The sequence below is a fragment of the Marasmius oreades genome, chromosome 8 (genome assembly GCF_018924745.1).
Source record: "Marasmius oreades isolate 03SP1 chromosome 8, whole genome shotgun sequence".
Taxonomy (NCBI): Eukaryota; Fungi; Basidiomycota; class Agaricomycetes; order Agaricales; family Marasmiaceae; genus Marasmius; species Marasmius oreades.
Genome location: NC_057330.1, coordinates 2,834,573 through 2,962,167, shown reverse-complemented (window position 1 = coordinate 2,962,167; position 127,595 = coordinate 2,834,573). Strand labels below are relative to the sequence as shown.

Genomic DNA, 127,595 nt, shown 5'->3' with positions numbered 1-127,595 from the left:
CCCAAAGTGTTCAACGGAACCCCTGAAGGCATCGATCCTTTCTTCGCCCAGCTCTATATTTATTTCCAAAGAAATCCAGAGAAATACGCTGTGGACCATGCAAAGGTCATCGAAACCCTTGCCCATATGACTGACAGAGTACTACCTCCTAAATGGGCAGCTAATAAAATCCGAGAAATTGAGAACGGATGGTGGCCAGTGTCATTCAATGACCTAAAGGCAGAAATCCGTCGAGATTTTGCTGGTGGTGACCAGAAGGATATAGCACAGAGGAAACTCCACAGCCTGGTTCAGAAACCTAATGAGTTGGCTAGTCAATTCTTCCTTGAGTTCGAGGAGTACTGAGCCGAATCTGGGCTCGAAGAAGAGGGACTCCTGATGCTTTTAAAGACGAATCTCAAACTGTTCCTCATTAGTCATATCTACACCATGGATCCTATGCTGCAGACCTACGACAAATGGAAGGAAGCAGCAATTCGGTTCGACCTTCAGGAGCACAGTGTACGGACTCTGAGAGCGGAGCATAATGTGCGTACTCCGGCAGCCAAACCTGCAGCAGCAGTACCCTGGAGTACCAACAATCCTTTCTGGAATCAGGTATCGACGGTACCCACTGTGTCAACCGCGACCTTGGGACCTGCAGAAGCTAAGATGGGAACCGGTACAACCTTCGGAGGTCAAGGACGACCTATGGAAATCAATCGAGCCTGTGCTCGTCCTAACACTTGGAATGGAAACCGTCAGTGTTACAACTGTCAAGAAGTTGGCCACCTTGCGCGGGACTGCCCTCATCCCAGGGTTAATTGCATGTCTTGACTTCTTAACGAAATCCAATCATTTAGTACTGCGGAGAAAGTGGAGTTCAGGAAAATTGGAGAGGAGATGGGTTTTTAAAACCCCTTAGGAAGAAAGATATGCCACCTAAGGGATCCTTTGTCTGTAAATCCAATAACAATCGGTTCAGTGTTTTAACGAACAAGAGTGACTTGGTGAAAGACGAAGACGTATCAGAAAAACCCATGCCCAACTTATCGCCAAAAGCAAAAAGGGATGGAGTACCTCGGCGAGTACCTGCTCGAGTACCCCCTAAAACCAGTAATCCTGAACTCCCTTACCCTGCATCAAAGAAGGATGCCTATTGGATCTATTGGAATTTATGTCACAATGAGGGAAAGGGACGACATCTCCTGAAGAAATGGTCGCATGAAAGCAGGACGTCCAAAGTCGACAACAACTTAGTACGCGATATTCTCCAGATGACAATCCAAGATGCACTTTCGACCATTAAACAGCTAAAAGAATCTGTTCGATAAATCCAGAAGATTCAAGGAGATTCCGTGTTAGTGTCGATGACTCTGGAGACCCTTAACTTGCACAAAGGACTTGTTACCGAAGCCCTCCTTGATTGCGGAGCCACTGGTTGCTACATCAATAAGGCGTTTGCAATGGACAAAGGACTCGAATTGAATGAGTTAGCTCAGCCAATTCCTGTCTATAACACTGATGGTACTCCTAATCGTGCAGGCAGGATTTCCCACATGGCCAAACTTCGAATTACGATCCAGGACCACACTGAAGTCACCACATTCGCTGTAACTGATATGGGAAAAAGCGATGTGATCATAGGGTATAACTGGCTTTGGCATCATAACCCAATGGTGGACTGGAAAAAGGGGACCCTTCAGTTCAATCGATGCCCACCAGAGTGTAAATGTTGCCGAATGTGGCAAATATGGAAGGAAGAAGATACTGAAGATATTGAGAAAGAGGATCAAATCTTCATGACGCAAATTCGCTTCAAAGATGAGAAAGCGGAACAGATTCGCACAGCAAGAAGCATAGCGGCAGAACTAGCTGCCCAGTATGTGCAGGAACAAGGAAAAAAGACTATAGAAGAAATGGTACCCCTGGAGTACCTTGAAAAGTACCGCTCGATATTTGAAAAGGGAGATTTCGACTCCTACCCGAGCGAAAAAAGTGGGACCATGCCATTGAACTCAAGGAAGGCTCAGAACCCTTCAAGAGTAAACTGTATCCACTATCAGCAGAGGAACAGAAAGAACTCGACGTGTTTATAGAAGAACACCTGAAGACCAGATGTATTCGCCCATCCAAGTCCCCCATATCCTCGCTCTTTTTCTTTGTAAAAAAGAAAGACAGGAAACTGCGTCCAGTACAGGACTACCGCAAACTGAACGCAATGACAATCAAGAAACAGTACCCCATTCCCCTCATCTCCGACGTACTCTATAAACTCCGGAATGCCAAGATTTTCACAAAATTAGATGTACGATGGGGATACAACAATATCAGGATTAAAGAAGGGGACGAACAAAAGGCAGTGTTTGTGACCAACCAGGGCCTTTTCAAACCCCTAGTGATGTTCTTTGGCCTAATGAACTCCCCCGCAACCTTCCAAACTATGATGAACGAAATCTTTGCAGATCTTGTTATCACTGAAAAAGTTATTGTCTACATGGACGATATTCTGATCTTCAGTGAAGACATGGACTCGCACAGAGAAACAGTGGACAAGGTACTCCACATTCTACAGGAGCATAACCTATACCTCAAACCGGAAAAGTGCGAATTCCATAAAGCTGAAGTGGAGTACCTGGGTTTAATCGTTGGGAATGGCCGTCTATGTATGGATCCTGTGAAGGTTGACGGAATAAGAAAGTGGGAAATGCCTGAATGCGTTAAGGATGTTCAAAGCTTTCTAGGCTTCACGAATTTCTACCGAAAGTTTATTCGTGGGTACTCCAACCTCTCCCGACCCTTGAATGACTTGACAAAAAAGGAGCATGTATGGAAGTGGGAGGGCCCTGAGCAGAAAGTATTTGACTCGCTAAAAGACGCAGTATGCTTGGACCCAGTACTCCATTTCCCTATCGATCATGCACCATTTAGGGTTGAGGCGGATAGCTCGAACTTTACAATGGGAGCAATCTTATCCCAGAAGCAAGAGGATGGGTGGGTGCCGATCACATTTCTATCGAAAGGATTGAACGAAACCGAGAGAAACCATGATATCCATGACAAGGAAATGTTGGCTATCATGCACGCACTCTCGGAATGGAGGCATTATCTCATGAATGGAGTACAATTCGAAATCTGGTCCGATCACCGAAATTTACAATACTTCATGACGTCAAAAACACTCAACCGACGACAGGCAAGATGGTCGGTGACCCTAGCAGATTATGACTTTGTACTGGTTCATAAACCAGGAAAATCGCAGACTAAACCAGACTTACTTTCAAGACGAAAGGGCCATGAGAGGGGGGAGAATGATAACAGAGACATTGTCCTCTTAAAACCCAAATTCCTTCGCGCCATTCATGCCGCGAGTACTGAAGGTACTCCTGGGGACGACTTTCTGGAAGAAATCAAAAGACACAAGGCAGAATGGGAAGTCAAGGTCTTGGAAATGGGAGAAAACAAGGGCAATGTCAAGAACCATGGAGACTACTTGACCAAGGACAACCTGCTTTATGTACCCCCTGAAAAGAGCCTGCAGCACGAGATTATTCGGTTTCATCACGACACCTACTTCACGGGACATCCAGGACAGGCAAAAACCACCGAACTTATACTATGGTATTATTGGTGGCCCACAATCTATCGGGATGTCAAAGCATACGCTAGGGGATGCCCTACCTGCCAGAGAACGAAAACTTTCCCCAGTAAACCGCGAGGACTTTTAAGCCCCAATGTCATCCCTAGTCAACTGTGGCAGTACATATCCTGCGACTTGATCACCAAGCTCCCAGAGGCTCATGGGTACACCGCTATACTGGTAGTGGTTGATCGACTTAGTAAGAGAGTATGTGCCATACCCACTTACGACGAGGTTGATAGCGAAGGAATTGCGAAACTCTTCCTCGATCTGGTTTGGAGAGATTTCACTCTCCCAGAATGGGTGATCAGCGATCGGGGTACAGTATTTATCTCCAAGTTCTTGAAGGCGCTGTACAATATCCTGGGTATCAAGATGAATGTATCGACAGCCTATCACCCGCAAACAGATGGCCAAACGGAGCATGTCAACATGGAAATCGAGCAGTACCTACGAGTCTTTTGTAATTGGAGACAAGACGATTGGGACGAATGGATTCCCATGGCAGAATTCTGTTACAATGATCGCGCCCATAGTTCGACCGGGTACTCCCTGTTCTATCTAACGTGTGGCTTCCACCCTCGAAAGGCAACCGAACCGTTCACAAAGACAAACAATGAAACAGTGGAAGAATTCTTTACCCAGCTTAACCGAGCCCGCGACGACACACAAGCATGCCTCCATCACAGTGCAGAACTTATGAAGGAGTACTACGACGCCAAGCGAAGACCGGCAGAGGACTACAAGCCTGGAGACTTGCTTTACCTCGAAGGGAAGAACGTTAGAACAGAACAGCCATCCGTGAATCTTGGGGATAAATGCTACGGTCCCTTCAAGATTATTGAGAAGGTCGGCAGTTTGTCCTACAAGTTGGACCTCCCCACGACATGGAAGCAAGTACACAGTGTTTTCCATACGGTACTCCTCACCGGTCATCAACCTTCCGTCACCGAGCACCAACAAGAAGATGTGTCCCGAGAACCAGCGAGTGTTGAGGACGGCGAAGCTGTATGGGACATGGAAGAGATACTGGACTCCAAGATGGTGTACAATCGCCAGACAAAAACCTCCGTCTTACACTACCTCATTAAATGGCCCACTTATCCATTGTCGGAATCCACATGGGAACCGGTTGACAACCTTGGCGATGGTTGTAAGAAAATGGTTGAAAAGTTCCATCGTTCCAACCCGGGTGCTCCACGACGAATTAACACAATCCTGCCATTTTGACCATGAGAAGTTTACACCGAAAGTACTCAGAAAAGTCAGCCTTGGGTATATGGTATAACCATGAAGCCTTCAAGGGTGAAGGCCCTTAAGGGGGGGGGTAATGTCATGAACTCGCCGTACTCTGAGTACTCCTCCATAGTACTTCACATGCTATCATGACCCCTCCCATCCTCGCGCTTGATCGTTTCGATCTTTGCAATTGTCCTCCCTTCGATCCCTTCGACTCCTCACCGTTGAGCACTCTGCCTGACTCGCGATCGCCGTAGACCATCGTAGATAGGGAAGCCCCTGCCCCTCGACTCCTTACCCCTTAAGTAGTGTAGTATATAAGTACTCCAAGTGTACAGTAGAACTTCACTCTTGTCTGGTCAAATCCTACCTAGGAGTCATTCCTTCTTCCCCTTCAATTGTCAGCTCACCTCACCCAAGGATCGACTCCTGTCAAAGTTTCTACCATTTTCAAAACCTCGCAAAGTCTCTCATCTTTCCGATTCTGTACTTTTCGTACTGCTAAAGTCTCACGTAGAGGCTTGTGCTTTGACTAGTAGTTCAGGCTCACCCTCGTCCTACATTCCCTTATTTTATAACTCAAATGTTAATAAAATGATTAAAAATGTGCATATTAAGGCTTAATCCAATTTTCAGCGCAATAGCATAACTGGGGTGGTTCCTCAAACACTACAGATACTGTAACATTAAAGAGAAAAAAGGGAGGTGTTGGTCCAGGCAAGTGGGCAGAAGAGGAGGAGGCATGTCTAGCTTGTCTTTCCTGTACTTTTCTTTTCTTGACTTGTAGTTTCTTTGTTCATCTTTTCATCACTTACTTGTCTTTCCCATACTTTACTTATCTTTTCTTTCATTTCTTTGTCAACATTCTTATCCTTATCCTCTTCTTTTTCTTATCTTATCTTTTCTTATACTCTTCTGTGTGAGAGTGTGTAGAGATAATTCTCTTAAGTATAAATACCTCAATATATCTTAAGTTTTGTGTCTGTATATATAGAATAAGTTAGCCTATGAGTAGTCAGATAACTCTACAATTTTCAGGCTATCTCTACTGACTGCTCTCTAGCTGTTTCTCAACTGTGCTAGTGCACTCTACTAGAGGCCATATGCCTTAACTAGCAGCTCAGGCTCACTCTAGTTCTCATATGATGTCTATATTGTCCCAAAGCACTCTTGATAAGTGTTAAAATGAACATAATGTAGTGTAGATGTTAAAAGTCACATTAATGATGTCAAGAGGAATAGAGAAGTCTTGAGCTTGTTAGCAATCACCAGTTCTAACTTGGATGGATAGTGGAGGAGCAAAGGTTTGGGATAGAGGAATGTGCAATGACATTGAGAGGAATAGAGAAGTCTAGAGCTTTTGTTAGCAATCACCAGTTCCAACATGGCAACAATAATCTCAACCGACAACAACACAAGTACCTGCCAATGCCAACAAATCAACCCCTCCCCCCTACTTGTTGTACCTGAGAGGGCCTGCATTGACAGGCATATGTAAGCATAAGTAATATACCAACCAACCACTTACATACATTGTCTTTTCAGATGGTAACAGTCATCAAAAACATGGTTTGGAAGCCACAGACTAGTGGGGATCTCTAACTATTGTTGGGACTTTTGGTGAGGCAACCGGACATGTAGCTAGGTAGTTAAATACTCCTCAGCAGCCTATGTGCATCTTGGGCTCCACAGCCCCCCACACAATAAAATGATAACAAAACAAAAAAACAAACCTGGTGACAATATCACACAAAGCTTTCAGACAATGAGAAGCAAGAAGAAAGAGAGTTCTCTTACTGGCAAGAATAAACCAGCTCAAGACAAAATACATGCTACTAGCTACTCTTTTTTTTTGAAGCTGGTTTATTACCTTGGCAGTAAGATTGTCAGAGTATGCCAACTTCTGAAGCCTTCTACTTGCAGCACAGGACTCAGGATATAGTCAAATTGTGGGCTCGTAGTGTGGTTGACAGTCATGTCCTGTGTGGAAAAGAATTACTCGATATAGTAGGAGGTGGAAGGGGGGGCCAGACAACCTTAACAGTAAAATATAAGATATTGATATATGTTGGAAATCTTTATGACACCCCTTGCTTAGAATACCTCTCTCCCCATACACTAAAAACACTCTTTAAGTGTGGTTGGTTTGCACACTTCATGCTTGAGCTGTGTTTGCTAGTCCCATCAATAGGGTGTTCCCAAGCGTTATACCGGACTTAGTTTGGAGCCAGTGTGGCTGTGCAGTTTCTGGGCCTAAAATTATGTGCCATAATGTCGGCTGTGCATCAGAAACCTCGGATCTAACAGAACCAGGTGCACTTACCAGTTTTCAAATTAAAACTGGTTATGGCAGCCCTCATACAAAACCGGAAATTCGGGCCATCACGGTTCAGCAAAGTTTGGCCTTGGTTTGGTTCCAGGGCCATTCAAAACCAGACTGGTGATTTCACTAAACAGTAGAGGTCGTCATTCAACGGTGTGTTGTCAATTAATCATGCCTCGAAGAGATTTTCTAACCAGTCAATGATGCTCCTTGCTTATCGTGCCCAGAATATCCATAATAACCATCAGCAAGAATCATATAACCGAAACCTTGAAAATTGACCTGAGGTGGCGGGAGAACACGTGCGTTGAATTGGGACACACAAGTTCGACCGTTTACCCGTTCGATCATTAAGTCACTCCAAGATAATTGTAGAGCTCATGCAGCTTGAAGACTAGTTTAGATTCACTTAGGCTGGCTGCGAGGGCACAAGCTGGTCCCCCGAGATCTTTACTGAAGGCTTTGGAACATTTTCGACAAACCTGCAGAAATGCTTATCTCAGATTTGCCACTGCGAGGTAATTTAGAGGCTGACCAAGGGACATGCCACATTCATATGATATCTTGCATAGCCCTAGTGAAAGCCGCATATGGATTTAAGTCCTGAAGAACGCTGCTGTACTTTTGACAGTTAGATGATCTACCGAGAAGCGCAAAAGGAACAGACGTTGAACCATTTTCCTCGTTTATATTTTCATTTACTCACCGCGCTGAACACGAAGTCACTGAGCAGGCGCAACTGGGTTCTATAAGAAGTCTTTGCTCAAGGCACTGGAAAAGCTCAGGGCAGTCCCTCGCAATCTCAAGTTTTCTCAACAGCTGATATTGCATTGTTAGATGTCTTCCAGGTTTTTCGAAAACGCGTCCAATTCTGTCTTCCGCGACGCCTCGTTCTCAAACGTTCACCGGGATGTAATCCACGACACTGTGAGCCAGTATACAGTCCACAATCATCTTTACGACTATGCCACCAACAACTATAACACGAATCATATTAACCATCACTATCATTATTATGGTGGTGTGGAGGTTGATCGAGGTCAACGAGACGTACGGGACGATGAAAAAGTAGGCATGCTTTAATTCAATGCCAATCGATTCCAATCACGTTATTGACAGTCCTCCCCCGAATTTCAGCCTCTTAGATCATTCTTCAGGCGATTGATTCAACGCGTCTTCGGGCATCCTCGTCTAAAGAGAGCCAGTAACAGGGTGATGGATGTGGAGTGTGCTCGAACAGCTAATAATACATCTAGTTGACCGTTGAAGTAAGTTTATGTATCGCCGGGCGACGAAACTGATCCACTTACGAACGTTTTTACTTCTCCTTCAAGTCATCCAGCGTCTCCAGGGAACCCTTCTTGTCTCCCACAGTTACTTCCACTCCCTCGGCCGCTTTCCTTTGTTTGTTTTCATTTGCAATTTCCAATGTCAATTTCGCCACCCAAGTACAGTCATCATCCATTGTATATACATTTCCATTTTCTGCAAAGCGTAAATGTCATTACAGAATGCCCCGAAGCAAGTGTATCTTACCGTGCTCAAGAGAAAGATCGAACTTGACTTTTGCATCAACGATGGGTTCTCTCTGCTGAGGCATTTCGACGATTTCGAGTGAGCCGAGCTTCGCTCTAGAAACCGGTCAGCGTTTATTCTAGATCAATGAATAACTTGACATGACGTGCGTTTAGCGCTGACGCCCGAGCAAGTGTCCGTATTTGGTCCGTATCCTTGAGTATCACCCTCGGGGGCCGTGGTGACCTCTTCTATGCAGTGTCACTTCTCAAATTCTAAATTGGCGCGTGCACGTTAAAGTACGTACCGTTGAAGGGTTTCGCAGAAACCTTAATCCATTCTTCATCGGTTTTGACTATCTCTAATCCAACGCGTCAGAAAGCAGCTTCGATTGACGGCTGTAGACCCGGTCTCAGGCTGGACCTCCTACTCCTGCATGATGATCGCAGCTGGGTTAGTCGAAAACAAACTCTGTAACGAGTTTCGCAATTGGTCACTGGACAAGATCGAAGACCTAGGATTCGGAAGCTCGGGACGGAATGACAGTGGACGTCGCTGGTCGGGTGGAACTAAGTGCATCGGGCGCCTTCCTTCTTCCAACCACAGCTCGGGTCTTCTCAGTGCAGGGCTGCATGATAGAATCCAAGTTATCCTAAACGACCGACTGACTGAGGCTCAACGCACCATGTTTGTTTGTGGAATTTCATGGTGACATTCAAACGATGGACTATAAATACATTCCTTAATCAATGGGAATCAATGTAGTTGCGAAAACGTGAGATTCAGAGCGGTTGAGATGGACTTGCAGATTAGAAAGCTTGGCATTGATTTGAACAAAACGTAACGATAAAATGCTCGTGAGTGCATCGTTTTCGTCATATAACGATCAGCGACTCACGATCAACGACAACCCGAAAACTCTCTTGATCCGCGACCACCACCATCACTGTTTTTTCCCACGGAAATTTTTCTTCGTCGGAAAACCAGTCCTTCGGTTGCTGGGAGCGAGGCATTAAGTAGAGTAAAACACCTATCCACATAACTCTTACAACTCTTAAACCCATTAAATACACCCACTCCGTCCCCATGTCTAACCCGGCAAGGACAAAACAGAACCAAGCCCAAGGTGTACTGAAAGCCAAATCGGGAACCCTTGTAATAGGAGAACGATCTCCTCCACCACCCAGCCAAAACGGACCCTCGACTAGGTCCAATGCCAACCGAAACACCAGCATCGACATACCGGAAGCTGCGCAGAACATCGACAACGGCAACACCATCAAGAGCATAGAAGCCCTCTGGAAGAAAGGCCTCATTATCAACAAAACCCCAAGCAACTCTGACCTGATAGCGGGTCTAGAAGCTTTAGCGGACAAAACTAATGGCCTAGTCTCAGGAGAAGGGGCGAAATATCTGTTATTCCTAACAGAACTACTCAAAAAATCTAAGGTCGACGAACTAACAGATGACATCGCAATCAAGGTGACGAGTCGGCTTACCTCTTCCATTGAACAACTCAATCTTGCCCCAGGCCTCGACTCCCGCCTGGAAAAGGTCATGACCTTTGTGGAAGGTGCCTTCGAGCGAGCCGGTGAAGCATCTGAACATATATGGAACAAAATCGACGACAAGCTCTCAACATTGGAATCTCGCACCATCCTCCAACCCCAAGACCAGCCTCAGGCCGCCACCCGCACATACGCCCAAGTTGCCTCATTCCCAATCCCTCCTGCCACCCCACGCATTGACGAACCCCGAATGCGTGCCCAGGAAGAAATCCGGCGTCGTCAAATCAAATTCTCGGTGACCGAAGGCCCCAGCAGCGAGCACTTGAAGACCCTACCCTCGAAGGACCTTGTACTAACCTTGAACGAATCCCTTACCGCCATTGGCGCCTCGAACGACACGAAGTTTGTAGCTGCCTCATGGACCGCGGATTCCAAGAAGCTACTCACCGAAATGAACTCGTCATCTGCTGCCGAATGGATGAGGGACATCAGGAACGATACAGCGCTCCACACCAAACTCGACGGCGCCATTTCCCTCAATCAACGCCTCCACCCTGTATTGGTTAAGCGGGCCCCAGTTCAATTTGATGTAGGCAACGCCGATGAAAGGCGGCAATTCGAAATCGACAACGGGCTCCCAAACGGAGTGGTGGTACGAGCAAGATGGTGCAAAAATCCCAGGCGCCGACACAAGAACCAGCAACATGCCTTTCTTCTCCTCTATATGAACAATGCGAAGGCGGCGAACAAAGTCATGACTCACGGAGCACGATTTGCATGGAACCACACGAGATGTACAGGTGAGAAACCACAACGTGAGGAACTACGCTGCTACCATTGTCAACGTCTAGGACATATTACAACGGACTGCCCAAGAATGAAGTCTGAAGACCCCGGGCCTGTATGTGCCCAGTGCGGAGGTCCACACGCTGTATCCGACTGCAACAGCACTCTACTCAAATGTGTCAACTGCGACTCCTCTGACCACCCCAGTCGGGATCGCAACTGCCCAGAATTCATACGGCGCTGTGGACTCCTCAACTCCAGGAATCCTACAAACCTCCTTCCTTACTACCCAACCGAAGAGGAGTGGACATGGCGTACACTCCCAGAAAATGCCCCCAAAAGCCTCCCCGCCTCAACAGACAACGTCAACCCGGCAACGCAGACCGGTAGACAGCTGACCCTCGACGAGATTCTAGCCCCCCTCCATGACCTCAATGATGACGATGACTTCTGAAGCCCAACAATCCACACAAATACGAATCCTACAGATGAACTTGCATAAATCAAAAACAGCAGCTTATGACCTCATCAACGAATCCAACTCCCCCTCTGCAATCTCCTCTCAATACGACATCCTCTGCATCCAGGAGCCCTGGCAAGACTTTTACAGTAATGTGAAAGCGGGGAACCGCTGGCGCATCCTCTACCCCACCTCCCGTCCATCACTACCATCATCCACGGCAGTCAGGTCGGTAACTATGGTCAACAGGAACATCAACTCGAACAACTGGGAACAGATCGACATCCCTGGCACTAATGACGTATTGGCGCTACTACTCCGAGGGAACTATGGAACCCTCATAGTGACTAATGTCTACAACGACGGAGACCATGACCACGCTTTGGAGGCGATCAAAATGAACCTCCGCAAGCTACTCCAAAACCGAAACCTCAACATCGCCACCACTTATGTACTATGGGTAGGCGACTTCAACCGCCATCACCCACTATGGGAGGACCCAACGAACGAACATCTACTAACCAAAGGCTACCTCTGTTGCGTCTGAGACACGAGAGTCAAGACTAAATATATTAGATGATATAAACTATGTAACATACCTGAGACACGAGAGTCAAGACTAAAGACGTGTTGACTCTCGTGTCCGACAATATAGTACGCTATTTACATAATAAGTGTTAATGTCCGTTCGTCTACTCCAACACTCCCCCCCGAACGGACAAGTCTCTGAATCCTAATAGTGGTAGTAGGGTATAGAATTTATCATGAGTAAGTGATTTGGTTAATATGTCGGCGGGCATCTCTGCGGAAGGGGTATGAAAGATAGCGATATTTTTGAATGTTGATACTTCGTCTCGAAGCCAATAGAATCGAAGGTCGAGGTGTTTTACACGTCCGTGGTGATCAGGATTGCGTGCTACTGAGATGGCTGATTGATTGTCGACATGGAGAGGTGAGGGATTTTGGAATGTATAGCCAAATTCTGTAAGTAGATTTCGTAGCCAAAGGATTTCTTGTCCAGCGGTTACCGCGCTGACGTATTCAGCTTCTGTCGTGGAGAGAGAAACAAAAGATTGTAAGCGGCTTGCCCAGCTTATCGCACCTGTACCCATTTTAATAACAAATCCGCTAGTGGATTTTCCGTTGTCTGGATTACCACCGTGGTCTGCATCACTGTATGATGTAAATAACTCTCCATTTTCCCAGTTTTTGTTGGGACCATATTGAATGGAATAGTCCACCGTACCCTTTAGATAGCGTAGTACTCGTTTTAGTGCTGTCCAGTGGGCTTGGCCAGGGTTTCTTTGAAAACGGGCAAGGACACTGATGGCGTAAGCTATGTCGGGTCGAGTGGCAATGGCGAGGTAGGATAATGCGCCGAGGGTGTTAAGATATGGGATACCTTCCATTTTTTTGCTTTCTTCGGGCGATTTCGGGGACTGTTCGTCTGAGAGTCGGATGTGTGTGTCGAGTGGAGTGGAGACTGTATTGCAGTCAGACATGCCGACCTTTTCGAGTAGATCGAGAATGTATTGACGCTGTGAAAGTGCCAGAGTGCGTTTCTTTCGGTCTCGAATAATGTTGACGCCTAAAAGGAAGGTCTGCGGTCCCAGATCTCGCAATTTGAAGTGTTCATGTAACTCGGATATGGTCCTTTTGACGTCTGCTATAGACTTCGTTGCAATGGTGACATCGTCTACAAAGACTGGTATGATTATTCCTATTTTGTCTCGGCGATAGACCCATACACTATGATCACAGCGTACGCGGGCGAATCCCATTTTTGTAGTGAGCACCTCGTTGAGCTTCATATGCCATTGACGTCCGGCCTGTTTTAGTCCATACAGTGATTTCTTCAGCTTCCAGACCCATTCTGGTCCCTTTTCTTGGAATCCTTCAGGTTGGTCCATGAATACCTCTTCTTCCAGGTCTCCATTCAGAAAGGCGGTGGAAATGTCGACTCCCCAGAGTTCTAGATCTTCCAGTGCGCCAAGAGCAAGGATGGCACGCAGTGCTGCCCATTTTGGTGTTGGCGAGAAGGTTTCTGTGAAGTCAAAACCGGGTCGTTGCGAATATCCCTTTGCAACGAGCCTGGCCTTATACCTTTCAATGGAGCCATCTCCATTTCGCTTCACCTTGAGTACCCAACGGCTACCGATGGGTTTCCGTCCATCGGGTCTATGGACTAATTCAAAAAACTCCGTGGTTCAGTAGCGACTGGAGTTCCTCAAGAGCCGCTTCGTGCCATTTGCTTGCTTCGTCTGCAGGTCGTTGTTGGGATTCTCGGTACGACTTTGGTTCATTGTCGTGGACAGTTGTATGGAGTACGCAGGTGAACGCGATATCGAGGGCGGTGGAGAAATCGATATATTCAATATCTTCGTTAGCGAATGCAGCATCAGCGAGAATATCGACGACCTCTGTGACATTTGCCGTGCCGCCAGCGCTATAGTTCCACGGAATCTGTGGTTCATGGATTCGACATCCCCTACCTGTGTTGGGTTCTGGGATAATGTTTCCACGGGTGTCGAATTCAGGCTCAAAGCGAGCGCGTGGCGGTGGCGACGGTGGGGGAGTGTCCGGTGGCGTCGTGAGCGGTGACAGATCAGCTAAAATATCAGGGATAGGTGAGCCTGGTGGCGTTCTAACGTCAGGGAGAGGAGGTGAATGAGGTTCAGGAATTGGATTCTGTGTATTAGCGGGAAGAGGCGGTGGGATTTTAGTTGTCAAATGTGGGGAATCGTTCTCGGAAGGGAGAGGGAGATTAATGATTGGTTCCCCTCCTTGATCTGTCATTTCCTTCGGGTCAGTTAGTCTGTGGAACGGAGTGGAGGACTTGTGATTCCCTGGAAATTCTCGTTCATCGAAGGTGGCGTGGCTGGATTGGATGAATCTTTGGGTTTTTGGGTTCCAAAAAGTCCATCCTTTTGTACCAGGGGGATAGCCAACGAAAATGCACGGTATCGTATGTGAGTCTAGGCCATGACGTCCCTTCTCTTTCTTTCGTAGTACCCAGGCTCTGCAGCCGAAAACGCGAAAATAGCTATGGTCGGGTTTTCGGTCGTTCCAAAGTGTGTATGGCGTGGAGTCGGGGAGCTTCGAAGTGGGACATCGGTTCCGGGCATGAACGAAAAAACGTACTGCATATGGCCAGAAACTAGGAGGAAGTTTGGATTCTTCAAGGATGGATGCGGCACCTTCTGCGACAGTGCGATTTGCGCGTTCAGCTCGTCCGTTCTGGTGAGGTTCTCCCGGTTCGGTGTGATCACGCTTGATGCCTTTTTCTTTACAGTAAAGATCAAAGTCTTTTCCCATGTATTCTCCTCCACTGTCGTCGCGGAACGTTTGTATGGTGACACCATGTTGGTTTTCGACTTTTGCTACAAATGTTTTGATCTTTTCAAATGCATCGCTCTTGCGTTTCAAAAAGTCGACGTCCCACCAGTCGGTAGCATCGTCAATGAAGAGGATCCAGTACCGGTAGCCCTCAGAGCTTTGAGTAGGAAGAGGTCCTTTTAGATCGGTGTGGATATATGCGATAATGCGGTATGTACGGGGTGTAGCAACGCGTGGAATATTATGACGGTGTTGTTTTCCGTGAAGGCATGGTACACAGATTGGATCGACAGGGACAGTGGAGAATTTGGTTAGACCTTCAACGATTCCTTTTCGGATCATTCGGTCGCAGGTTCGATGGTTCACGTGTGCCGAGCGACGATGAACAAGAGTGGTGTCCAGAGGACATGTGGACGCTTCAGATACAGTGGCGACAAATTCGGAACGAGATAAGGTAACTCCATTTAAACGTCCTGCATTATTGGGAAGAATGGTGGCTGTGAATCTCAATTCGTCACTATGGTAGAAACGCATGGTGGTCTCATCAATCTTGATGGTATACCCTTTTTGGCATGTAAGGTGAAAGGGAGATAATAGATTGTTTTGTAGGTGTGGTACATGAAGAACATCATGGAAATGGACGTCCCTGTCGCTCCCATCTGGCTTAAAGACAACTACTCCTTTCCCTTCAGAATATATGATGGTATTGTCTGCTAGTCGAATTGGTACGACATAGCGAGTGTAGCAAGAAAACCAATTTCGGTGGGGGGTCATGTGTGAAGTGGCTCCTGTATCAGGGTTCCAGTGATGAGGTAACGGAGATAAAGAGTTGACACTTGCTTTAGTAGCAGTCTCTTCTTGAGCTGTGTTTCCCGTGGTCTTGGGTGAGTTCGCCTTTTTCTGTTGTTTGAATTGGCCTGATGATTGTGCTCTGACATATTCCTGTGTTCGTTTCCGATCCTCCTCCTTGCGACGACAATCCTTCTCTATGTGACCTAAACGAGTACACCATGTGCATTCCTTTTGCACTGCTTTCGGCTTAATTCCCATGGCGGTAGCCGCAGATTCCCTCGCTCGGTTCTGGGATTCCTCCGCATGGAAGGCCGTTCTGATTTCCTCAACTGAAAGACGATTGTTGATTAAGAGTTGACGGGCGAGGGTGTCGTATTCAGGTGGAAGGGAACGGACAAGGGACATGGATTCGAGGTCGTTGTATAGGTTTTGAAGTGTGTATGGTGTCGTCCCGAGTAGAGATTCGGTTTTGACGATGCCAGGGGTGAGGTCTCGGAGAAGTCGGACAGCGGCGCTGACACGACCAATGAGGGTAGAGAGTGTTTCGTTATCGTCCTTTTGAATGGAGAGAAGATCATTCAGGGCATTGAATCGGTTTCCGGCCTTCTGCTGCATATGAACATTTTTTAAGGCTTCCATCATTCTTTTCGGGTCGCTACGGTGATCCGCAATGTGTGGTTTTTGTGATTCGTCAACAGCCATGGATATAAGAGCAGACGCCTTATTTAATCCAGTGTCGTATCTGTCCATCCTGTCCTCCTCATCTGCAGTTGGGTTGTCCGGATTAGCTGGACGTGTTCTTTTCTTCTCCCCTGTAACATAGCCGAACAGTCCATGGAACTTAAGGAGGTCTTCCGTTGCAGGTAGCCATCTTTGGAAGTTGACGGCGGTGAGAATGATAGTAGGCGTAGTTTTTACTTCGGACATCACGAGTTGTAGAGTATTGAGTTGTTGTCTTGTTAAGACGGTGCGCGGAACAATCGAAGACGAGTGTATTGAGACGAGATGAGTGCAGTGGAGTTTTAAGCTACGGGGCCCATAACCTGTTGCGTCTGAGACACGAGAGTCAAGACTAAATATATTAGATGATATAAACTATGTAACATACCTGAGACACGAGAGTCAAGACTAAAGACGTGTTGACTCTCGTGTCCGACAATATAGTACGCTATTTACATAATAAGTGTTAATGTCCGTTCGTCTACTCCAACAACCTCGACAAGGCCGAGCCTCTCATCCAGCTCCTAATCGACTTTGACATGAACCTCACACTTCCACCTGGCATCACGACATTCCAATCTGCCTCAACAGGCAACTGGACCCGACCCGACAACGTCTTCCATTCCGAAAATCTCTCTGACTCAATCATCACCTGCCGAACCCGTCCAGAGCTACAATCACCAGGGGCCGATCATCTGCCTATCGAAACAACTCTAGATCTAGAGGTAACGAGAGTTCCGGAAACCCAAAAGCGGAACTTCAGAGCAGTTGAGTGGGGTGAATTTAACGACAAGCTAAGTGACAACCTTTCCAAACTCAACATTCCGCAAGATATCACTGACCAATCTGGTCTCGACGCAGCAGTCAATGGCCTCACAAAAGCCATACAACTTACAATAACCAGCGAAGTCCCACTTATCAAGCCGGCACCAGCCTGGAAACGGTGGTGGAACCGTGATCTCAAACAAATGAAGAAACAGATGAACCGATTCAACAATCTCTCCTTTAAGTTCAGAACCGACACTGATCATGTTATCCATAGAGACCGAAAGAAATTCCAGCGAGAATATGGCAAAGCCATCCTAGAGGCAAAGACACGACATTGGGAAGACTATCTCGAGAACGTCACAGGCACCACAATCTACTCTGCAGGAAAATTCGCGACGGAAACCCCGGACGATATCGGGGCGACAACAATCCCCCCACTTCAACATACCACAAATGGGGTGTCCACTATAGCGACAACAAATGACGAAAAGGCGAAGACCCTCAACGCCAAATTCTTCCCCCCCAAGCCCACCTGCCCAACATTGCCGACAAAAGAAGGAGTCCCGCCCAACTCCCTAGCCAACCCCCCGCAAATCCGCAAGTCCACAATCGTGCGAGCGCTCAAGCGACTGGAACCGTTCAAGGCTCCGGGACCCGATGAGATTCCGAACGTTGTCTTACAGAAAGGCGCAGCTAACATCACACCTTATCTTCTCCGCATCTTCAGGGCCATCTTGAAACACAACATCTACCCTCAAGCCTGGCGGCTCTTCACCACAGTCGTAATCCGAAAACCGGGAAGAGACTCATACAGAGTGGCATCCTCATTCCGACCAATCGCCCTGCTCAACACCATGGCGAAAGTTCTCTCTGCCATCGTAACTGAGGGTATAGTATATCTTACCGAAAAATACAAGCTTCTACCCGACAAGCAATTTGGAGGGAGACCTGGCAGAGCAACCACTGACCTACTTCATCTGCTAGTTGATCGAATCCACCATGCCTGGAGAAACAACCGAGTTGCCTCCATCCTCTCTCTTGACATTGACAACGCTTTTCCCAATGCAGTAACTGACCGGCTACTACACAACATGCGCAAAAGAAGAATTCCAACAGTCTACATTGACTACGTTGGGACCTTGCTGGAAGGACGGGAGACTGTACTACGCTTCGGCGACTACACCTCTCCTCGATTCCAGGTGGACAATGGCATTGGCCAGGGCTGTCCCTTTTCAATGATTGGCTACCTCTTCTATAATGCTGACTTCTTTGACCTCCCCTTAGGAGGAAGCAGAGATTCCACCACCCTTGGCTTTGTTGACGACAAAACCGTTGTAGCTATCGGCTCAACCTTGAATGCAACAACAAGTGTTCTGAAGGAATTCATGGAAGCGACACCCGGCGGCTTCTCATGGGCAAACGACCACAACTCAACTTTTTCTATTCTGAAATTAGGTGTTCTCCACTGCTCCCGCAGGAAGGTAAAGGACCCTTGCAACCCCAAAAAGCTCATTCCAGAACCACGACCAACCCTCAAGTTACGAGATACAGTTGTGAAGGAGGAGAAATCACTAAAACTTGTCGGTGTTTGGCTTGACGATGAACTACGTTGGCACCATCAGCGATCCTACGCTATAGGAAAGGCAACCTCACTGGTAATGGCCTACAGGCGACTATCTCGACTAGCAAAAGGGCTCCCCATGTTTGCCCTCAGGCGTCTATATCTGACAGTGGTAATCCCCAAGATGACCTATGGTCTCAGTGTGTGGTATACCCCACCCTACCTTGTTGATGGGCAGAAACGAAGGAAGGGATCGGTTGCCGCCTTGACTCAATTTGAGAAGGTGCAGCGCCTCGCCCTGCTAAGTGTCACTGGCTCGCTCCGTTCTGCACCCACTGACATGATGGAGATTCAGGCGAAGATTTTACCAATGGACTTGTACCTACAAAAACGCTGCCACAATGAGCTCACACGAATCTACTCTCTCCCTCCATCACATCCTCTTCACTCTATCGCGAGGAAGCGCTATGCCTCCCGTTTTATCCTCCGTCACCCATCACCCCTTCACATCCTGCCCACAATCCTCTGTCCAGTCCCCCCTGACGAGTCCGAAATTATCAATGCTCCCCAACGCCCTCCCCATTTCCATCCCAACTTCTCCTGCTCCATAAACGAAAGCAAAGATGAGGCGATTATCGAACATGACCTTCTTGATGAAGATGTTATGGTATACACTGATGGCTCTAGTCACAGCGGATACGTTGGTGCCACAGCCGTGCTCTATGAGCGGGGTAAAGGGATTATTCGGTCGTTACGATACCAGCTTGGCAAAGACGTGTACTTCTCATCATATGACGCCGAGGCAGTGGGAGTAATCCTAGGCATCCACCTAATCCAACGAGCATACCCCAACACTCAACATATATCCATCAACCTTGATGGAAAATCAGTTATACAGGCACTGTTAAAACGGACAACCACCACGAGCCAATACCTCATCGACGCCATCCATAGAATGGTGGCCCATCCCCAGTGCCCCCATCTTACCTTCAGATGGGTGCCAGGACACATGGGCATCGAAGGCATCGAAGCGGCTGACGAGAAGGCCAAAAGCGCTGCAGAAGGTAACTGCAGCCACAAAGACCGAATCCCGAAAGCTCTCTGAACCCAGCTGCCATGCAGCTTATCCATGTCACGACGCACATTCAATCAAAAGATCAAGGACAAATGGGAAGCCCGATTCCGGACTTCACCCCGCTATCTCAGAATGTTCCCCCCACGTTCACCCCCCCGAATCAGCCATGTAAATGCAACACTTATCGGCTTGCCACGCCAGTGGTGCAGCCTGATCGTTCAGCTACAATCCGGCCACATCGGGCTGAATGCCCACCTACACCGGATTCAACGGTCCCCAACCCCAAACTGCGACAGCTGTACCGCCACAGGCGACTCAAAACCAGAGACAGTCAATCACTTCCTCTTTGAATGCCCCACCTACCGCAAGGAACGACATCTAATGAAACAAAAGTTGGGGCGAGGAGCCGACTCTCTAGCCCATCTCTTACTGGGAAAGAAAGACACCCTGCGGGAACTGATCAAGTTCACTGGCCGTACGGGACGTCTCAAGGCGACATTCGGTGAGTTCTGCCTAGATTAACGAACATATGATAACTGCGCCATTATCAGCATCCCAATCTCGACCAACGACATCACAAGTAAATGCCAGCACTGACGCTCCCTGGAATCAACCCCTCCCTCCCCTACTCGTCATACCTGACGAGCGCCTGCATCGACAGGCGGATGTAAGCATAAGTATTATACCATCCGACCACTTACATTGTCTGCTCAGATGCCAACAGCCGTCAAAAACGTGGTTTGGAAGCCACGGACCAGCGGGGGATCTCTTTCCGTCGCTGGGGCTTTCGGTGAGGTAACTGAACACGTAGCTAGGTAGTTAAAACACTCCTCAGTAGCCTATGTGCATCTTGGGCTCCACGGCCCCCCGCACAATAAAATGATAAAAAAAAAAAAAAAAAAAAAATCAACGACAACCCAACCCAGTCAGCTCAAAGCACTATTCAATTCTATCGCCCTGATCCTGCCACGCCTCCCCGATCGAACCATCGCGAGGTGATGCGTCGAAAGAATTTGTGTCGAGAATAATCCGAGCGGCGGATAATAATATTAGCTGAGAGAATAACGGTCAATAATGTCATACATAGTTGGGAAATTCACCTACTCATGCATCCTCTCCAACTCATCTATTAGTATCCTCCACTACGATAGTTATTGATGAAATTTAAACTTATCGTATGGTGACTCGTCTACTTGATGGTTCTCAGTGTCGTTGATTAGAGTAGTAATACATACGTTGAGGATTTAGAACATTATGAAATGCCGAGTTCATCACGTTTGAGAAGAAGTTGGGTATGAGAGAAATCGAACGTCGACGGAGACGCGTTGCCTTGAAATCAGCACTGCCTCGATGCTTTCTCACGGATTTTCAGGTCGGCGAGTTTGGCCTCGTGACTCCTCGGACACTTCAACGTGTGCTCCTCCCAAATCACACAAACTCTAACACTACCTTCAGTCCTTCCGAAAGAAAAAAGGCCAAATGAGATCCTAGAAAAGGCTCCGACTCCATTAATAGAAAGAATTGAAGGTTGTCAAGCGATAGTGAGTTGTCAAATCGATCATGCCTCGAAGAAAAATTTCTAACCATCAAGATAATTGTAGAGCGCTGGAGGACTAGTTTGGAGTTTCCAGCCACCTTGAGGATAATAAACAAGTACCTTGGGTCATAGAATGAGGGGGCCAATCAGTAAAAGAGGACACATTTTTATCTCACCGCGACGTCAGATGGCGCACGGATAGGCATACGAAAAACCTGTACCGAGCAATGGAATCGACGCATGTGCAGCCGTATACCCTCCAACCCTCGTCTATGATTGAGACAATCGCGTTGGAGAAAACAGAAGTTAGGATTGGGACTCGGAGCGTGATGTGAACAGTACGTGTAGGGTTATTCGATGCTCTACTAGCCAATCATTGACAGTGTTCCATCCAGCATCAACTCACTATTCACTTTTGTACATTTCGTTGAGCATGAGAAGAATGCCTCTTTAATGACAGCGAGGTGCAGAAAACATGCACCGCTATCAACACAGAACGTTTTCAGTCAGTCAACGGTGGGATGCCGCCTCTTTTATTCAAACCCTACAGTGACATTTGCTTTGAAGAGTTAAACACAGTACATATTATACTTGGTGGACGAAATAGACCGAGGTGATGAAGAAAAAACGGGTTCAAGTAGCGGGAACCAATAAGGTCGAAAGAAACGTTACTCGGATAAAAGGTTCTTGGTAGCACCAGATGGTCTGAAGGAGAGGTATAGATGTTCGTCAGTGGATCAGTTTCGTCGCCCGAAGATGCCAAAAACCTTACCCTCAACAGTTATTATTAGGTGCATCAGCTGCTCAAGCACACTTTACTTCCGTTGTTCCCGCCGCTCCTCAGAAGGGGACACCCGAGGATGCATTGAATCAGTCGTCTCAAGAACGATTCACCAGACTGGTAATTGCGGGGGAAGAAGAGTCAATAACATCATCACTGGTCGGTGTTGGAAAGTCTACCCACTTTTTCATCGTCCCCGACGGGCTGTCGACTGCCAGCTCCCACACCATGATGATAATGATGGTGATGGTTGATCGTCGTATGATTATTTGTGGTATAATCGTAATGATGGTTATGAACCGTCTCCCGGCTACCAGTGTCGTTGATCACATCCCGGTGAACGTTTGAGAAAGAGGTGTTGCCACGAAAGACGAAGTTGGACGAGTTTTCGAAGAAGCTTGACTCGGAAGGCATTCGACTCCGTGGTTTGAGATGGTGAAGGTTCAATATTCAATATTCAATACTGGAATGGGAGGTGACGCGAGGTTCTTAACTAGACTTCAGGCAATATAAGTTATTTCGGAAAGTGGTTGTTCAGTTTCTGAAAACGGCGTACCCATTGGCTTATTGACGTGTTTATAATAAGCATTGCCACTGAGATCCGCTGCGTATCTTGTATATAGGTCCTTCTAATCCCAACTTGATCTCTGGTCCTGAAGGAACTTGACAGTTTTATCCCACACCACCAATGACTGTTCGAATGTGATGACAGAAATCCAGCCACCGGATACATTTTCAAGGGTAATCAATACATTCAGGCTAGAGCCAGGAACAGTTCGGACGTGCTTCCTGAAAGCAGACTTGTTTTCCCTTCAAGTACATAAAAGTTGAGAAACCCTTGTTACGATCAACCAGCTGAGGTCAAATATTTGAAGCCGGGATGTAGATCACGACGAGTTCCCGAAGTTCGAACCAATCAAGGCCGATCTGCCCGTTCCCCTGTGGAGGCTTGCAGTTATTGAAAGCATCCGAGGAATGATAAGAGTATCAAGAAGCTTCGATGAGTGACAGTTTGTGTGTAACGCAGGCCAGTTTTACCAAAGTTTTACCGTCCGGAAGACGAAGGGACACACCCTTGGGGAAATTGGTCACTTGACTGTAATTCCCATTCCGATGCCATCTCCGTGAAAATTAGATCGTGAAATGAAGGTAACCTTCCACAAGAGATTTAAGATAACGTATATATCGACTGTGCTCTCCGCTAGTCGGAAAACCTCAACACCAACCAAACCACCGATAATCAATAGAATAACAACGAGTAGGAGCCCTCCAGCGTAGAGTAAGATGTCGTAGGGGAACCGACCCTCAAGGCCTCATCTTCGACCACAGCAGCTGCCTCTTCCCGACTCTTTCCGTATTTTTCCCGAATATCCTCGATCCTCATCCTCATCCTGAGATCCGAGTCGATCTTCTGGTCGACAACGGTTGTATTTCATGTAATATACAGATGACCGGTAGATAAATTGCAAGTAAAGGGGAGCAAGTAAACATAGAACGGTCAACGCGGTCGATAAGAAGTCTGCAAATGAGAAAAGCGCGGATTGAACGTTGAAGCTCCAAGTGACCTCCAAATTGAATTCCTACAGTGGCGACACTGCTAGGTTTTGCGAATGGAGGTAACGTTTGTCAGTCGATAAGTATCGTCGCCCGAACATCATGCCGAAACTCACAGTCAATGATCATCAACATCCGGTGAGTCAACCATCTCTGCACTGTTCATCGAGTCCACCATCACCCTTCTCACTCCTCCGATTCTTCGTCGAGTACGCTCGAGCACACGCTGGATGAATCGCCTCAGAACGGTTTTGAGATGCTGGTCGATGGAAGAAATTGGCCATTGAGTACATTGAATCGGGCACAGTCGGAAAGTCACTGATTTCACCTACTTTTACATCTTCCGATCCGTCTCGTCGACTTTGATCCTCCACAACACCATAATAGTGATGATGATGGTGGTGGTTGACGTAATTCGTCGCATAGCTGCTTGTTGTATAGTGATAATGGCTATAATTCGTAGAGCAATTCACGGTGTCGTTGATCACATCCCGTCGAACATTGGAGAAAGAAGCATTTTGAAAAGCCGTGTTTGTCGCGTTTGGGAAGAAACTAGGCATTCAGGCTTCGAGCGTGGATATGAGATGTTGAAGTTGAAAGCGCAGAAAGAACGAGACTGCAGACCCTTCGACGCTTGTGGGGGCATCTTATATAGTCTTGCGTGCAAGCAGTAACAATAGACCCCGGCTTCCCATGATGACTTTTTGTGCGCCGTGGGAACACATAGCAGGCGGATAGGTGTCCGTACAAAACCATTTCATCAATCAAGAGAACGGAAACCCCCCGCGTCGACGGTCGAATGATGGAATTTTCCCATCCGGACTGTGTCTGAGCGCTTGCACTGCTCCGTTCGGCGATGTTGATGTAATTCGGGCAACGGTATCAAACATTCACGTTGCAAGGCGAAAGAGAGTATCCGGAAAGACCGTTGGTGGATGTAAGAGACAGAAAGCTGAATCCAGATCAGCAGACTGAGGGCGAGTTACGGCAGGCATTGGAAAGAGCGGGAATGTGCGCTAAGGTTTACTGGCGCGGCAGATAAGTAAGGTTTAAGTTTCCGAAAACGGCGACCGGCGATGCAAGGTTTACAGGTTAAGCAGATAATGTTCAAGATCCCTTGCTCCTGATGGGAGAAAGGGCCATGGCTGGAAAATACGACAGACAGATGGGGAAAAAAACTGCGCAGATGCACTTGAATTTTATGTCCTACCCTGCAACATCAACATGTAAGTAGAAGTCGTTCAATGGGGTGAAATGCGAACCCACATTGGCCCGAAACATAATTGAGAACTCGCGCCTTCAAATGGCCTCGCATCTGGTGCACTCCTGTTCACTTTGTTCGAATGGTGGAATGTCCCTCTTGATTTCAATCAGGCGTGCAGATAAGAGTTCAAACGGCGAATACGTAGAAGGATTTGGTCGTACAGTACTCGATGACAGTAGACAGCAAGAAAACAAGACGACAACAAAAACAACGACGACAAACAGTCAAAGCGGTGGAAAGAAGAAGCTGTATAAACGGGGAAAGGTTTCGAACGGAAATCACAAGTTTCCATATTGTACGACTGGCAGCACTTGGGTGTTCGAAAACAAATCACGAGAGCAGAAAGCAAAAACGATAGCAGAAAATGACAGGAGGAAAGCGGTTGGTCAAAGCAATCAGATGGAAGAGCTGGGTTGGTTTTTCAAGATGAGAAAAGATGAGAAATTGCGAGTTCATATTCATATCCGTACACCTGGAAGCATTAGCCAAGAAGAGGTAGACGTTCGTCAGTATACCGTTTGTGGAGAGAATCCAATAACTCACAGGCAGCAATGGCATCAGCTCGTGTACACCTCACTCGTCGCGCGCTTCCTCAGACCTTCGTTGACGACGGAAGATGCGTTGAATGCATCTTCTCAGAAACAATCTGACTCGACGCTGATAGACGAATGAAAAGACAGTTTAGCGTCAATAAATCTGGCCAGAGGTAAGAAATCCTCTTACTCGTGCTTCGTTTCTGTCTCGTCGACTGCCAGCAGCTACACCACCATGATAGTGATGATTATAGACGATATGGTTCGTCGTATAGTTGTTCGTCGTATAATGGTGGTTGTGAGTGGTGTGTTGGTTCGCCGTATCGTTGAAAACGTGCCGCCCTACATTCGAGAAAGAGGTGTTGCGAAAGGAAGCATTTGAGGCGTTGGGGAAGAAGCTAGGCATCTGGGGGACGATAGAAGATAGCGAGGATCAAACTGTTGAGAGAAAGGGAGGGATGTATTTTCATGATTCCGAGTCAAAGCCTTGTATATAATTTTTGCTGGTTGTTCTGTCCGTTGGGTAAGAGAATTCAATGAAGCAACAATGGAGAGGTGTTGCAGCTTGAGCGCCGTGGTTACGCCGCTCCCTTTGCTCCTTCCATATATGGTAATCTGTAAAAACAACTGCGGTGTTCTGACGGTACAATGAGGAAAGCGGTGAGTGGCACTTTCCAAACACAGTAAAACCAACGTCTTATCCGCATCGCTTACATTGTCAGGTTCACGCGTTCCGCAACGAGGCCTGGATTGTATTCATAGGGGAGGCCGATCGACAGCCTGATGTGTTGCAACATGAGAGGGAACAAAGGTGGCACTCTACTTCTTGTTGCTCCTTCCCTTTTCGTCGAAAATCCTGTGGATGATTATATCTTCGAGCCAACGGCGGCCATGCAATCCGACTCCGAGGAAGTGTCCTAAACTCCCTGTTGTCCTCTTTGTGTCGCCACAGATTGTTGACTTGATATTCGAAGGGTCGTGAACAAGGAGGTTGAAGGCGTTGCGATACTGGAATTGGTGAGTGGGCTTTATTGTGGGCTTTTATATATCTTAAGTTGTTGCTTTGTTCTCGCTTTGACCGCCTTCTTTGTCCTTGCAGTGCTAAATTGTCTCATTGAACCCCGGGTACAGTAACATTGTCCCTTCAGAAACCGGTGACAATTATCATCAACATCAACTCAGGTCCCATTTGACGCCTACACACGACTTGGATGATTCGATAGACCCATCGTGTTAATCCTGTCCCTTGCTTTGCGCTAAAATGAACTCACGGGTGCTGGGCTGCTCCACTACTCCATAATACTCCACTTCTCGAAAGCGCACACTTGGACATTCATACTTTGCGAACGTAGAAGGCAGCTTTGCAGCTCATCCTGTTCAAGGGGTACCAACCCGCTCCCCGGTGACAATAGAGTCAGTGAGGTCCAAACCGAACTTGCCACCGTCACGGAGCACGCCGATACTCTCCTCGGGTGTATCAATGGCCTCCCAGATATTAGGGTGGTTCGTACAGCTGACTCAGTGAGTAGTTAGCCCACTCACTCTCTTCTTCTCTTCCTCCTTTTCGAACGTTGCTAATCGATGGGTGCTGCTCCAGCAGATTATTCACACCGAATGCATCTCCCTCGACGGATCCATCCTTAAAGCAACCAAGAGACCGTTACGACAACTATGACCGACGTGACGAGCGCCAGCGATGCTGGGTGCATTGTAGAGGCGTTGGAGAAGCTCGACTGGCATTGGAAAGAAGGTCGGTAGGCTGCAGGGTTCTCGTTTTAACTTTTGGATCTCTTTCTTTTCGTTCGTCGAGTACCAGCTTTACTCTACCGTTACGGGCACGGGCAGGCGCACCGATGTTAAACGTCCCAGTTCTACTAAAGAGAGATTTGAAGGACTTACATTGTGGATACCGACTGTTTTGAGGAACGCGGTGATTGGAAAAAATTACCTGCACAGTAAGCGCTTCAGCTCAGAACCCGAATGAAACACAACCAACGATCTGAATGGCCTTCCGACTCCCGAGCGCCTCAGCTGTTTGCTAAGAATATCCGATCGTTGGAGGGGGGGGGATAAATGTGGCTCTGCGCGGATTTCGAAGATGTACAGCCAGCTCAGACTAGAGGCGGCCCACATGTCCAATTTTCCCTCTCTAAGCAAACCCAATGATTTGACGGCTTCGGACGAGATATAGTGGATCGTTGTGCCTGGGTTACTGACTGGAAGAGAAACGGGCTTGACCAAAATCGATGACTTTGACGGTTGTTTCGAGTTTCAAGTTTTTCGATGCGCCAAGGGGGTATGGGAAGAGACGAGTAGATATAGATATCCTCCTCCGACCATCTGTGAGTCCGGTCGGATTTGCGGAAAAAGGGATTTTCGATGATCTGATATCTATGATAGATCAATAAGTTGAAAGTGCTGGATCTCACCGGCACCTTTCATAAAGAATACCGGTCACCTGTATATTTACAACCTTTCCTCGCCAACATCCCCCAGTGCCAGTCTTCACTATTTTATTGTTGGTTATACACTCGGGTCAGGGAAGATGAGATTAGAGCTTGGTGCGTATCGTTTGCGTTTGGGGTCATTGATCAGTGAGGAAGAAGTGTTGAAGAAGTTGGGGCCTTTGCAACGATTCACGCCATAAGGTTTCGAGCTCGTGAATGATTTTGTATTGGATAAGATTTCGCCTATTGATATGGAAGGTTTCTTCGACGTGTTCGACGCAAGCCGTTGTTGCAAGATTTTTGAGCGAGTCAGCCAGAGAGCGGCCATCAGTTCTGTCAACAAGCAATCACGTGTTTAGTGACATACAAAACGCGGCTGCGCGTCTTAACTCCCACCACCGTGACCCCTCTTGTATTCCACAGTTCCGTTCTGCCACCAATGTCGGACTCACCGGCCTCTTCCTCTCGAAGTCTAGCTGCACATAGCTCATCTGACACCACATCTACCAATCCCACCTCCGACCCTCTCACACCAGCAGATGAAGCGGCCAGTAACCAAAGGACGCCGTGCGAGGGTTGTGATCGGATCCTCAATGACTTCGAAAATTTGGTCTCGGAGATGATGGATGATAACATATGGACAACACATCAGCGCACTGGTACAAGGCCATTTGTGGCGTACGACTCTCTCGACCCCAAATGGGCTGGAGGATACCTCTACCGCCATGATCTAGAATCCATTTTTTACGGGTTATTATGCCTCTGTACCAGGTACGAGGGCCCCGGAGAGCTCGTGGACGTTTCTAGAAGGCCATACAAATCCTGGTTCATTAAAGATCACAATCATGAACGACGGTCGAAAGGGGATATGATTTCCGACGGCAGAATCAATCCCACGGTCACAGCCTTTTTTCGGAGTTTTACGCCTTGGGTGACTGAGATCTACGAATGCATTCATTTAGGGCATTGGAGGAGGGCTGGGGCTTGGCGCTTCTCGGGGTTTGACGAGATAACGCTTGGAGGTCATGTTACGTATGGTGAGGTTGAGGCGATCATGTCGCACTGCGAAGGTGTTCCGCTGAAGACCCGAAATTGAAGTATTTCATGAGCGGATGTTAACGGGATAATTGGCGAATGAGTTGTGGGTTTACAAACTGTCAACAGCTGTACGATCCACAGTCATCACCACTCTATGTAGATTTTCCCAATGTTTCGGACTCCAGCTCTCCCAAAGCGTTACAGGATCAACAGCCCTGCCAGTTGCAATATGCTGGTGCTTCAGTGACCAATACTATGTATATACAATATTCTACTTGTATTGTGACTCCTTCAATATGGAAGAATTGCGATCACGTGCTTTTGTGGCGTTTCAACCATGCGTGACGCGTGAGCGATAGATTTTTCCGCTACCGCCACGATTTCTTCGACGATTTCTTCGACAATCATTCTACCAACATGAAGGACCCACATGGAACTCCCTCTCAAACACCAGTTACCCCCCTAAAGCGAAATTGGCCAAATCTCCAGTTATCTTCAGTACTCCTCTCAGCGATAAAGCAGCGAGTCACCAAAGGGCTGACCTTTATTCACCTGGCACTCAGTTCGTTACCCTCAATGTGGACGACGTCAATGTGCATATAGAGGACTGTAATGCCTCAAAATCGATTTCATTTGAGGACTTTGCCATCAAAATCCTTGGGATACCGGTCGATTGGAAAAATAGCTGGTTGACAAGGCTTAAACCCGCTTTGGAGTTGGACGAATGGTCGAAGTATAAAGAGGCTTGGTATAAAGAGTCTCACGAAAAAGGGCTCTACGAACCTTTCTCACAGTTGTGTAACAAGGTTATCGCCACCATAACCGGAGGACAGGATAACATGAACTCGTTGGTGGTGTACCTGCATGACGAGGCGTTTCAAATCGGTTACGCGAGACGCCCCCCCGACACCGCTGTTACTCTCTGGGGATGGGCGGTGAAGGTTGGGGGCATGATAGACGACAAGAAGATCTTCGCAGGTTTTGATGAGAAGGGATACAAGAAGATCTTTTGGGAGCAGATCCGAATGTTTTTGGAGATAAAAAAATACTTCGAACGGTAGAACATTGGGTGATTGTGAGTGATTACGTCGATATCATTTCCCTCTGACTGACTGTTAAAAACTTTCAGTTCTTTCCGCAAACTTAGTGAAGAAGCCTTCGAAAGGAGAAAGCTCTGAGGTCGCTTCTGGCGTTGGTTCTTCCTCTGGTTCGAAAAAGCGCGCTCTTGGTTAGTTTTCATCTCCTCTGATATCCATCTAACGCTAGAGTTTCTCCAACAGCTTTGACGACGTTCGCTCAACATTCCACCCAAGGAAGCAAAACACGGAAGAAACAGAGGAATTCTAAATCTTCCCATACTGTTGGTGAGTTCGCAAATCTGTCGCCGCGAAACACTCAAGGGACGCTCCTTTTAGTTGAACCACGTTCGGCTGCTTCAGCTAATGAAAAACGATTGGTAGGCAAACCACCAAAAGATAACAATAACCCTGGCCATGTTCGGTTGCAATGCGCTGGTTACGCCCTCGAGATGTTAACGAGCGGTCGTGTTCGTTCCCATTCGTTTGGAATGCTTGTTGATGGGCCCAATATTCAGCTTCAATATTATGATCGCTCCATGATTGTCAAGACATATGGGATCTGCCTATCTGACAAGGATGAGCGACAATTGTTTATAGCTGCCCTCTACCGCTTTACTCAGTTCACTCCAGTGGAATGGGGTATTTTGTTACACGGCGACGAGGAAAATCCTGAGACGTGGTTAAGGACGAAGACTCCGACGCCGAAAAAACCGGGAAGACATCGAGAAACGATCTGTTCGCGGGGATGGAATTTGTACTCAAAAAGAAAGATACGGAGAAACGCATTCGATTCGTTCGCCTCATATTCCGCAGTCACAGAACATGGTCGTGGTACGATTGTAGCGGAGGCCGAGTGCATTTGCGGAAATGGTGGGTGTCATTGTGATTGGAAGGGGTCCTTGGTAGTGAAGATCAGCTTCCCGGCCACTGGCACATGTAAGGAGTTCGAGTTGATCGAAGAAGTTCTCCATCGCGCCACAGAACTTGGACATACATGGGTCCGAAAACATCTTCCGCGTATATTGTGGTCTCAAGTCATTCCTTTTGGTGAAGACAGTCCACAAGCGCGACTAGCGGAACTCTTCCCTAAGTACGGAAAGGCTTGTGTTCAATACGAAGGACGGTGGTTCCTCCACGTTTGACCAGGAGACGCTTGGAGGCCATTTTAACTATACTGGCGTTGAGGCGATCATTTCTAGCTTCAAAGGTGTTCCACTGAAGAAGCGAATCAAAGATGAACCGATTCACAAACAGATATTGAGAGAATGATCACGGTGATAATTGGTAATTTTACGACAGTTTTATGTATTCATAGACATTTACGACGATGTATCATTCTTCTAGATATTCTCGACGTTTTCGACTCCTCAAACCTGTATCCCGAATTTTACTCTATCGGTCGTGGTCTGATAGAAGTTGCCTTCCACAGACTGGTCAAGAGTTAAAAGCTACCCGGTCCCATTCTGTTTTTGCATAGCGGATGTGGATTATCGGTCGTTCTCCATGCCTCCATATCGTCGCCATTCTGGTTCTTGTTCGTATTTGGAAACTTGAATTAGCGAAATGGTAGACTAGACTCTTGTTTCCAAGCTGTCGCGGGGTCTAAGGGTTCGCCGGAGGAATATGGACTGGCGTATACGGTGGACAGCTCGGTCGACTCACCCACAACTCACCCACGTCGACCGACCGACCTCGACCTTGAGGTCAGGCTACCAAGTTTTTTTAAAAATCTCTGTATAGTTATGTTGATATAGTCTACCAGCGAGTCGTGATGAGGCGCCAATTTCAGCAAAATTACATTGTCCTTCCGACCTAGTGTCGTAGATATTTCTCAGATTTTGAACTACAGGATAAAGGTCTGGTAATTACTACCCCATCTCCTGTGTTCGTTACGCGAACCATAGAGTCTCCGAAGTCTCCAACTCCAGATCTGCAGTCAAATCCGAGTTATACCATCATGTCGGGGTGGGAAGGGCGTGTCGATAACAGTCGAGGCAAGGGGTGAGGGTGTCCTTATACAACGAATAATCCGATACCGTTTGGTTTCCGAGTTGTCTGAGAGATGCAATGCGAACTCCTGGCCACACTATCAGCATACCGCAGAAATATTGAGTAGGAGAAACACAAGCCAACTCACTCATTATTAGGCCTTTTTGACCTGCTTGATCTCGACGTTGGAGAACGAACGGAACGTCACATAGGTCGTCACGTTCCTGAGGTCGACATAGAACCCGACACGTTTGTTGTTGTCGTCCTTGAAGGCGATCACCTCCCAGCCATGGTTCGAACGGTCCCATTTGGCGTGAGCGTCATCTTCAAAGGACGCAGAGATGACAAACCAACTATCGTTACCAGAGTTGTGGCTTAGCTTGGAGACGAAGGTTTGCATGTTGTCGCCTGATTCGTTACGGATGTAGACGATACCGGCTCCCATGAACTGGAGTATGAACAAGCATATAGTCAGTGGGACAGAGGGAGGGGCTATAATATAGGAGGAACATCACCTTAGTAGTGTCGAGACTCATTTTAGTAGTAATTGAGAAGTTGTCAAGTTATGAAGGTGCTTGAGTAGTAGTTTGGATGATGGAGAGACTCTGGGGTGTAGAGCGCACCTTTTATACCTTTGTGGCTTTCTAAGGCTCTGTTCAGAGCCCTTCCAAAGGGAAACAAGCAGCTTTCTGTCAACTTGAGATTCCATCCTTCAGTCAACAGCCAGAACTCCCGACTCCATTAGTAGCGGTCATCCTACCATAGAACGATGTCATGACTGAGAAGTTTGTAACGGTACCCTGCGTGGATCGATCGTGTATATCTGGCTGTTCTCCACCTCCTTCCAGACGGATAAAACATTCGGCGGTGGGAGGTGCAGTCGTGCTGCCACGTAGAAGTTAGAACGGTGTCGGAACTGTGGAGATACTCTGACGGAATAGTCCCTCCTTGTTTCCTGCCTTTGTAAACTGCGAGAATGGAGCGTCATATATGCCACGACGATCGTGAATGCAGGTATGAACAAGAACCGAAAACACAGGGTGCGATTCGGAAGGGTGAAAATCCGGTTTTGGGGTGACTTGAGGTAGTGGTTCCGCTTTTGCCGTGACTGAATTGACTGGAGCGACTGAATCGCAACCGGACAGAATGTCCTCGCACGTTACTTTGAGAGCACTTTCTCGAAGGCCTTCAACCAAGTCAGTATAAACTTCTCTTAGGGTGACCCATTCACACTCAACTGTCCCTATTCCATATCACATTCAATCCCTACATCCTCCTTCCGTGAGCTTGTTAAGTCGTTTCATCCTGAACGAGTTGGACTTGTAGACTGCTGAGATGGACGACTGGTAAACTGCGAGATTGTTGTAACTTAGAGCATGCAACGAAACACGCTCTCGTCACCAAGATGGAGAGGTGGCTAACACTGTCAACTGTGATACATGGGTGAGGTATAGCGTAACACAGGTGTTTTGCGTCGAAATTTACGCTAACATTTTGACAAATTTTGCATAAAAACATCCTTATCCTTATATTATGGGAGAAGTGTCGCGATTATCTTGAAAAAATGATCTATGCGACAGGACCGGGGTAAATTAAAGCGGAGATCGAAATTTCCTGCGTGCACGACAATGTCCCCTCCCTTTGAGCTACAGTAACGTAGTATTTTTCATGTTCCTGTTTATTTATTCCTACTGTTATCTGACATGCATCTATACTTCAACTGTTATGAGATGTAACTTTTATATTCCCACACACTTTTTTGGTAATAATTTGTAATCTCTCACTGTCTCCTCTCCCCTTCTCTAACTGTACTGTTTTTCCACAGGTTACAGGTTTTTCTGTGCATGGGACAGGGAGGGAATGGGGTAGGCCACCCTGTACAAAGTTCTGTACACAGTACAAGTCCTCCACCTGCTATTTATGTCACCCACTATACAACATGTACTGATTTGGCACAGAATACTTTCCCCATGGGTTTGTACCTGTAAAATGGGATAGAGCATGGCCATACCTGCAGATAGGGAAGTTGGAACAGCACGGGTTGGTGGGTTTTCCTGTGCATGGGATGGGGCTGGAATGGATTAGTCACCCTGTACAAGTCCCATACCCACCATACTTTTTTCCATGGGTAACGGGTAGGACAGGTGTAATTACGCCTCTGACACAGAATGTTCACAGAACAGGTCATGTGATATGAATACAGTGGGCCAAGGGACACAAACTTTCCCCCCATGGGTGATTCATGCTGTTCACTACCTGCAGAACTCCTACAGAGCACAAGTAAGCAGGTGTATAAACATGCAAAAAAACTCGGCACAAAGGGCCGGGTCATAAGCTTGTCATGTGACTACATAAGGGCAGGAGGGCACACATATGAAAAAATTAAAAGAACATTCGAGGTTCATTCTTTCCACATCGGTATAACGAAGCAATAACGTCCTTTTACCGGCACTGGCCCACCATCTCAGCACAACTTCTCCTGTTCGGATGCACAAAAGATCTACTCCATCGGTTTTTTTAGGAAGTGGTTGAGCACGCGTATGAAAAAAGAACATTCGAGGTTCATTCTTTCCACATCAGTATGACGAAGCGATAACGTCCTTTTACCGGCACTAGCCCACCATCTCAGCACAACTTCTCTCCCGTTCGGGTGCACAAATGATCCACCCAAGCAGGATACCTCCACAGTTCCGACACCGTTCTAACTTCTATGTGGCAGCACGACTGCACCTCCCACCGCCGAATATTTTATCAGTTATGACATCGTTCTATTTGGTAGTACGCCTGCCACTCAAGTTGACTGTTAAAATGTCCAGAGTTTCGGCTTCTGACTGAAGGATGGAATCTCAAGCCGCTTGTTTCTCTTTGGAAGCGCTCTGAACGGAGCCTTAGAAGGCCAAAAAGGTATAAAAGGTGCGCTGTACACCCCAGAGTATCCCCATCATCCAAACTACTACTCAAGCACCTTCATAACTTGACAACTTCTCAATCACTACTAAAATGAGTCTCGACGCTACTAAGGTGATGTTCCTCCTATATTATAGCCCCTCCCTCTGTCCCTCTGTCCCACTGACTATATGTTCATACTCCAGTTCATGGGCGCCGGTATCGTCTACATTCGTAACGAATCAGGCGACAACATGCAAACTTTCGTCTCCAAGCTAAGCCACAACTCTGGTAACGATAGTTGGTTTGTCATCTCTGCGTCCTTTGAAGATGACGCTCACGCCAAATGGGACCGCTCAAACCACGGCTGGGAGGTGATCGCCTTCAAGGACGACAACAACAGACGTGTCGGGTTCTATGTCGACCTCAGGAACGTGACGACCTATGTGACGTTCCGGTCATTCTCCAACGTCGAGATCAAGCAGGTCAAAAAGGCCTAATAACGGGTGAGTTGACTTGTGTTTCTCCTACTCAATATTTCTGCGGTATGCTGATAGTGTGGCCAGGAGTTCGTATTGCATCTCTCAGACAACTCGGAAACCAAACGGTATCGGATTATTCGTTGTATAAGGACACCCTCACCCCTTGCCTTGACTGTTATCGACATGCCCTTCCCACCCCAACATGATGGTATAACTCGGATTTGACTGCAGATCTGGAGTTGAAGACTTCGGAGAGTCCACGATCGTGAGGTTCAAGTAGCGAACGCTGGACAACATATTATAGCGTGGTAGAAAGGATGCGCACTTGTAGTTTAGAATCTGAGATATATCTACGGTAGAGAAGGACAGTTTAAATTTTTCTACTGAAACTTGATCACTTTACAAATGCGGGTTCTTGAATTTTGGAAGAATATCCACTTCATGAAGTGTAGGACAGCTCCAAAACCCGCGAGCTGTTTTTATTTTACCAAGCTCCAATGTAGAACGTCACTCGGGCCAATTCCGGGGTTGCGCTACTTGGGTGAGGAGAGGTACGTTTACCCGGACGACAGATTATGCAAGTCGGATAAGAAACAACTTGAAGACGTCAAGGTTTCTATATCTACGTCGTATCTGATGTGGAAAGGTCGATAGAAATCCGGATAGACCTACTTCCACGTAGGGTACGTCAACACCGCCTTGAGTCCTGTTGATGGATATAACCACATGTTTGGGAGTCCGAGGAATTTAAATTTCTGTTCGTATGCGCAAGAACGGTTTTCAAACGAGTACCGACGTTGCCTCGCGTTTGGCAGGTCGTCTTACCGTTGTTTAATTTGCACAAAATCCCAACTACCTGGCTACTTCGTGGGCCAGTTGTCAACCACCCCACATTTTTTATATAGGCGATATCTATAGGACAGCTGTCGGATACCGGAATAAAAAAGTTGCTGTCGGCGCCCTTCGATTCTGCGTAAGGAATATGTTGCCGCAGGTTGGGATGGTTGTTCAGTGTCTGTTCCAGTTCATGCTGTCAGGCAATAAGGGTGGGTTACGTTGAGAGGGTGAACGAACATCTGTTGAGTCCCTTGATATCATCTGGGTAGGCTGTAGCTGAAGGTCGTCGGAGAGGAAAACCTGCCTCGGACAATCGTTCTCAAATGGTTCTCATAGCTGTTTTTGGTCGTTGCGCCAGGTAGCCATGTCAATTTCTGAGCTATTCATGTAGGTTGCGATCAACGCTGAATTTTGTCGCGTTTTGTCGCTGAGGGGTCGGCGATGGGACGGGAAGGTTGGGAAAGTATCGTGAAGGTTCTTCAAGGCTATTAAATAATTTGTGTTAACCACGTGCACGTGCGGTAAAACGGTAAAATCAACGCTTCCCTGAAAGCTGTGCGACGAGAAGCATTAACTTACTTTTTCTCCTTCTACCCACGCCTAGGTCACCCTCTCTCATGGCAGACGAAACGTCTCCTCTACTCGCTGAAAACGAGTCCCCGCAGAATAATGGTTCAATACACGCACCTTCAGATGACAATATCAATAATGGCTCGGAAGCTGAAGCAGGAGAGACGGCCCGGAAACAAACCGTAAATCCGATATGGGTCGTACGCAACTTCTCTACTTGTAATTAATCAAGCCCTGATGGACTATTCAGGTCGCGCCAATGAGCATTGGAGTCTTTCTATCCGCTATGGATCAAACCGTTATCGTTGCTTGTGGGTCCACTTAAGTGGCCGTCGAAATCCACAAAAAAGCCTGAAGTCGTTTTGCAGCCTACGCCGCTATAGGAAATGAACTGAAGCAACTCCAAAAAACAAGTTGGATAGCGGCTAGTTATATGTTGACTGTCACCGCTTTTCAGTGCGTTGTCCTTTTTCTTTTTCTTCACGCTGTAACACACTCAACTCATTGACATCGAAATTGAAAACAACACAGACCTCTGTACGGAAAACTAAGCGACATATTTGGAAGAAAAACATGTTTGCTATTCGCATATTGTGTGTTTGGAATCGGATCTCTTCTTTGCGGACTATCACAAACCATGGATCAACTCATATTATCTCGAGCGCTTGCTGGTATTGGAGGGGGTGGTATGCCTACGTGTGTTCTCTAGCCCTTCCCGAGACGTTCCGCCCGTTTACTCAAAAGCTTCTCATGATAGCATCACAACCATAATCATGTCCGATGTGGTTACTCTCCGGTCGAGAGGAACCTGGCAAGGCGTTTTGAACGTCATCTTCTCCATCGGTTCAATGACCGGCGCGCCCTTGGGAGGGTATTTAGCAGATACAATCGGTTGGAGATGGTACTTGTTCCATTTTTCACCCACTTAACGCTCAAACTAACCGTTTCAACGCCAGGGCATTTATCATCCAGTTCCCAGCTATCATCCTAGCCTTCATCGCTGCCCTCTTCGCTCTCCACCTACCCCCACATCCAACGTCAGATTTAAAATCCAAACTCAAACGAATAGATTTCGGAGGCGCTCTCTCACTCATCGTCTTCATCTTCTTTTTCCTCTACGGTCTCGAACGTGGTGGGAATATAGGATGGAACGACCGTTATACGATCGGAGCTTTAGCTGCTTCTGGGGTATCGTTCCTAGGGTTTGGGATTATTGAAATGTCATTAGCCAGAGAGCCCTTCGCGCCAAAGAGGATAATCTTCAACCGAAGTTTAATTGCCAGCTACCTCGCCAACTTCTTCGGTATTGCGAGTCAGATTGGCCTCATCTTCCAAGTTTCGCTGTATGTTCAAGCGGTATTTGAGTTTTCTGCCGCAGGTGCTGGATCTGTGCTCTTGCCTGGGATTTTGGGAGCTGTTCCGGGGAGTGTGATTGGGGGTTTGGTGATTCAGAGTACGGGGAGGTATTGGTTGGTGACTGTTGTGGCGTATGGAATGCAGACTTTGGGGATTTGTGTGGTTACGTTGGGATCTGGAGTTGTGGGTAGTTCCGTTATTGGTATTTGTGTTGGTAAGGTTTTTTTTTCTTTTTCCTTTTGGTGGTGCTTTTTCTGGTGGTTACTTATGGATTGTTTGTTTGTAGGACTTGGGATAGCTGGATTTGGGATTGGTTCGTGGAATTTTCTGTTTCTCTGTTTCACTTACTCGGATTGACGGACGGTTGCGACCTGCTTTAGGTGGAGGAACGACGACTAGTCTTGTTGCGCTGATTTCAAATGCAGGAGAGGAAGATCAAGCGATAGCTACTGCAGGTTCGTCATCGTGTTTGAAGTGTTCCCTCACCACCTCCCCGATTTTCTCATTTTTTCCCCAACAGTCTCCTACCTCTTCCGATCGTTGGGATATGTTGTCGGTCTGTCTGTCGGGAGCACCGTTCTTCAAGGTACACTCAGGAAATTGCTTAGAAGAAGGCTTGTAGGAGGTGGCGTGGACGTGGATGAGGTATGGGTTACGGGTTATGCTGTCTGAATCCTCTGACCACCCCCACCGAAATAGGTTGTCCGAAAAGTCCGCGAATCTTTAGAATACCTCGGGAATTTAGATTCAGAAACGCGGGAGGTGGTGAAACGGTCGTATGAGGATGCGATACAGAATACGATGTGGGTGTCTTTGGGACTTGCGGGGTGTGCGTTTTTGTGTTCGGTGTTTATTAAGGAGAAGAGGTTGAAGTAGAAGTAGATGGTGGTGGGAGGGAAGGGAAAGGCGAAGACTCGCATGGATCTCCTCGGAGTGCCCATCCCTTCATTCACCGTTCCTCTTGGGCTCCGAGGATGAGATCATCACCTATGCCGCATTGCAGAAAAAGGATTTTTACACAAATCGGTTCCTTTGTATGGCCTTCGGGGTGAAAGTTGTAAGTACTGTATGTATTGCGCCAGCATAGCCTTTTTACTTTCGGAGACCCCCTCTCCCTTTATTCCCTTACTACTTGCCACGAATTATGTTCTAACTTGAAATTGCGTGTGCCGGTGTGTCTGGAAGCAGACTCGGGGCTAGGGCGTAGAGGGAATCGTGGGTTTTCCGTTATTGATTGCCTAGACGCTTCTAGCCAGGACACCAAAGTTACCATGCTGCAGCACGACGCACCTTGGCACTTCCACTGTGGACCCAGGGTTCCTGGCATATGCATTCACCCACAGTTCAAATTCCTTACTCTCGGTCCTCGGAAGAGCTTGGGAAAACATTAATGAAGTATATGATGGTGATAGTGTCAGGGAGAACCGAAGAGTGAATATTGAGGACATCGTTTTCCATCAAAAATAACTTGTACGGATTTATATATAGTATAGTTTCTTTATAGCATGATTAACGTACATCTCGATAGGACTCATCACATATATATCTATTTCCCCTGACTGCAGTGCATAGGTGGGTGCGAACCGGGACGCCGTCAATATACTTTGACGCTTCACGCTGAACAGGTCCGCTGTACATGTACCGGTGTCATCCACGAGTAAAAGACTGCTCGAGAAGCGCTCTAGGACGCTCGACTGTAGTAGCCCTTCGAACTTGGTAGTAGTGTTCTGTCAAAGCTGAAACGTTGATCTCTTCCTGGACATTACTTGTCAGGGTGACATGACGATTACTGTAGAGCGGGTGATGCGTTATTGCGACCCATGGGGAAGTCAGCAGTAGTACGGTAGCAGCCTCAAGTCTGGGGAGGATGTTTGGCGGCAAGGGATGCTTTGAAACACACGTAGGGGTCTATCGCCGTTCCGCAGCACATAGATTCTGTACTTCCAGCGCAAAGTTCACGTTCATTTTATAAGACGTGGGTTTGATGCGATCACCAACGCGGTTTTGTGTCAATTTTCTGTCATCACGCCTTGAGGTTCGGGTTCCATCATTCAACTTGAAGTCATGAAGTGGATCGACGTCCCTGCTTTGCAGTTTAAGCATACCGAAGGTCTGGTTGACCCTTGGTAGCTGGAGGATTATGCAACGTCCGAGCTGGGTTCGGCGGCGGAGATTCATGGCCGTGTTGTACGTTGTGCTGAGCGAAGAACTCGTGCCGAGAACACGGACACAGGAAACCTGCGAGTTGCCAAAAATAGACAGTATTTGGTAATTATGCTCCGGGATCGGCAGGTGTCATGGTAAGCGATGGCCGGAGCTGGAAAATAAATAGAACGGGCTGTCCGCTTGAGCTTATTCCTGGCCTTCACTCAACCACCACCACCACACCACCACCGTCCTCTTTTTTCCCCTCTTCCCCTTCCTCCTCTAGACTTATCAATCAACTTGTCTGCAAAGTCAATCCACTCTTTACATAACTTTACCCTCTATCTTTATAACGACTTATTGATATGTTCTCGCATAAATCGCTGCTCGCCCTTGGGCTGGCAGCCGCCTCGTCTTCCACTCTCGCTGCTACAGCAGGCTCCTTTGTCGATGCAGGAAATACGATGGTCAGCGCTATGATGGTGAATATTCTCTGTTGAACCGCTCGTTGTCAACCCTCGCTTACACCGCTTTTTCTAGATGTTTGTTGGCAACGACGAGAAAGTCTACATTATCGACAAGGCGGAGGGAAACCCAGCTCAGATAAACGGTCATCCAGCGTGGGGTGCTGTTTGGTGAGTTTACGCGAGCTTTGGGCTGGAACTCGTTCTCACCCTATTTCTGTTTTTTTTTAGGGATATGAATACCCACAAGGTAGATCTCATGGACATCAAGACCAACGTCTTCTGCGCTTCTGGAATGCATTTACCAAATGGCTCCTACGCAACCTTTGGTGGCAACGGTGCAATCGGTCCCGGTGGCAATATTGGATCAGTCAAAAATCCTGGCGGTGCCTCTGGCTCTTACGATGCAACCTACCAGAACTACGATGGTTCCAAATCCATTCGTCTCCTCAATCCATGCACATCGAAAGATGACTTCTCGTCTTCCAACTGCCAGTGGTTCGACAACCCCGACGTTCTCTCAATGCAGAAACAACGATGGTACTCCGCCGCCGAGCCCCTCGGTGACGGAACTATCGCTCTCATAGGAGGTTTCGTCAATGGTGGTTATATAAACCGAAACTATCCAAACACCGACCCAGCGTACGAAGGTGGTGCTGCTGAACCTACCTATGAATTCTACCCTGCCAACGGTAAAAAGGCCGAGGTCATGCAGTTCATGATCAAGACATCTGGTCTCAATTCCTACGCCCACACATTCCTCATGCCTTCTGGTAAGATGTTAGTCCAGGCCAACGTTTCGACTAGTAAGTTTTTTGCTTTCAATTGACGGATTCTCCGTTATCTAATTCATTGTATCTCAGTGCTTTGGGATCCCGCAACCAACACCGAGACACCCCTTCCTGACATGCCTGGTGGCGTCGCTCGTGTCTATCCTGCCTCGGGTGCTGTCGCCATGCTCCCTCTTACCCCCGCCAACAACTACAACCCTACAGTCATCTTCTGTGGTGGTTCGGACATGCCTGATGAAGCTTGGGGTGACTATGCCAACCCAAAAATCAACACATGGGACTATCCCGCATCTAATGACTGTCAGCGAATTACACCTGAGCCTCTCGACGGATCTGCACCCGTGTATGTGAAGGATGACAACATGCTCGAGACTCGTACCATGGGTCAATTCATCATTCTCCCCACTGGAAAGCTCCTCGTCGTCAACGGTGGTCTCAACGGTACTGCCGGTTATGCTGAACATACTGGTCAGACCCCTCTGTACGGTGACATGCCCTACGGAATGTCTCTGGCATCAGGACCTGTTGGCACTCCCGCGATTTACGATCCTGACGCCCAACTAGGAAACCGATGGTCGAACGCCGGTTTGGCCACCTCCTCTATCGCACGTCTCTACCACTCCTCTGCTATCCTCCTCCCCGACGGTTCTGTCCTCATCGCTGGATCGAACCCTAATGTCGACTACAACGCCACCACCGTTTTCCCAACCGAGTACCGTGCGGAGCTTTTCTATCCTTCTTACTTCTCGGCCACCACTCGTCCTCAGCCATCGGGTATTCCCAAAACTTTAACGTACGGTGGTAAACCCTTTGACATCACTATCCCTGCCAGCTCTTATTCTGGTGGCAGTAACGACGCTGCTAAGAACACCACTGTTGTCGTTTTACGACCTGGATGGACTACACATGCGATGAACATGGGACAACGGTACCTCCAGCTGAACACTACTTATTCTGTCAATGATGACGGTTCTATCACGATCCACTGTTCTCAGATGCCACCCAATGCCAACATATTCCAACCCGGACCTGCATGGGTGTATGTCAACGTGAACGGTGTTCCTTCGAAAGGAACGTTTGTGATTGTTGGATCTGGGAATATTGAGAAACAGCAACTTTTGGAAGTTGGGGCTTTACCTGCGAGTCAGACGAATGATAAGGCTAAAGGGTCTGCTGATGGGTCGACTACGTCTGCTGGTGGTGGTAATGGGAAGGGCAAGAATGGAGCGGTGAGGAAGGGGAGTGTTGTTGGGGTTTTGGGATCTGTTGTTGTTGGAGCTGTTGTTGCTCTTTTACTGTGAGCGGTGGTATCGTTTAGAAGAGGGGTACTACTAGTACTATGGATGGGTCGGTTCTTTTGGGATTCGTAAGCAGGTCGATTATTTTGTTTTTTAATGGACAGGTGAATTAGGACTTTTCTTTTCTTCTTTTGAATACTCTTCTCTCGTTTTTTTTTTACATAAATCCTCCTTGCGTATGTTACGTTTTCAGGAGTTTTTTTTCTACTTGTTTTGTTGACTTGTTTGAATGGAATCGGAAGTGCCGCCATACATTATATTCTTTTGCCCCTCTTGTTGTGTGCCCCTCTGGATGGGGTTTAAATTGGGATGGAAACCAGGAACCAGGTTCGAGGATAATAGACGACTGACACACTGGACAGTGACAGATACTCGTGGAACGCGGAGTATTCAGTCAATGAAGATCTTACAATATATGGCTAACCGGGTCCACCGGCGTCAACATTCAAGTGTTGAAAATCCAGGTTTTATCCGATGAGTGACTTGTATTGACTCCAATGTCCCTACATCCTCTGCGTATACATAATGAATCATCTCCCAACATCCTTGCGTCGAGCTCGAGGCTAGTCCACACTGACGCACACAATTTCAGGTTGAAAACACAATTCGTGGTAAGTAGTAAGGGAGCAAAGGGAGAGAGGGCGGTCTCCGATAGTAAAAAAGCTATGTTGGCGCAATACATGTACATACAGTACTTACAACTTTCACCCCCGAAGGCCATATGCATACAAAGAAACCGATTTTGTACAAGTCCTTTTTTCTCCAACGCGGCGTATAACGCCGCCTCGGAGCCCAGGTCCGATGCGGGTCTTCTTCCTTTCCCTTCCCTCCCCACCGTCTATATCTACTTCAACCTCTTCTCCTTAATAAACACCGAACACAAAAACGCACACCCCGCAAGTCCCAAAGACACCCACATCGTATTCTGTATTGCATCTTCATACGACCGTTTCACCACCTCCCGCATTTCTGAATCTAAATTCCCGAGGTTTTCCAAAGATTCGCGGACTTTTCGTACAACCTGTTTGGGGTGGGGTGGTCAGAAAGGGTAACCCATAACAGCCCATAATCCATATGTACACACCTCATCCACATCAACGTCACCTCCTACAAGTCTTCTTCTGAGCATCTTCCGGAGTGTATCTTGAAGAACGGTGCTCCCGACGGACAGACCGACAACATATCCCAACGACCGGAAGAGATAGGAGACTGTTGGAAAAATAATGAGAAAATCGGGGAGGTGGGAACACTTCAAACACGACGACCAACCTGCAGTAGCTATCGCTTGATCTTCCTTTCCTGCGTTTGAAATCAAAGCAACAAGACTGGTCGTCGTTCCTCCACCTAAAGCAGGCCGGGTTCAATCCAAATAAGTGAAACAGAGAAACAGAAATTCCACGAACCACTCCCAAATCCAGCTATCCCAAGTCCTACAAAAAAAGAGGAAAAAACAATCCGTAAGTAATAAACCCCAAATAAGCAACTCCAAAAAGGGATAACCCTTACCAACACAAATGCCAATAATGGAAGCACCCACAACTCCAGATCCCAACGTAACCACACAAGTACCCAAAACCTGCAATCCATACGCCACAACAGTCACTAACCAATACCTCCCCGTACTCTGAATCACCAAACCCCCAATCACACTCCCCGAAACGCCTCCCAAGATCCCAGGTAAGAGCACAGACCCAGCACCTGCGGCAGAAAACTCGAATACCGCTTGAACGTACAACGAGATTTGGAAGATGAGGCCAATCTGACTCGCAATACCGAAGAAGTTGGCGAGGTAGCTGGCGATTAAACTTCGGTTGAAGATTATCCTCTTTGGCGCGAAGGGTTCTCTGGCTAATGACATTTCAATAATCCCGAACCCTAGGAACGATACCCCAGAAGCAGCTAAAGCTCCGAGCGTATAACGGTCATTCCATCCTATATTCCCACCACGTTCGAGACCGTAGAGGAAAAAGACGATGAAGACGATGAGGGAGAGAGCGCCTCCGAAATCTATTCGTTTGAGTTTGGATTTTAAATCTGACGTCGGATGTGGGGGTAGGTGGAGGGCGAGAAGGGCAGCGATGAAGGCTAGGATGATAGATGGGAACTGCATGATGAATGCCCTAACGTTGAAACCCTTAGTTTGGGCGTTAAGTTGGTGGAAAATAGAACAAGGTACCATCTCCAACCGATTGTATCTGCTAAATACCCTCCCAAGGGCGCACCGATCATCGAGCCCACGGAGAAGATGATATTCAAAACGCCTTGCCAGGTTCCTCTCGACCGAAGAGTAACGACATCGGACAAGATTATGGTTGTGATGCTATTACGAAAAGCTTTTGAGTAAATGAACGGAACGTCTCGAGAACGGCTAGAGAACATACGGAGGCAGACCACCCCCTCCAATACCAGCAAGCGCTCGAGATAATATGAGTTGATCCATAGTTTGTGATAGACCACATAAAAGAGATCCGATTCCAAAGACACAATATGCGAATAGCAAACATGTTTTTCTTCCAAATATGTCGCTTAGTTTTCCGTACAGAGGTCTGTGTTGTTTTCAATTTCAACGGGTGCTGTTAAGAAAAAGAAACAGGACACGGACTGAAAAGCGGTGACAGTCAACATATAACTAGCCGCTATCCAACTTGTTTTTTGGAGTTGCTTCAGTTCATTTCCAATAGCGGCGTAGGCTGCAAAACGACTTCAGGCTTTTTTGTGGATTTCGACGGCCACTGAGTGGACCCACAAGCAACGATGATGGTTTGATCCATGGCGGATAGAAAGATTCCAATGCTCATTGGCGCGACCTGAATAGTCCATCAGGGCTTGAGGGTTAGAGAAGTTGAAGGCAGAACGTACGACCCATAACGGATTTATGGTTTGTTTCCCTGTCTCTCCTGCTTCAACTTCCGAGCCATTATTGTTATTGTCATCTGAAGGCGCGTGTATTGAACCATTATTCTGCGGGGACTCGTTTTCAGCGAGTAGAGGAGACGTTTCGTCTGCCATGAGAGAGGGTAGGAGCTGCTTCTCGTCACACAGCTTTCAGGGCAGCGTTAATTTTACCGTTTTACCGCACGTGCACGCAACACAACTATCGAGGAACGTAACAAAAGCTCACACTTTCCCCCTCCCATCGCCCACTCCTCAAATTCAGCGTTGATCACAATACAACCTCTATCAACAGTTCAGAACTTCACATGACCACCTGGCACAACCGCCAAAAACAACTACGAGAACCATGGCCGAGGCAGATTTTCCTCTCCGGCGACTCCAGCTATGGGTTCCAGATGAAATCAAGGGACTCAACAGATGTTCGTTCACTCTCCCAACACTACCAACCCTTATTGCCCGACAGCGTGAACTCGAACAGACACTGAGCAACCATCCCAACCGGCAACATATTCATTTCGCAGAATCGAAGGGTGGCGGCCGACAGTAACTTTATCCCGACAGCTGTCCCGTTGCCCATCTGTTGTTGGGATGGAAACCAGGAAACCAGGTTCGGACGATGTGACAGATACTCACCGTCGCTGGTGGTGGAACCTTCAATCATTGAAGAGTTTAGACGGCAACCCAGTCCAGCGGCCTCAGTGTTCAAGCGTTCGGCTATTACCAAAATCAATCCGTCGTTCCACGTATGGATTGCACGACTGGGAAATCCAGTTTTATCCGATGAGTGACTTGTATTGACTTAAATGACCCTACATCCCCCCATGGCCATACATATGCATGTTCGAGGAGTTGCGAATATTGGGAAAATCTACTATACACAATGCATCGAGGTTCCGTACCGCGTGGACGTTAGTAAGGCTCTTTCGGATATACGACGCGATTACTGGAAAAGAGATCGCACAGATCGAGCTCAGATTCACAGATGCTCACTTACAGCACGTTTGAAACTTGGAGCTCCTGTTAGGAATGGAAACCAGGTTCGAGTCCTAACAGCTCGAAACATATAAATCGGACGACGTGACAGATAGTTCAAGTTTGCCACCGTGACTGACGATGAAGACGGCGCTTCACCACGAGTTAATAGACTATACGATATAGCTATATAGAAAAAATAATCTTGGTAGCCTGACTTCAAGGTTGAGGTCGGTCGACAGCGTGTACATCGGTCCATATACCTCCAGCGAACCCTTAGGCCTTAGACCCCACGGCAGCTTGGAAACAATCTAGTCTCTAGTCTCTCATTTCGCTAATTCAAGTCTCAAATACAAACAAGTTGAACCAGAATGGCGACGATATGAAGGTAAGGAGAACGATCGATAACCCACATCCGCTTTGCAAAAACAGAATGGGACCGGGTAGCTTTTAACTCCTGACCAGTCTGTGGAAGGCAACTTCTGTAAGCAGGGACAGCAACTTCTATCCGACAACGACCCATAGAGTAAAATTCGGGATACAGGTTTGAGGAGTCGAAAACATTGAGAATATCTAGAATAATGAGAATAATGATACATCGTCGTAAATGTCTATGAATACATAAAACTGTCGTAAATCCACCAATTATCGCCGTGATCATCCTCTCATTATCTATGTGTGAATCGGTTCATCTCGCTTCTTCAGCGTAACACCTTTGAAGCTAGACATAATCGCCTCAACGCTAGTATAGGTAAAATGTCCTCCAAGCGTCTCCTGGTCAAACGTCGAGGAACCATCATCTTTCGATTCGAATAAACTTCTGTCCATCCGTCCTGCAAAGATGCATTTGTGGATCCCGGTCACCCAAGACCTAAAGTCTTCAAAAAACTCGGTCAGTGCAGGTTTGATTTTGCCTTGGGTGATCAGTTCCTTTTTTGAGCGTCGTACACATTTATAATCTCCAATAAACCAGGATTCGTATTGAAGTTCGTCAGAAGCGTCTACAAGCTGTCCGGGACCCTTATACCGCGAACAAAGGCATAACAATCCGTAAAAAATGGATTCTAGATCATGGCGGTAAAGGTGTCCTCCAGTCCATTTGGGATCAAAGAGGTCATGTGCCATGAACGGCTGCGTACCAGTCCGCTGAGTTGAGGAAGCCTTACTCTTTTCCATAACCCTCGAAGACAAGTCGAAGTCGTTAAGGACACCAAAAACTTCCCTGGTCACTGGATCTCGCCAGAACATCATGTTACTCAAACTGATGTCCCGGTGCAAGATTTTCGCAACCTGATACACCCAATTATGACCTAAAACCAGTATCAGTTCAGAAATAACGATAAAGTGGGTCATGAATTGAGTTCGTACATTGCAATATATCGTAGAAGACCTGAGCAAATTCTTCTGGCGTCTCCAACTCATGAATAGGTTGAAGTTTTTCCTGCACGATGACGCAAGCATATCGTTTCTTGTACTCATTAGGGAAGAGTTTCGCTAGTTGCACTTGTGGACTGTCTTCACCAAAAGGAATGACTTGAGACGACAAGATACGCGGAAGATGCCGTCGGGCCCACATATGTCCAAGTTCCGTCGCGCGAAGGAGAGCTTCTTCGATCAATTCGAACTCCTTACATCTGCCAGTGGTGGGGAAGCTGATTTTCACTACCAAGGGCCCGTTCCAATCACATTCACTTCCACCGTTTCCGCATATGCACTCGGCCTCCGCTACAATCGTACCACGACCAATGAGTCCGTGACTGCGGAATATGAGACGAACGAGTCGAATGTGTTTCTTCGCATCTTTCTTTTTGAGTACAAATTCCATCCCAGCGAACGGATCATTTCCACATGTCTTTCCGGCTTTTTCGTTATCGTCGTCATCTTTAACACATGTTTCTGGATTTTCGTCGTCGCCATGCAACAAAATACCCCATTCCGCTGGAGTGAACTGAGTAAAGCGATAAAGGGCAGCTATAAACAATTGTCGCTCATCCTCGTCGGATAGGCAGATCCCGTATGTCTTGACAATCATGGAGCGATCATAGTATTGAAGCTGGATATTGGGCCCATCGACAAGCATTCCAAACGAATGGGAACGAACACGACCACTCGTTAACATCTCGAGGGCGTAACCAGTGCATTTCAACCGGACATGGCCGGGATTATTGTTAGGTTTTGGTGGTTCAGCTAGAAGCAGCGTCTCTAGAGTGTTTCGCGGCGACAGATTGGCAAACTCACCGACAGTATAGGTAGATTTAGAATTCCTCTGTTTCTTCTGTGTTTTGCTCCCTTGGGTGGAATGTTGAGCGAACGTCGTCAAAGCTGCTAGAGAAAATCTAGCGTTGGATAGATATGAGAGCAGATGAACACTAACCAAGAACGCGCTTCTTCAAACCAGAGGAAGAAGCAACGCCAGAAGCGACCTCAGAGCTTTCTCCTTTTGAAGGCTTCTTCACTAAGTTTGGAGAAAGGACTGGAAGTTTGCAACAGTCGGTCAAAGAATAATGATATTGACGCAACCACTTACAATCACCCAATGTTCTACCGTTCGAAGTATTTTTTATCTCCAAGAACATTCGAATCTGCTCCCATAAAATCTTCTTGTATCCCTTCTCATCAAAACCTACGAAGATCTTGTCGTCTATCCGGCCCCCGACCTTTTCCGCCCATCCCCAGAGAGTAACGGCGGTATCAGGTGAGCGTCTCGTGTAACCGATTTGAAACGCCTCGTCATGCTGGTACACCACCAACGAGTTCATGTTATCCTGTCCTCCGGCTATGGTGGCGATAACCTTGTTACACACCTGTGAGAAAGGTTCGTAGAGCCCTTTTTCGTGAGACTCTTTATACCATGCCTCTTTATACTTCGTCCATTCGTTCAACTCCAAAGCAGGTTTAAGCTTTGTCGACCAGCTATCTTTCCAATTGACCGGTATACCAAGGATTTTAATGGCAAAGTCCTCAAATGAAATCAATTTTGAGGTATTACAGTCCTCTATAAGATGCACATTGACGTCGTCCACATTGAGGGTAACGAACTGAGTGCCAGGTGAATAAAGGTCAGCCCTTTGGTGACTCGCTGCTTTATCGCTGAGAGGAGTACTGAAGATAACTGGAGATTTGGTCAACTTCGCTTTAGGTGGGGTAACTGGCTTTTGAGAGGGAGTTCCATGTGGGTCCACCATGGTGGCAGAACGAAGGTCGAAGAAATGGTGGCGGTAGCGGAAAAGCCTATCGCTCACGCGTCACGCGTGGTTGAAACGCCACAAAAGCACGTGATCGCCATTGTCCCATATTTCTTTCCCAACTCCCATCGCCGACTCCTCAGCGCTCAGGCCTCAGCGACCAAACGCGACAAATTTCAGCGTTAATCACAACCTACGTTAAAAGCTCAGAAATTGACATGGATACCTGCCAGCACAACGACCAAAAATATCTATGAGAACCATAGCCCGAGGCCGCGGCAGTCACAGATCCTCTCAGCTCCCCCCGGATGATATCAAGGTACTCAGCAGACGCCCGCTCAGTCTCTCAACGTTACCAACCCTTCATGATAATGACTGCGTGAGGAACTGGACAATCATCTCAACCTGCGACAACATACTCATTTCCAACTCATTTCCCAGAATCGAAGGGCGCCGACAGCAACTTTATACCGGTATCCGATCGCTGTGCTATGGAGACCGCCTAGATACGGAATTTTGGGGCGGTTGACACCTAGCCCACGAAGTAGCCAGGTGGTTGGGATTTCTGCAAATCAAACAACGGTAAGATGACCTGCCAAACACGAGGCAACGTCGGCACCCAATTGCAAACCGTTCTTACGAATGCGAACAAAAATCTAAACTCCTTGGACTCCCAAATAAGTGGTGGCCCTCGTTGTATCCGTCAACAAGGCTCAAGGCGGCGTTGGCGCACCCTACGTGGAAGTCTGTCTATACGGATTTCTATCGACCGTTCTACATCAGAATTTCAGAAACGACGTGGATATAGAGACCTTGACGCCTTCAAGATGTTTCTTATCCGACTTGCATATTCTGTCATCCACGTAACTGTACCACTCCTCACCCAAGAATGAGTGACGTTCGACACTGGAGCTTGGAGAGAGAGAAAAAGAGCTCCCGGGTTTCGGAGGTTGTCCTACAATCAATGAAGTGGATATTCTTCCAAAATCCAAGGACTCGCATTTGTTAACGTGACCAAGTTTCAGTTTAATTGTCCTTCTCTAGTACCATAGATATATCTCAGATTTTGAACTACAAGTTCGCACTTACTACGCTATAATATGGCTTCCAGCATTCGCTACTTGAACCTCGCGATCGTGGACTCTCCGAAGTCTTCAACTCCAGATCTGCAGTCAAATCCGAGTTATACCGTCGTGTCGGGGTAGGAAGGGCATGTCGATAACAGTCAAGGCGAGGAGTGAGGGTGTCCTGATATAGCGAATAATCCGATACCGTTTGATTTCCGAGTTGTCTGAGAGATGCTATTCGCACGAACTCCTGGCCACACTATCAGCATACCGCAGAAATGTTAAGTAGGGGAAACACAAGTAAACTCACCCGTTTTTAGGCCTTTGTGGCCTGCTTGATCTCGACGTTGGAGAACGACCGGAACGTCACATAGGTCGTCACATTCCTAAGGTCGACATAGAACCCGACACGTTTGTTGTTGTCGTCCTTGAAGGCGATCACCTCCCAGCCGTGGTTCGAACGGTCCCATTTGGCGTGGGCATCATCTTCAAAGGACGCAGAGACGACAAACCAACTATCGTTACCAGTGTTGTGGCTTAGTTTGGAGACGAAGGTTTGCATGTTGTCGCCTGATTCGTTACGGATGTAGACGATACCGGCGCCCATGAACTGGAGTATGAGCAAGCATATAGTCAGTGGGACAGAGGGAGGGGCTATAATGCAGGAGGAACATTACCTTAGTAGTGTCGAGACTCATTTTATCAGTAATTGAGAAGTTGTCAAGTTATGAAGGTGCTTGAGTAGTAGTTTGAATGATGGGGATACTCTGGGGTGTAGAGTGCACCTTTTATACCTAAGGCTCTGTTCAGAGCCCTTCCAAAGAGAAACAAGCAGCCGTTTTTGTCAACTTGAGATTCCGTCCTTCAGTCAGAAGCCAAAACTCCGGACACCTTAACAGTCAACTTGAGTGGCAGTCGTACTACCAAACAGAACGATGTCATAACTGTGAAGCTCGTAACGGTACCCTGCGTGGATCGATCGTGTATATATGGCTGTTCTCAGCCACCTTCTAGGTGGATAAAATAGCCGGCGGTGGAAGGGTGCAGTCGCGCTGCCACTTAGAAGGCTAGAATGGTGTCGGAACTGTGGAGGTACCCTGTAAATAATACGGAATAGTTCCTCCTTGTTTCCTGCTTTGTGAAATGCGAGAATGGAGCGTCATATATGCCGCGACGATCGTGAATGCAGGTATGAACAAGAACCGACACAGTGTGCGATTCGGAAGGCTGAAAATCTGGATTTGGAGTGACTTGAGGTAGTGGTCCTGCTTTTGCCGTGAGTTGACTGGAGCGACTGAATCGCAAGTGGACAGAATGTCGTTGCACGTTGATTTGAAAGCGCTTTCTCGAAGGCCTTCAACCCCGTCAGTATGCAACATTGAAAAGCTTCTCTTCCGGTGACCCATTCAAATTTCATACCCAATCGCCCCTAATCCATACATCCGATCCCTACGTCCTCCATCTGTGAGCTTGTCGAATGTTTTCGGCCTGAACGAGTTGGACTTGTGGACTGCTGAGATGGATGACTGGTAAACTGCGAGATTGCTGTACGTAAAGCATGCAACGAAACACACTCTCGTCACCAAGATGGAGAGGTGGTTGGCGCTGTCAGTGTCAGCGCGATACAGATAAACCGAACACTGACCAAACATCATGTGACTACATGAGGGCAGGCGCTGGGCGGGACCATTAGAAAGCGGTTGAGAAAGAAGAACATTAGAGGTTCATTCTTTCCACATCAGCATAACGAAGCGATAACGTTCTTTTAGTAGCTTTTACCGGCACTGGCCCACATCTCAGCACAATTTATCTCCTGTTTCGGATGCACAAAAGATCGATCCATACAGGATACCTCCACAGTTCCGACACCATTGTAACTTTCTATGTGGCAGCACGACTGAACCCTTCCACCGCCGACTATTTTATCCGCCTGGAAGGTGGTGGAGAACAGTGCACGATCGATCCACGCAGGGTACCGTTACGAGCTTCACAGTTATGACATCGTTCTGTTTGGTAGTACGACTGCCACTCAAGTTGACTGTTAAGGTGTCCGGAGTTTTGGCTTCTGACTGAAGGACGGAATCTCAAGTTGACAAAAACGGCTGCTTGTTTCTCTTTGGAAGAGCTCTGAACAGAGCCTTAGAAAGCCACAAAGGTATAAAAGGTGCGCTGTACACCCCAGAGTCTCCCCATTCAAACTACTACTCAAGTACCTTCATAACTTGACAACTTCTCAATTACTGATAAAATGAGTCTCGACGCTACTACGGTAATGTTCATCCTACATTATAGCCCCTCCTTCTGTCCCACTGACTATATGCTTGCTCATACTCCAGTTCATGGGCGCCGGTATCGTCTACATCCGTAACGAATCAGGCGACAACATGCAAACCTTCGTCTCCAAACTAAGCCACAACTCTGGTGACGACAGTTGGTTTGTCGTCTCTGCGTCCTTTGAAGATGACGCTCACGCCAGATGGAACCGTTCGAACCACGGCTGGGAGGTGATCGCCTTCAAGGACGACAACAACAAACGTGTCGGGTTCTATGTCGACCTTAGGAATGTGACGACCTATGTGACGTTCCGGTCGTTCTCCAACGTCGAGATCAGCCAGGTCCAAACGGCCTAATAACGGGTGAGTTTACTTGTGTTTCCCCTACTTAACATTTCTGTGGTATGCTAATAGTGCGCACTGCGCACAGGAGTTCGTACGAATAGCATCTCTCAGACAACTCGGAAATCAAACGGTATCGGATTATTCGCTATATAAGGACACCCTCACCCTCGGTTCGATTGTTATCGATATGCCCTTCCTACCCCGACACGACGATATGACTCGGATTTGACTCCACAGACTCCATGATCGTGAGGTTCACATAACGAACAAGGAGATGGGGTAGTAACAAGACCTTTAACCTGTAGTTCAAAATCTGGGATATATCTGTGGCACTAGAGAAGGGCAATCATGTAGTTTTGCCTCAAACTTAGTCACTTACTTGAAACCTTGAAAAACAGTCCAACTCGGGAGTATCAATCCAATGACACAGATTGAAGCGTTCTCCGCGACAACCTGCCCGCATGGAGACCTAGTACTCTAATGAAATGGATCATGAAGTGGCCTCCGCCGTCTCTATAGCTTATCCTCGTATACGTAGAATCAGTTACATCCCCTAAGCTGACTTGTTGGACTCACTTATAAGGTTCGAGCACCTCCTCTCGCACCATTAGCCCCATCCTCCATATCCGCTGTCACGGTATAATGGTGTGATTCAAAAGGGTTGAGAAAACTCCTCCTTTGGTATATCTGAGTGTTAAAGAAATATTCATGTTAGAGCTATGTTGATTCCATTCGATATCAGTTACAAAACGGAGTCCATTCAATTACGTTGACATGGTAATATGATATGTTCGAAATCTTTATTCATTATCAGACTTGGCCGTCGCCGTTACCCGTCCTCTGAAGAAGGAAGTCAACTACACCGAACCACATCACAAATCATAACAACTCACCAGAAAGACACCATCCGCACCATAAACTAGGGTAGTGTCCAAATAACTCGCTACTCTACCCACCGATAACCAGTACCGACCGCAACAACCGGCACCCTCCGCACCTCCACACGTCAGGGTAGATTTTGAGAGTTGATAATCCTGCGATGAACGCCCTCTCTGAGAATCTTCCTGAAGCGGGAAGGCACACAGTATACACAAGCAGGTGGCAGAACCCAGTGGTTTAGGTATAGTTGGGGATTGTTGAGTATGAATCGACGAGATTCGCGATAACTTGGAAGGTATACATCGGGACACTGACCCAGCCGACAGGATATCCTCTCACTGAATGAACGAACGAACGAGAAATCTGAGGAGTGCACCCTCCTTGTCAGGAACCGACGGTGTGTACTGTACCATACCTCGAAGTTCGGGGAGACGGAAAGGGTGGAAAGGAGAGGGTGGGAAGCGGGCTTTTGCGACCTGGTCCGAGGAAGGCGATGGCTTGCATCGAAGAAATTTGTTGAACAGACGTAGAAAATGATAGGCATTGCAGGTCATAGTGTCATAGCATCCTCGTCGGCAGTTAAATTATCCAGTCTTGTTGTCGCGCTCTGTGAAGCATAAAGTTAGAGATTGTCAGTTTCCGGTGTACTCTCAGACCTGGGAGACTGTCGTATACGCACCAGGGTACAATCCATAAGAAAACCCATCTGACCATCCATCCCGGTTCAGACTCCTTCTCTGTCGTTAGCCTTAACCTTGAGATCCTCCTCCTCTTCCTTTCCGTCCTCCGCCTCACCACTGGCCCTCTCCGTACCCGTAGATGAAGGTAAAGAGTTGGACACATCCCTCCCGTCCACATTCGCGCTCGCCATACTAAACGGGTTCTTAGGATTCATCCAAGGATCCATTTTCTTCCGAGCAAAAGCTCCGCCCTGAGACTCGGGTTTCGGGAATCCATGCCCATTCAACTCATTCCCAGCTGAAGCCGAGACCCCTTGCGGACCTTGTACCTGAACTTGGGCGTGGTCGTGAGGAGGCGCAGACCACGCAGAACGAGGGTACGGCGCATTATCCACGGGCACCAGCGACGGAGCACCCGATGACGGATGGTGTTGATGCTCCTGCAAAGGAAGTGAATTGTACCAATTCCCGTTCCCGTTCCAATTCTGGTTCTGACTTTGGACGTGCGACCCGTCGTAGGGAGGAGAATGGTGGATCTGAGCTTGGGTATGAGACCCCATACCGGTCTGACTTTGAGGTGACAGATATGTGGATGAATAAGGACGGTGAGAATCGTACCCCGGCGCAGGTCCAGCGTACGGGTATAGATTTGGAGGCGCTGACGCTGTAGGAATAGGTGGGTTTACTAGAGAGTAGGAGGGGTTGGAAGGGTTGGGATGATGATAAGGGGCGTTCGCATGCATCGTCGGACTTGGCCAGTGTCCAAAAGGTAGAGGTGGGTGTAGAGGGAAATACGACGGTTCGGTTGCACTTCCAGCCGCACACGGATAAGGTTGCTGATGCTGATTCCACTGGGGAAATCCACCGTATCCTCCTGGAGGAGATGGAAACTGCGCTTGTGGTTGGTCAAGCCGAAGCTGTTGTGGTTGTTGTTCGAGGTTCTGAGTTGATATTTGGGGGGATGAATCCTGGTAGCCGTACCCTACACCTTGAGCAACTGAGCGATGTTTCTTCTTGGTCTTTCCTGGTATTATGATAGTAACAACATGGCGTTCAGCGTTAAAATGGTCCGTATCGATTCCACAGAGCTTCTCACCTCGAGGCCTATGTTCTTCGCCCGGATTCATTATAATACCTAAATGCATCATTGCGGGTCAACTATGGCAAGTAGCAAGTACGCTGAGCTGACTCACGACCGCCATTGTTCGTCACACACCGATCTCCGTAGTTCGTCGTGTTATAATTGTTGTTCGAATCACGGGTATTATTGGTCGTATGGACGACAGTGTGATTCTGGTTTCCATGGACGTGGTTATAAACACCACCAACTAGCTTGAAATCCTTACAACCGACGAAGGACATAGGGTGAGGGGGAACAAGGGACTGTAGGGTACAGGGCTCGGCGTATTTAAAGCGCCTCTAAGCACTTTTCATGCATTGCCATGGATGTGAATAGTTAGTGTTTCCCACACGATGTCTATCTATTGAGTTGAGTCGTGCGACACCGCCTGTCAGAACAGATGATTTTTTGACTTCTAGAATGCAAGAAGGCGGTACTCACCAACTGGCTGTTCGATGATACTGTCCATGCTGCCGTCATCATCTCTGTTTTTGGCGTCCTCATCGTCTTCCAAAGTAAACATGAACTGCAACGGTTTAATACGTGACTAGATTCGTTGCAACCGTGGGATCCTGGTTTTTTTTTTTTTTTGAGTTGCTCTCTATCCTGGCTTCCATCTATAGTCTCCGCAAAGCCCTCCAAGAGAACCTCACGTGTGTTGAAGCTTGCGAAATCAAAATCTAGAATACGAGTGAGAAGAGAATAGAAACTGTAGGGGGAACAACGCTCACTTGGAGCGGCTAACTATCCAGAGACCACTTCAGGTAGCTTGACACGCGCAAGGTCGAACTTAAAAGGCCTGAGATGGAGGTCCTTGCAAAGAAGAAGTATACGCTGAGACAGCAGTCAGAAGGAAAAGTCACGTCGTGGGAATTTCACGGGTCCATCAACATTCGTCAAAGCCTTTCCTTCGCGATTTTCCTTTCCATTTTTCCCTCCCTCCACATCCCTACAGCACTAATGTTTGAGGTAATGCACTTGAAATCTTACAGATTTATTTAGCTACTCCTTAGCGTTCAGGTCTGGTCAGGAACCTTGGATTTGGTGTTTTTTGTTCCCGCCTCACTGCTCAGCCACCCGTGCCGGCAAACCCTTTCCATTTACATCTCTCACCCTCCCCTGTCTCTCGTCCATGATCGAGAACACATATCTCATTGTGTCGTCCGAGCTTGTGTCTTCAACGAAGGGACCATGAATGTTGATGGCATATGAGCTGACTGCGATTTGATATCGCCTCGAACTGACATAGATAAATTGAACAGCAACCCCCTGCGTAAGCGTAAAAATGGATTAACTCACCCTTACCAGGCGATCAACATCTCACCCTCGGAATGCCTCTCATTAGTTTCCATTTACACATAGTCAACCTGAACTATCACTTAACTCATTCCTCGTCGAACTCTAGCATTGGGAGACCTGCAGCGAGCGAATAGATGGAGTGGTCAAGAACGGAGGTGGTCATTTCGTCTTCCGCACATAATCAGCAGCTGACTTCTCAACAGGCCTGCTGCGTCGTTCACATTCCGGGCTTCATGCTCTTTCCGGGGTAGAATGTATTCGATAAAATTTTCGTTGAAGTCCTTCGCTGAGTTGGGAACGAGGAGATGCGAGTGGGGATGTGCCACGGCTGCACGCGAAAAGAACGTAGGGCTACGCTTCGATGGCCGTATACGTAGTTTTCCTTCTACTTTACCCTCTGTTCATCTTGACCTGCAGACTCTAGAGAAGCGTCATGTTCTTTTTTGTCGGCTTAGAGCTCAGACGAATCTTCAAATGCATCATGGATCCTAGTATTCTTCTCTACAACCCCAACATGACGGGACGCTAGCGGCATTTAAGAATCACTCCAAACAATTATCGAAAAGTACCAAAAGCATGGAGCTCTTGTTGCGACGATATGAGGCTTGCTAAAGTCAATGTTTACAAACAGTCCGTAGAAAATGTGGTTCTCAGGGTTTGGTGAGAAGTTCTGAGAAAACTTGGGATTTTTTTCGGAAGTAATACGCCAATCACAGTTGAACAAGTAGACTTGAGTTGTCATTTAGCAGGCAACGAGAGGAATCACTGCGCTGACGATCTGCCACGTTCCATAACTGTGCCTGCCAAACCGGCACTTCATCCGGGTCTATTAAAAGCAGGTCTTAGCATTTTGACTGCTTACTTCCACTTACGAGAGCAGTAGGAGGGCCCAGTGGCCTTCATGGGGTCCTCAATCTCCAATTTGCTCACGACTCTTGCGTTTCTACTACTCGGACTGCTCATTCTAGCCGGCCCAAACTCACCGAACGATCCTTTCCACGCCATTACAACACACGTCGTACGAAAAGAAGAACCACCCATATGTTGTCTACGGCCACTCCAACCCTTGGAGCCGGTAGAAGAGGGAGTTTTGTTGACGTTTGAGGAATGGAAGCAGAAACAGAGAGGCAAGGATGGCCAGGGAGGCAACTCGAATGTATCTTCCTCGGGGGGTAGCCAACAAAGCAGTGCGCCTGGCAGTGGTGGAAGTGGAAGTAGTGCAGATTCTGGGGTTCAACCATCCGGGAACGGTTTGGCTTTGTCTCCAAATGATTCGACGCCGGATTCGACAATTCAGTTCGCTGTTCATGAAGAAAAGGTCTCACCGCATTTCCAAGTACCGTTGACGGATCGTTTTAACTATGCGAGCATGGACTGTTCGGCTCGTGTTCATGCGTCCCATCGTTCGGCCAAATCACCTTCCAATATCCTGTCGTCGAAACGAGATCGGTATATGCTCAGTCCATGCATCCGCCCTCAAGAAAGTCAATTTATTGTCGTCGAGCTATGCGATGATATTAGGATAGATACCGTTCAACTGGCGAACTTCGAATTCTTCAGTGGGGTCTTCAAGGATTTTACGGTTAGCGTAGCGAAGACCTATATTGTTGGGACGGGTAAGGAAGGATGGGTAACAGCTGGAACATATAAAGCGAAGAATGTGAGAGGCGTTCAGGTATGTTTCTCATGATTTTTTCCCCTTCTCTTTGTCTTATCCAACGCGTACAGTCGTTTCACCCTCCAACCTCGCTCCGCGATTTTTACCGCTTCATCAGGATCGACTTCCATTCGCATTACAGCAACGAATTTTATTGCCCTATTTCCCTCCTTCGTGTCTACGGCCTCACGCACCTCGAAGAGTGGAAATGGGAAATATGGGAGGCAGAGAGTCAGGGCAAAATCCAAGCACAGAATATTCACTCAGAGGTCACACTCGAAGAACCTCGACCTGCGCATACCGTTCCTAATCCTCCCGAATCTCCCACAGGCTCACCTCAGATACCTTCTACGGAACCTTCGTCGTCAGAGACTAAGATAACCCATCAGGAAGCTGATGGTGCCGTGAAGGGTACCGTTGTTGTTGCCTCTATTCCCACCTTGTCATCCAACGTCCAGAGAACCAGCACGGTAGTGACTTACGAACCACGACCCTCGGAATCCTCGGTTTCGGTCTCCTCATCCACTCCAAAACCGATAAACAGCGAAACTCCTGTTGTACCACCACCATCCGAAACGACAGTGACCCCAACTGCAAAGGAAGAGAACAACAACGAAACGGTCCCTCCAGGTTCTTCGACTGCAGCTATCGCCACCACGATATATGCTTCCTTGCCCTCACAAACTTTGGATAGCATTGCTATTACGCGAGCAATGCCTCCCGCTACGGGAGGTGAATCGATATATCGGACTATCATGAACAGGTTGTCTGCGATTGAAGCGAATCAGACGTTGTATGCACAGTATTATGAAGAGCAGACCTGTGGGGTTAGGGAGATGCTCCGAAGGCTTGGCGAGGATGTTGGAAGATTGGAGGGGATTGTGGGTGTTTTCTGTTTCCTTTTCTGTGACGAGTGCTTACGATTACCCTTTCAACCTTTAGGAGAAAGCCCAAGCAAAGATGTTTCAGCGAGATGCGAAGGAATGGGAGAAGCAAAGGAGGAGAATGGAGAGGCAGTATAGTGAGTTGGTGTCGAAGGTTGATTATCTCTCGGATGAGGTTTGTACTTTCCTCCCTCTTCTTTCTTGTTACTGACTGCTACCGCAGATTGTTCTGGAAAAACGACTTGGCATCGCTCAACTGTGCCTATTACTCACTGTTCTCATCTTTATGGCGCTTACCCGTGGATCGCGAGGGGAGATTATGCCAGCCCTCAAGCACCGGCCTAGAAGCTTTAGTAGATCTGCGAGGGAGTGGAGTAGGAGACATCTGAGCTTGAGCTTTAGTGGTGATTGGGTATCGAGGTTGACGTCGAGTAGGAGTAGAAGTCCGGGAACGATCGCGACGAACCCACCCATGTTGTCACCGGACGGTCAGTTCCCATAGCTTTCTCGAAGAACATCGGATACTGATACTCCGCACAGCTGGATCAACAAAATCACCTAGAACCGATTCCTCCGGGGTTGAGCCCTCTCATATCGAATTCCCCTCTCTCGTAGACGAACCGCCGCCACAGCCACTCCCGAAAACTGCACCACCAACTTTCCTCAATATGCCTACCAAATCCCTATACTCTGACCACCGTCGATATCATTATTACCCAAGGACAGCGATCATACACAGCCGTCCGAGGTCTCGAACACCTTCTCTACGCACTTTGAAAACCACGAACGGGAACGGGAGCGCGTCAACGAAACCTGTCCCGTCGACCACCACCCCAATTAAATCACCAACCACACCAAGTACTTCGCGGCCACGACTGAAACGGGCGAATTCACATGGGAGCTCCTCAGCGCTTTTCTTGAATTTGAACCCTTCGTTGTCGTGGGATGGTGGAGCTGAACCTGGATCGAAGGGTGTGAAGAGGTTGGCTAGGTCTGCGCATTTGCATGAGGTGAGGGCTCACGGGAGAGATCCGAGCCCGGTGAAGAAAGAGAGAAATCCGTTCAAAGAGAATGTAAATGTGCAGAACGTGGTCTCCTTTCCGTCTGCTGGAGGAGTAGATTGTGGAAGAGCGGAGACGCCAGTAGATTTGGATGGAGATGCGGATGGGCCGGATTCTGATATCTGGGAGGATACGGATTTAGATGCTACCACTAGTATTGACGGAGATGTAGATTCGGGGTTCGTTGAGGATAAGAGGTGAGGAGTGAGAAGTCGTCCTTGGCCCGAATATCTAGCTTTACGTCTTGAGATTCTTCCGATATACCGTTCAGTTCTGCTTTGCAGTTTCTAGTCAATATTGCTTTCGTTGTTTTTCTCTTTCCTTCCTTCCTTCTTGCATTTACGCAAAATATGTTTGGTTCTTTTCGCATATTCCACGCAATTCTGTATAGTATCACCGCACACCCTCATTTCCGTAATACAAAGTTCTCGCTATCTGCTTTGACACATGTATCATCCAACTCCTTCACATAACGACGTTGACGCAACCCAGAGCAACGACACCATCTACACGAAGAAGTTAGCATACTTATAACAAAGGTAACCAGTCCAAGAAAACCTACTAAAATGGTTATTTTTGCAACAAACGGTTTGACCAGAACTGAAAAGGTACAAAACAAGTCAGATGACGTTGCTCTGGTTCCAGAAACAAAGGACGGGGAACAAAAACACACCACTTTCCTCCCCTAACGACGTCCCCAATTGAACTACAAGCAATTCCGATGGGAATATCGGCATCACCGAGATATATACCTTGGCTAGCGAGTAAGTTGCGGACTAAGTTGCTCTTGGAGGATTGGACCTGATTGCAGCACTAACCGAGGTTGAAAGGCGGAGGTCAGTGATATGTAGGGATAAAGGGCAGGGATTGGAACTCTATTTTACCTGTATGGGCCCAGTGTCGCAGTTTCCGTTGCCATTGCTGGAACTAGCACCAGAGGCAACGTCGACGACGTTGGTGCAAGTGTCGCCGTAGCACTCGGTCGTAGGAAAGGCGTAGGCTACTATTGCGTTGAGGAGGCAAAGGGCGACAAGGGATTTAAACTGCATCGTGGATGTGATGGAACTATAGAGACTTTGACGAGTTTCTTGGGGAATTGGGACATGGACGAGACGGCTTTATACCTCCAGCTCAGCTGCATCATGGCCGCGATCCGAGGGTTTTTGATTTCCTTTTTCGAAGAACAAGGGTTCGGAGGGTACCTCGCCGCCACCCTTGAGGTCGATGTGTGGAGTAGCAGTTTTGTACTATGCCTATTTCACATTCAGCGGAACAGTAGATTGACAAGACATTGGCGCTGGCAGCCTGGGGCTGTTCGCGTTGGACTGTGCAATTCCTCGCTTCAGTGTAATGTTAAAAGAGAAGAGTAGTTGAGGTTGAACGTTTGAAGCTTGAGACTTTGTACATGACAGTCTTGAAACGGGGTAGCATACATCCGTTTGACCAAACGATGTACACCTATCAAGAATTGAAAGGCCGGGGAGCTTGACTCATCGAAGTGATGAGTGGATGGCGTGAGCGATCGCCAATGCTCTTTTCTGCGCTCCATCGAAGAAACACCATCTGCTTTGTAGTAAGAGTACCACGTGCATCCTTATCAATCCTTCTGAAAGAAAGGTAGGCTGAAATGGATTTGAATTAGCGTCCAAGTTGTGGACTACCCACGAAGCGAACTTATTATAGTGGGATTACGATTAACCACGACCGAAGAGGGTAAACTCTCTTGGCGAGAATACCAAAAGGTCTGAGTGGCTTCTAAATATGGGGAAAGCACGCGAAGCCTGAAGCTTGAAGGTCTTCAGCGCCAGCTTTGAGGGACGCTTGCTTCTGAATGAGCACTAAACCGTAGTTTGTACGGCTTCTAGACCAGTCCACTTTGGTACTGTTGTACTTGTAGCTTTCTCCCCGTTCTCAATCTCGTCATTCCACCCACCAAGACCGCGGCTAGGATCTAGGGAATCCAGAATAGCACTTTCAAATCGTAATCATCGCATAAGATCATTCTGGTAGAGAACTTACCCTCAAGTCAGGTCTGACGGCGGGCAGCCCAAAGACACCGCTCGTGGTCACTAGTATTGCCCCTTCCGAGTCATTCACGGTTCGAAGTCCTCCGGTGGTCATGGCGGCGGTGGTGGAGGTTCAAAAGTAACGGGTAGCCGCACGTGCTCACCGCGACGTATTGTGACAAACCCTTGATCATCAACTTTGCTTCAATGTTCAAACGTTCAACTTTCAACTTTCGTTGACTAGCTCAAGTACTCAACTCGAGCTCAACCTGTCTTTTATTCGCTTCCATTTGTCTCCCCTTGCTCTTCTTTTCCCACTGTAGGTACCACCAGCGCTCTTCCTTCCGCGGACCACCACCTAGGACCATCATCAAAGGAACTTGTTGGGCGCATACCTCTGCCACCGACCGATCGTGCACGTCGAGAAGCAATGAGATGGAAGGATCAATATCAGAAACCGACGGAAAGCTGAAAAACTAGGAAGCAGGAAAAGGGGAAAGCGTAAAAGCAAGGGCAAAGCGAGAACACAAAAGGAAAGCAAAGGGTCCAGAACCGCTTGGGACTATTGTGTATAAAGAGATCGAAGAGAAAGCGAAGGAAAAGCTCAAGCATCATCCAGGTAACGTCTTCGTTGGTACACATCACTCAAGCTCAAACTCCGTAACTCTAGGGAAATTTTTGTACACCATGTTGCTGGGGCGTGACCTACGATGCCAATCTCAAAGCCTTTGAGGAGTTGATGAGAAGTTGAGAACCGTATCTCGCAAGCTTGTTGATGCGTCTGTTCGAAATCTTGAGGTTCGATCTTTGCTGGTTTATCATCGGTTCGGTTTTGAATAACATTACCTTCGACACAGACGACCATCTTTGGAGTGACTTATTCGAGCCCTCTCTTCATCGCACCCACCGGTGTTCAGAGTATCTATTGCGATGAAGGAGAATTCGCACCTGCTCGCGCCGCCCGAAACCTGAAAGTACCATCTATGGCGAGTACTTTCCCAACGAGGAGTATGGAAGAAGTTGCTCGAGAGAATGGAGAGGGGTATCGATGATTCCAGTTGATCCGGTGAGCAAATATCTGGGAACCATCGCAATTGCCTTTTCTGACGAACTCTCGAAATTTCAAGGCAATGACGACGTCAATCGTTCTCTTCTCAAACTGGACATAAGACAACGAATTTCACAGCCTCGCGATCACGTTAGACGCAATGAACATTGGATGGCGTCCGCACGACCTCGAAACTACCTTCTTACCCTTCATGCGCGGTATATGCATCGAAGTCGGTCGTTCCGACCCCGTGTTTAGGGCATAACACGGATTGGAGCCTGTCATTGATGATCGCCCCAGGTTCCCTCATGATCCGAAAGCCATTACACTGAGATGCAGCTTGGAGCGAAGTGGATAGATGAGATTGAACAAGAATTGAGAGGATATTCGGTTTCTGAGGGATAACTGGGACAGTCCGTTGATTCTAAAGGGAATTTCATTCCGGGGTAGCCTGAATTCCGTCTTTGAGTGTTTTTCTCTTAACCTTCACTGTCTTAAAGGATGCAAAGAGATGTTTGGAATATGGGATCGATGACCCATGATTGTACCTAATCACGGTAATGAATTTCCAGGCTGTCTCTTTGACTAGTAACTGAGCGCTTACCTTTTCTCCGGGAGGTGGACAAGTCGACGGAGCTATACCTTCTTATGTGTGCTCGAGAACTTCATGAAATCTGATGCTTCGGGGAAGCGTACGGTTCTCTTTGGCTCAGATTTCAGGACAAGGTGATATAATCAAGGCGATAGTGATAGGTGCTCAGGGTGTTGCGTGAGTTGTCTTTCAGTGAAGAATAGAAAAACTAACGCTCGGGATTAGTGGGGGTTAAGCATATTCTCGCGGACTTGGATACAAACATGGGAACTGCTACGTACCCCAACTTGCAGGCTGATATACAAGGGAAGGCGGATAAGATGCTGTAGAGTGTTGGACGTGGCTTTTACTGCCTGTGCTCTCGACTTGAAGTACCCTGAGGGCTCCGGTCTTGTACAGAAAGGCCATTATGCCTGGAGTGACAGTTTACTGTCTTACTAGTTCGGTACATATTTTCTCACTTTTACTGGCTACAGTAGAAGTGCAAAAACTGCCAAAAAAAGCTGGAAACGTCCGGTTGATCCGACGGTGGTCATCTTTATGAAGCGTGATGTCACTTTTGCAGCTTGCCATCGAATTCTACGATGGCACCTCTCAATTCGGGATACGCGCTACTACCTCAAGACGACGATCACAGGCACCCTCAAACCATCGTGAAGGATGTCAAAAGGAGGACTCCCAGCAGGCTTTTCATTTTCTGCTTGATAATTCTCGCCGGATGCCTACTATTCGTTGCTGCCTGTTCAATGTTGAACATCACCTCTCTCCGTTGGGGTTTCCCAGAAAAGCTCCAGGCTCAATGTACGACGGAGATGCAGGACTTTGGAGGCTTACCGAGCTATTATACTCTTCGATCTGGAGACAAAATTCCATCTGTTGCATTAGGTACGTGGGGATGCCAATCGGCGAGACGAAAGACCCATGATTCTTTTTTTGCAATATAGGTGTCTGGAAAGCAGGGAAGAATGAAGTTGGTCGTGCGGTGAAGGTACATTTCCGCTGCCTGGGATAAACTTGGATTGTCTTTCATACCTGAGTAGGCCGCACTGTGCAGTGGGTACAGGCATATCGACGGCGCGTGGGCATACCGTGTGAGTAGCCTTGTACCTTTTTTAGCCATGACTCGTCATGCATCATGCATCGCGACACTAATTTTGAGTACAGAATGAAGAAGAGGTTGGCCAGGCGTTGAAGGAGAGCGGTGTTCCTCGTGAAGAGGTGTGGCTGACATCCAAGGTGAGCCTCTGTAGTTCCTTTCTCTTCTTACGAGACGTTTACCTACGATCTTGCTGTTAAGCTATGGAACACTTTCCACGCACCTGAAGACATCGAACCCACGTTAGACGAATCCCTTCGCAAGCTCGGTACCAACTATCTCGATCTATATCTCATCCATTGGTGAGGGTCACCCTCTTGACGGGTATGTATCTCGTCCCTAATCCCTATGTTCAGGCCCGTTGCTACCAAAAAGGATGGGACATACTATGATAAGGATTTGACCGAAAACCCGTACCCGACCTGGAAAAAGCTAGAGGAGATGGTGGACAAAGGCAAAGTGAGGAATATTGGCGTTAGCAAGTGAGTCAGGATCGTCCGTGTCGGTTCATAAATAGACGCTAATCTGTGATTCAACTTAGCTTCAACGAACGAAGGTACTTGGAAGCCCTCCGCTCCGTAGGCCCAGAAACGTAGTATTAACATGGATTAAGGATCAAAAATCTCACTGGCAATCCGTTGAAATACCGACCTGCGATCAACCAGGTGCGTAAGATCTGCCGTTTGTCTCTCGAACGAAAGTTTGACCATTTTCAACTGTGTGTCCCAGGTCGAGCTCAGTTATTGGCTTCCTCAACCTGAACTCCTCGAATGGTCGAAAGAGAACGGGATCATCTTGGAAGCGTATTCCCCTCTCGGAAGTGACAAACGTGTCCAAGATTCACTGAACGTTCCTGAAGTATGTTTTTGTCTGCTTACCATCCGCTCTCGTCGCCCCCTTCTTAGATGGTGTTCCAGGTCAAGGAAATCGCGGCGCAGACGGGTTTAACGCCAGCTCAGGTCATAATTTCATGGCATGTACAGCGTGGTGTGAGTGGTTTTGTCTCCCCGTTGACCTGACATCACATGGCCTGATGGTCTATCAAATAGACTGTGGTACTTCCCAAGAGTGTCACCCCTTCTCGGGTGAAAGAGAACATACAAAGTCTGTTATCGCCTTTCATTCCTAGCAAACGTGCTAGTCCTCACTTATGTCTTCGCCCCAGTCTCCATGCTCCCGGCCGAGGCTTTCGAAAAACTGGAGAAAGCAGCTACATCTCATAAACCCTCGAGGGGTAGCGATCCTAGCAAGAGTTGGAGTTTGGATTTTGAGATATTTGACTAATGAAACAAAGTCTCGGAAACGCGACGTGTATTCTAGAATCTAGGCTGTATAATCTATTGATGCCGTATTCTCAGCAGCTCAGGTTCCGAGGTTTGCAAGACTATTTGCCGAAATTTCTTCTTTGCAATTCACATTCAAACGCCGTAATCGCAAAAAAAAATACTTATAGCTTGCGATGTCACCCCAATTGATGATTGTTTTCGCACACATCGAAAGTCGTGGCAATGAAATTGCTTCTCTCGTTCGTTTTACTGGGCGCCCTCCATCAATGGGCGGCGGCAAACAAGATATTGTTTGACGGAAGGATTCCTCTCTGGACGAAAAATGAGACACTCGATGCGTCTGCAGATCCTTTTCTGACGTATGTGTTAACTTTCAGCGAATATCTCTTATTTGACCTCCTTTTGCAGCGCCGTTAAAGGCAGATCTTATCCCGCCACTCACGTATGTAAAAAAACGAACAATCCGAGCGTAACTGACGGCCGTTAACGCAGTACTCTGGTTTCCTAGGCAAACACTTTCATCCCACACCCCTCTGGAACGGATCGCCTGAACAGGTGATATCCATAAGGATCGACAACACGTCCGTTTTTATCCCAGGGAACGGTACTGGCGTCCCCCAATCTGGATTTCGGAGGACCGAGTTGATAGCTCAACGGAATGGAAGTGCGAGTAACGCCGATAGGGTTATGGAATCTGGGGTTACCCGCTTCCACTTCTCTATCAAAGCTGATCAACGGTGGCCTCTGAATTATACGCACGAGTATCAAGTCGTGTTCATTGAACCTAGTGATGGGTCTCATGTGTTCGGGATTCAGCTGGGTAAATAACCTGCTCCAATTTGTTTTTCGCACATTCGCAATGATCTGATAATGATGTAAAACCCTTTTCTTCGGTTTTCAGGTTCACCATTCACTAATCCGACTGGTATTCTACCTGCGCCATATGCGAGATGGTTCAAGGTACTGGATCATAATTTGAATGTGCTCTTCAAGACACCGTTCACGACGGACGTATGGCATAACTTTGCTATCCGAGTCGATTGGGAGAACCGGACACTTCAAGTCTTGTATTCAATCGAGAGTAGGCGGCTGGCGAGTGTTACGGAGGTCGTGTCTAATCCTACGGTTCCGCTGGGTGATGCCGGGAAAGGAGATTTTCATGTTGGGCTGTTGAAGGTGAGTTGAGTCAAAAGTCTCGTTCGGCAGCGCTGAATGAAATGGCTGGATATTTTACTTTGACTTACTGACGGAGTTTACTATACGCTTCAGCTTCCGCTCGTAAACCCTGCTGATTCCCCGGCGAACCAGGGTGATGTTGTTCATTACGGTTTGCAAGAGGGAACTGTAGAAGGATTATTGTATTCTGGTATTTTTGTGGAGCGGATATCCTAAGTCTACATAATGTTCTCAGCACAGGAATGGTCGGGATGAGCGAACGAGGATGGCAGTTTGTTATGTACTAGGGACTTGATATTGGTTGACCAGGTGCTGCAATAAAGAGAAGGATATGTGTTCTCCCATTGTTCTCAAATATCCAGCAACACTACAGTAATCATCATATGAGTGGTGTTTTTCCAATGTCATGCAACAAAAATACATCCTTGTTTAGATAGGCTACGATATTAGCTGGGCGATATGTTGATGTTCTACAAGACAGATATCAATTAGTCGTAAATCGATACAGCCATTGTCCTCGAGATGGAATCGAAACAGAGCATCATTCAATCAACAGGATCCGCTTTCATCTCCTCCTCTAAAGGAGTCGTATCCGCAAGAGTACTACTCTCTTCATCCATATCCAACAACGACCTGTCCAATCTATGCTTGGCCAGAACGATATTCTCGGCCAGTAGACTGACGCCTTCTTGCGTTAGGAAATCCTGTAGGATGAGTGGTCGGGGTTTGAAGATCTGTAACGTCGTGATTAGGTTGGATTCAGTTGGGAGGAACCGCACGGGGAAGAAAAAACGCACCGCAAGTTGTTCCTGACTCAGCACTTGCCCATTCGAAAGATTCGCTCGCATGTACTCTCGCACCGGTATCATAGCTGCATTTCGACTGAGCTCTTTCAAATCTGAACCTGAAAGCCCGTCGGTTATTTGAGCGAGCATGTCCAAGGGGAAGACAGGTGATAATGAGGTGTCTTTGAGCATCTGCAAAGCGACGAATGAAACAAATGAGATTCAGCAACCGCTAAAATAAAGGTGGAGACGAACGAGAGAGAGGATCTTTAGGCGTTGTTCGTAATCTGGTAATTGGACTGCAAATCTTTTGGGTAGTCTTCTAAAGATGGCCGAGTCGATATCCTTTGGCCGATTAGTGGCACCGAGAACGAGTATACGGTCCGCAGAGGAAGTTAAGCCATCCCAAAGACTAGAAAAGGGCGTTGAGCGTCGTAGGTAAAAATGAGACTCAATAGAGGACGTACGTCATGAACTCAGCTTTCATCATCGCTGTCGCTTCATGGTCACCCGAGGACCTCTCCCTCAGAAACGAATCAATCTCATCAATGAAGATGATACACGGCTGCGTCTTTCTTGCCAGACTGAAGAGCCCGGCAACAAGTTTGTTTGATTCACCAAACCACTTGTTTGTAAGAACCGAAGCTGCGATATTGATAAACGTTGCTCCTGATTCTTTAGCGAGGGCTTTTGCAAGCATGGTCTTTCCGCAACCTGGAGGTCCGTAGAGTAACACGCCTTTGGGTGCTCCGATGAGAGTGGATGATTGGGAAAAGAGGGTGGGGTAGAGGAGGGGGTATATGATGGATTCTTGTAGGGAAGATATTATGGAGTCAAGGCCTCCAATGTCTGAGAATCTAATTGGTATGTCGTCTGGATGGATGACTTCGTTTGCGACCGTTGCTGAACTGAAGTATGAGACGATTTTAGAAAAACTGGCAGGGTGGAAACGTACCCTCGTATTCGTCCAACTTCAAATCTTTGTGCCCTAACCGCTTCAAGGCTTCCAACTGCTTCGCTTTGACTTCAGTCGATTTCCCTGTGGTGACATCTAGCATCCACTTATGCCATGGTCAGAAATTTGCCAGCACCAACGAGCGTGACTATGTACTCACTCGGACTGCGTAATAGACAGCTGCCTTGCAACGCCACCCGGTCAGTAAACTCAACCTCGATAACGGGTTGATAGGTTCATATACACACTTGAGATGCGAGGAAAATGGCAACTGCGGAGGTTTTTGATTAGTATGAGTTTCAGAGCCTGTTTGGGATCGGAGCACACCGTCAAAGACCATTCGTTTGGTGTTTGCTGAAACTGCCATTTTCCGGTGAGGCCGTCTATGATTTTCCTGTACGGGGAGAAATGGAAGGGCGGAAGCAGAGCGGAGGCTTGACTCTGACTGTCAGTGTGAAGGCGGAGAAAAAGATGGAATCCTACACGTGATTCCTGTACATGTGTCAGTAGATAAGATCAGATAATTTCCAACCTTAACAACAATGTACATGTCGATCTCTAGTGCGTTACAGAATCTTTATACAACTATTTGCGCTCAACCAATCATAGCTGCCGCCTTGCAAGATGCTTGGAACACTGGCCGAACGAAATGATGAATGTTCTGTCTTCGGAACAGGTTCTGGTTCCTTCGACGGGTTCATATTCACATTACCGCGTTATTCTGCTACCGCTCATGCTGTCGGCCAGTTCTCCAGCTTGGAGCAGCTGCCATTGAGCAGAACCCTCGAATTCCGGTTGCTCTTTTGAAAGAACCATCTTGTACGTACTTAACCCACGGAACGACCCTTTGAGGATTTACGCGAGGTCCGGAACCTTCCATATCTTCTGATCGTTCTCTTGCCCGTCATTCGTCACTTGAGCCTTGCCGAGGATCCGATACCTGTGTACCGAATCGTCCCAACCCTTCCGCATCTTCAGGCTAGTATGAACGTACTGAACACTTGCTTCCCGGTTTTATAGACCCAATTTTTTTTTAATCTGGCGCTGACATCGCCTTTTTACCCCCAAGGTTCATTCCAATTTCCGACTCCCGAGATCATGGGACGGCTGTTCTGAGCAATATGCAGCAGCGGCCGGGATTGAGATATCACCGAAAAGCACACCTGAATACGACTACATATCTCTATGAATTGACCAATGGTCCGATTAAGGTACTCGAAACAAGGTGAGTTCTTACTTCTCTGTGAGAGGGTTTGAAATTTCAGGCTTGTAGTTTCAATTATAATTCCTGTTTTTTACATATTGTTAGGAAATATTTGCCGTTGCGGCCGTACCTTTAATTACCCGATACCGCGGATCAAGCGAGGGCAACGAGGAAATCAGCTTTCTTATTACGCAAACCAGACAGCCGCCAACTCATTTACGAGCATGAAAAGGGCCTACGCCTGGCGCTACCAACGTTTCTATCTTAAACTTCGACGTTGCCCCCAATTTCCTTCAACGGCCTCTTCGAAGTGAAACTCGTAAGTTCTACTTTTTTGTCAACAGCTACGGCGTCATCCAACTTTCTATAGAAAATTATGCTGAGTTGTCATTCTGATGATGTACCCACGCCTCGGATGACGTTTTTTGATAGGGAGTGTCTCGTGAAACAGACTCCTTCCTTTCCCTCACTTTCCATCCATCTACGGTCCAATGTCGTACCACACCTATCTTCTCCAGTTGCAGATGCTCAACATACACTCCAGCACAATGCACGAGAGATTGAGCATCTTCGAGCTGCCATTCACGCCTTGGAAGCCGAGCAGGCCACCATCGCGCGTTACGTCGCCGAGTCACAATCATTGTTAACGCCCATTCGAAAACTCCCTGTAGAGATTCTGGGAGAGATTTTTGCCATACACTGCGCACGGGGAACGGGGAACATTGTAGGAGAGCGACCGTACTATCCCGCATTGCGTGTCTCTCAAGTATGTTATTTCTGGAGGCAGGTTATGTTGTCACGGACGGAATTGTGGGCCAAGTTGGAGGTGCGATTGGATCAGATGACGAAGGGATCTTTGGAGCTGTTGAAGTTGTTCTTGGAACATTCAAAGGCCTCGCCTTTGACTTTACGGGTGACGAGTGGCTATTGGAACTCTTCGGTGGACAGCCACTCGACATTGCCTTGGAATGCGCTGCAGCTTCTCCTCGAAAACGCACATAGGTGGTTCTCAGCCACGCTTAGACTCGACTACCAGCTCTTTTTAAGGGCCTCTTCAAAGGTGGCTCAGGCTTTAGAACAGCAGGATGTCAAACATAACTCCGAAACTTCTTCAATTCATTCCCCTTTCTCTAGGCTCGAGCACTTGGATATCTCTTGGTTTGACTGTAGGATTTCCTCCGTCTACAGTGACAGACCGGCGATACGATTGTTCGAGAATGCTTCCTCTTTACGGTCGCTGACCATACCCCATTATGACGACTGTTTCGTATTCCCTCTTTCTAACGTCCACACATTCAAATTGACGAATGTGCATCGAAATCCTACTTCCATCCTACCTCAATGCACAAATTTGACGAAATTGTCGATTCTGAATTTCGCGATTCGAGATTCTGGCCTAGTGGCCTCGCGTCCGCAAGTTTCCAATATCACTCATCTAGATATCCAATTATCTAGCTATTTCGAGACACTGACGCTCAAGAATCTGTTCGATCATCTGGAGTTGCCTTGTTTGACGTCTCTCACGGTTTCAGAGCCGTTTCATAGATATGTCAACCGACGGACGTGGTCCCAAGAAGCCTTTGTATCTCTTCAATCCAGGTCGGGATTCCAGCTGCAGAAGCTCGGCATTATGGAGGTTCCGATTACAGGCGAGGATTTGGTGGAAGTCTTGACATTGAATCCGTTCCTTAGGGAGCTTACGTTCTTTGAATGGCATTTGCGTAGTGCGACGAAGAAGCTTCTGGAGGCTCTCGTTTCGTCGTCATCTACCGCGGAAACGGTGGTCCCGGGGCTTAAGCATCTTAGGGTAAGGTCAGATGAGGCTTTGGTGGATATTGGGCGTGTGGTGGAGTCACGGTTGCTTTCGAGTTCGGGGCCTCTTGAAGAGGTTCTTCTGTTTGGTGGGCAGATAGGATGCATGGATTTAAATGTCATTTGTGCGCATGGGACAAGGATAGTGGTAAGGCATGAGCCGACGCTTTCGGAACGCGTGTATCAGCCCCGTCGAAAGGGCTGAAGACTGCGGCCTGCCTTCTTTTTCACGCTACGAGAATCGTTATGGTATAGAGTGTAATAAGTATGTTCGAGAAAAGTAAAATCTGCTACCCTACCTCCTTGTAGAACGTGCCTTCATCATCATCGTTCCTGTAGAGTGCAGGATCGTGGCAGGTGCTTTTCTCTTCCTTCTCTTTCTCTCCGTTATCAGAGCTCTCGAACTGTTGAAATTACTCGCGATCATGTCCCCCATGTTTTAAAACTCTTGCTTTAAAGCCTAAACCATGTATTTCAAACACTTCAGTGGGTCCTTGTAGGTGCATGATCGCATTGAACGTCACACATCAGTGTGTGAACTACCGTGACCATCGTAGCGTCACATCTGAGATGCTGTCACTTCTCTTGTTCCTTCGGCTCTCCACTCAATGACCAGCTTTCCTAGAGAGCTCAGAACCTCAATTGAAACTCAAACCGTTGGCAGACATTGCTTTTGGTTGTGTAAATCCCATAACCGCACTAAATCCAAGTTGAAGGTGATAGGCAAGATAAATTTAAATTGTCCATGTGGCCTTAGTAACGACTCCGTTTGAATCGCTTCAGGTTTCCAACGTTTTCTCTACCGGTTTATTTTACGCTTGACTGAGAGTTGTACTGGAGGCTCTGACCGCCCGAATTAACTCGACCGTGCACGATGCCCTTCAATCAGAATCAAACGTTCACGGTTCAGAACATAAATATGGTGATGTCGTATAGCAATATCAATGGCTGTTCTGTGTGTTGTACGAGGTGAGTCAACCCGACGAGCCTTCTACATAAGATCTCAACTCCACTCCGGTGTTCCGTCTCATAACAGGAAAATTTTCACCTAGTTTCGGTACCAGTGCAGTCATCTCTGTCAATTACGCCTGTCAACAACTTGTCACTCTTCCATGATGACCTCGAGAAGCTCAAACACGGGAAAACCAATACCGTAGACTTATTTCGGATCGTTTCTAGAGGGAACCCGTCAAAACTTTAAAATGGCTGTTGATTGGCTCGATAGGAGGATTTGCGGTTGGCGCAAGGTTGGCGCGGAGGGTACATGATTCAACCAGCGAAGTCAAGTAAGCCCTTTACCAGGCTGTTATATCATTAAGCACTTTGGCTGAACGTCGTTCATCCCGCACTAACCTGGTGGGCCTTCAACGACTAATGCAGTAGCTTTGATTGGTGGGAGATTTCTACGGGTGCATCAAAATCGAGCGCCTATCACGCGCACCTCGAGGAACAACACGGTCACAGTTCACTCACCTCTCCAGCATTCCGCTTCTTCACCTGAGTTACCCTGCCTCGGAGGCTTCAGTTTTTGGTTTGGTTATGGTTAGAGCCGTTCCGAATTCTCGAGGACTTGCGGTTCCAGGTTTAGTCCAGAACCCGTTCTGACATGCGGCTCAGAAGCAGAGCTGGATCAAATGGATCAAATGGAACTCGCATGGTTCGAACCCAAACTTCCACATAGCATCACCGGTTCCTTGCGTCGTCCTCCGTTCTTTCCTCAAGTTGTCCACCAAACGACGGAGCTCACCTCACCTTATGCACAGCCGCATGCCACCTGCGTGCTGGCTAGAATCACAAGGAAGTTGAAGCTGTTGTGACCGCGGAACTAGGAAGTCATGAGGTTCTATCGCACGCTTTTGTTTCCATCTTTTGCCCACATCTTCTCAATACCGAGTACTATCAGATACATTGCTGAGCTTCTCAGTCCATGGGGAAAATACGGCAGTTTCCAGAAAGAGCGGCACCAAAGTTTGTTTGCAATTTATCACCAAGATGTTCGTGATGGTCAAAATTCTCGATGACACACGGCTGCCAAAACCGGATACTAGAAACCGCATGGTACGACAACACACTTCCCCTTATAAGTTGCGAGAGGAATTCCCAGAATACTTGGAGAGCGTTGCTTCCCTTCCTAGCCTCCGGTCATGCATCTCGGGTTGTGGGCTGTCGCCTTACAGGCATCCATCGTTCTCGCGGCTCCTCTTGCGGGGCCAACGGTCGAGCTTGACTCCGCTACGGTCACTGGCACATCATCCGGAAGAGCCTCCAGCTTCTTAGGGATACCTTTTGCCAAACCACCGTGAGCTCGTCGCTCCTGTTGTCACGGTTTTTCCTTTATCTCTCATAACTACTGTTCTCAGGACCGGGGACAGGCGATTCCGTCTTCCTGAATCAATCGACCCATATTCGACTTCCTTCAGCGCGACTTCTATGGGTCCAGCCTGTCCTCAGCAATCAGTGAAACTGCCTATTCTCACTGGACTCCCTGCCGATGCCGTCAATTTCGTCGTAAACTCGATTTATCAAGTTGTTTTCCCAGACGACGAAGACTGTAAGGACACTCAGTCGTTCCCTGAACACATTTTCACCCGCTTGACGTTTTGCAGGCCTAACTATCAATATCATCAAACCTGCCGATGCAACTCCCACCTCGGATCTTCCGGTTGTTGCGGTACGCTTATTCTTGCTGCTTCCTTGGTGCTGTTGAGTTGATGTTCACTTGTTTCAGTGGATATTTGGTGGTAAGTGACTTCTGCACTGCTTCTTTTCACCAGCGTTCTCTAAGTTTTGAATACAGGTGGATTTGAGCTGGGATCTCCTCAGATGTGCGCCTGTTCAGCTCATTCGCTCTATATCCCCCTCTAAAACAGTCCTGATTTCAAATTCAGGTATGATGGCACGGGCATTGTGGAGCGTTCGATTTCACTCGGTCAACCGGTCATCTATGTCTCAATGAATTACCGGGTTACTGGTAAGTCCCGGTCGGTCGCGGTGTGCAGAATGTTGAACCCAACACCCCCAGGTTTCGGCTTCTTGGCTGGTAAGGAGGTAAAGGCAGCAGGAGTCGGTAATTTAGGGCTCCAGGATCGTAAGTTGTTCCCGCCTTATGTCAACTTCAACACCGTACTTACTTCTACCTTAACAGAGCGTGAGGCACTCAGATGGATACAAAAGTACATTGGCGCTTTTGGTGGTGATCCCACGAAGGTTACCATGTGGGTGCAATATAATGCGCTTGATTTTATCCGTTCAGCTGACTGGAATTGGCTTATTTCAAGTTGGGGTGAATCTGCGGGAGCCATCTCCGTCTCCCTTCAAATGCTTGCTGATGGAGGAGATACCAAGGGACTCTTCCGCGCTGCCTTTATGCAATCGGGTTCCCCCATTCCAGTTGGAGATATCGCAAACGGCCAAAAGTGTATGATTCTTTTTCCGCTGGCATGAGGACTGAATAGTTTTAACCATCTGTTCATAGACTACGATGCAATTGTTCAGGAGACCGGATGCACAGGGTCTTCAGACACACTCGCATGCTTACGGACAGTCCCATACGCGAAACTTAAGGCTGCCATTGACGATTCTCCCGGAATTTTCTCCTACCAGGTAATCATTTCTCTTTCCAAAGTTCCTTTCCCAATTTGAACGTGTTCCTCATTTAGTCATTGAATTTGGCATGGCTACCTCGAGCGGATGGTGTTTTCCTTACCGACAATCCGCAGAGGCTGGTTCAACAAGGAAAGGTTGCCAAAATTCCCATTGTGAGCGGTGAGTTTTGTAGATGCGCCCTTCTACTGTTTTTCCATTTGCGATCCATCATATGGCAGGTGATTGTGATGATGAAGGGACCCTCTTCTCCCTCTCGACCCTTAATGTGACGTACGTATTTCATTCTTCCCTGCACTGAGTGCGTGATTCGAAGTAACCTTCCCTCCTAGAACTGAGAGCCAAATTCGCACATACGTGAAGACGGAATTCCTTTCAACCATTCAGGACGCCGATCTGGATATCCTGTTGAAGGCATACCCACAGGACCTCGTTCAGGGCTCACCTTACGACACGGGATTTTTGGACGCTTTAAGTCTCCAGTTCAAGCGATTCGCGTCCTTCCAGGGTGATGCGGTGTTCCAAGCACCTAGAAGATTCTTTTTAAATAATCTCAGCGGAAAACAAAAGATGTGGTCGTTCTGTGAGTCGTATTTTACCGTGGAAATGATACTAGGCTCCGGAGGACTGACTTGTTATAACCACAGTGAGCAAGCGAGGCAAAGCCTTGCCGTTCTTGGGTGCTGTGGGATCAGTTTATCTTTGCTTTCTGTGTACTGTTCCTTAATTTCGTATTACTTCTACAGGCTCACGGAACCGACATACTCAACATATACGGTGGAGGCGAGCTGGCAGACTACCTTATCCGTTTCGCTACCAACTTGGACCCTAATGGTCCTGGATCGGCCTCGTGGCCAGAGTACACTACAGCGTCTCCGTCTCTTTTGACGCTTGTTGACAACCTCCTTTTCCCGATACAAATCACGCAAGACACGTATAGGAAGGGTGCGATGGATGCTGTTACAAAGATTACCCTGGAAAACCCAGTGTAACTTTAGACTGATTTAAATTCCGATTGTCAGTCGTTGATATACCGATATTTCTCCCTTTTAGTCCACACTACCACTGTGGTTCCGTTCGTTTCTGGTATCCTTATATGAATTGATACCCTCTTCTTACAGCTGTATCTCCAATGATTCCGTGTATGTCGTTGTGCCTCCGACTGTACATTAGTTGGGATAGGAATAACAACAATTTTATCCCATTGGGATGAGGATCTTAATGTCATTCATGCGCACGGGTCAAGGGTAGTGGTAAGGCATAAGCCGATGTTCTCGGAACGCGTGTATCAGCCCGGACGGGCTGAAGACTGCGGCCTGCCTTTTTTTCACGCTGTAAGAATTGTTCATGATTTAGGAACGTTATTGTAGTACTGCTGTTTGACAATAAATTTGTTTCGAACCACTCGATTGTTAGACGCGTCTTCACCAGTGGCTTCCAGCTGGTTGTAGGTCCTTGTAGGTACAAGATCGTACTCGGGTAGACGCGAAAATCGGCGATTTCGGCGATATAAACCGAAAACGCGCGGTGAATTGCCGGTGGCTACACCAATTGCCGGATATCCGCGTCGACAAAGTCGTGAGAACCTTGAACCATATCGGTTTCGCCGCGCCTGCTCCGCCCCCAATTTTGCTCTTTTTCGCCTCTCCACGTCTCCTCTACTCGCTGTAACGAGTCTCCGGTTCAAGAAATGCACCTTCAGATGAATCTAACAACAATGGCTCAGAAATTGAGGCAGGAGAGATGGGGAAACAAACCATAAATCCATTTTGTGTCGTACGTTCTGCCTTCAACTTCTCTAAATCCTCAAGCCCTGATGGACTATTCAGGTCGCGCCAATGAGCACTGGAATTTTCTATCCGCTATGGATCAAACCATCATTGTTGCTTGTGGGTCCACTTAGGCGGCCGTCGAATCCACAAAACAAGGCTGAAGTCATTTTGCAGCCTAGTACGCCGCCGTTGGAAATGAACTGAAGCAACTCCAAAAAACAAGTTGGATAGAGACCAGCTATATGTTGACTGTCACCGCTTCTCAGTGCGTTGTCTTGTTTCTTTTTCTTCAAGCTGTAACACACCCAACTCATGGATATTGAAAACAACACAGACCTCTGTACGGAAATCTAAGTGACATCTTTGGAAGAAAAACATGATTGCTATTCGCATACTGTGTGTTTGGAATCGGATCTCTTTTGTGCGGTCTATCACATGTCGTAGATCAATGAGTTGACCGGCAACTCCGGCAAGCACAAACACAAGTATTGGAATATTCCGGTTATTTCTCTCCTACTTTCTTACTCAGCTACTTACTCATCTTCCTCAGAACACAGTATATACAAGAACATTCTAGATACATGGACTACTAGTATATAAACCAGATGTAAAGCCTACACAAAATATAGAGTTCTTTCCATATTTTCACAATATCACAAACTATGGATCCACTCGTGTTATCTCGAGCGCTTGCTGGGATGGTCTGCTTATGTGTGTTCTCTAGTAGTGATGTGCGGGCTCGGGCTTGGCCTGAAGCCCGGGCTTGGGCTCGGCTTGAGAGGGCTTGGGCCTGTAAATTCTCAAGCCCGAGCCCTGAGCCCAAGCTCCGGGCACTAAGCCCATGGCTTGGGCCTGGGCCCAGGCTTACTGTACAAATTTTTAAAAGAAGTATGGCTGTAAAAATATCAAATTTTTAGTACATTCTATGAACCCAGAGCCACCTTCCTTTGTGTCTGTTGAACTTAGTGCCAGAATTTGGCAAAGAAAGCCGTTTGGAAGTAATCGGCAACAGTGGGGCCAGCAGCGGCATATATTTACGGCAAATTTATGGTCATGTGAATTATTTATATTAAATTCAGAGCCGGCCATTAATACTTCGGTGTAATGGACCATTTTGGTAACCTGCCAGTCCCGAAAAAGATGTACATTGATTACATATTAGAAGCCCGGGCTCAGGCCCAAGGCTTGGGCTTTCCAAACTGCAAGCCCGAGCCTTGAGCCCTTCAAAGCCTTATCCCGGGCTCGGCTCGGCTTGCAAAGCCCAGGGCTCGGCTTGGGCCGGCCTAGGGCCTGAGCCCGAGCCCGCACAACACTATTCTCTAGCCTTTCTCGAGGCGTTCCGTTCGTTTACTCAAAAGCGTTTCGTGCTAGCATCACAACCATAATCATGTCCGATGTCGTTGCTCTCCGGTCGAGGGGAACCTGGCAAGGCGTTTTGAACATTATTTTCTCCACGGGTTCGATGATCGTTGCGCCCTTGGGAGGGTATTTAGCAGATACAATCGGTTGGAGATGGTACTTGTTCCATTTTCCACCCACTTAACGCTCAAACTAAGGGTTCAACACCAGGGCATTCATCATGCAGTTCCCAGCTATCATCCTAGCCTTCATCGCTGCCCTCCTTGCTCTCCACCTACCCCCACATCCAACATCAGATTTAAAATCCAAACTCAAACGAATAGATTCGGAGGCGCTCTCTCCCTCATCGTCTTCATCTTCTTTTTCCTCTACGGTCTCGAACGTGGCGGGAACGTAGGATGGAATGACCGTTACACCCTCGGAGCTTTAGTATCGTTCCTAGGGTATGGAATCACTGAAATGTCATTCGCCAGAGAACCTTCGCGCCAAAGAGGATAATCCTCAACCGAAACTTAATCGCAAGCTACCTCGCCAAATTTTTTGGTACCGCGAGTCAGATTGGTGTCTTCTTCCAAATTTCGCTGTATGTTCAAGCCGCATTCGAGTTTTCTGCCGCAGGTGCTGGATCTGTGCTCTTACCTGAGATCTTGGGAGGTGTTCTGGGGAGTGTGATTGGGGGTTTGGTGATTCAGAGTACGGGAAGGTATTGGTTAGTCACTGTTGTGGCGTTTGGAATGCATGTTTTGGGTATTTGTGTGGTCACGTTGGGATCTGGAGTTGTGGGTAGTTCCATTATTGGTATTTGTGTTGGTAAGGGTTGTCCCTTTTTGGAGTTGCTTTTTTGGGTTGTTACTTATGGATTGTCTTTTTTGTAGGACTTGGGATAGCTGGATTTGGGAGTGGTTCGTGGAATTTCTGTTTCTCTGTTTCTCTTACTTGGACTGAACCCGACCTGCTTTAGGTGGAGGAACGACGACCAGTCTTGTTGCTTTGATTTCAAATGCAGGAAAGGAAGATCAAGCCATAAGCTACTGCAGGTTTGTCATCATGTTTGAAGCAACCCCTCCCCCCTCCACAATTTTCTCATTCTTCTCCAACAGTCTCCTACCTCTTCCGATCGTTGGGATATTGTCGGTCTGTCCGTCGGGAGCACCGTTCTTCAGGATACACTCCGGAAATTGCTTAGAAGAAGGCTGGTAGGAGGTGAAGTGGAAGTGGATGAGGTGTGTACATACGGATTACGGGTTCCGGGTTACGCTTTCTGAATCCTCTGACCACCCCCACCGAGACAGGTTGTACGAAAAGTACGCGAATCGCTAGAATACCTCGGGAATTTAGACTCAGAAACGCGGGAGGTGGTGAAGCGGTCGTATGAAGATGCGATACAGAACACGATGTGGGTGTCTTTGGGACTTGCGGGGTGTGCGTTACTGTGCTCGGTGTTTAGTAAGGAGAAGAGGTTGAAGTAGATATAGATAGTGGGGAGGGGGCATAGGATGTCCTCGGAGCGCCCATTTCTTCATTCACCGTCCTCTTGGGCACCGAGGCAGCGTTACGGACGAGGAGATCCTCACCTACGCCGCATCGGAGAAAAAGGACTCTTAAACAATCACACCTTAGGCGGGGTTCTGACGCAAGCGGTTTGGATGACTTCATGGTTGAAGGAAGTGGGAATGGACGTGGACAGGCCTGTCAATTTATACGGCGACAACGAAGGTTCCCAAAGCCTCACGGAACACTCGAAACACCATGGCTTGGTCAAACACATTGACTTGTGCCACCACCACATCCGAGAGAAAGTCGCAAACAAGCAGGTAGCGCTCGTCGATATCGATACTGGGCAGGACGTGGCGGACATTTTTACGAAAGCGCTCGGTGGACCTCAGCATCGCAAGTTCATTGCATTATTAGGTTTGGACGGTACGAAGTAGGGGTGTTGAGATAGTACATCGTTCCGTATCGCAACGCTTAGCGTTTTATCTTTATTTCACCTTTTACTTCTGTTTTAGCTTGCAGGATCTTACGCACAGCCTGTTTGAATCGCTTAGGTCTTCACTATATAGTTGTCTTTTCTGTTATCTCGGGCAGTGTACTCAAAGGCTTTGACTGCCGCTATGAAATCGACCATGCATGCTGTGCTTCAAGCCTTCAGGATAAAATCATAACACACGGCCACGATGGTGTCGTAGTTGTTGCGTTGCAGAGCATTCGGTTGTTCTATGTATCTGTACGAGGTGAGTTGTCTTTGTTAAAGTGAGCCCTCCACATATGTTCTCAACTCCACTCTAAGCTCCGTAACAGGCGGAAATTTTACTTAGCTGTGACGGTATCAGCATTCCCGGCGTGGATTTGTGTTGAGTCTGGACCTCTGTCGATTGCGTCTTCTAATAATTTGAATTTGTCCGAGCTCTTCCAACTGCGGCGTCAAGAAGTTCGAACACGGTAACCACTCTACGGAAACTGATGACATTGATATTAGGTTATTTTTTAGTTGAAACGCAACCTGTCAAAAACGGTTGGGAAGTGCGTTGATTGACTCGAGCATTTACGGCGTCTACAATTGGCGCAGAGAGTATACTAGCGAAGCTACATAAGCAAGCTCCATACCGGGCTGTTATTTTGATGATCACTTTGACTGAACATCGCTCATCCAGCAGTAAGTACTAGTATTTTGGTTGTCCTTGTTCGCAACGACTAATGAGCTGTTTGCAGCTGTTTTGTGGGAGATTATTCAAACTGAGCGCCTATTACGCGTAAGCGTAAGGAACAACCACACGGGTCACCACTCAACTACCCAGCATTGTGCTTCTTGACCTGAGTTACCCTACCTCGGACGCTTCAGTTCTGGCTTGGTTTTCGGTTTAGAGCTGTTCCTAATTCTCGAGGACTTGCGGTTCGAGGTTTAGTCCAGAATTCGCATGGTTCGAACCCAAACTTCCACATAACATCACCGGTACCTCCGTTCAAATTCTTTCCTCGATCTGTCCACCAAATGACGAAGTTCACCTCGCCTTCTGCATAGCCTCCCCATGCTACCTGTGTGCTGGCTAAGATCACAAGGAAGTTGACACTGTTGTGACCGTGGAAGTAGGAGGTCATGAGGTACTACGCAGCAAAGTTCAAGTTAATCGCACGCTTTTTGTTTCCATCTTTTGCCCACATCTGTTCAATGTCGAGTACCATCAGATACACCGCTGAGCTTCTCAGTACATAGGGCGAATACGGCGCTTTCCAGATTTAGAGCGGCACCAAACTTTGTTGCAATTTATCACCAAGATGATACGTTCGTGATGGTCAAAATTCTCGATGACACAAGGCTGCCAAAACCGGATACTGGAAACCGCATGGTACGACAACACATTTCCCCTTATAAGTTGCGAGATGGATTCCCAGAATACTTGGAGAGCGTTGGTTCCCTTCCTAGCTTTTGGCCATGCGTCTCGGGTTGTGGGCTGTCGCCTTACAGGTATCCATCGTCCTCGCAGTTCCTCTTGCAGGGCCAACGGTCAAGCTTGACTCCGCTACGGTCACTGGCACATCATCCGGAAGAGTCTCAAGTTTCTTAGGGATTCCTTTCGCCAAACCACCGTGGGCTCGTCGTTCCTGTTGTGTCCCTATTTCTCATTACCATCATTTTTAGGATTGGGGACAGACGATTCCGTCTTCCTGAATCAATCGACCCATATTCGACTTCCTTCAGTGCGATTTCTATGGGTCCAGCCTGTCCTCAACAATCAATGAAACTGCCTATTCTCACCGGACTCCCCGCTGATGCGGTCAATTTTGTCGTGAACTCGATTGTTCAAGCCGTTGTCCCAGACGATGAAGATTGTACGGACATTGGGTTCCTTGAACAGATATTCTCACCCGCTTAATGTCCAATGACGTTTTGCAGGTCTGACTATCAATATCATCAAACCTGCCGATGCAACTCCCACCTCGGATCTTCCTGTTGTTGCGGTACGCTTGTCCTTGCTCCTTGAACTCGGCGCTGTTAAGTTGATATTCACTTGCTTCAGTGGATATATGGTGGTAAGTGACTTCTGCATTGCTTCTTTTCTCTGACGTTCTCTAAGCTTTTGAATGTAGGTGGATTTGAGGTGGGATCTCCTGAGCTGTACGTTTGTTCAGTTCATTCGCTCTATGGCTCGTAAAAGCATTTCCATTTGAAATTCAGGTATGACGGCGCGGTCATTGTAGAGCGTTCAATTACACTCGGTCAACCGGTCATTTATGTTTCAATGAATTATCGGGTTACTGGTAAGTCCATTACCACGGTACTTTGCACTGTAAAGTTGATCTTACGACACTCAGCTTTCGGTTTCTTGGCTGGTAAAGAGGTGAAGGAGGCAGGAGTCGGTAATTTAGGGCTTCAGGATCGTAAGTTGTTCCAACCTTATGACCAACTTCGATTCCGTACTTACCCCCGTTTGACAGAGCGTGAGGCACTCAGATGGATACAAAAGTACATTGGCGCTTTCGGTGGTGATCCCACGAAAGTTACCATGTGGGTAGAATATAGTTGCTTGATCGTATACATTCAGCTGACTGGAATTGGCTTCTTTCAAGTTGGGGTGAATCTGCAGGGGCCATGTCCGTCTCCCTTCAGATGCTTGCTGATGGAGGAGATACCAAGGGACTCTTCCGCGCAGGTTTCATGCAATCAGGCTCTCCGATTCCAGTTGGAGATATCGGAAACGGCCAAAAGTGTACAATTTTTTTTGTCCGCTGGGATGAGGACAACACAGTTCTAAACAATCCTACACAGATTACGACGCACTTGTTCAGGAGACCGGATGCGCAGGGTCTTCAGATACACTCGCATGCTTGCGAACAGTCCCGTTCTCGAAACTTAAGTCTACTATCAACGACTCTCCCGGAGTTTTCGCCTACCAGGTAGCCATTTCTCTTTCCAAAGTTCCCTTTCTTGCCAGCTTGAACGCCTTCCTCGATTTTAGTCATTGAACCTGGCATGGCAACCTCGAACAGATGGCGTTTTCTTTTCCGACAATCCACAGAGGCTGGTTCAACAAGGAAAGGTCGCTAAGATCCCCATTGTGAACGGTGAGTTTTTGTAGACGTATCCTGCTACTGATTTTCGATTCATCGTAATCTATATGGCAGGTGATTGTGACGACGAAGGGACCCTCTTCTCCCTCTCGACCCTTAACGTGACGTACGTTCCATTTTTCTCCGCATTAAGTACGCCGTTCGAAGCAACCGTTTCCTCCTAGAACTGAGAGCCAAATTCGCATATATGTGAAGACGGAATTTCTTCCAACAATTACGGACGCCGATTTGGATACCCTGCTGAAGGCATATCCACAGGATCCTATTCAGGGCTCACCTTACGACACGGGATTTTTGGACACCTTAAGTCTCCAATTCAAGCGCTTCGCGTCCTTCCAGGGTGATGCGGTGTTCCAAGCACCTAGAAGATTTTTCTTAGATAATCTCAGTGGAAAACAAAAGATTTGGTCGTTCTGTGAGTCGTATTTTACTACTCAAATGATACTAGACTCTGAAGAACTGATCTATTACCGTAGTGAGCAAGCGAGACAAAGCCTTGCAATTCTTGGGTGCTGTGAGCTCACCTCATCTTCGCACTCTGTGTACCATTCATTAATTTTTTTTTACTTCTACAGGCTCACGGATCCGACCTACTGAACATATACGGCGGAGGCGAGCTGACGGACTACCTTATCCGTTTTGTGACCAACCTGGACCCTAATGGTCCTGGATCTACCTCGTGGCCAGAGTATACTACAGCGTCTCCGTCTCTTTTGACGCTCGTGGACAACGTCTTTTTCCCGATACAAATTACGCAAGACACGTATAGGAAGGATGCGATGGATACACTTACAAAGGTTACCCTGGAAAACCCAATGTAACTTTAGTCCACACTACCGCTCTGCATTCGTTTCTGGTACTTATGTGGCTTGAGCAACTGTATCTCTGATGATTCTGTGTATGTTGTTGCGCCCACGACTGTACATCAGTTCATATAGGAATAACAATTTGATACCATCTAGGAAACTTGCTAGTGGTAACCGTGACGCTGAGGGTTAGTACAAGTGCAATCACGAGCCACAGAAACTGATCAGTGATATTTAATATCTCGTGTCCACCAGATAAGTATTCGGGTCGAACGACAAGCACCCGTTGGAACTAGTGGTTGAAGACCATATTTCTATTAGCTCCTCGAGGGGTCCCGGTGTAATGTCCCCGGTGACCGGTCAGCTGGCGATTTGGATTGGCTGTCGACTGATTGCTTTGAATGGAGAAATCGACACATCGACGTACCTTGGCATTATTGGCAGGTTTGCCGTTGGTGCTGACTCGAGAGAACATTGTCACCGAATTTTTCTTTCAGAATGAAGAGGAGTTGGCCAGGAGGCGAAGGGAAGGGGGTGCCCTGGAGTGAGATCGATAACGTTCAAGGTATCGAGGTATCGTCAAATGATTTTTCTTCGATTTGCGATTTGCCAGAAAGGAAGAAAGCAGCGAACGAACGTACCGGCATCGGATTCAGCGCACGACGGTTAGTCTATAGTGCCTATTTTTGGTGGACGATGTCGACGAGGCCTCGGTAGTGGTAGAGCTTATGGTCAGCTAACAGTATAAGGTTATATCAGTTCCGCAGTCCCCCCTCTTCATGCGTCCAGCAACTTTTTAAGCATCATCAGTTTCTCGTCCCCCGCGAAACGGAGTTCGAGGTCTACTCGCACACCAGGATACGACCGCGCCGGCGTATACAGTCACTAAATTTACTTGAACAACTGTGATTCTTCGTCCGTGTAACTTGGAATGTACATCACAGCGTTCCAGAAAGGATATGAGGGAGAATTTACTATTTCAGTACCCGATCCAGAGAACTACAAGTATAGGAACGTGCTTATTCAAAAAGGTCAAAATCAAGACCCCAGACCTTACTCGGATTCGACCCTCTGGCCGGAGTGTGCGATGTGGCTGCTTTCTCAAGCCTCTGGAATTGCTCATTGGGGAGCTTGGTGACTTGAGATTGCAGTTGAATAGTGGTCATGAATTCGGAGAGCAGGAAATACGCAACTGTGAATGTTCTCCTCTACGCGAGACGGTGTGACACTCTTAGGCAGCACGATCGTCTGTCCATCAGGTATAAGCAAATAATGCTCCCTCAGAGCGATTTATCGACTACGTACTCCACGTTGGACATGCCATGAAACGATGACTTGAGCTGGTGTAATGCTCAATTCTCTAGCGATCTCTTTTACCTGTGTAACGGCGGTTTTCATCGCTGGCTCGAGAAAGAAGTAAACCACTACTTACAATGGGAACATTGAGCGACTCGGACACGCGATCGTTGCTTCCAAGTGGAGAATATGCTTCGAGTAAAATGCCAGTTTCTTTCGACCACTGTAGATGCGCCAGTTACGGTTATCGCGAGAAATGATAAAAATCCTGCGTACCCGCAGAAGTTCGGGCTGAGGGAACCAGTAATTGATTTCGACTTGATTCACAGCGGGAACGATTTTGAGGGGATTCGAACAGAGCTCGTTTATCCTGCGTAATGTTTCTGTCTGAGCGACACAAAACCTAGTACTGCGAGAAGCCGGCAACCAACTTTTGGATCGTAAAACTAGGTGCAACAAATCAGTGATAGAATTCTAAAATACTGCCGGATGGTTGAACAAACTTGCTAACTCCAATGTTGCGAATCTTTCCCTTGACCACCATTTCTTCGAGTTTTTGCCAAGTTGGATATTGATGTTTAGTTAGATGTTCGTCATACTTTTTGCTGTTCTTTTTGAGCGCCAAGGGCCTATTTCGGCGATCATCAAGCAGCTGTTAGTCTGAACCGGGTTCATAAGCTCACCAGTGAACGAGATACAAGTCAAGATATTCTGTCCCAAGTTTGAGAAGCGAATCATCCAGAGCACCCTCTACATCTTCTGGAGCATGAAAAGAATTCCAGAGCTAAATGGGTTGAGGATCAGTGACCACCCTCACGTTAAACCATTATAATAAACGGTACCTTGGAAGTCAACCATATCTGATCTCTGGGAATCCCACTTTCCTTCACCGCCCGACCAACTTCCCCTTCATTCTGGAGTAAGACTAAGTCGAAATCCTTGCATTTCACCATGAATATTAAACCTTGTAAATCCATGCACCGTCAATGTGTTGGTATCCTGCATTCAAAGCAGCCTGTATTTCCAAAGGAACATTAAGTAATGCCAAAATAGAACTTGTAGAAACTCAATTTCCTTGACTGCACCACCGACTTGGTCTTTTCCCGCCTTCCATACGCCGAGCGCAACCGAAGGGATTTTGCTCCCAGAATTCAACGTAAAGTGACTAGGAAGGCCACCAATAGTTTGACCATGGTAAAACCGCTTCCCTACGGGGCTTCTGAAGAGATGTTTGAGGTTATGGGAAAGCATGTAAGTGTGTTCTCTGAGCTTGCTTTCGATAACAACATTAATGTCATTCTTGATGATGGCGTCAGTGACGGCTGTAACACGTGAGCATAACGTGACCCATTTTTGAATCCTTCTGGCCAGGGTTCCAAACTCCTCTCTTCTGCTCCTATGCTGCGGTTGGAACTGCGAAGGAAACGCAGAATTACTGCAACGGAATTCACGCGAAACTATGGCCCATGTGGACGGCACTCTCTAGACCCGATTCATAGAGTCAAAATCAACAGAAACCGCCGTACTAGTTCTCCTGAGACAGACGCCCGTGCGCAGCATCGATGGATAGAAAACTGAGCTTTGTGGTGCATTTTTCACCTAGAAAGGTGATAGTTCAATCGAACTTTCTCTACCAGATCTGTTGCGGGATTCGGAGAATGGATACCTTTTGAGTAAGTCTCGTCTTTCTGACATTGACTATGCTTCTTTCTCTTCCGTTTGTCGAAGTCCGGGGCACCTAGTGGCCCAGCTGCGGGGAGAAAGCGCAGTACTCTTCCCCCCCATTTGATGAACAGAGTTACGCCGCGAGTCAGCAGCGAGTTTCCTATGTGTTATACTGAAAGTCACTTTCGCCGCAGAACAGTAACGAGTCGCTAAGGAAGACCCACATGGACCTACATCCGACAAAGCTGCATTGCCCAAATACTGCAATGATTTCCTTACCATCCTCAACATTCGAAGTTTGGAGATAGAAAATTGCGGGCGAGGCGAGTTTGGCATACCTTAGCCGGAACCGATACCGTCATGCGGTTGCACTCAATAACTAATCTTTTCGGGACCACCACCTCATTCCTTTTGTTGAAGAGGTACATTTTCGGATCCGGTCTTTGACTGAATCCGCAGCATTCCCGACAGTAAATATCGCCTGAATACCGTCTTTTCTAACGGTGGCCATCTTTGTTACCTTTTTTACTAGGCCCGAGCGCTCAATGGTTCGACAAACGGCAGGCGAAAGCGCAGTTCTTTCCTCCATCTGATGGCCAAGGTTACATTTCGAACCAGCAGTAGGCCCGGGTTTCGTACGGATTTTTTGCAACCAAAAATCATCGTCACTTACGTTGCAAATTAGCAACGAGTCTCTGACAAGTCTCTGAAGAAACGCATGTTGACCTACAACCTCGAATAAGTACCAGTACAGAATCAACAAGTTACACTGCCCGAACTCTGCACTTATTTCCTCAAATCTGAATTCTGGACCACAAAAAACTGCGGAGGAAGAACGAATTTTGACATACCTTCTGTGGATTTTGCCGATCTTGTCGTGTAAGCGCACTTGATAAGTATCTCGTTGGGCAACTCAAGTACCCAGGCGCGAATTGGTATTAGTGGAACTATGATCATGAGAACATACGAATGACGCGCTCTTTCCAGGAATTTGTGCTGCGTACCCTTTACCCTGCCAGCGGGAAGTAATTCCGAAGCCCTTGCCCTTGCCCTTGCCTACGGCCCCGAGAACATCCATGCATTCTCTTCTGAGTCAGCCACCCTTTACCACAATCTATAACCAAATAACCAAAGACGAAGGCGTTTAAAAGCTGGCGAAAAGACGAATTGCATCTCACAAGAGCTCCTCTTCATCGACTCAGCCGCTTGTAATTCGCACACGATCTTTCTTATACACCATGTCGAAGAAAACTGAATCCACTGCGTCTCTCATCCCCAAAGATACGAAAGACCCGTCGTTGGCGTCGCCTCCGAAGTCTGATGGTACGCAGCCCTCCTTTGGTCCATATACGTGCCACTTTATCTTCCACTTTCAGGTGCGAGCGCTCCCTGGAAGACGTCTTCCTCTACACCGACTTCGACCACTACCACGGTTCCGACCAGTCTCTCTGACTTCGCTCAGAAATCCAAAGACAACGGGTGGAATGCTCCTACGCCCACTAAACCAAGCCTTGGTTGAGCGACTAAGTTGGAAGGTGAGCCGCCGCAGTCATCCCTCAGTAACCGCGAAACAGACACTCACGAAACTGTCGAATTCTAGTTCTCGGATGCTGGTCGTTTGACCTCGCCAACATCGGCGCCGAGCCATACAAGCAACCAAATTTCAATTCTTCAACTTTCCATTGTTTTGTTTGTGTCTTATATTCTTTCCGCCCTTCCTTCCGCAGTTGTACAACGGCACCTTTATTTTTATTCTTATTTTAGGTGATCGTACTACAGCTGAGAGTGTCTGTTTTCCACTGGGATTATTATGTTGTGTACCCCTTTGCCCTGGTATGAATTGAGGGAGTTCAGTTATTTTTGGTCAATCATGGCTCGACCCGGCAACTCATATCGGGTGTCTGAACTGCCGTAGTCTTTGAAGTTCTCGAGAAACTGAGGCTGCAGCTCACTTGACTAACTTTGACTCGGCCATGCATAGTACGCCGCGACGACACACAGCTTGCTAACACTAGTATTATACTACGCACATGGACTCAGTCCGTTTTAAAGAAACCCGCGACTACGACATCTCTCGTCTCCGAAGATAGCACTAATGTTTGGTTGTCGACGTCGTCGAACGTTGAAACAAAGTCGAACGGTGCAGTGCCCCGCGACTCGGGCTCCAGGCGCTACCGTGACTTAGTAAATATCCCCGAAGTTGCTCTCGAAGTTGTCAATGTGTCACTCATTTGCGAGCCTCTGGTAGTAGGTATCACGGCACGAATATTAAGAAATATATACTCTACCTATATTTCTACTATGCGGATGGCAGGGTGCCGGTGAAGCCTCATTTGAACCACCGAGCGCTACTCGTACGTGACCTAGTTCCTATCCGACTTCGTTCAGAAATCGAATGACAGCGGATGGGCTGATCTACGCCTACCAGAGCGAGTCCTTAGTCTGGGGCCCAGCCTAACGAGTCATGGTGAGCAATGCTAGTCTACCCGAGAAACAGACGCTAACGAAACTATGGAGTCGCCAAGGTGTCTCTGCAGTCCAATTGGTGTGCGTGACATGAGGTGTTTATAGAAATATTCAAGGGCCGATTCGGAGTCAAGACGCGACGAAAGCTATCACTGCACATGGCTATACAGGACTAAGTACGGACTCTGCGCGATCAATGAACAAGCTGCCAACCGGCTTTCGTCCACTTAGCGGTGTGTGCACTCTCTCCTTCGCCATAAACAACTGTCAAAATGTCACCGGAATAGTCTGCAATGACCGTGCTGGTTTCCTGATGCGCTCCAAACCAAAGCACCACGGTCTCGAGCGGCAAGATATCGAGGGTGAGGTCTTCTACAAGAGATTTGCTGATGAAGAAGGGATTCGAAAGTTCAGCTTCCGGGTTGGCTGGGTCCACGGAGTAAACGGCTGCGGCAAAATCGGCTTCGGAGTCCCTGTTGGTGATCCTGAACGGCTTGCCTGGATCGACAGGGTTCGTGGCGTCGGTGATGGCGCCGTCCTTGTTAATCTCGATCAACTGGCCGTACCCAATGGATTTCACCTTTGTGAGAGCTGAGACGACGGCGCCTGGCTGTAACGTCCGACGGTCAACAAGGTCGATATAGATTCAGAGGCGCCCACTGTTAAGGTTAGCTCACCTTAACATCTTCTGACCCAGCGATAGCGAAGACTGGTTGCCATTGGAACGTGTTGGAATCAATGTACGCTGATTTACTCTTCCAAATCACGTTGGCTTTCGCCTGACCTTGAACTAGCTTCGCAAGGAAGAGGTCGTAGCCCTGACGCTTCATAAAACGGATTTGGTCGTCATCGATTTTGACTACGAGAGTGAGCGACATTGCAGGTGTTCGAGGTGAGGAAGTTTGGCTGTGTGAGGCTGGTGTAGGAGACTGATGGAATTTGGCAGACGAGACCTGAGCCCTTTTATACTCTGAGAGGCACCTGAAGAGTGCATGGTTTATCAAAGCACTTGAAGGCTGGTGAGCGTTAGCCGCGCTCACATGTTCCCTTGACAGCGTACATGGGTGGGTGTGACATACACCAAGGTACAGCTTCGACATTGACAATGGACACCCGGTGCACGGCGAGCTATCGAGCGTATTCGATCCAGGTACAATTCCCATTAGATAGCGGGATCTCGCCCTAGACCAGCTCCTCCCAGTAAGTTGTAACGCGTAATCCCGAATGTTCGTGACGACTCCATGTCAACATGTCCGAACCCTTACGGGCTCATATATACAAGGTGGATAGCTATCCCGAGGGGCGAGGGCGTGTACATATGGCCTGTTGTCAATTCAAAGTCGAGTGTTGTTTCCCGTGAATCCCTTCGCGCGCGAGAAATTCATCTCCAAGTCCGTCCGTGAATGTTTTTGTATCAGTATTTCTCGATCGATAGTATTAGGGCTGCTCAATTATAAAATTGACCGTCCGCCCTGTCTGAGTTTGGAATCGTAGCCAAAGATGGTCACGAACGGTCAATTTTATTGAGCAGCCCTACCAAAGATAGTCGCGAACGGTCAATTTATAATTGAGCAGCGGGCCTATTCGATCCAGGCACATAAACTTGCCCCAACCTTCTCCTGACATTAGATAGCGGATGGTGCACGGTGGTCCTGACCTAACTCCTGAGCATGCCTTATATTTTGGACATGGTTACCGAGGTCGGAATATTTCAACATTTCGGTTTCCAGCCTTCCCTAAAACTGCACATATGGCAATACCAAGGCAATACTAGACCTTCAGACGCTGAAAATGCTGGATGCGATGGATCAGGAGTAAAGCTTTCAACGGTGGAGGAGGAACGAACTGTAAGGATTACGGCCTCATCGGCACGCATTACATATACAAACACTCTCCTTTCCGTCTCCTTTCCGTTCTCTTCATACAAGTTTCATCTCCAACACCCTTTACTCCTTATTCCCTATTCTTATACTCCTGGTTACAAACTCCTAATCATTTTAGTATTTAAGATGTACAGTGAATAGTTAGATACTTATCGAATCAACTCTATTCGTATCTCTAAATTCTCGGCTCACTTCTGATCTCGGAGAACTCCGTCGCCTTCCGTCACGTGGCCCGACGTAGTCCTCACAGTTTGATTTGATCAACAAACAGACCCACATACTACTCCGATCATTTTATCTCCGTTCCGAATAAACTCCATACGCAATGTCTAACCCGCAACTGCAAGATCAACAATTCCCTGGGAATTTTCCCCAAGTAGAAATTCCACAAACAGCTCCGATGCCCGGACCAGCCCAAGAACCGCAGGAACATCCGTTCCCGGCATTCCAACAACTACCTTTCCAGCCGGCATCATTTTCCGTCCCCCAGTATGTACCAACAGAGGAATATCCGGCGCAACCAAGTGTTACGTGGACAGATCTAGCAAATCTTTACCATACTGTCAGCAGTATCGGTGAAGCACTTCACACCATGCAACATACCCAAGAGGTATCCCGACGAGCTATGAATGCTACCATCGAGAGTCTAGTTGCACTCACGGAACAAATCCGTACTCCAAAACCCACTGATGAAGGCGCCAAAGGGGTTCCAAAATTTAAAGAACCGCCTGTTTTTGAGGGAAAACCTCTCGAAGTCCAACCATTCATACAGGACATTCGAAATGCCATATTTCTATTGTCCAGGTCGCTACCTACCGATCGGCACCAAACCGCATACATGACTACTTATTTGGACAAGGGAACACCGAGAGATTGGATCCGTTCCGTTACCATCAGAGCACCGGAACTATTCGATAATTTCGAGAATTTCGTTGCCGCATTTATCAAGCATTTCGGAGACCCGAATATTATGGATACCATGCAGCGAAAAATCGAAAAATTATATCAAACAGGGTCCGCCGCTACTTATGCTGCGAAATTTATGGACTATGTGGTCTATCTTGACCTCTCTGAAAGTTCAAAGATCCATTACTTCAAGAAGAATCTTAAATCTGGTGTCAAAGATGCACTGTCCCTTATCAGAGATACCCCTACAGTCTTGAAAGAATACATGGATCTATGTATTGAGATTGATAATAATCTCCACCAAAGAGAACTAGAGAAGAAAGAAGAAAAGAAAAATATCGGAAATAAGGAAAACCCGCGCGAATTCACACCTCGTACCGACACAACTCCCGCTTCCACACTTCCTATGGGAGAACCTATGCAAATTGACGCTACTCGAGTACAGAAGCCTCGCGGACCCATCACTCAAGCTGAAAGGGAACACCGAAGAGCAAATAATCTATGTCTTTATTGTGGAGGCGAAGGACACAAAGCTGACACTTGTCCCAACATGTCCGAAAAAGCTAAGAAAGCTTACCAAGAACGCAGGAATAACGGCTCCAGCTCGGGAAAAGCTTAACCGAATGCAGCAATGTCCCTATACATTCGGTTAACGACGGGACACGTACAATTAAGGGACGACCGAATATGCAATATACCCGCCGGATCAACGGCACCTTTGAATTGATTCCGACTATTCCACCTACATTCATTCACGCGATTCATACCCCTCATCGTCACTTTACGATTGCTGTCAGACTACACCTGAACAATACATTTATTTCTACCTATGCATTAGTGGACTCAGGTGCCATGGACTCTGTCATTTCCGAGAAATTTGCCACACGGCACGCAATTCCCCGAAGACCCAAACCAACTCCTGTTCCAATAAAGGCCGTCGATGAGAGACCAATAGCGTCAGGACTCATCACTCAGGAAGTGATAGTTCCAATGAATATTAAAAATCACTCGGAGTTAATCTCCCTCTCAATTGTATCAGTTGAGTACCCAATCATACTGGGACTTGATTGGCTCAAACGGCACAATCCCGATGTAGACTGGGCAGATAGCTCACTAACACTCGGATGCTGCTCGTTACCTTCTCCGGTTACGGTATATGCAAGAAGCCATTGTCTCGTGCATACGACTCCATCAATAAACTTGAATTCTTATAATACCAGATGCCTTGGAATCTCTGGTCTTGACCCTAGAACTTGGATAAATTCGAAATTTCCGTTATGCGCTTCTGCCGTAAAACCTACGGTAGCTCCGCCGAAGGACGTTAACACAACCAGCTTTCTGAAAAGCTACGTCAACTCATTTTCTCTGAATACAGGGCTACCCACGCCCACGGACTTCCTGAAGCAAGCGGAAAACAAATTTCCGAATATCAAAATCATCAGTCACAAGAAATTTACCAAAATTACGAAGAACGACCCATCATCCATCTGTCTATTCCGATTCTATGACTCCTCATCCTCCGTTTACATCAACTCCATATCCACTGAAAAATCTCCTAAAGAAATGGAGACACCTACTCCAGATAAGCCTCCAGATGAAGATCTATCACAGTACATTCCAAATAAATATTACGACTTTTCAGACACGGTTTTTAACCCAAAAGAGTTTGAAAAACTGCCGGAACACAGACCATTTGACATCGACATTGACCTTGAAGAAGGAACAACACCCCCATTTGGACCCATGTACAGGTTATCACCAGAAGAAAAAGAAGCAGTAGCAGAATATGTGCACAGCAACCTGAAAAGAGGTCATATACGTCGCTCCACATCATCCGCTGGAGCACCCGTCTTATTCACCCGAAAAAAGACAGGAGAAATACGCCTCTGTGTTGACTTCAGAGGTCTAAACGCTATCACAAAAAAGAACCGATTTCCATTACCACTCGTTGATGATCTCATTGACAGTGTACAGGGTTGCAAGGTATTCTCAGTCATCGATCTCAAGAGTGCATACAGTCACCTTCGAATTCGTGAAGGTGACGAATGGAAAACAGCTTTTAGAACCCAATTAGGACTATTCGAACATCTCATCGTCCCCTACGGTCTAACAAACGCTCCCGCCGCATGGCAGGCCTTCATTCAAGATGTTCTTAGCGACATTTTGGGCGTAGTATGTGTCGTTTACCTCGACGACATCCTCATTTTCTCAAAGAACCAGAATGAACACGACTTACACGTCCGCCTTGTTTTAGAACGCTTGAGAAGCGCAAGTCTTTGTGCGAACCCCAAAAAATGCGAATGGGACAAAGAGGAAGTCAAATATCTTGGGTACATCATTGGATCAAACGGAATCTCGATGAACCCGAAGAAATTGGACACAATTATGTCGTGGCCTGAACCAACCAAATTGAAAGACCTACAATCATTCCTTGGTTTTACAAATTTCTACAGAAGATTCATACAAGACTACTCCAGAATCGTAACACCTTTAACGAATCTGACAAGAAAGAACGTCCATTTTGATTTTTCGGACCAATGCCGAGAAGCCTTCGAAAAACTCAAACAACTATTCACAGAAGCACCAATTCTACGGCACTTTGACCCCAATATACCAATAACCGTCTCCACGGATGGTTCTGACTTCGCACTATCAGGCATCATACAACAACCAGATGAGAATGGTGATCTTCACCCAGTATCATTCCATTCAAGAAAATTCTCACCAGCAGAAATAAATTACGAAATACACGATAAAGAACTATTAGCCATCATTGAGACTTTCAAGGAACACAGACATTGGCTCATAGGCTCACCTTTTCTGATTTCCGTGGTCACGGACCATAAAAATCTCGAATATTTTATGAGCTCGAGAAATTTGAACCGTCGACAGGCGAGATGGTCAACATTTCTTGCCGACTTCGATTTCAAACTTCTCTGGGCCCCAGGAAAAGAGAACGTAGCAGACGCTGCATCAAGAAGATCGGATTATCTTCCCTCAAGGGGGGATGAACATCTAGAAGGCCAATGGCAAACAATATTAGATACAGATCGCTTCATACGAAGCAACAATGACGACAACGAGCGCTTACCTGCCAAAAATGGAAATGTACCAATGATCCGTCAAATATCCATTATTCCAGCACTCACAACTTTATCTATCGACAACACAGAACTATTACAACGCTTCAAGGACGGTTTTAAGAATGACATCTCTTGGAGAGAAGCGATGGCACTAGGCGACCACGATTTCACAATTACGGACGACATCGTGTTCCATAAAGGAAAACTTTATGTACCCCCCGAGTTACGTCGAGACATAGTCTACTCTCAACATGACACTGTTATCGGAGGACACCCCGGATACAGAAGAACATTTAATTTTCTAAAAACTGACTACTCTTGGCCCGGAATGGCCAGGTACATTCGGGACTACGTCAAAGCATGTGACATTTGCCCCCGGACGAAAGACGAAAGACATAAACCATACGGATTATTACATCCATTAGAAATACCAAGAAGACCATGGACTGCGATCACCATGGACTTCATCGTTAAATTACCCGACTCTCATGGTCATGACTCCATATGGGTGGTCTGCGACAGACTGACAAGAGCAGCCCATTTCATTCCATGCACAGAATCAATGAACGCATCTCAGTTAGCATGGATGTTCCTGGACCAAATCTTCAGATTACATGGTCTACCAACCACCATAGTTTCTGATAGGGATAAATTGTTCATTTCCAATTTCTGGAAAGAATTAATGAAACTCCTAAACACAGAAATTCATACTTCTACTGCATACCACCCACAATCTGACGGTTTAACAGAAAGAACAAATCAAACCCTAGAGACCTACCTTCGCGCTTACGTCTCTTACCACCAGAATGACTGGGCCGATTATCTACCTCTTGCAGAATTCGCTTACAATAATCTCGAAAATTCCTCAACTAAACAAACCCCCTTCTTCGCAAACCTTGGCTATCACCCAACATTTGAACCAAAAATAACGGAACGCTCTTCAGTTTCAGCAGCAGACGAATTATCGAACAGACTCAGAATGATTCATGAAGAACTCAGGACAGAACTTAAATGGGCACAAGAACAGCAAGCCAAATATTATAACAAGACCCACAAACAAGCACCCATATTGAAAGAAGGTCAAATGGTGTGGCTACTAAGGAAGAACATAAAATCCTCAAGACCATCACCGAAACTAGACCACAGAAAACTCGGTCCATACCGAATTGACAGTCGAATCAAAGAAACGGATACGTACCGGTTGAAATTACCGACCTATCTATCAAGATTATACCCCGTATTCCATATATCACTCCTGGAACCATATAACGATCCATCGGAATTCCACCCGCACGCAGAACCAATACCATTCCGACTGGCCGAAGACCCCGCATTTGCGATCCAAACAATTAAGGACTGCAGGAAAATCGGCCAAATGTATGAATACCTCTGCAAATTCAAAGAAACAGACAACTCCGAGAACACATGGATACCATTAACCAATATACCGACTACATACAACAGTGACATAGAGAAGTTCCACAGGAGAAACCCGAAAGCACCAAGACCGAATCAATTGTTACTAGAAAACCAGACAGAAATAATTTCACCCCCTACACCATCACCGACCCCCGAAAGAGATCCTATTCGTTTACCACCTCGCCCTAAATCCCCTGACCCCGTAAAATCCGATCCGAGACTGAATTACACACCCCCTACGCAAACAATCACCCGTTCAGGACGAAAAGTAAAGCCCCCGACTCCTAGACCTGACGAAGATATAAGACGTCCGAAAAAGAACAAAAAATAATCATCACTACCATGACTCGCATTCTACACCTCGTACTATCCAATAACCCTGAAACCCTTCCACTCTCCATGCCTTTCCAAAAACAAATAAACACGCCGAACCGAACAATTCACGTTGAAGAATGGAGAAGAGACCCTTGGTTACGCTTCGGAGAACTCATATACTACCACGCGATGATTGCAAAAGACGAAATTGTGCTACCAAAAGAATACGACACGGAACCTTTCCAAGAGGTGTTCAATCCGAAAATTTTACATATGAGGTTCCTACGTAGACATAAGGACCCCTGGACCCCCTCCCCCCCTGGACCTTCCTAATATGGAAATTTCTGATTACCAAATGCCTGGCAAGACCAATTTCCCACGCACCTTGGGCAGGACCATGACAGGTGACGTAACCCCCTGTTAGGGGGGGTTTTAGTCGTGTGGGAAATGGACCTAAGAGGTCTCGCTTCCAAAGTGCAATGGACGACTTCTTGCGCTTCGTTCGCTTCCTCCATCCGCGCCCCCTGCTCCCTCCTCGCTCCCTTCCTGGAATCCCCCCAACCGCGTCCCTTGCTCCCTTTTCGCTCCCGCATGCTCCTTTGTGCTAGCGTTCCATATCGCTTTCTTCAGCTTAAAAAGGTCTGTCTGTCAACTTGTTTCAACTAAAAGAGTGCTTGTCGCGCACTTATGGTACATCTTACATGCAATGCTGATAGCCCGATACAGCTTCATGCTACCCTACACTCCGACTACTACAAATTCTTCTCATGGTATGTGCAGTTACTTCCAGCTGCTTTTGATATCTGACTATTTTTCTTCTGTTGTACTTGGGCTTGTTAGAATTCTCTCGACAGCCTGAAGCCAGTTTCAGATTACCTGCCTAAGTCTGCCTTTCCGGGAATACCATTCAGGTCACGAATTTAGGCCAAGCAAAGCTCTGGGACGGCTCTGGGGCTGCGCACACAACATGAAGGGCTGGATATTGAGAATTCGAGGTGCGCCGTGCGCTTTTCCGCCTTTCCCCCAATGTTATAACTCAAGCGTGTCATCATCAGCAGCCCTATGCACAGTTCGAATTCTACCTCAAGGCCGCTGTCACATCCGACGATGAACGGGAGAAAACGCTCGATGCCCAACACCTGGCACAGTCATTTCTGTGTGTACCAGCGTGATAGCTTGGTGGCCGCACTGCTGCGCTCACATCTGAGCTTGCTGGCTCTTTGGGGATGTTCATCGAGCCGTACGTGAATCCCGTGCAATTTGCCTTTGTGACCCATATTAATGCTAGCTTCAATCTTGCTTGATAATGTTTGCGCGTCTCATTCATGTTAGTCATGTAGAACTTGATGATAAAATTAAGGTAACCTGTACAATCATGTAAATGTTTTGCACATGTCTTGCAGTGTGTTAGCCAAATCAATGGATTGGACCTTTCATTATCACATTCTCTGCAAGTATATATATTTGATAAAATAGTGACCTGACAGACCCCTCATATGTCTATGACCCAAACGTCGGACAAGTTTGTTTTGGTCACGGTCAGTTGTTCACACCATACCGGTTGTCCTTGCTCATTATAAATACTATTTCATTATCCAATTTCAATAGGGAATATGTCATATCTTAAACTCTTCAATGGTTAACCCAGTTTAGGTGAGGATAGGTCAGGACTCAGGTTACGGTCAGCCATACTATGTACTTTAGATGCGTCTCGACTCTTCAGCAAGAACCATTTTCACACCAATTCATTTTTAATTGGTAGGTAGCCAGTTCTTGACAGATTCATTTAGACCGTCAACAAATGCTAAAACCTGAATATCTAAGCGGGAGAATAGCTAGCTCACCCATGGCACGCAGACTTGTGTTGCGGAAATCTCCGGAAACATCGGCTATTGATTAGCCGGTGTCCCGGGGACTTCCATGCGCGCAAGAAATCAAATCAAGTCTTCCACCGGCTGTACTAAACTTGATAAAGAGGTAAGAAATGAGATACAATATTATAAAAGGAGTGATTGGGATATATCTGGGTATCGGAGCACTAAGCTTGGCCAATATATAGCAAACGAGTGTATTACATGCAAATTATAGTATACTATTAAATTGATCGTACAATGACCCTGGCCCATGCAATTGCTATCCATCCCTAACCTTGTAGATAGGACACGGAGCTCTCAGCTGTTCTATCTTTCGAGTTTCTTTGTGTCCGATTCGGTACTTTACCGTACTTCGCAGTTCAAAGGCGGAATTGGTGGTCAACCATGTTCATGAGTCTGAGTAATAGTAGTTGAAGTCAGGAAACGGAAACGCACCAACGTGGTTGTTTACGCCAGCACGAGAATCATCTGCCATACAGCGCAGGGGCTTTAGGGATGTCGTGACTAACTGAACGCTCGTTTGCCCTGGATGAGTCACATGCATTGACAGAGCTAGCTTGAGGTTGACAATGAGTGTAATAGAGGTGAGAGGCTACAAAGAGAGGTTATGGGCTAAGCAGATCTACAAGAACAGGAAGAGTACCGTGACGCACCCATTTAAAATTGTTTCCGGTAGCAGTAGGCGGGTTTGCTGAGCGTGTATCGTAACGCGACTAAATACTGGGGCCAATCTAAAGAAAATATGAGGAGTATTAGTGGTGGTAGGTGAGCAAGCAAAAAAAAAGCGCACCATTGTCGTACCGAGAACCATTCCACTGCTGCGCACCTGTGTTGGACAGGAGCTATGTGAGACGTAGACGTCGTCGAATGAGCAAGCTTGAAGCCATGGCAACACGAGCTAGAGTGTAGATGAGAGGCATATGGGAGAAACAAGTGTTGGGGGGATTCCAGGAAGGGAGCGAGGAGGGAGCAGGGGACGCGGATGGAGGAAGCGAACGAAGCGCAAGAAGTCGTCCATTGCACTTCGGAAGCGAGACCTCTTAGGTCCATTTCCCACACGACTAAAACCCCCCCTAACAGGGGGTTACGTCACCTGTCATGGTCCTGCCCAAGGTGTTCCCACGTTATATTCTGACATTTGACATGTCATTCTCACTTTCCCCTCTGCTTTGCTGCCTCTTTGTGACATCTATCATCACAAAAATACTTTTCTATGGGCTTGCCAGCTAGACCACAGCAGCGCAGGTAATACTATAAAGAGCAGATAAGGTAGACAGCCTTTAAAAGTATTAATAATCCACATGTGATGGAGATAGTACCTTTTTTTTTGCCTTTGCCATATGCATGCATGAAGAAAAAAGAAGTTTGTTTGTTTCAGTCTGATCATTGAGACTTGATGCAGAAATTTGAGCAAATTTTGATAGCTAAATAAGGAAATTTTTACCACCACAACTGGGGAAAAGTGCATTTCCTTTTAAAAACAATAATTTGGATCCACACACACTGATTTGAGACAGTATCGCGGTGCATGCACCTTTCAAACATAAGGTCCTCCAGGCCCCCCCCCTCCCCCTACCCCATGTCTCGGAATTTGCCGGTGAACACCTCTTGAACCTTTCCAAATACCTGGCAAACAACATATGCCTCTCCGTTACTGCGGCTCTCCCAACACGGACGGCATTCATACCACGACACACCCTTTCACTCCCGCTATATTCTTCAATTTCGCGGATCAATTCTATCTCGATAACAACCAATTACACTGCAGATACTCCCGACGCCCAATCTGGATGAAAAAATCTTTCCTCACATTCCAAGACACATTCTATCTCCTCTCCAACGCCGGACACATTACAGATAACTCACGCTCCAAGGATGTAATTGAGCTAATCGAACATTTCACGGGACACGCCTTCGTAGACGCAGGTGTATTCGCTCGTCACCTTCTATACAATGAACCACTACCAACTCCAGACCTTCTCGGCATGATTTCTGGAGATTCCTGGATCGAATAACTAGTATACCACACTTCCTTTGATCATTTCACTTCAGCCTCCATCCTTTTATTACATTTTCAGTCCTCGCATTCATCAAAAATTCATATTCTCGGACTTGAGGGGGGATAGTGTAAGGATTACGGCCTCATCGGCACGCATTACATATACAAACACTCTCCTTTCCGTCTCCTTTCCGTTCTCTTCATACAAGTTTCATCTCCAACACCCTTTACTCCTTATTCCCTATTCTTATACTCCTGGTTACAAACTCCTAATCATTTTAGTATTTAAGATGTACAGTGAATAGTTAGATACTTATCGAATCAACTCTATTCGTATCTCTAAATTCTCGGCTCACTTCTGATCTCGGAGAACTCCGTCGCCTTCCGTCACGCGGCCCGACGTAGTCCTCACACGAACGAAGTGGGCAGAAAACATCAGGAAACACCAAAATCGTACGTGTATTCCCAGGCCGTCTGTAGACACCGTGGGATAGATGTCCATACGTCCCGACCGTAGCATTGGCGCACTCGCTATTGAATATTGACTCCCCACATCGCTCCATGGAACCCGTATCCCAGTTATTGCGTCACTGGAGCCACGCACAGTACGTAGATGCTCGCCACCTCTCTGTACACCCAGTACAACCCGTATTGGTACGTTCCCCACTTCTGTTCTTTCCCCTTCAAGGAGTAACGCGAGTTGCCCACTATCAGTGCCGCCGTGGTCGCAGAATCAGATAGAGTTTTTTACCATCCAAAAGTGCTACATCATCTTAAAACCCGATTTTTGCTGGAACATGGATCACGAGCAGAACGAGAAAAAGTTACCATCGGATATCGCAGTGACGGAGTGTAGTACGAGTTCGTTACCAAATGGTGAAGTAGGCTTGGAGATGTTGGGCTACCGTCGGTCGAGAACCCCGTGCGTATTAACAATATTGTCAATGCAGCATGCCACTGACAGCTAACTTGGATTTCACAGAGAAAGAGCGACAAATACAAGTGCATGCAGAACACGAACTTTTTTTTTCACCTCTACTTATGACTTTCAGCGCCCACAAAAGGACCGTTAACTACCTACCACAAGATCCGACAAGAACATGGATTTCACGCCGCCTCTCCCTATTATCAACGACTTCATTGCATTCATGGTCGCTCACGCTCATCAGCAGAGATGCTTCGTTCCCCTCCTGATGACCTACACAGCTCTGGGAAGACCTGCAGCTGGCACGAAACCCATCGGAGTCTCCTTGCTCTCGTCGAGCGAGAGTTCTGCGTCTTTCAACTCCGGCATCCGATACAAGACAGCGGCCATCGCATACTTATGTTAGTGAGCTCCAGGCTGAATTGGCTCAAGAGCGGGAACGTGAAGATGATTTAGAAAGTAGTGTCGAGAATTAGGAAAGTCATGTAGATGGATTGGAGGATCGTATTGATGATTTGGAGAGTCGGTTGGATGAAATGGAAAGCCGTATGGGTTGAATCAGCTAATATTTGGTGGAGTAGAACAGTAGAGCGAGATAATGAAGCCGTATAAAAATTTCCGAACGGGACGAACAGTGACTAGGAGAGGGAAGAACATCCGAAACAGACACGAGTCGTAATTAGTGGTAATAGGTATGAGAATTCGTTCTTGAACTATGCGTTCGGAGGAATGCCAAGTGGATTTGCCAGTATGATCTTCGTAATTGCATCCATCGCATCCTTCCTATACGTGTCTTGTGTAATTTGTATCGGGAAAAGGACGTTATCCACGAGCGTCAAAAGAGACGGAGATGCTGTAGTATACTCTGGCCATGAGGTCGATCCAGAACCATTAGGGTCCAGGTTATTAGCGAAACGGATAAGGAAGACCGCCAGCTCGCCTCCGCCGTATATGTTCAGTAGGTCGACTCCGTGAGGCTGTACAAGTAAGACAAGATTAATGAGTGGTGCACAGAGAGCAAAGATGAAGTGAGCTCACAGTACCCAAGATCGGCAAGGCTCTGCGCCTGTACACTACGGATATAACAAGTCAGTCCAGTCACATTTCTGCATCAAATTCAAATACAACTCACAGTACGACCACATTTTCTGTTTTCCACTGCGGGCACTTAGGAAGAATCTTCTGGGTGCTTGGAACAACCCATCGCCCAGGAAAGCCGAGAATCGATTGAATTGGGGACTTAAAGCGTTCAAAAATCCCGTGTCGTGAGGTGAGCTCTGAGTAAGATCCTGTGGATATGCCTTCAGCAGGGTATCCAAATCGGTGTCCGTAATTGTTGGAAGAAATTCCGTCTTCACATATGTGCGAATTTGGCTTTCATTTCTGGGAGGGGAACGGTTACTTCGAATCCCGTACTTAGTGCGGGAAAGAATGAAATACGTACGTCACGTTAAGGGTCGAGAGGGAGAAGAGGGTTCCTTCGTCTTCACAATCACCTGCCATATGATGGATCATGATGAATGGAAAAACAGTGGCAGGTCGCGTCTACAGAAACTCACCGCTAACAATGGGGATCTGAGCGACCTTTCCTTCTTGAACTAGCCTCTGCGGATTGTCGGAAAGGAAAACACCATCCGCTCGAGGTAGCCATGCCAAATTCAATGACTATATCGAGGAACACACTCAAAATTGATACGAAAGGGAACTTTGGAAAGAGAAATGGCTACCTGGTAGGAGAAAATCCCGGGAGAGTCGTCCATGGCATCCTTAAGTTCCTTGTACGGGACTGTCCGTAAGCAGGCGAGTGTGTCTTTTGACTTCCCGCATCCGGTTGTCTGAACAATCACATCGTAGTCTATGAACAGAGGATTAAAACTGTTCAGTCCTCATGCCAGCGGACATTAAAGAATCATACACTTTTGGCCGTTTGTAATATCTCCAACTGGAATGGGAGAACCCGATTGCATAAAGGCAGCGCGGAAGAGTCCCTTGGTATCTCCTCCATCAGCCAGCATATGAAGAGAGGCGGAGATGGCTCCCGCAGATTCACCCCAGCTTGAAAGAAGACAATTCCAGTCAGCTGAATGTATAAAATTAAGCGCACTATATTGCACCCACATGGTAACTTTCGTGGGATCACCACCGAAAGCGCTAATGTACTTTTTTACCCATCTGAGTGCCTGACGTTCTGTTAAGGGGGAAGTAAGTACGGTGTTGAAGTTGACATAAGGCGCGAACAACTTACGATCGTGGAGCCCTAAATTACCGACTCCTGCTGCCTTCACCTCTTTACCAGCCAAGAAACCGAAAGCTGAGTGTACTGAGATCAACTTCACAGTCCAAAGTAGCGTGGTGACCGACTTACCAGCAAGCCGGTAATTCATTGAAACATAAATGACCGGTTGACCGAGTGTAATTGAACGCTCCACAATGACCGCGCCGTCATACCTGAATTTCAGACAGAATTGTTTTAGAGGGGGATATAGAGCGAATGAGTGAACAGACGCACATCTGAGGAGATCCCACCTCAAATCCACCTATGTTTAAAAAAGTTAGAGAACGTCAGAGAAAAGAAGCAATGCAGAAGTCACTTACCACCAAATATCCACTGAAACAAGTGAAAATCAACTTAAGTAACAGTACCGAGGTCAAGGAGTAAGAATAAGCGTACCGCAACAACGGGAAGTGCTGAGGTGGGAGTTGCATTGGCAGGTTTGATGATGTTGATAGTCAGACCTACAGAATGTTATTGGGCATCAAGCGGGTGTAAATGTGTTGAAAAAACCACTGAGTGTCCCTACAATCTTCATCATCTGGGAAAGTAGCCCCATATATCGAGTTCGTAACGAAGTCAGCCGCGTCGGCAGGAAGTCCAGTGAGATCAGGGAGTTTCACTGATTGCTGAGGACAGGCTGGACCCATAGACGTCGCACTGAAGGAAGTCGAATATGGGTCGATTGATTCAGGAAGACGGAATCGCCCGTCCCCGGTTCTGAAAACAGTGGTTATGAGAAATAAGGGGAAGACAACAGGAACGACGAGCTCACGGTGGTTTGGCGAAAGGAATCCCTAGGAATCTCGAGACGCTTCCGGATGATGTGCCAGTGACTGTAGCGGAGTCTAGCTTGACTGTTGGCCCTGCAAGAGAAGCCGCGAGGACGATGGATGCCTGTAAGGCGACAGCCCACAACCCGAGATGCATGGCCAAAAGCTAGGAAGGGAACTCCAAGTATTCTGGGAATCCATCTCGCAGCTTATAAGGGGAAATGTGTTGTGGGTTTTAGTTCCGGATTTCGCTTGTGTTATCGAGAGTTCCAACTGCCACGACCTTAACCGACCAAGAGCAACAGAGTTTGGTGTTCGGACGCGCTGGAGCCACCCTATGAATTGCAAAGCTTCTATCATTCACAATTTTCTTCGGACCAGTGTGTTTAACTGCCAATACGAAGCGAGAACAACACACGTTTCTATACAGTTTCCGTGCCCGCCGACGTATGGTCAGGTAGACTGGAACGCCAAAATTCCTGAACCCTGATAGTACTGGGGATAGATGTGGGCAACAGATTGAAGGATCAATCGATCATGGCCGCTATGTGGAAGTTTAGTCCGAACTGTGTATGGCGAGTTTGAAAGTTCCATCTGGCTAAACCGGTTCCTGCTCTGGTTCTGAGTTGTGTGTCAGAGCCTATATCCAACATTTTCGTACCCGGAACTCATGATCAACTCGCGGAACCCGTTAATATAAGCGCCCTCCCGATCGCCTTTCGACATCTCCTGCGACATCCATACGCCACTCAAATATGCGTGAAAATCCATCCTCAGCCGCTGTTTGAATTTGTGGTTACCCTGACGAAATTCCGGGGCGATATCGATTCCCTGCGACAGTGCAAGGAAAGAACGAATTAAAGAACACAATCTAGGCTTCAAAGCAAGAGAATGAAGAAAATAGGAAAGAGAGATCGTAGGGGTTTAGAAGGAAGCTCACACTGTGACATGTGACGACAAACGAGATTACCGAGAGGATGAGATCTTCAAGTGGACACGGTCATATTCAATGAATATTGGATTCAGTGAAAATCAAAACTATTATTACTACTTTGCCAGCTATTATCGGGCACAGGGTTTTGCATAATTCCGTGAACAAACGACGTCTGCGATGTCAGTCGGCTAAGCAAGCGGCATCGGGTAATTAATGGACGGTTATAGTGCTGGGTTTCGTATCGATTAGTTTGATACATACAAATACATACCGTGTTTAAAATGTTCAATACCAACTTGGCCATAAATTTCCGGTATTGAACTGTTTTGAACTCCAAAATGATTAGGTAATTGATCAGAGACTAGCCAATCATAATTTTTCATCTCAACATGATGCAGACGACGCGTCTCATAGTACTTAGAGAGCTCAAGCTCAAGTTCAATGCCGCCATTAATGCAGGACGGCTACGGCAAGTTATGCATGGCAGCGCGTCGCTTCATTGATCCCAGTGATGAAGATTACGGTATCCCTCAAGTCGATAAAGTTATGCATGAAGTCTTTGGAATGTATGGCTCAGGAGGACGGAAGAGCAAGGAAGCTGTAGAGTGGGGTGCTTACTGGAGAAATGCCGAACTGGCCACAGAGCCGGAGTCGGACTTTGACATGCCACAGGTATGTTCTATACAAAGTTTGGCCAATTCTGATCGAACTCAATGTTATTTAATGTTGAAAAGATGCCTCACGTACCGACACATTTGGCAAGCGCGGTGCCGGGTGGATCACTCCCAGGACCTCAGGCTACTGTTCCCACCCATGTAACTCTACAGAATGATGTCGGCGTTGAGAATGCACCCGAGGATGTCAAGAACGAGCGGCAACGTCGCCTCACCAATGGTAATATACATGAACGTATAAAGAAGACCACCGGAGCTCCACCGGACCCTCTGCTCAGCTCGCTGGTTATCGAACGGACGAAACTCAACTCGAAGGAGAAAGAGCGGCCGATCTTTTACTGCATAGGGTGCTTAACTTTGCGAGCGAGCAACGTTTCCGAGCGCGCGTTGCCTCATGCCGAAGGTTGTAGCAATTTACAGAGGTTTTTTCCAGTCACATATAAGGATGTTCAGAAGCGGCTGTCGTCTACATCGGCCTCCGCCATTGCGAAGGGTGAAGGGGATGCACCTGCAGTTCGTTTGGGGAAACGAAAGGTGGAGAATGAGAACAAGGGTCGGACGGCCGCACCAGATGAACTGCGTCAACCAAAAATCGACGGGGCGTTCAGCGCCGCTAAACTCACACCAAAACAGCAGGCCCGAATCGATTATTTTCTCCTTCGATTTGTTATCTGCTGTGCGCTTGCATGGGCGCTTTTAGATAATGGATTTTTTATAGACTTTATCAATGCTTTGTGAGTTTCTGAATTCTATACTACTTAACGCCCACCCCATAATTGATTCTGGTAGGTGCCCTGCTTACTCTGTCCCCGACCGGTCGCACTTCTTCTCTGGACGTCTGACCGCTGAGGTTCAGGAGGTGACAGAAAAACTGGTGTCATATCTCACCGGTTTTGTTCACCTGACTCTATCATTTGACAGCTGGTCAAGTCGCGGCTTCGACGAGATCTATACAGTTCATATTACAACCCCTGACCTTCGGCAGTCGTTCTTTGTTGAAGGACTACTCCTTACTGGTCTCAGCTGTACTGGAGAGTTGATTAAAGGCGAGCTCGAGAAAGTGATTCAAACTTACGCAGCACACAGATTTTCACTCGTTATTTCAGACAGTGCAAAGAATGTACGGGCTGCACGTGCAAAAATTCATGAACAATGGCCATGGATTATGAACTCTCCCGATCCATGTCACTTGCTCAACCTGCTCGCAAAGGACCTCATCGTTGGGTCAAAGACATACCCCAAGGTGAAGGGGTTTTCTGATGTGCTCTCGGTGGTAGCAGCATTCACTACGTACTTCTCGCACAGTAACTATGGGAAACACCATCTGAAAAAGGAGATGCTGAAGGAGGACGATAAGAGGGGTATTGAGAAGGGGGGGGAGACTCGTTTTTCCACTTACAGCACACATGCTAAAAGCATAATGCGTTGCTGGCCAGCAATTCAGCGCTGTTTCAACGCCCGAGTGCTTGCCTTTAAAGGGAAAGGTTCGCAGGTGATCAAAAAACACCTCAATTTCGACCATATCGGACACGCCTTTCAGGGCAATCTGAGAACAACGATCCGGATTCTCGATCCAATAGAAACAGGGCTCCGAACACTCGAGGGCCAGAACACAACGCTCTCCGACGTATTTTATGTCTTCATTGGTATTGCGGTTGCCTTTACCCGTGTATTCTCAGACCCTGCCGATCCTATTTATGTGCACCGTGGGGATTCATATGCGGCATTAGACCGTCGGTTTGCTTTTCTCATGGAAGAGTCGACTGAAGATATGTATGTGCTTGCCTATCTACTAGATCCAAGTGAGTTCTCGATCTAGTGCTCTGTTTAGTCATATTACTTACTATGTTACAATCATCTTTGTTCAGTCTTTTACAGTGACCGCGCTATGAAACTCAACTTGCCACCAACTAAGGATCAGCTGACCTCTGGGAATGTTTCCCGTCTTCTGTACTGCTTGATAGTGTCTGCACGTAAACTATTCATGGCTGAGCAGAGCCGCATACAACGGGGAGGTATGGTGGAAGGGGATATTCTAGTGCAACAACTCAAAGGTATGAGCAGTACTTAATGTCCGTTACTGAAACTACTGATAACTTATTCTAATCTGTTCTTAGCATACCTTTATGGTGAAAGTCCGTTCAATGAACCGTGTGCAGCCGCGGGACAACGCCTTGAGTGGTGGAAGGTGAAAGCTAATGATCCTCGTGCCTCGTTTCTTGCTGTACGTCGCAAATGTTTTGACATTCTCGATCCATGTGACATTCCTTTATAGATTCTTGGGATCAAGTTATTCTCTCCGTTTGTCCCTCTGAGATGTGCGACGAGCGTACCGCATCGCGCCTCACCGCTCTCAATACAGCAAAAAGGAATGGACTCAGTGGTAAACACGTAATCCAGTCTGCAAAGTTACAATTACACTGGACCCACGGTCTTGATTCGGCGTCATCGAAGCACCAAGCACATCTACGGCTCCCAAAAAGCCCAAAGACAGAACGTGAAGTCACATACCGCCAGCTTCCCACTCCCACACTATCCGACCTCTTGAATCCTATTCCCAGTAACGAGGAAGCGTTATTCAACCGCCCGGATCCTTACAGCATCGATTCAATGCCTGACCCTCTCGACGCTGATGACGAGAGCTCATTGTCTGAGCCGGAACTGATCATTATGCGTACCGGTGGAAGGATGCCCACTCTCAATGAGTACGTTGACTTGGAAAATGTCAATTTGCTCAGTCGGTATCAGGGCATGGCACCGGTACTGCCTCATCACGGTCATGTTGGTCAACTAATGGAGCCAGAAAGTGGTTGGAGAGAGGAGAATTACAGGGCAGAGGAGTTTAGGCTTTGAATAGTACATTGTTTTAGAGCTAATTGTCGTACTAAACCTCAAAATGCTTTGCTGCTTATGACGGGCGCTTATTCGTTTAATACATGTTCAAAACATTCAAAACAATCAATACGAGGGACCCTGCGGTTCGATACATTACATTACAAGCGAAGAATAGTTCAATACCCAGCCCTAGACGGTTACAGGTGGCATTCTGATTGAAATTTATACTCCGACTTCTCGGAAAAAACAATTATTAATGATAAGCGCTGATAAGCGTTGAATTTCGCCTTTTCTTAGTCTTATTTAGATTAACAAACCACTTTGGGTTTGTTTCTCTACACCCCTTCTCGCCCATTCTTGCACATTGCGGTATGTGGGCCAGCAGGGGACCGCTGGCAGTGCCGAGCCCGAGGTGACGAGGGCGGTCAATCCTACTTTTCTATTACCGGGATTTAGTGGACCTTTACTATAACGGGAAAGTCGCCGCAAGCGGCGTCTCAGCCGAGCATAGCCGATGGAGATCAGTGTGACGGTGACACGATAATCGATTCGATAAGATTCGATAAGATAGGACGCAGGACGTGTGTCGCTGGGCGATGTCCGATTTACCCTCTACACTCAACAGCCAGCTGGATGAAGCAGCTGTCACTTCCAAGCTCTGGAAACTGGTGAGTACACTTGCTACTATATTCACACTATATTCTGAGACTCCCTCTGATTCAATTCTTGATCAGCCCTTTCACCTTGACCTTTTCCTTTCCCTTGACAGCCAACTTGGCAGAGCAGCTATCACTTCTAAGCTCCAAAAATTGGTGAGTGCACTTGTTTATATGTCTACACTATACTGTGAGATCCCCTCTGATTCAATTGTTGTAGCCTTGTGAGGAACCTTTTTTTGTTGGAAAATGAGTGTATCAGGTGTCACCACTCTCTTGGTATGTCATATGTTGTGCTGTTGGCTGAACAGTGTTATTTACGTTGTTTTTGTTGACGTCTCTCAGATTGTTATCAAGGTTCAAGCCAACCGGCTCCGACATCCCCCTGCCGCTCAACCCAATCTACTGAATCCATTACCGAAATGAAACACTGCCCTCACGGAAAAACCGAGGTGGAAACAACAATGGTCTCTCTCGCACATCGTCATCATCTGTCATCGTCCCTCTCTCTCACACATCGTTGTCTCTACATCATCGTTTCTCTCGAGTCATCATACCCTACATTACCATTTCCTTCATTCTTCATTGTTCATCATTGTCTCTACATCAACATTTCTCTTGGTTGTCGTTGTCTCTCGAGTCTATCTCTTGCATTGTTGTCCTGTACATTGCTGTTTCCCTCGCTCATTGTTCATCGTCGTTTCTTGTATCGTTATCTCTTGTTTACTCTAGCATCTACTGTAGCATCACTACATACCCAATGTTCGAGAGGTCAACTTGCCCTCTCTTTGTCAATTATCAGTCAGCACCTATCAGGACGAATACAACTGGTTGCCCAGTATCTTTGGCTCTCTCGTCATGCCCTCTCTCGAAACATGCATTGTGCATGGCTTCTACCTTCCACGTTAGTCGACATGGTTCGACAATCCTCGATTTTGCTCAACGGGAAGTGACTCAGAGAACCAGAAATTTTCCAAGAAAAAACCACATACATTAACATTTGTAAACCACTACCAACATATACCGTATACAATAGTAGACTCGTCAAATCACCAATGGATATATGGCCCTGCAAAACTAGAGATCCACCTACACATAGAGATTCAATAATAATCGAAATGGTGGATTTACGGTACTTGCCATAACCTAGCAATGCTAGAAGAGTGACATTGCTGCTCCACCCTGTACTCCCAAAAAAAAATCCCAGTAGCTACAGCCTCTTTCCTCACAAATGTTAGAACGGCGTTCACGTGGTCGTGAAACTTGGCCTCCTCCCTGGGTTGAGCATTGAAGGCCTGAACCGTTCGTAGCGCAGCCAATGATTCCGAAGCTACTTTGGTCATTTCACCCATTGCTTCTTGGGTCTTGTTGGACAACTTCTTGAGGTATCAGCCATAAAAGACCTATCATTACAGTAGTTAGATGTGTATGGCCAGATGACGAGTTGAACAATGTCATGGACTGCACCAAGAGAAACAGGTGGAACCAGACAAAGAAGAGGAGGAACGAAGAATGTTCCACCTTTGAGTATCAATCAGATATAGATATAGAACATTATCAACAACATAAAAGGGAGAAACACACCATAGATCTCCAAGTAGGCAACACACTCTCATTCTACAGTCAAACTCACAGTACCCAGTCGAGTCAAGGAAGATGTTTTATGCTGGCATAGACCTAGAAAATCATGATGAGTATATTCAATGTGGGATGTTTCAAAAAAACGGGCACCGAGATTTGGTCTGAGGCACAGGGGTGAAAAGGATTATTGTAGAATCATTGGATAGGTTGGAACAGAAGACGAAAATCAAGCAGACATATATTGAAGACTATAATACAAAAAGGCACTGAATATGCTAACACTATGCGAAGTGAAAAAAGAGAGAAAAAAAATTGCAAAGAATTTCAAGGGAGGAGCGGGGCGACATGGCGGTTGCAGTGAGAGAAGAGGTAAAAGTGGATATAAAAGGAAATAAGTTCTCACCCTTAAGAAGCTCAGAAAAATTAGCAACAGCCTCGTCCGAGGTACGAGGACGAACAATCTTACATAATTGTTTTTTTTCTCTCCAAGTCATTCTGAAAACGAGTTCAAGGCATGTATATATAGATAATGTTCTTTAAGGTTGGGTATTACTGTGTTATAAATTGTAGCTCCATATCTCTAAGTCATTCCAGGTATGTATATATAGTTAATGTTCTTTAAAAATATCGGAAATAATATCTCTTTATTTCAATGAAAACTGATCCATTTTGAGTAATCCTGTTACGATCCGTGCACTTTTCTGGCCCACTGAAGTGTGACAGTCCCCCCAATAATTTTTACCAGCAATCCCCCCTCAATTCGGCCATATACACAGCTGTACAGCCTCGCCAAGTACCCCTCGCCGAGTACTCCTTCATTTCCTGAGTACCCCTTATTTCCTGAGTATCCCTTTATTAAATTCCCTGAGAACCCCTGCCGAATGTACACCTCACCTTGAAATACATACAATAGCCCATGTTCGTTAAATAAGTATATAAATAAGTACATACATAGTAGACTATATAAACTTTGAGGTTTCTTCTCGAAACCTCAACCTCAATATTTTCTACCCATTGTTACCCCACTGTTACCTACCTAGTAAAACTCTCACTAAATATCCCAATCCTCTCATAGTGCATTGAATATATTCTTTGTTAACTACAACAGCCACCAAGTGTGAATAACCTTGATACAGCCAGCTTTCAAGCTCGACAACAACCCTGACAACAACCTCCAGCTACATACATCTTGCATCCTAATCACCCCTAGTAACCTGAATGAGAGACTCCGTGTTCCACTGAAAAGTGAACGAGTCCTAACAAATCCTGGGCTGGTTTTTAGGATTTCCTGAACCCCTGAATTTGACTATGAGGTTAGCTGAGTTCTCTCACCCTCCCAGAATTGATACCCTGGTGTGATTGAATTTCTGACCAATCCAGTACTGTCTGAGTAAGGTAGATGATAGAAATGGGTAAGATAGGTGGTAGTATGTGTTTTTGGGTGCAGAATCCAAATCCATAATCAGATTAATGATAGGATGTTTCCCTGTGGCAATATAAATGAAAAAATTTATGCCCAAATATTGGGAATAATAGATATTTAACAAAGAAGGCAAATCAAATATTGAATTGAAGGGAATTTGTGGAAATGTTCTGGATGTATGTAAAGGCCTGCCTACCAATTTTTGGACCTTAGAAGTGACAACTGACCCCCCTAGGCAAAAAATGCTAAAAAAGCAGGAAAATAATCTATCTATTTACTCAATATAAAGTACTCTAAATGAATAAATGTTGACTTGCATGGATGCCTGTTTAATGTAGGTGTCAGAATTGCTCACTGGTCCTCCATCGGAAGCATCGACATCACACTGCTGAACAATGGGGCCAGCGGCGGACTGATTGCAGACTATCCCCTCCTTGCCAGCATGCTCAATGATGTCTCCTATATGGAACCTCCAGTCATCAATGTGAGGGAAGTGGGCAAGAACTTCTCCAGTAGAGCTGGGATGCTTTCCAAGAGGCTTCAACAGCAGGAAGGGGAAGTGCTTGACCAACAGCCCGTTCTGGTACTCCTTCAATGTGTTTTTCTTGCCCCAAACACATAACTCATCCAGATGTCCATTAAAAGCAGCTCCATCTCGACACAAAGTTTGCTGGGAGTGCTCATTCCTTTGCAAGTTGGGAGTTACACTGTGTTGGTCACAGCGAGGGAGTAAAGCAACCATGTATTCGCCCTCAAAGATATCTAGAACAATTGCCGGGTCATTTGTGTAGTATGGAATGAATTCCGGTAATGGGCGCTGGGAATGATATATCAACCTCTATCCTAAAGAACAAACCAACCTATCAGTGCTATGTGTAGCACTGACAAATCAATCAATCCTCAACAATATAGCTATCCCAGTTGTGAAGAGTCTATCACCACTCAATACCCCAGAAGAATTGCAAGGGTGGAAATGCTTGTCAAAGGGTACATTTCTTATCTCAAAAAGGGTAATACTAAAGACTAGGGAAAGCTAGCTCTTAGTTACAGCTATCTGTGCTATGCACTTGAACAGCTAGGGGTTTTTGTATTAGGGTTGCTTTGGGTCCAGTGGACTTAGAAAGGAGAGTGGAAAGCTAGGGGTCCTCTGTGGACTATGAAACTCAATACGAAGACTGTTCTCTGAATAACTCTGAAGGTCTCTGAACTGTTCTCTGAATTGCTCACTCTTATCCAATCTCTTATCCAATCACTGATTTAACAGGGCAAATCTAATCTCTATTTGGAGGCTACACGCGGGCAGCTGCTCTGAAACTTTCCTACACACTGGCAGTACTTGCTTGCTTAACTACAGATACAGGCCTGGTATATATACAATTTCTACACTAGCTTACAAATCGTCTTTCGGCTTGGCTGCCCATGCTGGGTTCTTGCAGGCGATGCTATCTAGCTGCATTCTCACTCGCTAATACTGCTAGCATATGCCTCTGACTTCGCTAGCTCTTTCCGCCAGGCATCTGCACATGGTCTGGAAGAGTCTAGCTCTTAACGTTACTGGTCTCTATTCATCGGTTAGTCTCTTAGCGAGAACTCGTATGGTTCAGTAATAACGCTGTGTAACACCACTAAATATGGCTAGCAAACACACCTCAAGCACGAAGTGCACAAACCAAAACCACACCAAGAAGAGTATACACAAGTGTAAGGGGTGGAGGTCGGTATTCTTAAGGCTTTAGTTTTCACTAAGAGGCACCAAGAAAGATAGAATGTGTGGGGTCTTCGGTTTTATAGAAATTTCAATCAAGGTTCTTTCACTACAAGAGTGACAATATGATTCACAAATCCCAAAATTCGATATCTGACTTTTCAACAAAGCTTTTACAAGTCTTTGCCGAAGTTCGGTTTCAAGTTCAATATCCAAACTAGACAATAGCAATCCAAATTCAATATAAGTCCAAATTGACTTTAATATCCAGAGTTCAATTCCAAGACAATATGCCAATACCAAATTCAATTGCAATAATCTAATCTATCCTTCCAAACACAGAACACCAACTTCAGTGAAGACTGGGGCAAAGGTCAAATCTCGAGCGAATCCTAGTAGGTGAACTGCGTCTCCACTTGTAGGTTGCTGGGGAAAATACCTCTTTCCTGCCCTTCTTATATACAATTTTTCTAATAGATAATAGTAAAAGTCCAAAATGTGTGTGAAACTGGTAAATAATAATGGAATCCCTTTCAGTCGAACAGAAACTCGCTTAATCGGGTATAATACAAGAGTTTTATGTGCTGAAGTGCCAAATCGAATATTAAACTGAATATCTGTTCCTTGTTTCCTGGTTGCGATGTAGGGACTTGACTTTGCCGAAGTACCCAACATATCCGCATTCTCCTGTTTTTCCTAGGGAACGAGTCCCTGTTTCAGGTGTATCCATTGTTCCTGTTCCTGTTCTATTCCTTTTTTGGAGAAGATCTAGCCTCGATCTTAGGCCCTGTCCTCAAGGTTTCCCTCTTGAAATCAAATAACACATGCACTTCGCTGAAGTCCGTGTTTCCTTGGTTTTCCGAGAAATTCCTATTCTTTCCGTTTTCCATTCGTGAGAATCGGATGTTCCTTCCTTTATCCTTGTTTGGATTTCTATATCCGAGAATTCCAATATCCGAGCAGTCCAACCAGACTTCGTTGAAGTTTCAATAAAGTGTATAATAAAATCCCTATGTTCGCTATGAGCATTCCAGGAGTAAGAGGAGGCCTTCCAATAAAAGAATGAAGGTTTTTAAACGGCTGCTTCCCGAAGTTCGTACAGTTTTCTGAACTTCAGCAAAGTCTCTCATCTTTCCTAATTTTGTACATTTTGTACAGATAAAGTCTCTTGTAGAGGCTCATGCTTTAACTAGAAGTGCGGGCTCACTCTAGTCCTATTAATCCCATAATTTATAACTCATAAGTGTTAAAATTGTATAAATATGCATCTTTAAGGTCTTTTCCGATTTATATCGCGATATCTCCCCCTAACAAAAGAAAGGACTGTCCCCAGTCCGTCTTAGGTGTATTGGAGTCAATCCGCAATCTTTCTGCCTTAATCCGCAATGTTCCTTCTGGTCGGTATGCAATTCTATGAAGTTCATGCATATTTTGCGGGTACTGGACCCTTTAATCTATCCTTTTTCTTATCTATCACATCTTATCGAGATGATCTGTTCCTGCTATTGATTTGACATCTAAGCCATCAAGGGTCCGGGTCCGATGTATTAAACAGCAAGAAGTCTTCCTTTTAGGGAAATTCCCACTCCACTTGGTTCTGCGAGAGGGAACTCGCACTTTTTCTAAGTCATCCGGCGTATGCCGAACCCCCTTTTTATGTATGTCCCCCTTTTCGCAAGTTTTGTTTAACTTCCTTCCTTACTTTTTCCTTCACCTCTAACACGTCGTCTCTTTCTTAGCCATGTCTCTGCTTCCCGGGCTTACAGAGTTCAACAATCACGGTATCGAAGTGTTCAACAATGATCTTTACCGTGTCCACCGCTGCTTTCAAGATGCAGTAATGCATCCGGTCAAGAATGAAGAAGAGTGCAAGGCTCTGATCAAGGCAGCCTTCCAGTTCGAAGAACGTGGCCTTGTAAGTCATTTTTCTTCCTTCCTTTTTATTCTATCTGATGTTTCCCTTACAGAATTGCATTGCGGATGAGTTCCGCGCAAAACATACACATCGATTATTCCCTACCGCTGTCGGCAGTCTTTGCACTGCGGTTTCCCGCCTTGCACCTCCGGAGATCCAACCTGATGCCTGGATTCTATCCGCAGATGAGCTTGTTCTCTGGGATAGTTACAATTTGGTACGTATATGATCTATTCTTTTCCTTTTCCTTTTCTAACCAACTTCTCAGCCGGCCTGCAATCTTCGTCTTTCTCCCAACGAAAACTACTTAAGTGAAGTAGCCCCTCTTGCGGTATTCAGTCCTCCAGCTTGGACTCCCGAATATCGATGTTCCTTGGATCTCGCCCAATGGCGTTCACTTTCAGCAAAGAAAGCTCGGCCTCCACCTTCTGAAAGTTCTAAAGTCGAAATCGAAGCGGTTCCGCCAGTCAAGAAGACTCGACTTTCTTCTTCCGCGAAGAAGGTAAGTTTCCTTCTTTCTTTCTTTTATCTTTCCTTATATCTTATATCTAATCTTTTCTTTGTTTCAGACATCGACAACTGCGCCAGAAACGGCTTCCGAAGATGGTGTTGACAATGCCGCTGAAGATGACGGAGAAGAGGACGATTCCGGCGAATCCAAAGTGGATGAGCTAAGGTCGTCTCCCCCTGTCGTACATATCCTTTTCCATATATTCTCCTAATCTTGGTGCTAACCTTTTCAGTAGCCCATGACTAGGCTAACACGAGGACGGGCTCGAGGATCCGGGTGGGGCAGAGGCAGAGGTAGGGTAGAGGTGATCATTCCGAACCGGCCTCACCCAAAACCCCTTCCAAAACCTGCTCCTTCTCGTCGATCCACTGTAAGTCATTCCTCTATTTATTTGTTCCTTTCCTTATTCTATTTTACAGACCATCCACGAAGATGACGAAAAGCCATCTGCCTCAGTTCCTCTGACTGTCGAAGGTCGTCAGACCATGCGCAGTGCCACGGTAAGTCATCCTTTAGTCTGTTTAAATCTTTTCTTTAGTCTAATTTTCTTTTCTTAGGCTGGCTCGTCCAAGGCTCCTCCCGCTTCATCCAAGAATACTGTCAGCAAGAAGGGAAAAGGCCGGGCTGTTTCAATAAGCCCTCCGCCTGCCAAAAAGAATATCCAACGTTGGCGTACGGACATGGTAAGTCCTTGCCTATTCCTTTTTATTCTTTCCTACTTAACCAACTTTCTTAGGAGTCACATGATGTCAAGCATCCGTTAGCGCGGTCCTCCGTTGGTAAGTTTTATTTATCCTATCTTGTTTCTGAAATTCTAATTTAATTTTTCTTAGAAGTTCCCTATCGCTTCGATGTTCCTCGCAGAGAAGCATTCTCCCTCCATGATATTTTGGAGTCTGGGCGATCTATGAAAGCGGTAAGCTTTCTTTTGTGTTCCTTTATTCCTTTGTTAACTTATTCTTTTCCTAGGAGATGCGGACTTCATGCTTGACATGCATTATCACCCGCATGGAGTGCAACTATGTAGGCCGGTCCGACAAATGTGCCCAATGCAAAACTTATTGGTACCTTTGCGACTGGATCCTCCCTCAAGGCAAGGCCTTTTCTCAGATGGATCAGGTTCAAGCTTGGGGTGCACCCACTCCTGGTCGTAAGTCTTTAATCTTTCTTTCCTTATTCTTTCTAAGTTTTGTTTCTTTCTAGACTTCCACGAGCGCATGGTTGAGTTGACCCAGCTTCTCAAGACTCAAGACCGACTCTCTGTGACTATCCATTCTCTTGCCGACACCCTTTCCCTTACTCGAAAGAGTATTACGGACAAGGAGTCCAAAATTCGTCAAATCACTGCCAACCCCAAAATTGTGTTGGAGTACCTTCAGCTACATGCTGAGGGACTTCAACTCTTGAGGGAGTCCATCCACGGTCTAGGTTGTCTTTTCGAATGGCCCTTGGAGTTCAACTTCGCCAAAGACTTTTGCGAGGTGTCCGTCCAAGGATCTCAAACAGTGTTCCGGAACCTCAAGACTCAAGAAACCTTTTCAGTTGATTTGAGCGGATATTCTATTCGTCGTCCTGAGGTACGTTCCAATATCTTTTCTTATTCTTTTATTCTGACTTTGCTTACAGTTTTCTCCGCTTCACTTACGATTGGCTGCGGCACTTCCCGGAGTTGCCGAGAGCACTTTCCGCCACCGTTCTCGAGGGACAGACGGTCGAAGAGGAGGTTCGAGTTGAGGACGACGAAGAGGTTAACAACCCTATGGTTGTTGACGCTCCAAGTCCTTCAGCTGATCTGCTTGGTTCCCCGCTTGAATGTAAGCCCTTCTTTTCTTCCTTTATTCTATTTTCTAACCCAATTTGCAAAGAGTCGCTCTAAATCGGACTTCGCCGAGGTCTTTGGAGACCGAGACTTCTTGGCTTTATACGGGCCCTATATATCTTTCTTGTGTATCTTGTAGACTACTTGTAGTCGGACTTCAGTATACAGTGGTAGAGTCACTTTAAAACTCTTTTGTATTCCTATCATCCTGCTGCTTTGCAGCATAAAAATACAATGTTGTATTCCTTTCTTTCTGGAGTGAATTAAGAAAATTTCCCTCTAACTTCTTTTAGAAAATTCCGATAAAATACCCCTTTATTCTGAACTTCGCCGAAGTCTCCAGGCAAGGTTACCATGATCAAATCCTTTCTTTACACTATCTTTCCTTTTATCATGAGGTTGGCTATTGAACAATTATACACCATGCTAGCTCATTGTGAGTTTTCTTATCTTATATCCAAGATTTTACTAACTTCGCTGAAGACGCATATCCTGCCAATTTTATTCCTCCAATTGGGGGTCCTCCTTATTTCCAGGATGACAATCGCATTGTGCAATGGATTCCTCTTTCTACTGAGCGAGAAGCTGAGTTGGCTATACAACTTCAGTTCTTAGTAGCTATCCGCCACAACGGACCATACCTCCAATTTATCCTTTTTATTCGATCCTGCTCAAGGCTGTATCTATCACGGTCCACTCAAAATCATTGATTCCATCCAACTTCACGCAAGGTGTTTAATTGACTCGGCAACGCAATGGCTAGAGTTGGATTCCTTAAGCTCGAAGTTGCTTCTCTACCTGGAGCCGTTAATGCGACTTAGTTGACTATGCTACAAGGTTCTTTTTGCACTTTAGAACAGTGCTACGGAGCGATATTTATCGTATTAAGAACTAGAGTGAGCCCGAATTGCTAGTTAAAGCTAGTGCCGCTAGTAGAATGTGCCGTCGGCGCAGCTAGACCAGTTAGAGAGAGCCGTAGATCGTGTCAGAAAACTGTATGACTGTTCGAAACCTGTAGAACACTATGAGCAGAGGACTTAAGCAGTAATTCACCAAGTTCTACTCTCTACATTCTACTATGCACTGGCATATCAAGGGATTGTACTATTAGAAGACTTGTAGTCTTCACAGAACCGTTCGTAGCAGAACTTAACAAAGTCAAAAGACCTTCATACTAGGAGTACCTACTTCTACGGGGGATTTAGTTGACAAGAAATCGGACATTGGACCACACAGACTAGGAGAAATTTGATATGACCGTAGATCGAGTCCCGATCTGAGGAAAAGACAAAAAGACATGATACAGATCCCAGATCACAGATAGAGTACCTAGGAACCAGGCAGGAATGAACAACGGATCTTGGAGTCCGCGCTGTTCATGTGCTATGGCGATTCGGAACTCTGGATCCATATGCTGGAACTACTTGGACTCACAAAGTCCATATGATTTGATAACGACGAAATGCAGGATAAGGTCCGTAGGCAGGAAATACCATATGGTACGCCTATGTAGGTCCATTCTACATGCTGAAACAAGAATGAAGAACGGTCCAGATTGGTCCAAAACATATGATTCGAATACGGAAAAGCTCCGTAGACAAGATTCTGCACATGTAGCAGTCCCTAGCGATAAGACTCCGCATGGATTCGTAGCTACGGTGCATTATTTTTAGAGATAGAACAAGTAGAGATAGGATTACAAAGCTAGCGTAGAAGTAGTATAAAAGCAGCTCATGTATCCATAGATAAAAAAGTACTACCCGTGCGTAGGAAAGTCCTGAGTGGGTTGCCCGTGAGTAACTGCTCTTGACACCAATAGAGAGATTTGCCCTGTCTTTGTGCAGTGAAACGATAAGATTTGATTTGAACTATACGAGACCGTCGAGGTCAAAAACTAGAGAACTATCCGTCCGTAGGCCGCCGAGGTCTTGATTACTGTTTCGTGATCCGTCGAGGGTCTTAGCGTTCGTGTCCGCCGAGGACTTAGTTTTCGTGTCCGTCGAGGGCAATAGTCTCCAATCGTTCGAATTAGTCTTACCGTAGACGAAATTCATAGTCCCACTTAGTCCACTGGACAATAAACAGAGCCCCTACAAACCTTAGAATCCTGTAGCTGTGGTGTTTTTTTTACACTTGCAGTTACACATTGATTTCATAAGAACTTCATACGATACTGAGACTGTGATCTTGTGCGTAACCTTTGCCAAGCAGTCCACCCTTGCAATCTTTCCTGGTGTGTAGAGTTATTGATAGACTTTACACGGAGGTTTACTAGTTTTTGGGTTGATTTGGTGTTGGTGCTACTCCCGTAGCTCTGATATTAGGTTGACTCTTGAGTGGTATACTTCGCCCATTATCTGGTGACCACCGCAGGGGGTGGAAATAAGATTACATTCAGTATCAAACGAAATATTGTGAAATTCCGGTAGTTTTAGCCCTACGGCGAGAACTACAAAAACAGCAAAAACCAAAAGAACTTCTCTCAGAAAGATTAGTTCACAGCGACGTAATACTCGCACTTCACTAGCGGCTGGCAAACAAGTCTTACAGACACATAGTCTTACGGCTTTAGCATCTAGTACCCCAGCTCAAGTACCGAGAGCTGGTCAGTCTTCTCGATCTACGCGCAATTCTACGCAAGGAAGAGAAGCTACCCAAGTTATCCCAAACGATTTAAGAAACCCCGGTTTCTCTTTTGACAGAAGTCCGAGAGAAGCATTCCAAGATACAAGATCTACGCAAGGTCCTAGAAACCAAGCGTTAGAAACCCCATACGAAACCTCAGAGATTTTAACTGAAGACATTGAACCGTTTTCTTCACCGTTATCATCTCTACCCTCCGAATACAATTCAGACTTCGACCTACGGGAAGAAGAGTTTTATTCTTTTGAACTAAACCCGAGTTTATTTCTTGAAAGACCGTTAACAAGTATGTCCCATATATCGAATGACCCAGTAGCGGCAGGTGCGCCAGATGAAGAAAGACCGATAAAGAAGTCCTGGACGGAGTTCTCTAAAGGTGCTTTGAAAGAATTAGACAAGGATACGTCGAAACGAAGGCTCCCCACATTCAACTGTCTAGATCCTGGAAATCTACGGGAATGGATGGCGGCTATCCTACAATATGGGAAAGTCAAGGGCTGGAAGTTAGATGAATCTTTTATCATTCTAGCAATGATTCAAATGGAGTTCGAGACCTCTCGACTCCTGGCACATCATTTGCCATCTACAAGAGGCTATAGTTGGGCCGCCTTTGAGAAAGAGATGTTTGATTCGTTCCCGTCGATTAGGGATTTAGAAATAGGAGCACTGGAGAATTTAGATCTGTTGAAGGCTAGGTTCTCTGGTATAGGAGAAGAACAGCTACAAAAGCTTACTTCGTTTAATATGGAGTTTGAGTTTGAAGCAGACAAACTTGCAGGAAGTTTGTCAAATCGAGAGAAAGTACAGAAGTTTGTGGAATGTCTAGACCCGACATTCTGGCGAGAGATCAGAAAGAGGCTACGGGACCCTCACTACATTCGAAACCTGCAGGCAGAAAAGCCCGTAGAAGTAGATAGTGGGTGGGTGGCTTCCCAGCTAGACCCTTTTGCTTTCTCCCAAGTTAGGGATATGGCTTTGACCATAAGTAATGAGTTAGTAGGCGATTGCTACGCACCACAGGGCTTAGATCCTGTTAGCTATACTCTAGGAGTGAAAGCGGCGGCTCCCGTAGGAACCCCTTTGATCACTCGTGCAAAAATCGAGCCTACGATAGCTCCATTGTCTTCGTACAAGAAGGAAATAGCTTCTGACGAGTTGACAATGAAACTTTTGGCCTCCGTAGACACACAGAATACTCGAATGAATGACTTCGCGCGTGCAGTTTCTGAACTTTCGAAGAAGATGCCTGACTTCAGTCAGCCTAACTTCTACAAAAACATGCAAGCTATGGCGTATCATAATGGAAGCCAAGGGCAGAGTAGCGGTGGATCTAGGCCTTCGAACCAGATCGCATCCAACTCTACGGCCGCGGGGCAGCCATATAGGGCGCCTACGGACAAAAATTGCATTATTTGTGATGAACCCGGGCATTTCTGGAGAGAATGCAGGCAAGCACAAGAGCTATCCCAGAAGAAGTGGATAGTTAAGAATGAACATATGAATAGATTGGAGATGTACAATGGGAATAACCTCCCACCGCCTGATCCAGTGAAGAAAGAATCACGAGCAGACAGAATTAGAGCTATCACTAGAGAAAAGGGATGGCCAGGTGCTGAAAAGACCAGTTTCTTCTTACAGGGAGACTTGGATCTTGATGATGATCTCTCAGACCGTCAATCTGTGCCTACGATAGAAGTTTTGCTACAGAGAATTGCTGCTTTGGAGGTAGAGACTCGTCGCCAGTCGGGCGACAGCTCAAAAAACTAAAAGGTCCAATGATGGACTCCTCAGATAAGAGAGATAGATCTCGAGATACCCAGAGGAGACCGGAGGACCCCAAAAAAAAATGAAATTACCACCAAAACCCCAAGTAGTAATATCTACGCCGTCGTTCTTAAGGAAACAACCGTATGTGATACCCCAGAGAAAGCCTTTCGAAGAAGAGGTCTCTGAAGAAGAAGAAGCAGAATCGGATGAAGAAGAACCTCCGTCGCAGGTCGATAGACGTCCTTCTACTCCGCCGCCTAGGGTATTCGATAAAATTCAACCCGTAGAACGTGTCCCACAACCAAGGGATTCTGTATTGCCCCGAAGCGTAATTCCTGAAGACAAGGATGCTTCAAAATCTAAGAAGGTTCAGTCCGAAAACGTGAAGAAAGCGTCTACGGAAAATCTTCAAAATGTTGAAACGAAAAGATATAAGCAACGGGTGATTCAAGACCTAATTGACCAAATGATGGCCAATCCGGCTAGTGTTTGCTTGAACAAGCTCACAGCTTCAGAAGAGTTCCGAAAGGCATTGCTACGGCGAGTTAGGAATAAGCACGTTCGAACGAAGAACTATAAAGCGTTCCTTCAAACGTTAGACTATCCGATAAAAGACTCTACGGCGGCTGAAGAACCTTTTGATGAAGAAGCGGAGTTTGTGAAAGTAGATAATATTGAGACCGTAGATTCGTTCGAAACCTTAGAAGAGGAAGAAGACGGATTGGAAGCGGGATCAGTAGTTCACCGAGATGTTGTGGAAGTTTATCGCACCGAGCTAGATTCTGAAGAAAAGCAGAAGGTCGTGATAGTAGCTGGATTGTCCGAGGGACTCAGATGTGTTTTTCCTGAGGTTAACGGTTCTACGGAAAGAGTAGAAGCGGTGATCGATGGTGGTTCGCAAATAATCGCGATTGACACATGGGTTGCTCAAGGATTAGGCTTGCAATGGGATCCGAATTCAGTGATTCACATGCAGTCTGCCAATGGACAGCTGAAACCAACACTGGGAGTGTGCAGAAATGTACCTTTCAAGTTTGGTGAAGTAACAGTATACTTGCAACTTCATGTGGTGGAGAAAGCTCCCTTTCAGATTCTCTTGGGTAGACCTTTCGATGTCCTAACAGAATCGAAAGTGCAAAACTTCAAGGATGGAGATCAGTGGGTTACGGTTTCATGCCCAAACAAAGGAATTCAAAGTGTCATCCCTACATACATGAGAGGGGAAGGCATTAAGATAAAACCTAAGTGGGAACCAACCCTACGGACGCAGAGTTCAGAGGAAGCGCAGAAAGAAAGAGAACAACGAGGGACTGAATCTTCAAATTTTCAGTCCACCTTGATGAATTGATAGAGGATCAAGGAGAGGTGGCTCTACAAATATCCGTAGATGCTCACGGTGTTCCACGAATTGAAAAATATAAAAATTTGATAAATACAAAATTCTCTCCTACGGAGCTGGCTGGAGCCTTCATAGAAGCTTCAAATAGTGAAAGGACTACTAGTCAGTCTGATTCGAGAGTGATGAAAAACATTGATATAAACGAAAAAGACCAAAAACACACAGAAGATACAAAACACAAAAACAGTGCTTCTATTTCTCCTTGTGCTACGGACAGTTTTCTTTCTTTATATTCATCAGCACTAGTTTCGAATTCCCTAGATTCCATACATGGTGAATCTACGGAACGAGAACGGTTGCTTTGTACTACTAGAAGAGGTTCAACCCTCGAAGGCTTCAACAGCCAAAAATTGGCACATCGATCAGACTCTTCTCAACAAGATAAGATAGATGAGCTTAGTGAGGTCGCCGTAGACGGCAGAGCTTTACTTTTGAAGGCTCAAGATACCCATAGTCTATGTGAACTTGTTGATTCGCTTAGTACGAATTTCAAGGATCTCGCTGATGCGTCGAAAATCGAAGAAAATCCAAATAGATTGATACCCCCGTTGCTCCGACTACGAAGTTTTGTAGGGGGTGCGGTTGAAAATGAAAATGCATTTGATACAATGCTAAATGAAGCATCTGCGCTAGTAGATTATTATCAAAGGATGTACGAAAATCACTACCAAACCGACGAATGTATAGCTTTGGATTTGGATAGGTTAGCTAAGGATCCTGAGAAACGTGGAAAGACTTTGTTCAATGAACTAGCTTTTCATAAGGAAAGATGGTTGCAAGTCTACGGGACTATAGACAACTTTCCTAAGGACCTTTATACGGGCGAAACCCCGATAGATGAGATTCTATCGTCTACGGACTCTCTGAATGCCTACGTTATTGAACTTGATGCGTGTGTACAAGAGATGGGGCTTGCTCTACGCAACTTAGAAGGAAAGCTTTCGAGAGAAAGTCTTCCTATGAATTCATATAGCACATTCTTGAGTAGCTCGCAGTCTATGGAGCGTGAGAACTATGTTTCCCAGGGTGCTACGGCGCTTGGAAAACATACAGTTCAGTCGGTCTACGGAAAATATAAGCCAGTAGCGCTTAAAGTCCGACCACAATTGGCTAAGATGCCAGAAGAATTCCAAGTTCTTAGGAATATTACTGGGGATCCGCTTGAAGGGATGCCAGTACTATCGCCGCACCCTCCTGAGTTCAGTCCAGGAGAACGG

At 46.8% G+C, this 127,595-nt stretch overlaps 29 protein-coding genes across 30 annotated transcripts; 17 read left to right on the top strand and 12 right to left on the bottom strand.

The window, feature by feature from the left end:
- Positions 1-8,499: 8,499 nt before the first annotated feature.
- Positions 8,500-8,781, bottom strand: E1B28_012869 (uncharacterized protein; the record flags this gene model as incomplete). The annotated part of the gene is made up of 2 exons (XM_043158026.1): positions 8,500-8,666; positions 8,718-8,781. 2 exons carry the CDS (start codon positions 8,779-8,781, stop codon positions 8,500-8,502), a joined length of 231 nt encoding a protein of 76 aa, XP_043005396.1.
- Positions 8,782-21,961: 13,180 nt separating this feature from the next.
- On the top strand, positions 21,962-22,368 carry E1B28_012868 (uncharacterized protein; the record flags this gene model as incomplete). The annotated part of the gene is made up of 2 exons (XM_043158025.1): positions 21,962-21,967; positions 22,021-22,368. The coding sequence occupies 2 exons, from the start codon at positions 21,962-21,964 to the stop codon at positions 22,366-22,368; spliced, it is 354 nt and encodes a 117-aa protein (XP_043005395.1).
- A 5,889-nt stretch (positions 22,369-28,257) lies between these two features.
- E1B28_012867 (uncharacterized protein) lies at positions 28,258-28,914 on the top strand (the record flags this gene model as incomplete). The annotated part of the gene is made up of 1 exon (XM_043158024.1): positions 28,258-28,914. The coding sequence occupies one exon, from the start codon at positions 28,258-28,260 to the stop codon at positions 28,912-28,914; it is 657 nt and encodes a 218-aa protein (XP_043005394.1).
- A 279-nt stretch (positions 28,915-29,193) lies between these two features.
- On the top strand, positions 29,194-31,077 carry E1B28_012866 (uncharacterized protein; the record flags this gene model as incomplete). The annotated part of the gene is made up of 5 exons (XM_043158023.1): positions 29,194-29,204; positions 29,311-29,834; positions 29,986-30,084; positions 30,137-30,220; positions 30,272-31,077. The coding sequence occupies 5 exons, from the start codon at positions 29,194-29,196 to the stop codon at positions 31,075-31,077; spliced, it is 1,524 nt and encodes a 507-aa protein (XP_043005393.1).
- Positions 31,078-32,078: 1,001 nt separating this feature from the next.
- E1B28_012865 (uncharacterized protein) lies at positions 32,079-32,460 on the bottom strand (the record flags this gene model as incomplete). Its single annotated transcript, XM_043158022.1, has 2 exons — positions 32,079-32,372; positions 32,440-32,460. 2 exons carry the CDS (start codon positions 32,458-32,460, stop codon positions 32,079-32,081), a joined length of 315 nt encoding a protein of 104 aa, XP_043005392.1.
- A 2,464-nt stretch (positions 32,461-34,924) lies between these two features.
- E1B28_012864 (uncharacterized protein) lies at positions 34,925-35,310 on the top strand (the record flags this gene model as incomplete). Its single annotated transcript, XM_043158021.1, has 2 exons — positions 34,925-34,945; positions 35,017-35,310. 2 exons carry the CDS (start codon positions 34,925-34,927, stop codon positions 35,308-35,310), a joined length of 315 nt encoding a protein of 104 aa, XP_043005391.1.
- Positions 35,311-36,698: 1,388 nt separating this feature from the next.
- On the top strand, positions 36,699-39,498 carry E1B28_012863 (uncharacterized protein). Its single transcript, XM_043158020.1, has 10 exons — positions 36,699-36,899; positions 36,950-37,010; positions 37,068-37,155; positions 37,231-37,395; positions 37,457-37,600; positions 37,656-38,269; positions 38,342-38,368; positions 38,436-38,510; positions 38,576-38,700; positions 38,755-39,498. The coding sequence occupies exons 1-10, from the start codon at positions 36,747-36,749 to the stop codon at positions 38,929-38,931; spliced, it is 1,629 nt and encodes a 542-aa protein (XP_043005390.1). The 5' UTR covers positions 36,699-36,746; the 3' UTR covers positions 38,932-39,498.
- A 915-nt stretch (positions 39,499-40,413) lies between these two features.
- E1B28_012862 (uncharacterized protein) lies at positions 40,414-43,100 on the top strand. The gene is made up of 4 exons (XM_043158019.1): positions 40,414-40,682; positions 40,741-40,835; positions 40,896-41,470; positions 41,528-43,100. The coding sequence occupies exons 1-4, from the start codon at positions 40,566-40,568 to the stop codon at positions 42,754-42,756; spliced, it is 2,016 nt and encodes a 671-aa protein (XP_043005389.1). The 5' UTR covers positions 40,414-40,565; the 3' UTR covers positions 42,757-43,100.
- A 263-nt stretch (positions 43,101-43,363) lies between these two features.
- On the bottom strand, positions 43,364-45,781 carry E1B28_012861 (uncharacterized protein). Of its 2 annotated transcripts, XM_043158017.1 has the most exons (10): positions 45,613-45,781; positions 45,500-45,560; positions 45,356-45,443; positions 45,135-45,299; positions 44,930-45,073; positions 44,260-44,873; positions 44,157-44,183; positions 44,023-44,097; positions 43,838-43,962; positions 43,364-43,774 (listed from the first exon to the last, which is right to left on the bottom strand). In XM_043158017.1, the coding sequence occupies exons 1-10, from the start codon at positions 45,760-45,762 to the stop codon at positions 43,598-43,600; spliced, it is 1,626 nt and encodes a 541-aa protein (XP_043005387.1). In that variant the 5' UTR covers positions 45,763-45,781; the 3' UTR covers positions 43,364-43,597. The 2 variants fall into 2 exon arrangements, with proteins under 2 accessions (XP_043005387.1, XP_043005388.1); XM_043158018.1 differs by having other exon boundaries at positions 45,356-45,560.
- Positions 45,782-47,292: 1,511 nt separating this feature from the next.
- Positions 47,293-49,805, bottom strand: E1B28_012860 (uncharacterized protein; the record flags this gene model as incomplete). The annotated part of the gene is made up of 5 exons (XM_043158016.1): positions 47,293-47,930; positions 47,989-48,807; positions 48,859-48,942; positions 48,995-49,093; positions 49,148-49,805. The coding sequence occupies 5 exons, from the start codon at positions 49,803-49,805 to the stop codon at positions 47,293-47,295; spliced, it is 2,298 nt and encodes a 765-aa protein (XP_043005386.1).
- Positions 49,806-50,810: 1,005 nt separating this feature from the next.
- Positions 50,811-51,665, bottom strand: E1B28_012859 (uncharacterized protein). The gene is made up of 3 exons (XM_043158015.1): positions 51,550-51,665; positions 51,183-51,482; positions 50,811-51,122 (listed from the first exon to the last, which is right to left on the bottom strand). The coding sequence occupies exons 1-2, from the start codon at positions 51,568-51,570 to the stop codon at positions 51,189-51,191; spliced, it is 315 nt and encodes a 104-aa protein (XP_043005385.1). The 5' UTR covers positions 51,571-51,665; the 3' UTR covers positions 50,811-51,122; positions 51,183-51,188.
- A 1,396-nt stretch (positions 51,666-53,061) lies between these two features.
- E1B28_012858 (uncharacterized protein) lies at positions 53,062-53,600 on the top strand. Its single transcript, XM_043158014.1, has 3 exons — positions 53,062-53,141; positions 53,209-53,508; positions 53,576-53,600. Exons 1-2 carry the CDS (start codon positions 53,121-53,123, stop codon positions 53,500-53,502), a joined length of 315 nt encoding a protein of 104 aa, XP_043005384.1. The 5' UTR covers positions 53,062-53,120; the 3' UTR covers positions 53,503-53,508; positions 53,576-53,600.
- Positions 53,601-55,093: 1,493 nt separating this feature from the next.
- Positions 55,094-56,411, bottom strand: E1B28_012857 (uncharacterized protein; the record flags this gene model as incomplete). Its single annotated transcript, XM_043158013.1, has 3 exons — positions 55,094-56,073; positions 56,146-56,184; positions 56,243-56,411. 3 exons carry the CDS (start codon positions 56,409-56,411, stop codon positions 55,094-55,096), a joined length of 1,188 nt encoding a protein of 395 aa, XP_043005383.1.
- A 1,811-nt stretch (positions 56,412-58,222) lies between these two features.
- Positions 58,223-61,572, top strand: E1B28_012856 (uncharacterized protein). The gene is made up of 5 exons (XM_043158012.1): positions 58,223-59,143; positions 59,197-60,006; positions 60,068-60,184; positions 60,233-60,497; positions 60,550-61,572. Exons 1-5 carry the CDS (start codon positions 58,370-58,372, stop codon positions 61,269-61,271), a joined length of 2,688 nt encoding a protein of 895 aa, XP_043005382.1. The 5' UTR covers positions 58,223-58,369; the 3' UTR covers positions 61,272-61,572.
- A 918-nt stretch (positions 61,573-62,490) lies between these two features.
- Positions 62,491-63,222, bottom strand: E1B28_012855 (uncharacterized protein). Its single transcript, XM_043158011.1, has 2 exons — positions 63,090-63,222; positions 62,491-63,021 (listed from the first exon to the last, which is right to left on the bottom strand). The coding sequence occupies exons 1-2, from the start codon at positions 63,189-63,191 to the stop codon at positions 62,932-62,934; spliced, it is 192 nt and encodes a 63-aa protein (XP_043005381.1). The 5' UTR covers positions 63,192-63,222; the 3' UTR covers positions 62,491-62,931.
- Positions 63,223-65,292: 2,070 nt separating this feature from the next.
- On the top strand, positions 65,293-67,177 carry E1B28_012854 (uncharacterized protein). Its single transcript, XM_043158010.1, has 12 exons — positions 65,293-65,601; positions 65,661-65,704; positions 65,757-65,807; positions 65,881-65,952; positions 66,014-66,114; positions 66,169-66,294; positions 66,354-66,368; positions 66,426-66,477; positions 66,542-66,670; positions 66,730-66,801; positions 66,862-66,916; positions 66,978-67,177. The coding sequence occupies exons 1-12, from the start codon at positions 65,301-65,303 to the stop codon at positions 67,094-67,096; spliced, it is 1,137 nt and encodes a 378-aa protein (XP_043005380.1). The 5' UTR covers positions 65,293-65,300; the 3' UTR covers positions 67,097-67,177.
- Positions 67,178-67,320: 143 nt separating this feature from the next.
- Positions 67,321-68,490, top strand: E1B28_012853 (uncharacterized protein; the record flags this gene model as incomplete). The annotated part of the gene is made up of 5 exons (XM_043158009.1): positions 67,321-67,457; positions 67,507-67,540; positions 67,591-67,918; positions 68,000-68,274; positions 68,368-68,490. 5 exons carry the CDS (start codon positions 67,321-67,323, stop codon positions 68,488-68,490), a joined length of 897 nt encoding a protein of 298 aa, XP_043005379.1.
- A 121-nt stretch (positions 68,491-68,611) lies between these two features.
- On the bottom strand, positions 68,612-70,497 carry E1B28_012852 (uncharacterized protein). Its single transcript, XM_043158008.1, has 8 exons — positions 70,342-70,497; positions 70,263-70,285; positions 70,175-70,198; positions 70,015-70,120; positions 69,527-69,962; positions 69,315-69,471; positions 69,072-69,251; positions 68,612-69,008 (listed from the first exon to the last, which is right to left on the bottom strand). Exons 1-8 carry the CDS (start codon positions 70,379-70,381, stop codon positions 68,820-68,822), a joined length of 1,155 nt encoding a protein of 384 aa, XP_043005378.1. The 5' UTR covers positions 70,382-70,497; the 3' UTR covers positions 68,612-68,819.
- A 984-nt stretch (positions 70,498-71,481) lies between these two features.
- Positions 71,482-73,235, top strand: E1B28_012851 (uncharacterized protein; the record flags this gene model as incomplete). The annotated part of the gene is made up of 2 exons (XM_043158007.1): positions 71,482-71,537; positions 71,589-73,235. The coding sequence occupies exon 2, from the start codon at positions 71,595-71,597 to the stop codon at positions 73,233-73,235; it is 1,641 nt and encodes a 546-aa protein (XP_043005377.1). The 5' UTR covers positions 71,482-71,537; positions 71,589-71,594.
- A 1,880-nt stretch (positions 73,236-75,115) lies between these two features.
- E1B28_012850 (uncharacterized protein) lies at positions 75,116-77,625 on the top strand (the record flags this gene model as incomplete). The annotated part of the gene is made up of 14 exons (XM_043158006.1): positions 75,116-75,329; positions 75,391-75,581; positions 75,637-75,701; positions 75,759-75,771; positions 75,828-75,855; positions 75,919-76,001; positions 76,053-76,118; positions 76,176-76,448; positions 76,506-76,633; positions 76,690-76,795; positions 76,855-76,906; positions 76,966-77,216; positions 77,281-77,318; positions 77,380-77,625. The coding sequence occupies exons 1-14, from the start codon at positions 75,175-75,177 to the stop codon at positions 77,623-77,625; spliced, it is 1,695 nt and encodes a 564-aa protein (XP_043005376.1). The 5' UTR covers positions 75,116-75,174.
- A 2,167-nt stretch (positions 77,626-79,792) lies between these two features.
- E1B28_012849 (uncharacterized protein) lies at positions 79,793-80,161 on the top strand (the record flags this gene model as incomplete). The annotated part of the gene is made up of 2 exons (XM_043158005.1): positions 79,793-79,920; positions 79,975-80,161. 2 exons carry the CDS (start codon positions 79,793-79,795, stop codon positions 80,159-80,161), a joined length of 315 nt encoding a protein of 104 aa, XP_043005375.1.
- A 337-nt stretch (positions 80,162-80,498) lies between these two features.
- Positions 80,499-81,233, top strand: E1B28_012848 (uncharacterized protein; the record flags this gene model as incomplete). Its single annotated transcript, XM_043158004.1, has 6 exons — positions 80,499-80,574; positions 80,640-80,666; positions 80,726-80,801; positions 80,865-80,894; positions 80,951-80,987; positions 81,057-81,233. 6 exons carry the CDS (start codon positions 80,499-80,501, stop codon positions 81,231-81,233), a joined length of 423 nt encoding a protein of 140 aa, XP_043005374.1.
- Positions 81,234-83,197: 1,964 nt separating this feature from the next.
- On the top strand, positions 83,198-83,639 carry E1B28_012847 (uncharacterized protein; the record flags this gene model as incomplete). The annotated part of the gene is made up of 2 exons (XM_043158003.1): positions 83,198-83,352; positions 83,405-83,639. 2 exons carry the CDS (start codon positions 83,198-83,200, stop codon positions 83,637-83,639), a joined length of 390 nt encoding a protein of 129 aa, XP_043005373.1.
- A 50-nt stretch (positions 83,640-83,689) lies between these two features.
- E1B28_012846 (uncharacterized protein) lies at positions 83,690-85,655 on the top strand (the record flags this gene model as incomplete). The annotated part of the gene is made up of 13 exons (XM_043158002.1): positions 83,690-83,724; positions 83,784-83,796; positions 83,841-83,881; positions 83,942-84,024; positions 84,079-84,144; positions 84,202-84,271; positions 84,334-84,473; positions 84,533-84,660; positions 84,723-84,828; positions 84,889-84,940; positions 84,999-85,249; positions 85,311-85,348; positions 85,410-85,655. 13 exons carry the CDS (start codon positions 83,690-83,692, stop codon positions 85,653-85,655), a joined length of 1,269 nt encoding a protein of 422 aa, XP_043005372.1.
- Positions 85,656-87,339: 1,684 nt separating this feature from the next.
- On the bottom strand, positions 87,340-87,889 carry E1B28_012845 (uncharacterized protein; the record flags this gene model as incomplete). The annotated part of the gene is made up of 4 exons (XM_043158001.1): positions 87,340-87,382; positions 87,440-87,565; positions 87,620-87,720; positions 87,779-87,889. 4 exons carry the CDS (start codon positions 87,887-87,889, stop codon positions 87,340-87,342), a joined length of 381 nt encoding a protein of 126 aa, XP_043005371.1.
- A 1,950-nt stretch (positions 87,890-89,839) lies between these two features.
- E1B28_012844 (uncharacterized protein) lies at positions 89,840-90,120 on the top strand (the record flags this gene model as incomplete). Its single annotated transcript, XM_043158000.1, has 2 exons — positions 89,840-89,924; positions 89,978-90,120. 2 exons carry the CDS (start codon positions 89,840-89,842, stop codon positions 90,118-90,120), a joined length of 228 nt encoding a protein of 75 aa, XP_043005370.1.
- A 1,140-nt stretch (positions 90,121-91,260) lies between these two features.
- E1B28_012843 (uncharacterized protein) lies at positions 91,261-91,992 on the bottom strand (the record flags this gene model as incomplete). Its single annotated transcript, XM_043157999.1, has 2 exons — positions 91,745-91,992; positions 91,261-91,677 (listed from the first exon to the last, which is right to left on the bottom strand). Exons 1-2 carry the CDS (start codon positions 91,943-91,945, stop codon positions 91,261-91,263), a joined length of 618 nt encoding a protein of 205 aa, XP_043005369.1. The 5' UTR covers positions 91,946-91,992.
- Positions 91,993-104,184: 12,192 nt separating this feature from the next.
- Positions 104,185-107,451, bottom strand: E1B28_012842 (uncharacterized protein; the record flags this gene model as incomplete). Its single annotated transcript, XM_043157998.1, has 16 exons — positions 107,178-107,451; positions 106,519-107,126; positions 106,273-106,463; positions 106,143-106,207; positions 106,067-106,079; positions 105,981-106,008; positions 105,837-105,919; positions 105,717-105,782; positions 105,590-105,659; positions 105,387-105,526; positions 105,199-105,326; positions 105,031-105,136; positions 104,916-104,967; positions 104,604-104,854; positions 104,510-104,544; positions 104,185-104,448 (listed from the first exon to the last, which is right to left on the bottom strand). The coding sequence occupies exons 2-16, from the start codon at positions 106,671-106,673 to the stop codon at positions 104,185-104,187; spliced, it is 1,647 nt and encodes a 548-aa protein (XP_043005368.1). The 5' UTR covers positions 106,674-107,126; positions 107,178-107,451.
- Positions 107,452-114,893: 7,442 nt separating this feature from the next.
- E1B28_012841 (uncharacterized protein) lies at positions 114,894-115,361 on the bottom strand (the record flags this gene model as incomplete). The annotated part of the gene is made up of 1 exon (XM_043157997.1): positions 114,894-115,361. One exon carries the CDS (start codon positions 115,359-115,361, stop codon positions 114,894-114,896), a length of 468 nt encoding a protein of 155 aa, XP_043005367.1.
- Between the last annotated feature and the right edge of the window lie 12,234 nt (positions 115,362-127,595).

Coding starts and splice junctions, on each gene's coding strand:
- E1B28_012861 (XM_043158017.1), bottom strand. CDS start 45,762: ATGGCAGACGAAACGTCTCCTCTACTCGCTGAAAACGAGTCCCCGCAG. Junction 45,444..45,499: donor TCAAACCATCATCGTTGCTT/GTGGGTCCACTC, acceptor GTCGTTTTGCAG/CCTACGCCGCTATTGGAAAT. Junction 43,963..44,022: donor TCAAGCGATAGCTACTGCAG/GTTGGTCGTCGT, acceptor TTTTTCCAACAG/TCTCCTATCTCTTCCGGTCG.
- E1B28_012852 (XM_043158008.1), bottom strand. CDS start 70,381: ATGGCAGTTTCAGCAAACACCAAACGAATGGTCTTTGACG. Junction 70,286..70,341: donor CAAACGAATGGTCTTTGACG/GTGTGCTCCGAT, acceptor AAACCTCCGCAG/TTGCCATTTTCCTCGCATCT. Junction 70,121..70,174: donor CTGTCTATTACGCAGTCCGA/GTGAGTACATAG, acceptor CCATGGCATAAG/TGGATGCTAGATGTCACCAC.
- E1B28_012856 (XM_043158012.1), top strand. CDS start 58,370: ATGGGGTCCTCAATCTCCAATTTGCTCACGACTCTTGCGTTTCTACTA. Junction 59,144..59,196: donor AGAATGTGAGAGGCGTTCAG/GTATGTTTCTCA, acceptor CAACGCGTACAG/TCGTTTCACCCTCCAACCTC. Junction 60,498..60,549: donor ACCCATGTTGTCACCGGACG/GTCAGTTCCCAT, acceptor TACTCCGCACAG/CTGGATCAACAAAATCACCT.
- E1B28_012854 (XM_043158010.1), top strand. CDS start 65,301: ATGGCACCTCTCAATTCGGGATACGCGCTACTACCTCAAGACGACGAT. Junction 65,705..65,756: donor AAGTTGGTCGTGCGGTGAAG/GTACATTTCCGC, acceptor ATACCTGAGTAG/GCCGCACTGTGCAGTGGGTA. Junction 66,917..66,977: donor GGTGAAAGAGAACATACAAA/GTCTGTTATCGC, acceptor TCTTCGCCCCAG/TCTCCATGCTCCCGGCCGAG.
- E1B28_012862 (XM_043158019.1), top strand. CDS start 40,566: ATGTTCTCGCATAAATCGCTGCTCGCCCTTGGGCTGGCAGCCGCCTCG. Junction 40,836..40,895: donor CCAGCGTGGGGTGCTGTTTG/GTGAGTTTACGC, acceptor GTTTTTTTTTAG/GGATATGAATACCCACAAGG. Junction 41,471..41,527: donor CCAGGCCAACGTTTCGACTA/GTAAGTTTTTTG, acceptor ATTGTATCTCAG/TGCTTTGGGATCCCGCAACC.
- E1B28_012855 (XM_043158011.1), bottom strand. CDS start 63,191: ATGACCACCGGAGGACTTCGAACCGTGAATGACTCGGAAGGGGCAATA. Junction 63,022..63,089: donor CCGTCAGACCTGACTTGAGG/GTAAGTTCTCTA, acceptor TGGATTCCCTAG/ATCCTAGCCGCGGTCTTGGT.
- E1B28_012863 (XM_043158020.1), top strand. CDS start 36,747: ATGGCAGACGAAACGTCTCCTCTACTCGCTGAAAACGAGTCCCCGCAG. Junction 36,900..36,949: donor CCGTAAATCCGATATGGGTC/GTACGCAACTTC, acceptor TGGACTATTCAG/GTCGCGCCAATGAGCATTGG. Junction 38,270..38,341: donor CGTTATTGGTATTTGTGTTG/GTAAGGTTTTTT, acceptor GTTTGTTTGTAG/GACTTGGGATAGCTGGATTT.
- E1B28_012859 (XM_043158015.1), bottom strand. CDS start 51,570: ATGAGTCTCGACACTACTAAG. Junction 51,483..51,549: donor TGAGTCTCGACACTACTAAG/GTAATGTTCCTC, acceptor CTCATACTCCAG/TTCATGGGCGCCGGTATCGT.
- E1B28_012858 (XM_043158014.1), top strand. CDS start 53,121: ATGAGTCTCGACGCTACTACG. Junction 53,142..53,208: donor TGAGTCTCGACGCTACTACG/GTAATGTTCATC, acceptor CTCATACTCCAG/TTCATGGGCGCCGGTATCGT.